We start from the raw sequence: 144179 nt of genomic DNA, 5'->3' as shown, positions 1-144179 counted from the left end.
ATGGAACAGTGGTAGATTTCATATTCTTGGGCTCCAAAATCACTGCAGACAGTGACTGCAGCCACAAAACTAAAAGATGCTTGCTCCTTGGAAGGAAAGCTATGACAAACATAGACAGCATGTTAAAAAGAGAAGACATCACCTTGCCACCAAAGGTCCATATAGTCAAAGCTATGGTTTTTCCAGTCATCATGTATGGATGTGAGAGTTGGACCATAAAGAAAACAGAGTGCTGAAGAACTGATGCTTTCAAAGTGGTGCTAGAGAAGACTGTTGAGAGTCCCTTGGACTGCAAGGAGATCAGACCAGTCAGTCCTAAAGGAAATTAACCCTGAATATTCATTGGAAGAACTGATGCTGTTGCTAAAGCTCCAATACTCTGGCCACCTGATGCAAAGAGCTGCTCATTGGAAAAAAAAAAAACACCCTGATTCTGGGAAAGATTGACAACAGGAAGACTAACAAAGGGTGAGATGGCTGGATGGCATCACTGACATGATTTTGAGCAAACTCTATGACTGGACATGAGTTTGAGCAAACTCCAGAAGATTGCAAAGAACAGGGAAGCCTGGCATGCGGCAGTTCATAGGGTCACAAAGAGTCAGACATGACTGAGTGACTGAACTACAACATATACACAAATGTATGTATTTATGTGTAACCAGAATGTTTAACAATATTTTTAAAAATACGACTCATGTGATAAAATAACACGCAGTCATTTAGAATAAGTTTTCAAATAAATATTTAAAAGCTTGGGATAAAGTTATATTGTAAGTAGGAAAAGAAGAATATTAAATTGTATATATTTTGTTGTTGTCTAGTCACTCAATTGTGTCCTACTCTTCTGCAACCACATGGACTGAAGCCCATCAGGCACCTCTGTCCATGGGATTTCCCAGGCAAGAAAACTGGAATGGGTTGCCATTTCCTTCTCCAGGGGATCTTCCTGACACAGGGATTGAACCCATGTCTCCTGCTTGGCAGGAAAATTCTTTACCACTGAGTCACCAGGTATAAATATATATTAAGGAAATATATAGATAGAGATACAAAAAAACATCAAAATATTAATGCTCCTATGTTATCATAGCAGAATTGTGTTATTTGCCATTATGTTTGTTATTGTTCAAAACAATAACATAATTACACTAAAATACTAAATGTAAAAAGCTGGATAGACAAGTATAAACATGGCTAAGTTTAGTATTCTCACCTAATTCTCAGACCTGTTTATTTGCCCCATAATTACTTAATGAAAAATAATATAAAATTAAAGCAAAAACAACTGCAATCATTGTACAATATGTACTTTTAACAGACTTGAATATTATTCAGAAAACTGTTAATGAAGCTAATCTCTGGATGGAAGTATTACAGGAAATTTTTTAAAATATAAATTTATTTATTTTAATTGGAGGTTAATTACTTTACAATATTGTATTGGTTTGCCATACATCAACAGGAAATTGTTTAAAAAATAATTTGCTTCTCTCTTTTTCTTCCTCCTTTTTTCTCCTTTCTCCTTCTCCTCTTTCGTCTCTTCCCCCTTCTTCCCTCTTCTTCTTACAATTAATCAGAAAAGTAGATATTATTAATCCCTTTAAATGAATCTAGATTTTTACTTCACGAATATGTTTCCTCCAGTTGTCTTTTTGTGCCATTGTGGAAAGCAAAAAGCCCACATTTTTTTAAAGCAAATTTGAGTCTCATCCATACCACAAAGGGTCCCAGGTTAACTATTCTTCCGTCTGCCTCACCAAGCACTCCTGGAAGATCTGACAGAGAGCATGATGTGCTGTTTCCTACACTAACACTACAATATTAGCTGTATGAACAGAGTCCTTCAGTCATCTCCTCAGTAGAACATCCTAGCTGCCTAATATTAATTGGCCAATTAATATTGTTGAATGCTCATCAGATACTGTTGATTCCAGATTAACTACCTTAACATCAGAGCATTTAAAATATTAAGAGGAAACCTATATATCTTTCCCCTATTGATCTAAACGTAGTATTTTTAAAACACCAGGCTATTTTCTGATTAAGAAAATATTAAGAAGACAATAAACAAGACTGGATGTCTGTCAAAATCCACAGTTCTGGCCACCCCCATATCTCAGAGGACAGGGCAGTGTTTCTGTATTTTAAGAGTCAAGTTCACTTTAATTTTCTCTCCAAATCCCATATGTTTATGGGGAAGGTGCACTTTATTAAAATGTTTGGCAGTGAAGTATTTCTATAGATCAAATGTCACTTTTGCATGCATTTATTTACTCACAATCAACTCATATTTAGTCTACAAGTCCTGTTTATTGTCTTCTTAATATCTTTCATATCCATTTCCATCTATATCATTGTCATTGCCTCAGATAACCATAATATTTAATCAGACATCAATTGCATTACCACACCTTTAATTATCCTTCATAATTTGATCAGAATGGCAGAAGGGGCTTTCAAATATGCAAACCTGATTTTTTTTCCTTTGCTTTTTAAAAATCCTTCTGAAGTTCTTTGTTTGCTGCTACTGCTGCTGCTAAGACGCTTCAGTCATTTCCGACTCTATGCGACCCCAGAGACAGCAGCCCACCAGGCTCCCCCATCCCTGGGATTCTCCAAGCAAGAACACTGGAGTGGGTTGCCATTTGTTTACAGGATAAAATTTAAATTTCTAATTTTATTGAACAAGATTGTCATGATCTGCTCCTTTCCATCATTTGCACTTCTTCCACAACTGTTTACTCTGGATATACCTAATTACTCTAATTAACTGGTATTAATTATGCACACCCAGAAGTATACTAAAAAGACATTTATTTAAATACTTGTGGCTACCCCAGCTGTTTCATGACTTTTTTTTTTAGCCAGATCAATTCTGACTGAAATATGGTCAATAGACAACCCCAAGTTAACTTAGCTGTATGATCATTTCTCAAGATTTGGCTTAATTTTCTCTGAGAACTTCTTCTCTTCAATTGGATTAAGGCTCTCACTCCCTACTGCCATCCTCTACTGTGTTTATCTACCTTCATGTCCTCTATTGTATTTTCTTCATTGCTTGTGTTCCTCTACAACTAGAATGTGAGTAAATTAAAGATAATTTCAATTGTTTGATCATCCTTTTATTGTCAATAGGTATTACATTGGATTATACTTAGTGGGGTGTACGAAAAGCACTTATTGAATGAACACACACGTAACCAACATAAAATCTTTGAATAAACACCACTGCTAAATTGTGGTGATGGAGAAGACTCTTGAGAGTTTCTTGGACAGCAAGGAGATCAAACCAGTCCATCCTAAAGGAGATCAATCCTGAATGTTCATTGGAAGGACTGATGCTGAAGCTAAAGCTCCAATATTTTGGCCACCTAATACGAAGAGCCAACTCACTGGAAAAGACCCTGATGCTGGAAAAGATGGAAGGTAAGAGGAGAAGAGGGTGACAGAGGATGATATTGTTGGATGGCATCACTGACTCAATGGACATGAGTCTGAGCAAACTCCAGGAGATTGTGAAGGATAGGGAAGCCTGGCAGGCTGCAGTCTATGGGGTTGCAAAGAGTTGGACACAAATTAGTGATTGAACAACAATACTGATTAGTTCAGTTCAGTTCAGTCACTCAATCATGTTTGACTCTTTGCGACCCCATGATCCACAGCACACCAGGCCTCCCTATCCATCACCAACTCCCGGAGTCCACCCAAACCCATGTCCATTGAGTCGGTGATGCCATCAAACCATCTCATCCTCTGTCATCCCCTTCTCCTTCTGTCTTCAATCTCTCCCAGATCAGGGTCTTTTCAAATGAGTCAGCTCTTCGCATCAGGTGGCCAAAGTATTGGAGTTTCAGCTTCAACATCAGTCCTTCCAATGAACACCCAGAACTGATCGCCTTTAGGATGGACTGGTTGGATCTCCTTGCAGTCTAAGGGACTCTCAAAACCACAGTGCAAAAGCATCAGTTCTTCAGTGCTCAGCTTTCTTTATAGTCCAACTCTCACATCCATACATAACCACTAGAAAAACCATAGCCTTGACTAGATGGACCTTTGTTGGCAAAGTAATGTCTCTGCTTTTGAATATGCTGTTCAGGTTGGTCATAACTTTCCTTCGAAGGAGGAAGCATCTTTTAATTTCATGGCTGCAATCACCATCTGCAGTGATTTTGGAGCCCAGAAAAATAAAGTCAACCACTGTTTCCACCTTTTCCCCATCTATTTCCCATGAAGTGATGGGACCAGATGCCATGATCTTAGTTTTCTGAATGTTGAGCTTTAAGCCAACTTTTTCACTCTCCTCTTTCACTTTCATCAAAGAGGCTTTTTAGTTCTTCTTCACTTTTTGCCATAAAGGTGGTGTCATCTGAGTATCTGAGGTTACTGATATTTCTCCCGGCAATCTTGATTCCAGCTTGTGCTTCCTCCAGCCCAGCACTTCTCATGATGTACTCTGCATATAAGTTAAATAAGCAGGGTGACAATATACAGCCTTGATGCACTCCTTTTCCTATTTGGAACCAGTCTGTTGTTCCATGTCCAGTTCTAACTGTTGCTTCCTGACATGCATATAGGTTTCTCAAGAGGCAGGTCAAGTGGTCTGGTATTCCAATTTCTTTCAGAATTTTCCACAGTTTATTGGGATCCACACAGTCAAAGGCTTTGGCATAGTCAATAAAGCAGGAATAGATGTTTTTCTGGAACTCTCTTGCTTTTACCATGATCCAGCAGATGTTGGCAATTTTATCTGTGGTTGCTCTGCCTTTAACCAGCTTGAACATCTGAAAGTTCATGGTTCATGCATTGCTGAAGCCTGGCTTGGAGAATTTTAAGCATTACTTTTCTAGTGTGTGAGATGAGTGCAATTGTGCGGTAGTTTGAGCATTCTTTGGCATTGCCTTTCTTTGGGATTGGAATGAAAACTGACCATTTCCAGTCCTGTGGCCACTGCTGAGTTTTCCAAATTTGCTGGCATATTGAGTGCAGCACTTTCACAGCATCATCTTTCAGGATTTGAAATAGCTCAACTAGGATTCCATCACCTCCACTAGCTTTGTTCGTAGTGATGCTTCCTAAGGCCCATGTGACTTCACATTCCAGGATGTCTGGCTCTAGGTGAGTGATCACACCATCATTATCTGGGTTATGAAGATCTTTTTTGTACAGTTTTTCTGTGTATTCTTGCCACCTCTTCTTAATATCTTCTGCTTCTGTTAGATCCCTAACATTTCTGTCTTTTATTGAGCCCATCTTTGCATGAAATGTTCCCTTGGTATCTCTAACAATACTGATTAATGTTCTAATAAATTTTCCACTTTTCATGAGTCCATATGATAGGAGAAAAAAACCCAGAGGAAACCAATGACAAAATGAAAACAATCCACTGGATGGGAGAAATATTTGCAAATGATAGACTGATAAGAGGTTAATATTCAACAAGCATCTCATATAACTCAACATCAAAAAAACAAAGAACCCAATTAAAAAATGGCAGGATGCCTGAGTAGACATTTTTCCAAAGAAGATATACTGATAGTCAATATACACATGAAAAGATGCTCAACATTGTTAATGACCCGAGAAATAGAAATTAAAACCACAATGAGATATCACTTCATACTTGTCGGCATGGCTACCATCAAAAAGAACACAAATAACAAATTTTGGAAAGGATGTGGAGAAAAGGGAAACCCCATACATTATTGATGGGAATGTAAATTTCTACAGCCACTGTAGAAAACGGTATGGAGGTTTCTCAAAAAAACTGAAAATAGAACTATCATGCTGCTGCTGCTGCGGCTTAGTCGCTCAGTTGTGTCTGACTCTTTGCAATCTTATGGACTGTAGCTCACCAGGCTCCTCTGTCCATGGGATTCTCCAGGCAAGAGTACCAGAGTGGGTTGCCATGCCCTCCTCTAGTGGATCTTCCCAATCCAGGGAGTGAACCCAGGTCTCCTATATCGCAGGCAGATTCTTTACCACTGAGCCACCAGGGAAGCCCCTAGAACTATAATATGACCCAGCAATTCTACTCCTGTGTATATATCTGAAAAAAAAAAAAAAACAAACAAACACTAATTTTAAAAAATACATGCTCCTTAGATTTGGCCAGGATTAGGAGCACAGACAAGCAAGAGGAATATTCCAAGTATTGGAAATGAGCAGAACCAAATGTGATGATCTCTAAAATTTAGCCTTTGAGAATTAATGATGAAATCAAAACACACACCATCATGGGGATTTTCCTTCCAAGATCCGGACTTTCTAGTCTTCTTGATTCAGGTCTACACTGCCAGAGGATAACTGGGCATTAATGGTGTAGACAGCAAACCCAGATAAATTCAGGCCTCTGACTGGCTTTGATTCTGTGCACCCAGGCAGCGCTGATTTTAGGGAACCCTCCTGCCAATGCAAGAGATGTAAGAGATTTGGGTTCAATCCCTGGGTTGGGAAGATCCCTTGGAGAAGGAGGTGGCAACCCACTGCAATATTCTTGCCTGGAAAATCCCATGGACAGAGGGGCTTTGGTGGACTGCAGGCCAGGGGGTCACAAAGAGTTGGACATGACTGAAGCAACTTAGCATGCATAGAAGCAACCTAAGTATCCATCAGCAACTGAATGGATTAAAAGGTACCATATATCTATACAATGAAATACTATTCAGCCATAAAAATGAATGAAATTTCGCCATTTGCAACAACATGGATAGATTTAGAGGGTATAATACTAAGTTAAATAAATCATAAATAGAAAGATAAATACTGTATGATATCACATGTATGCGGAATCTAAAAAATAAAACAAGCTATTGAATATAACAAAAAAAAGATACAGACTCACAAATCTAGAGACTAAGTAATGGTTACCAATGTAGAGAAGGAAGGGAGAAGGATCAAGATAGTGTTAAGGGATTAACTGGTAAAAAATATTATGTATAAAATAAATAAGCTACAATGATATATTGTATAACATAGGGAATATAGTCAATATTTTATAACAACTATAAATGCAATATAACCATTAAAAATTGTGAATTGCTATGCTATAAGCCTAAGTATTATATAATATTGTGCATCAACTATGAGGGCTTCCCTAGTCACTCAGATGGTAAAGAATCTACCTGCAATGCAGGAGACACAGGCTCAATCCCTGGGTTGGGAATATCCCCTGGAGAAGGTAATGGCTACCCACTCCAGTATTCTTGCCTGGAGAACTCCATGGACAGCAGCTATATCTAAGTGAAAAAAAAAAAAAAAAGAGTGGTGCTTTACTCTCTTAAGAGCTAGTGTGTGCATGCTGAGTTGCTTCAGTAGTATTCGACTCTCTGAAAGCCTATGCACTGTAGCCTGCCAGGCTCCTCTGTCCATGGGGATCCTCCAGGCAAGAAGACTGGAGTGGGCTGCCACGTTCTCCACCAGGGGATCTTCCTGACCCCAGGATTCTTTACTGCTGAGCACTGGGGAGGCCCCTTAAAAGGCAGATCTCTGTCCTTATTGCCTGGTATATTAGGTAACAAAAACTATGGAGTAGCTATTCTTAGACCTTGATTGAATTACAATCACCTAGCTTCTCCCACTGAAAATCTTTATCATTAAACTCAGTGTCTGGCTTGGGCAACTGTATTTTAACAAAAAATCCTGATGAACCTAGAAATCTGAGAACCAAAGCTATGGAGGGTGTTTTGAATATTTTCTGTTTTGTAATTTTCAAGAGACCTCAAAAAGAAAGAATGTGTTGCTCCATTTTCACTAGAATATTTTATTCCATCCTCCGGGACTACTATCTTGTCTACTTTCTTTGTCTTTGAAGTCTGTAAATTATTGTCTTGATGCTCTTTAAAAAAATTTCCCCTTAACACACCTCAATCCTTCCATTTTAATTAAACTGCAGATCCTGGGTCTTTGAAGACATTTCAGGTTTTAGACTGAAACATCCCTCCAGTGACATCAGCCATGGATCAAAGAATCTTCAGACAACCCTCTGGGCTCTGCTGCTCATCTGCAGATGCGATTGCGTATGGCATTCTAGCATAACCTGAGTGTTTCAAATGCCCAAATGGAAGGGAACTTACAAGTTTTGGAGCTCTAACATACAGTATCTTAAATAGCATGTTTCCCCCAAAAGCAAGATCTTCATTAATTTATAAAACTCACACAAAGTGATATAAAGGAGTTCTTGAAATGATGTAACAGCATAATGCCCTATAGGAAAGAACTTTTCAGAAATGAAGTCTGAAGTCCATGGGGTTGCAAAGAGTCAGACATGACTTAGCAACTAACAATAGCAACGTTCTACTTGGGCTATACTTTTAGATTTACAAGGTGATTAAAAGAAATTCCAGTAAGTTTTTTATATTTTAATTTTTGTAGCATGCATGTGTGTGTGCTAAGTCACTTCAGTCGTGCCCAATTTTTTGTGATCCTATGGACTGTAGCCCACCAGGCTCCTCTGTCCCTGGGATTTTCCAGGCAAGAATATAGGAGTGGCTTGCATGCCCTCCTCCAGAGGATCTTCCCAACCCAAGGATTGAACCCATGTCTCTTATTTTGTAGCAGTGAATGATCAGAATTTTACCAGAGTATTTATATACCTATTTTGTATAAAAGTAGCTTTCATGTTCCACTCAAAAGTGGAAAAAGCCTTTCCTTTACACAGGAGAAAAGACAGTAAGAAATGAAGAGTTAACTCTTCTTATTGTCAAAGGATATTCAGATTAAGACCTGTGTTTTGCTATAAATTCATGCACTGTGTACCTGTTAATATACAAATGCCAAGAATCAGTACCAATCATTTAAAATAGTATGTATAATTTATTAAAGCCTATAGTTCATATAGTCCCTTATAGCTCAGTCAGTAAAGAATCTGCCTGCAATGCAGGAGATTGGAGGACGAGTCTTGGGTCGGAGAGATCCCCTGAAGAAGAAAATGGCAACCCACTCCAGTACTCTTGCCTGGAGAATCCCATGGACAGAGGAGCCTGGCAGGCTATAGTCCATGGGGTTTCAAGAGTTGGACATGACTTGGCAATTAAACCACCGCTGTCATAATTCATATCACATTTTCTTTAACAAAGACTTCATCTTGAAGTCCATGTATTACTTTATAAGAGATGGGAAACATGGCACTTGTTATAAACAGGATTAAGAAGAGCATCTCCTTTCTTTTTTTAGAGTGTCTCCTTTCTGATGAGTGCCTGTGTTATAAATGAAAGAAGATAAATGTCATTCCCTTAATGTTACTCCCTTAAGCTATGAACCCAGGCACGGCACTCCAAGATAGTGGTTTCTCAGCTGGAGACTGAGAAATCTTAGGCACTTTAGATTCACTCCAAACCTATGCATCAGAAACCCTTTAAAAGTTTCCCAGACAGTAAAAATTTTAATATTAATAAGCCTACTTACTGAATGTTCAGGTACCTAGCACTGTGTTAGGTGCAATTTGTATAAACTAAATTAATCTGTTTTGTATGACAGAGCATTTGATTATTCTAATTTTATAAATAGAAAACAAAAGCTCGGAACCTAAATGACTTGCCTAATGTCACATAATGGGAGAATAGAAATACGGGGCTCGAATCTTGATCTGTGTCTCTCCAGCTTCTAATTGCTGACCTCCATGCACAATGATAGCCCTGTTCTGGGATAACTTGGCCCAGTGCCCTCCGTGCAGACCCTGACCCTGTCTTCTACTACAGTCTGAGTGTGGCCACTTTGGCATTTTTCTCATTTAAAGTACCTTTCTATTTAGACTTTTGTCTGTTATCCTTTAACTAATTTTGTTATTTTAAAAGAATATTTTTGGGCTTAGCTCTGAAACTTCTTAAGACCTTAAGTCTACAGAAAGTTTTTTGAATCATCCATTCCTTCACTAAAGAAATGTAGGTACTTTTTCTCTTCAGATTGCTACTCAGTATTCTTCAGTAATCTATTTTTCCTTAGATGAGGCATAAAGGAAGACAACAGGAACTGCTGTGAAAATGCATTGCAATGCAGTCATATGTGTAAAAGGTAAATCATGGTGCCTGGTACAAAGAAGGCATCCTGTTAGCTCTACAGCCCACTACAGTAAGACCTCCTTCCTCATAGACTGGTCTAGAACATCCTTAGCCTATCCAACTATATGGACTGTCTTGCTTGAGTTATTTCTGAGCAGTAAGAACATAGACATTGAGATTCTACATGCCAGTTTTATTTTTTTTTAAAGAAATATGCTCTTAATATGTACCAGAAAACTCAGGAATTGTCCTTTTGACATTACCTAAACAATCATATCACCCTTTTGTTTTTCCTTCCGGAATTATTTTGCAGTAACAGTGTAAATAATAAGGTCTCAAAGTGTTGACCACTGGGCATTTTGTTATCTAATATTGAGGTCCATGTAACAATACTGGCACAAAGACAGACATATAGATCAATGGAACAAAATAGAAAGCCCAGAGATAAATCCACACACATATGGACACCTTATCTTTGACAAAGGAGGCAAGAATATACAATGGAGTAAAGACAATCTCTTTAACAAGTGGTGCTGGGAAAACTGGTCAACCACTTGTAAAAGAATGAAACTAGATCACTTTCTAATACCGCACACAAAAATAAACTCAAAATGGATTAAAGATCTAAATGTAAGACCAGAAACTACAAAACTCCTAGAGGAGAACATAGGCAAAACACTCTCAGACATAAATCACAGCAGGATCCTCTATGATCCACCTCCCAGAATTCTGGAAATAAAAGCAAAAATAAACAAATGGGATCTAATTAAAATTAAAAACTTCTGCACAACAAAGGAAAATATAAGCAAGGCGAAAAGACAGCCTTCTGAATGCGAGAAAATAATAGCAAATGAAGCAACTGACAAACAACTAATCTCAAAAATATACAAGCAACTTATGCAGCTCAATTCCAGAAAAATAAACAACCCAATCAAAAAATGGGCCAAAGAACTAAATAGACATTTCTCCAAAGAAGACATACGGATGGCTAACAAACACATGAAAAGATGCTCAACATCAAATCAAAACCACAATGAGGTACCACTTCACACCAGTCAGAATGGCTGCAATCCAAAAATCTGCAAGCAATAAATGCTGGAGAGGGTGTGGAGAAAAGGGAACCCTCCTACACTGTTGGTGGGAATGCAAACTAGTACAGCCACTATGGAGAACAGTGTGGAGATTCCTTTAAAAAATGCAAATAGAACTACCGTATGACCCAGCAATCCCACTGCTGGGCATACACCGAGGAAACCAGAATTGAAAGAGACACATGTACCCCAATGTTCATAGCAGCACTGTTTATAATAGCCAGGACATGGAAACAACCTAGATGTCCATCAGCAGATGAATGGATAAGAAAGCTGTGGTACATATACACAATGGAGTATTACTCAGCCATTAAAATGAATTCATTTGAATCAGTTCTGATGAGATGGATGAAACTGGAGCCGATTATACAGAGTGAAGTAAGCCAGAAAGAAAAACACCAATACAGTATACTAACACATATATATGGAATTTAGAAAGATGGCAATGACGACCCTGTATGCAAGACAGCAAAAAAAGACACAGATGTGTATAACGGACTTTTGGACTCGGAGGGAGAGGGAGAGGGTGGGATGATTTGGGAGAATGGCATTGTAACATGTATACTATCATGTAAGAATCGAATCGCCAGTCTATGTCTGACACAGGATACAGCATGCTTGGGGCTGGTGCATGGGGATGACCCAGAGAGATGTTATGGGAGGGAGGTGGGAGGGGGTTCATCTTGGGAACGCATGTAAGAATTAAAAGATAAAACAAAATGTTAAACAATGTTTAAGTTCAGGCAGAATTCTAGCTTTCTAGATTTAAGCACTCTGCACTTAAATCCCAGTATTACCTCATACCTGAAATGGAGCTACTGTCCGTAAATTTCAAAAAAGTCATGAAGACTAGGAAAATGCAATTTCATGGTTTTCAGTGGTCATTAATAAATGATTCTATAGTACATTTTTGAGGAAAAAAATACATCTAGTAGTTCATTTAAAATAAAATTTCCAAGGAATTCCATGAGATACACACAATTCCTATTTTAAGATAAAAAAGCTGAACCTTGAGAAGTTAGTTTGTCCAAGGGCACAAAGAAAGGACTACTAATGACTTGTGCTTCTCTGCCTGGGTTTCCCAGACAATAAACAGGCTGAAGAACTGATGTAGGCTCCCAGTGAAAGGAGCTTATTCAGGCTCAGCATCCCAGGTGTCAGGCTTCCTTCACCTGAGAATTGCAATGTTGCATAGATTCCAGGTCTTCAGATGGTGGGCATGAGCATCCCATTTGTGCATGCATTCTCAGTCACTTCAGTTGTGTCCAACTCTTTGTGACCCTCTGGACCATAACCCGCCAGGCTCCTCTGTCCATGGGATTCTCCAGGCAAGAATAGCAGGGTGACCTGCCATGCTTTTCTCCAGGGGATCTTTCTGACCCAGGGATTGAACTTGCATCTCTTATATATCCTGTGTTGGTAGGTTAGGTTCTTTTCCACAAGGGCCACCTAGGAAGCCCATGGGCACTCCAGATGGAATTTATATTCCTATAAATAACTAATGCCCGCAATCAAACCAGTCAGTTTATTCCCTCCTTGATAAAGCTTTTTTGCCCTTAAAAGGGAGATCCTCAGCTTCATCAGTGGAAGCCGTGGTTCTGGAGTACCATTCTGTGCAATAGTGTGAGACTGGCAGACATGTGCATTTGTGTCCCCGATCTTGTCTTACGTTATTTCTTTTTACCCAATAAAACCTACTTCTTACCCCTTACTATACAAACTGTTGTGGAATTCACCCCTGTCCTTTGTCTGACAAGACTTAAAGGAGGCTACTCGGCAGCATACTGCCTTTCAACCTTGAATGGAGATGTTTTAAATTTATTTTGGGAGAAGAGAAAAGGAAATGGCAACCCACTCCAGTGTTCTTGCCTGGAGAGTCCCAGGGACGCGGGAGCCTGGTAGGCTGCCGTCTATGGGGTCGCGCAGAGTCAGACACGACTGAAGCGGCTTAGTGGTAGTAGTAAGTAGCAGTAGAAGAGAAAAACACTAAACTGATAACAAGCAAAAGAAGGGTCTCCCATTTGTTCAGAAACATGATGACAATAACTATACCTGCTTAAACACACAAAATATGCCTCTATTTCCTCTACTTCTTTACTTTTTCACCATAAAACTCATATATACACATAATAACATCAATTATGTCTTTATCTACTTTAATCTACTGCAAACAGATTATTTTATCCTTTAGGGATTTTTGAATGTTATATTAATTTTGTAAGAAAACACCAGAATTTTCCATTGTTCCACCTGTAGTCTTCCTGCCGTCTCATTTTTCCTTGTACTTACCTTTAAGTTGCCATCACAGTTCCTTTCCTGCTTGGGTTGCTCAGAACTTTTTGGCTCATATACTTCCAAAACTTGGAAATGCATTAACTTCTCAACCTTTCTTACATTACTGAGCAACTATTTATTGAGAATCTATGATTTACCAGAACTTGGTATATATTTGAAAATAAAACTATCTCTGCCCTCCTAGAACTTACACTCTACTGCATGAAAGAGATAATAAGCAATTACATGAGTGTTCATAGAATATCAAGTCATAAATTTTGATGACTATATAGAGATAATAGAGAGTAAGAAAAGTGAAAAAAATCATTACAGCCTGGTAGCCTGTGCTGTGCCCTCTCTCTGTGTCTCTCTCTCAGAGACCTCTAATCAGACACTTTCCCCTCTGCGTTACTTTATACCAGTATTTTTTCCTCCAACTCTGTCTCTCCATCTCCTTAGGTTTCTCCTTCTCCTAACAGCTTCCAAAAACATGCTTTATATTAGTTCAACCAGTTCATTTTAATGGAATTAAAGTTATTTTTCAAGAAATTAAATACGATCACACTGGCAACAGTTCACACAGGACAGAAATTGATTTGTGAAACATCATGGCACCATCACTGGACCTCCAACTTGTATTGCTCTAAAAACTCATATGCACAGTTCCATCTGGATAGAGGACTATTAGTCAAACAAAGACAGATTTACGCATTCTTTTTAAAACTGGTCCTGAAAGCGTAATTTCAAACACTTAAACTCAGTATCACCTTTTAAAATTTGAAGTGGGCAAGTGCAACTGAAGTGTACTAATGACTTTCAGTGTAGCTTTAACACACATTAATCAGAAATGTTCTCATTGTTTGCAGATTAACTTTACAGAAATGGCTTTACAAGTTTTTGTTTACCCATTTTGGCAGTTGGAAGCAGAATAATTTATTTGTGAAGCATTTTTTATGCAAACTATATCCTTTCCCCGAATGTTTCCTTGAATTAAATAAGGCAAGAGAGTAGACAGAATAAATTAAAGAAAGTCATAGCATGGAGATATTGTAGAGGGAATTAATTAAAACCTGATGGCATTTGACCAGAAAAAGAGAGGGAGAAATTAATAAATATGTTCAAGAAAAGGAAAAATAACTTCCTTTGATATTTGGAGGAAATAGAATGTCGAAAGTGATAGAGAACAGTTGAAACCAGAATTATTATGAAGGGGACAATAGATTATCAAAAAAAGAATAAACAAAATTCTGTTAAATGGGACTTCAATATTAGATAAGTTTACAGTTAAAAGCAGAATAGAATTTTTTTAAGGAATTATCATAAATTGCATTCAGCTAAGATGTAGCTATAGTGTATCTAATAGGAAGAGTTTTAGTAAGTAGGCTTTTAGGTTTCCTGTGATATATTCAGCTGTATTTCATAAGTGTCATAACAGTAATGAAATAAGAAAGAATACACTGTACCTACTTGAAGAGCTCTGCCCAAACATTTCTGATAATGTCAAAATCGTTATGCATTCCTGTAAAATAATGCCACAATGTCTGTTAGTAAGATAAGCAGTTGGGTCACTTGGATTATTTTAGATCTTCTGGTTGCTTGTAGGTCTGAAAGTATCTTTTCTATACAAAGCCTAGGTGAAATTTTATTTTAAATGTCAAATACTGAATAAATTGATGGTCTACTGGTGGAGATGTTCAGCCCAATAATTATTGTACAACATGCTACGAGATGCCAGAGAGTTTTGCAAAGTTGTTAGAGAGCAGAGGTGGAATTCCTAACCTAACCTAGGAGGAGTCAGGGAAGACTGCAAAACTGGTATGATACTTGCAGTGACTCTTAAAAGATGACCAAAAATATAAAGTTTATAAGGATATTTTAGACCTAAGGAGAGCATGTGCAAAGACATAGAAGTGTGAAGGTCTCTGACCAACCACCTCCCAATTTGGCAATGGTTGAGCATGAGGAAAACTGGAGAAAGGGCAAGGATGGAACTAGAAGGCATGCACTGGCTAGGTGCAGAACAGCCTCATTGCAGGGAGACAAGGCAAGTCCCATGGGCCCAGCAAGAGCCCAGGGCAGAATAGACTTAGTGGAGTCTATGTTGAACTGCATAGTCTGGATTCTTTCCCAAAGGAAAACAGTTGGAACTAACAAGTTCCAACTGTTTATTAATGCATTGTGTGAATGTGATATTTTGTATAAAATATTGCTGTGTCTAAATGAGGAAGTTAATTTAAGCTTTAAGAAATTTACAGGCCAAAACAAACACTTCCATGAGCAAATTCAGGTTGAACAGCCTTTAACTGTGTAGCCTTTGCTGTAATGTATATAAGAATAATACACATTGAATTACTCCTAATCTGTGATATACTTAGTTTTCTAAATCTTGAAGCTAAACGTGTAATTCTGTGTTATCAATATATTGTCTTGCAGCTTCTTTTCTCTTAAAGTGAAGAAAATATCTGAATTATATGAGGGCAGCAATTAATCAATTAACTATATCTTTTCATATTTTATCCTATACAACAAAGGTACCCACATTTGCACATGCAACAGAATCAGAATGTTCAAAGTTTAGATTCCTAATATTAACTCAAAGCAACAATATCAAAATACCAGGACCCAGGAATCTGCCTTTTCAGCAAACTTTACAGAATTATCTGATACAATGGTCTCTTAATCACACATTGACAATCTCTTATCTAAAGAATACTCAGTGTGAATGAAAAGATCCATCCATTCTTCACTGCCTACACTGAACATGACCTGAAACAGAGGCTAATCGAAGTCCAGAAAGCTGCGATAATCAGACTTAAAAATTGGAACCTACCTGATGATGGAGGACGACATCTGCCTCATGTGTCTCCTCCTTGAGACCTGTAGTCCCTCACCAAGAGAAAACCTGTAAGCAATAGTGAAATCCTCCCGCATACTCTGGCTCAGCCTTACATGCTACCTGTCTCAACCCCTAGCCAATATGCTCATAATTACAAAATCAAACTAAGCTACCACATTGCATTCCTTATCCTTCTGTGGTCTTATAGAACTTTTTCCCACATTAATGTTTTGCAGAGCCTGGGTTCACTGCCTGCAAAGCAATTTCACCTATTCAATTCTTCACCTGGCAAACACTCACCTATCCTTGAAGACTTGACCCAACTGATACTTCCTCACCAATAAAGCTTTCTTACGCTGCTGCTGCTGCTGCTAAGGCACTTCAGTCGTGTCTGACTCTGTGGAACCCCACAGACAGCAGCCCACCAGGCTCTCCAGTCCCTGGGATTCTCCAGGCAAGAACACTGGAGTGGGTTGCCATTTCCTTCTCCAATGCATGAAAGTGAAAAGTGAAAATGAAGCCACTCAGTTGTGTCTGACTCTTAGCGACCCCATGGACCACAGCTTATCAGGCTCCTCCATCCATGGGAGTTTCCAGGCAAGAGTACTGGAGTGGGTTGCCATTGCCTTCTCTGAAAGCTCTCCTACAAACTTAAGTAATTTACTGGCTTACCTCTGGTTCCCACAGCAATTGGTTCAGACAGTTGTAACAACACATTTCATTACAATTATATTTATTTAACTATTTCTTTTACTAGAACTTTCAGCCTAAAGAGTAAATTTGATAGCCCTTCACAACACCAACTAGTGGACTCAGGTTTAAAGGAATTTGTGAAAAGACTGCCAGTGTGGAGGGCATTGGAGCAATTAAGCCACAGGCAATCAACTCAGTCCAACCATGGCAGAGTAGATCAATAGTTTAAAATCTTTTAGTTAAACAGAGGCCTATTAAAAAATTCTAAATCAGTTCAATTATTAGATATGCCACTGTCTTAATTGGTGAGATCTATTCTACTGTTAACATGTAGATTGTTTGCAATGTAGGAGTTTTCTTTACCAGGAACTTGTTGTACTAGTAAAGGACAGGCTCTCTATTAAAATGCACTTAATAAATTAGAGAGACAGCAGGCAATGGCATAAAGATCTTGGAGTCAAATAAGCCTAGGTTCAAGCCATAAATGTACCACTGTGTGACTAAGTTATTTTATTACCTTGAGCCTCTATTACTTCACCTGTAAAATGGAAATTGTCTCACGGGGCAAAGAGTTAACTAGATAACTAAATATATGATAAAGTACCCATCATATTGGCTAACTCGTGGTAATCACTCACAAATTTCTTACTGCTGCTGTTGTTGTGTCAAACAGTTGTACTAAGGACAAATGATGATTAGAACATGTTGACCTTGAAAGAGAATAGAATGAGCCTCAGCGACTGCTGAGCTTACAGGGCCCAGAGTATGCAGCTTGATTTTGTTTTGTTTTCTTTTCTTTTTTTGTTTAAAGCTTTATTGAGGTATAATTATTACGCAAGAACATATTGGTTCATTTTAATATTTATTTGTTTGTGCTGAGTCTTAGTTTTGGCATGAGAGATCTTCTAGTTTTGGCATGCAAACTTAGCTGCAGCATGCGAACTCTTGGTTACAGCATGTGGGATCTTGTTCTCTGACCAAGGGTTGACCTGGGCCCCCTGCATTGAGGGCAGGGAGTCTTGGCTACTGGACCAACAGGGAAGACCCACTGAGCATATTTAAAATATACAACTTCATGAGTTTTGACATTTATATACATCCATGAAGCTGTCACCCCTATCCAGGTATAACTATACCCATTATCTCCAAAAGCTTCTTCCTTTTTAATCCCCCAATTTGAATTTGTCAGTATGCCAAGAGTTAACTGATTTCTTAGGGACTGGTTTATAACAACCACATTCTCAAGAGACAGGTGGTAAAGCAGATACTGGCAAGTTTGTTAATTTAGCGTGGAAGAACAAATACCTCCAACAAATTCAGGGCACTCTACCTGGTATTAGATACAAGAGACTTCAATTATTTGGAAATGAATATGTCATCAGAAGGTTGCTCAGTAACACAGAATCAGAGCAAAGGAATTGGATGCTCTTTAGGAATCTTTTAAAGAAGCAGTCTCTCCTGGTCTCCCAATCCTGATCACTTTTCTCATGGTTAGACTGTGTCTTTTGGATAGTTGTTCTGTTTTGGCCGAAACTGCTTTTTTTCTTCACTTTAGTAGGTAAGACTTCTCTTTTGTTTACATGAATATGCACACTGCAGATGACTCAGTGATACTTTTCTTTGTTTTAGCCTGGTCACTTTAGTAAGGTGAGGACACTGCATGTAATACCATCAGTTATTTTTAAACTGTATGGTTATGTCTGCAGATAATTAAACTCTTAGATAAGTAGGATGGTTTTATCTACCTACAAGCATTGAAGTGACCTTGCCACAGCTCCTTTAGAAATGGCAGCACCAATACTCATTGGTCCCAATTAGACTCATAAAACATTTCCATTTTGCACTGCAGAAAGACTAGCAATTTTGACTCTGTAATGTGTCTTCATAGTAAATGCCGTGGCCATTTCTCAAGGTTACTTGGTGTTAACAGTAGTATTCTCTTCATTTTTAGTAGATGATTTATATATTTAAATGTGTTTCAGAAAGTTAAACATGTCAGCACATGTCAAAACACTTAAATTATAACGAAAGTTTATGACCTTAGCACAAACATGATGTCAATATCAAAAGACCTTTTGCTATAATTAATGTCCTCCATGAATTGAATCTCTTTGAAATGACTTTTACCATGCTCTTAAACAAGTTGACTACTTTACATATTCCCTAACTGAAATATTCCTAGCATTAATTTTTATGGAATTAAAGAATTTTAAAAGCTAGAAATTATTTCATCTTTCTCAGAGTGGGAAGACTTGTGTCTCTAATAACAGCTTAATGAAGGAAATTTTGTCTCTATTAATAGAGTATGATATCCAATTTAATTTGTATCCACATGGTAAGAAAAACTATTATTGTGAAATGATGAATAAAGTCCAGAAAAGGAAGTTGGGTAAGTCTGAATATCTGATACATAGTAGGGACTCAAGTAATTTCAAATGGGATCTTTAAGCTTGTCATCATGGTGTAAAGTTTTTATTACAAAAGAATTTACATTGCTTTTGACTTGAAATTACTTTGTATTTTTTAAGTTTTTACTTTATATTGGAATACAGCTGATTAACAATGTTGTGATAATTTCAGGTGGGCAGTGAGAGAACTAAGCCATGTGTACACATTGTATCCATCCTCCAAACTCACTGAGATTAGTTTTAGACATTTCTCCTTCAATTTTAAATAAATAAATGGTTACTGAGTGCTAGCTAGTCAAGCAAACACCATGCACTAGTCAGGAGCACTAGGTTAGGTGTAATGGGATATTCATAGGAAATTAGGGTTGCAAAGAATTCATACTTATTTCATGATATGTAATTGTTCTGGTTTATTGATTTATAAATGTGCAAATTTTCTTTGATTTGATCTTATAGGCCATATTTCAATTATGTTTGTCAATTTCTAAATTATTTATTCTTAAAAATAATAAAATCAATAAAAATTCTGGGCTTATAGTTTCCTATGACTTACTTGAAAATCATTTGTCAACTAAACTGTTGGTCCTTTAAGCAGTTTTTAATAGAGCTTCCAATAAGACCACTGAGTTAACGGTTTTCACCCTGTTACACAGTCAGTGAACATGCATTGATGTTGTGCTCAGCACTGGGAACACAGTGTGAATGAAAACAAATGAGGTGCCATCTTTCATCTGTGGGACTCCTTGAAGACTTGAACTACATCTTATATTAACATGTGGACTTCCATTTCTGGCCAGGTCCTACCACAAGGGCTCCTTTTGCAATTTTTAGGAATGTACATTTTGCCTGGCAGTTTTCCACCCCGCTCTCTGGTTGTATTCTCATGTGACAGAGGGACTCACACTTATTCACTTGGCAGAGCAGCTGAAAAACACAGTGTTCTCTGAAGACATATTACTGATCTGGCATGCAAATGAGGAAGTTTTTTTTTCTGCAAAAATAGGACTCTACTGCATGAATAAATTATATAATTATAATCAGGAATACATTGTTTCACATATTAAAAAGCTGTTGAATAAAACAAAATTGAGAGCTTTGAAAATACATTTGAACCAGTGAAAGAAGAGTTAAGTATTTAAATAACATTATTTGAGAATGCTGATGGATTCAAGAATCAATGAGTGCATTAAGGTTAGTAGAGGATATTCAAGACTCATCCTTCATTGGACTCTAATCATGATGACAATCATACTCAGCAAATGTGCTCAGAGTACATCCAGGAGACGTTCTCCAGATGTCTTGCCTACCCTCGCTTGCCTGACCCATAAATGTGGCCAGCAGACAGTCAAAGAGGTTTGAGAAAAGTGGCAATGGCAAGAGCACAAGAATTCCCCACAGGCTGGCAGGGGATCACCATCGACAACCTGCACATGCCGTTTCTGACTCTTGTCTGGGATTCTGGCACCAGGCTCAGCGGATATTCAGGTGTTCTTCATGCTGCCGTTATGCACAAGTGTGTATCTGGGTTGTTGAATGACTCAACTGTGTGGAGTGATTCTCCTGAAAAAGAAGATCATGCCTTATCTAGTTCTGAGTTCTCTGTACCAAAGATTGAGCCTTCACACAGAAAGAATTGTTCAGAAGTTTGTTGTATATGTAAATGAAGAAAACAGCATTTTTCTAATCATAAACGGCGTGCTGTGCTGTGCTTAGTCGCTGAGTCATGTCTGACTCTTTGGGACCCGTGGACTGTAGCCCACCAGGCTCCTCTGTGAATGGGGATTTTCCAGGCAAAAATACTGGAGTGGGTTGCCATGCCCTCCTCCAGGGGATCTTCCCAACCCAGGGATTGAACCCAGGTCTCCCACATTGCAGGTGGATTCTTTACCATCTGAGCCACCAGGGAATGATGTAAATAATGCATCTTGTGAAGACAAATTTAATTCAACACCAAGAGTTCAGTTACAGTTCAACAAGGTTGACTCATGCACTCACTAAGTTCACTAACATCCTGTTTTTGAATATTCTTCCTTATGGCCAGTTTGGCTGCCAAAGGCCACACCATTTTCCACAATGCTTCATCTTGGGTAACAAAGAGGATACAGAAAGATGTTTCGAGCAGCTTGCCTTGCCTCTGAGGTAAGCAGCTAGGGTCCTTCGAGACTTAAAGAAAAATGGGATTCACTTAGCTAAGTGGCCTTAGAATATCTGTTGTAGGAAACTTATTCACAACTTAATAAGCTCTATATTGTTATTTTTTTTTGTTTAAAACATGATGTATGACTGCTAACATTTCAATACTTTAAAAACCTCTCCTTTCCTACCGTTGTGCTCTTGCTGTTTTCTACTGATTCAGTATTTACTAGTCATGTACCAGATGTAAGTGCAACACCACTGGGTGAGAAAAAAAAATGAAAAAAAGAGAGGGAAGGAAAAAGGGAGAAAGAAGAAAAAGGAGCAATAACTTATTATTGCTTTTTAGCATAAGATTCTATGGTACATTTTAAACAGGAGCTCTGTCATGATTTTTAAAAGTCACTGCCCCTGAAAAAGGAAATCAACCAGAAGATACTTATAATACCCTGCAAGAAACTAGTTTTAAAGACTTGTGTTATGAGTTGAATTGTTATCCTTGAATATTCACATGGTGAAGTCCTAACTCCCCAACTCAGAATGTGACCTTACTTGGAAACAAGGTCACTGCAGATATAATTAGTTAAGATGAGGTCACACTGGGGTAGGATAAGCCCTTTCTTATAAAAAGGGAATTTTGGTGGAATTGAGCTGCAGCAGAACTGGACTGGGGTGTCCAGAGTGGCTTCACCCAAATGCCTGGTCTTTCCACATGGCAGCTCCAGCAGAGCAGCCAGACTGCTTCTGTGGTGCTGCCTCAGGGTTACAAGACTAAGTGTTCCAAGAGCTAAGAAGTGAAAGCTGCCACTTTCTTAAGGCCTGGGCTGAAAAACTGGTGAACATCATCTGCAATATTTTATTAGAGCAAGCACAGGGTTTGCTCACAGTTCAGGAGAGGGGACACAGACCCATGCCCTGCTCTAGAGTGTGCAGGCCAGGAATGTGCAGCCTTCCTTAATGTGCCCATGCCTTTTATCAAAGATCATTTCCATGTGTAATTTGAAAAACCATTACATAAATTACAATTAATAGATCATTTTGATTTTTCCAAATCTTTTTTCAGGCAAAGGTTTATAAATTCAGAAGATAAACATATCTTCCAATCAGCCCCTACTTTGTCCCCTTCAGTCAGCATTTATATGTCTCATTGTATCCTATGTGTATTTACTTCTTTATAATTATATTTATAAGTGAATTAATAGCCCTTCAAAAATTATAGTATCCTTAAGCGCCTTGTCTTCTACATCCTATGTATTTTCTCTCAGAGGATAAAACAGGTGGGAGAAAGGAAGATTTAGACGCAGAAATGATCACAGGACCACGCAAAGATGGAGGCAAAGATTGGGGTGATGCTTCTCTAAGCCGAGTAATGCCAAAGACTTCTAGCAGATCATCAGAAGCTAGGCAAGATACAGCACAGATTCTCACAGCCCTCAGTAGGAACCAACCCTGCCAACACTTGACTTTCATCTTGCGGCTTTGAGGACTGCTAGATAATATATTTCTGTTATTTAAGCTGCCAGATTGTGATCTTCTGTTGTAGCAGCCCTAGCAAATGAATACACTTTCTTTGAGGTCACTGACTGGAGACAATAGTTTCTGTCTTGTGAAGACAGGCTACTACCACACCCCCACTCCTACTTCCACTAAAACCACACAATGGGACAACTGAGTTCTGCCTTGGCTGAAGGGTTAAAAATCACTTAATATTGAAATAAACACTGTGTCTTATCTGGGGCCCACACTAAGCAGATCAGCATTAGAGCACAGGTGCTCTTCACAGAGCTTTCCTATTGTTTATCCTGAGCAATGGTGAAATCAAGAAGCCGCTGACTGATGCATTACATAATGTAAGAGATATTAATAAATTCAAGGTCAGGGATAAAGCCTTCTCTTTATTGCTATTTCCCCTATATTTCAGCTCAGTGCTGAGAACAGAACTATTACTTATTATTTAATCTTTGATATAAGACACTATAAGGACTTCCCTGGTGGCTCAGACGGTAAAGCATCTGCCTACAATGCGGGAAACCAGGGTTCAATCCCTGGGTCGGGAAGATCTGGAGAAGGAAATGGCAACCCACTCCAGTATTCTTGCCTGTTAAATCCCATGGACGGAGGAGCTTGTTAGGCTACAGTTCATGGAGTCGCAAAGAGTCGGACACAACTGAGCAACTAACACACGCGCGCACACACACACACACACACATACACACACACATAAGACACTACAAGTATCTTCGATAGTTCATGTTTGTTTTAAAATATTCTTAATAAAAGTATAAGTAAAGTACTTTTTCACTGCTTGTAGCTATCAATAACAATAGGTAGAAAACAAACCAGTGAATTTTTTTCTTTTTTTCTGAGAAATCTATTCAATAAGGTGGTCTCAAGGAAAGAAAAATTTGTCTCTGCTGCCATCTAATGGACATAGAGGGTTATAACAGTATGGAGCTAAATTTAAATTCAATCCGTTCCTGAAACAGTTAAAACTACTTAGAAAAACGCAAGATGTAGAGTTCACATATAGAGCTGCTTCCTATTTCAACACCAGGTAGGCCAGTGTAGCCTTTCTTTGCTTGTAGCTTCTGCTGACTTACAGGAGCATAACCCCTGTGATGAGCCATTTATTCAATTATCTAATTTCTATTCAGCCACTTCTATTTCCCAGGCACTGTAATGGTAATCAAAAGTGTTATAAGACACTTTATCTACAAAATAGGCAATCGTGTGATATAAGGGAGTCATACTTAAATGATTTTAAATAAATTTATTCTGCACTTCCTACACTACCAGAAATATTTAAAAATCTTACCCATTTTAGTTACTCTTTCCACTACAGCCCTCCCTCTGTCCATTTGGATCCATTTTTGCTTGCTTTCATTTCCCTGGACTTTCTAAGCCTTTGGCTTTGCCCCCAGGCTCCTGGTTTAGCTGAAACCACCTTTTGTTGTGATGATTCTTTTAATCACACTTTTTTGACTTTGCTCCCAGAAATTTTTCTTAAATATGATTTTAAAAACTCTAACTTCTATACCTGCCTTAGAGAACCCAAAAGGCCAGCAATTGTACTGGGAAGCAAAAATGACACTACATTAGATCTTCAGACCAAGATGTCCCTCTCCACTGGGAATGAGACAATGTCTTCTCTACTCTCTGTTCAGGAAATGAAGCACAAACACAGATCTGTGCACCCAGGTGTCAACAATTCCATCACAGTTGCCTACAGCATCGCTTTGCTGGTGTCCGTGTTCAAGAAAGTTGCCAGAATGCTTATCAGGTGGGTACGCTCCCTGACACCACAAAAGAAAATTCACTACTACTTGGAGAGCTGATCAGTATGGATTTTGGCAGGCAGATTACTTCACAGGACTCCATTTTTTTTTCCCCAGGTCTTAATTATAAGCCCTGAGAATGTTTCTGAGAAAGTATATAATAGCCAGCTGAGTGACCATACCCACTACTCTGGGTTGTACTGTGTCTCCCACAGTTCAGTTCATAAAATGAAATCATAAACTCCAGTACCTCAGAATGGGACCACATTTGAAGACAGGATTTTATGTCAAATTTTTATTGGCATATAATTGGATTTACACTGTTGTGTTTCATGTGTACAGTGAAGTGAATCAGTAATACATATACATATATCCACTCTTTTTTTTTTTAAGATTCTTTTTACATATAGGCCATTACAGAATATTGAGTAGACTCCTCTGTGCTATACAGCATGTTCTTATTTAGTTATCTATTTTATATATAGTCAAGTATATAAGTCAGTCCAAATCTCCCAATTTATCCCTCCCTTATCTTTCTCACCTGGTAACCATAAGTTTGTTTTCTACATCTACAACTCTACTTCTGCTTTGTAAATAAATTCATTCATACCTTTTTTTAAAGATACCACATATAAACTATATCATATAAATTTGTCTTTCTCTGTCTGACTTATTTCACTCAGTATGACAATTTCTAAGTCTAGCCATGTTGCTGCAAATGGCATTATTTTGTTCTTTTTTTAAAGAGATAATCAAGCTAAAATGAGTTTGTTAGGGCAGGCCCCAATCTAATATTATGGTGTCCTTCTAATACGAGGATATTTGGATACACAGACATACCAGAGTGGTGCATTCAGAGAGATTGCCATGCAAACACACACCTATGTAGACGGCAGCCACCTACAAACCAAGGAGAGAGGCCTCAGCGGTCTCCTCGGGAGAGAAACCAACCTTGCCAGCCCCTTGATTGTAGATGCCCATCTCCAGCACTTGTAGAAAATAAATTTTTGTTGTTTAAGCCTTGATAATGGGTTCAGGCAGCCTACCAAACTAACACATCCTCCTGTGCAATAACCCTAATCTTGGTTCAGCTATCTTTCCTTTCTAGAAAAGTTGACTCCATGGAGTCTTCAGCTTAAGTAACAGACCTACTTCTTACAAGATAAGGCTGTCTTTCGATACTCTTGAGTCTGCTTTGGGAAAGTTAATGATTTCTCAGCCAGACTTATGTCCACTCAGGATGAATGACTGTTTTCTTTAGGGGAGATCAGTAAAGGATCAGAAACATCTCGGCCCCACATATTCATCAGGTCACTTCCCTCATGATTTATCTATGCACATAGATCCTCCTGAAATGACTTAAAGTGATACATCTTTCATGCTGCTCCCAGGAACTTCTAGAATGCGTCAAAATAAGGCATTAATTAAGCACTTGCAAAGTCAAATTCCGATCTCAGCTGAGAGCTCATTTTCCTCTTTTCCCAATTTTCTCAAATTACATTCAACTATTTGAGGCTTCCCTGGTGGCTCAGATGGTAAAGAACATACCTGCAAGGCAGGAGAACTGGGTTCGATCCCTGGGTCGAGAAGACCCCGTGGAGAAGGAATGGCAACCCATTTCAGAATTTTTGCCTGGAGATTTCCATGGACAGAGGAGCCTGGAGGGCTTCAGTTCATAGGATCGCAGAGTCGGACACTTAACAAGGTTCTGATTTCCAGAATCAAGTTATACGGTATAATGAACACCAGGTGGCGCTATAGCCCAAGTAATACACATAAATTTAACCTAATCCCTCAGCACTCCGACTCTTCCATTCAGTTTCTTTCTTTTTTAAAAAATTTATTTTAATTGGAGGTTAATTACTTTACAATACTGTAGTGGTTTTGCCATACGTTCACATAAATCAGCCATGGGTGTACATGTGTTCCCCATCCCATGCAGTTTCATTGACAGAGCTTAAATTTCAGTCTTATTTTTTATTATTTCTCCCCCCCCTCACCAAATTGATATTCAAAAAATTCAAGCCATATTCATACTGCTTTTCTCCTGGTAAAGAAAATCCTTCTTTAGTACCTAAAATGTGAGCTTGTGGTGGTGGTTTAGTCACCAAGTCGTGTCCAACTTTGCGACCCGACAGACTGTAGCCCGCTAGGCTCCTCTGTCCATGGGATTCTCCAGGCAAGAATACAGGAGTGGGTTGCCATTTCCTTCTCCAGAGGATCTTCCTGACCCAGGAATCGAACCGGGGTCTCCTCAATTGCAGGCAGATAATTTACCGACTGAGCTATGAGGGAAGCCCCCCCCCCCCCCCCCCCCCCCAAAAAAAAACAACTCCTAAATTGGCATAAACAATTTTCTGTGACATCTCCAGCCTAATTACCTACTACTATTTCTTTCATATTTAATGATCAGATGAAACCAATCTACTTACCTTTTCCTGACTGCCAAATGACATTTTACCACTCCAAATTTAAATATGTTATTCTACTTATCGTGGAAGGCTTTTCTTTCACATACTTATGTGGGTGCCCTTACTAACCTCCTAAATTCAACTCTGCTATCAACTCTTCCTGGAAATCCTATGTAACCCATTCCCAGATAATAGCAAAGGTTACTCATTCAGTCCCATGCCTCACAAATAACTCATCTTTATACCATATTTCTAGAACTAAGAAGATGGTAAGGGAAGGGTTTACACTTCATCATCTTCTAATCATCAACACCTAAAAAACTAATAGAAAACTGGTTGTTGTTAATTAAGCCATTTGAACAAGATCAGAGTGGAGCAGGAGAAACATGGCATTTGTCTGCCTGCCTGCTTGCTTTTTTGCAGGGCAGTAGGAATGGGAATGTTAAAAATGTTGATTTCCCAATAACTGGGTTATCTAAGTAAGAAGGGCCCCTCAGTCCAGCAGAGGTTATGCCCAAGTGATGGCGAGGACAGAGAAGTTGAAATCCTTGTGCACTGTTACTGAGAATGTAAAATAGTGTGGCCATTATTAGAACATTAAATAGCCTCCTCAAAAATTAACAATAGAACTACCAGATGACTAGTAACCCCACTTCTGGGTATATGTCTAAGAGAATTCAAAGTATTACCTTAAAGAGATACCTCTATGCTCGTGTTTAATGCAGCATTACTCACAATAGATAAGAGAAAGAAGTAATCCAAATGTCATATTAACAATTGGAAGGATAAAGGAAATGTGGTGTATACAAAAATGGAATATCCTGCAGCTTTAGAAGAGAAGGGAATTCCTGTCGCATGCTACAACATGAATGAACTTCAAGGACATTATACTAAATAAGCTAGTCACAAAAAAACAAATGCTATATGATTTCTACTCAGATGAAGTAGTCAAAATTATAAAAGCTGCAAATAGAAAGTTGGTTTCCAATGATGGGGGGGAACAAGGAATATCATACAGTGGCTACAGAGTTTCAGTTTTGCAAGATGAGTAAATTCTAGAGAGCCGATGCGCTATAATGTGAATATGCTTAACATAACTGAATTGTACACTTAAAATTGGTTAAGATGGTAAATTTAAACAATTTTGCCACAGTTAAAAATTTTTTAAGATATATTTATTTCAATTCTTTATATATATAGACTAGAAAAAGGCAGAATGCAGGGATATGGGCAAAAAGAAATAGCAACAAACAGATAGTTTAAAGACTTTCTTTCCTTTTCCTAAGATCAAGAATAAGGCAAGATATTCTTTAATGATGAGATATCAGAAAGTGAATGTAAAAAAAAAAAAATCCCTTTGAAAATTGCATCCAAAAGGACACCCAAATTACTTGTTACTGAGTCCGAGTTTGCTCTCCTTGCTGGACAACAGGCCAATGAATCTGAGAGACGAGGGGTTGAGGCAAGGGAAATACTTTAACTAGGCAACCAGCACAAGAAGACAGCAGACTAGTGCCTCAAAATAACCATCTCAGTGGGGTCTCGATGCCAGATTCTTTTATAGAACAAAGAGAAAAAAGCAATGAGGAATGAAAGCCAAAAGGCAAAATAGAGAGGGGAAGCAAAGTGAAAGGGTCTTCAGTTTTGGACATCTCCAAGGGAATGACTTGCCTTTGGAAGAGGTGTGTTAATCTCTTCAGTAAAAAAGCTGGCTTAAATCTCAACATTCAGAAAACTAAGGTCATGGCATCTGGCCCTATTAGTTCAGTTCAGTCACTTGGTCGTGTCCAACTCCTTTTGAACCCTTGAACTATAGCACACAAGGCTTCCCAGTCCATCACTGACACTGAGAGTTTATTCAAACTCATGTCCATTGAGTCGATGATGCCATCCAACCATCTCATCCTCTGTCATCCTCTTCTCCTCCCACCTTCAATCTTTCCCAGCCTCAGTTCAGTTCAGTTCAGTCGCTCAGTCATGTCTGACTCTGCGACCCCATGAATCGCAGCACACCAGGCCTCCCTATCCATCACCAACTCCCGGAGTTCACTCAGACTCGTGTCCATTGAGTCAGTGATGCGATCCAGCCATCTCATCCTCTGTCATCCCCTTCTTCTCCTGCCCCCAATCCCTCCCAGCATCAGAGTCTTTTCCAATGAGTCAACTCTTCACATGAGGTGGCCAAAGTACTGGAGTTTCAGCTTCAGCATCAGTCCTTCCAAAGAAATCCCAGGGCTGATCTCCTTCAGAATGGACTGGTTGGATCTCCTTGCAGTCCAAGGGACTCTCAAGAGTCTTCTCCAGCACCACAGTTCAAAAGCATCAATTCTCTGGTGCTCAGCTTTTCATAATAGCTTTGACTATATGGAGCTTTGTTGGTAATGTAATGTCTCTCCTTTTTAATTTCATGGCTGCAGTCACCATCTGCAGTGATTTTGGAGCCCAAGAAATTAAAGTCTGTCACTGTTTCCATTGTTTCCCCATCTATTTGCCATGAAGTGATGGGGCCAGACTTTAATTTCTTGGGCTCCAAAATCACTGCAGATGGTGACTGCAGCCATGAAATTAAAAGATGCTTACTCCTTGTAGGAAAAATTATGACCAATCTAGACAGCATATTAAAAAGGAGAGACATTACATTACCAACAAAGCTCCATATAGTCAAAGCTATTGTTTTTCCACTGGTCATGTACGGATGTGAGAGTTGGACTATAAAGAAAGCTGAGCACCGGAGAATTGATGCTTTTGAACTGTGGTGCTGGAGAAGACTCTTGAGAGTCCCTTGGACTGCAAGGAGATCCAAGCAGTCCATCCTAAAGGAAATCAGCCCTGAATATGCATTGGAAGGACTGATGCTGAAGCTCAAACTCCAATAATTTGGCTACTTGATGTGAAGAGCTGACTCATTTGACAAAACCCTGATGCTGGAAAGATTGAAGGCAGGAGGAAAAGGGAACAACAGAGGATGAGATGGTTGGATGGCATCACTGACTCAATGGACATGGGTCTGAGCACATGCCGGGAGATGGTGAAGGACAGGGAAGCCTGGCATGCTGCAGTCTATGGGGTCACAGAGTCAGATATGCCTGAATGACTGAACAACAACAACAGCACCAATCTCTTCTATTAATAAGTGGGCAGGGACAAACTCTCTCCGTGAGCTGAGCCAAGGCACTAGTTTACAGTCAAGCAGAGGGGCAGAGTCCTCCAGACAAGCCATTAAGTACGACTGTAATAACAAGAGCAATGAAAAGCAAGTCAAAGAAACAATTTCCAACATGTAGTCAGAACTGGCTTCTTCCCTGAAACATGTTACCAATAAACCAGACCAAGAAGGTGAAAGTCTTATATGCTGAGACCTATAAAACATTTTAAAAGGAAATTGAAAATGATTTAAAAAAATGAAAAGGTATCTCATACTCTTGGATTGGAAGGATTAATAGTGTTAAAATTGCCATACTACACAAAGACATCTACAGATTTAGTGTGATCCCTCTCAAATTATCAAGACTTTTTTCACAGAAATAGACAAATAATACTAAAATATATCAGTTCAGTTCAGTCACTCAGTCGTGTCTGACTCTTTGCGACCCCATGAACTGCAACATGCCAGGCCTCCCTGTCCATCACCGACTCCTGGCATGTGCTCAGACCCATGTCCATTGGGTTGGTGATGCCATCCAACCATCTCATCCTTTGCCATCCCCTTCTGCCGGGGTCCAGTCCTGGTGGATCCAGGGTGATTTGAAGGTGGGGACGGAGTCAGCGTCCTTGGAAATGACTTATTTAATTACAGATAGAGGGGGATTAGAAAATTAGCAGAGAAAAAGAGGCTGAATAGCTTGGTTTACATGGAATACCAATCACCACCTACGTAGGCCGCAGGCGTATTCCCATTCTCCCGAAGGAGAAGAAGCACTGAGGACCGCCCCCCCCCCCCCCCCCCCCCCGGTTCAATCTTAGAAGCCCAGGCAAAATTAGCAGGCTTGGTGGGTACCCATGCACCAGATGGGAATTTGGCCAGAAAAACGGAAAGCAAGAAAGAAGCGACATGGGGGAATCAGTCTTTCCAGAAACTGATCCTGATTTCTTTATTTTGGGGTTTGCTTATATACCTTTTGTTACACATAGGGATGAATACAGAGTCACGTGGGGGCAGCAGTCCTGACCTTTATCAAAATCAGGTGCTTTACATAAAAAAAGATGTTAGGGGTTTTACATCATCTTCTGGCCATGAGGCCTGCTGACATTTTATGACCCTTTCTTTCTGATAACCAAAAAACTTATTTTTTCCAAGGGTGTTTTTTCTTAAACCAGGCACCACTCTCCAAATAAAGCTGCATTCCTATAGGGTGAGGGTGTAGTGAGTTACAATCAAGAAAGGAATTTATTTAACCCAAGGTTAACATGATTAATCTTAAAGGTTAATACTTATTTCTCCTATATGCTAGTTATATTCATTATAAGAGCAGGGAATATGGAGATTTAGCAGCATACATCAGCCCAAGAAATGAAAATCCTTTCACCAATGCTCCCCTTAAGATCTATTTAGTCTTAAGATAGTGATAAAGTTACATTTTTACATAGCAAGGACACAGTGATTTATAACAAAGTACAGTGATCTATTACAAAAGAAAAAATTCATTAACTCAAAAAGTCTAGTATTGCTAACCTTAAAAACTACTATATTTCCTTTTCTATATTCCAAATACATTGATTAATATATTCCCAGGTGCCTAAGGATATGGAGGCCTGGCAGCAATCATTGACTTAACAATGAGGAAAGCCTTATGCTAATTAAGACTTTACAAACTCTCTGTGCTGTTTATGGTTGAGAGGTAGTAAACAATCATGTGCATAGTGGCAGGAGTATGGATAATCCCATCACACAAGCTAGTTTGCCAGCAGAAAGGTTTGACCTGAGACACCTTTGTCACACCCAGGGCAGGGAATTAGCAGCAATTATTGGCACAACAAATGAAAAACCCTTCACCAATATAATTCCTAACCAACCCACTATACTAATAATTTCTAACTTCCCAAAAGAATTTGCCTTTAGTAAGTCTAAAACATCTCGTGACTCTCAGGTTGGGAGGCTGTAAACAATCACCTGTGGCCTGACGAACCTATACAGGTGGGCTAGATAACCTTCAGAGGAGTTCCTAAGTTGAAACACTCTTGTCATGCCCAGGAATTTTTATTGACTTGGAGTTGCACGTTTACTCCTTCTCTGAGAGAACCGGTGGGGAACAGCCCCCCATAAAGTCAGAGGTGTAAGTGAGAGCATGAAACAGTAAAGTAGATAGACTCTGGTTTGGGGGGTAGATGCTCCTCCTGCTGCCTTCAATCTTTCCCAGCATCAGGGTTTTGTCAAATGAGTCAGCTCTTCACATCAAGTAGCCAAATTATTGGAGTTTCAGCTTCAGCATCAGTCCTTCCAGTGAATATTCAGGACTGATTTCCTTTAGGATCGACTGGTTGACTTCCTTGCAGTCCAAAGGACCCTCAAGAGTCTTATTCAGCACTGCAGTTCAAGACCATCAGTTCTTTGGTGCCAACAATCTTTCCCAGAATCAGGGTCTTTTCCAATGAGTCAGTTCTTTGCATCAGGAAGACAAAGTTTTGGAGTTTCAGCTTCAACATCAGTCCTTCCAATGAATATTCAGGACTGATCTCCTTTAGAATGGACTGGTTGGATCTCCTTGCAGTCCGAGGGACTCTCAAGATTCTTCTCCAACATCGCAGTTCAAAGGCATCAATTATTTGCTGCTCAGTTTTCTTTAAGTCCAACTCTCACATCCATACATGACCACTGGAAAAAACATAGCCTTAGCTAGACAGACCTAGGTTGGCAAAGTAATGTCTCTGCTTTTTATATGCTGTCTAGGTTGGTCATAACGTTCCTTCCAAGGAGTAAGTGCCTTTGAATTTCATGGCTGCAGTCACCATCTGCAGTGATTTTGGAGCCCAGAAAAATAACATCGGCCACTGTTTCCACTGTTTCCCCATCTATTTGCCATAAACTGATGGGACTGGATGCCATGATCTTAGTTTTCTGAATGTTGAGCTTTAAGCCAACTTTTTCACTCTCCTCTTTCACTTTCACCAAAAGGCTTTTTAGTTCTTCTCTTTCTTTCATAAGGGTGGTGTCATCTGCATATCTGAGGTTACTGATATTTCTCCCGGCAATCTTGATTCCAGCTTACACTTCATCTAGCGTTTCTCATGATGTACTCCGCACATAAGTTAATTAAGCAGGGTGACAATATACAATCTTGATGTACTCCTTTTCCTATTTGCAACCAGTCTGTCATTCCATGTCCAGTTCTAACTGTTGCTTCCTGACCTGCATAAAAATTTCTCAAGAGGCAGGTGAGGTGATCTGTTATTCCCATCCCTTTCAAAATTTTCCACAGTTTATTGTGATCCACACAGTCAAAGGCTTTCCATAAAAGACTCAGAAATACTAAAGCAAATTGATGAAAAAGAGCAAAGCAGGCATTAGACCCCTCACAGATATCAGACAATATTACAAAGTTTTAGTAATTTAAACAGTGTGGTATTGGCATGAAAAAAGACGTGTAGATCAATGGAGCAGAATGAAGAGCCTAGAAATAGACCTGTACACCTATGGTTAATTAATCTTTGATAGGTAGGCAAGAACATAAAATGGAAAAATGACAATTTCTTCAGCAAGCAGTGCTGGGAAAGTTGGATAGCTGCATGTAAATCAATGAAGTTAAAATACACTCTTAAAGCATACACAAAAATAAGCTGAAAATAGCTTTAAAGACTTAAACATAAGACATGATACCATAAAACTCCCAAAAGAGAACACAGGCTAAATAGTCTCTGACATAAATCATACCAGTGTTCCAAAGCAACAGAAACAAAAGCAAAAATAAGGAAATGGGACCCAATCAAGCTTACAAACTTTTATACAGCTAAGAAAACAAAATGAAAAAACAACTTACAGACTGGGAGAAAATATTTGCAAATGATGTTACCAAGAAGGGCTTAATTACCAAAATATACAACAGCTCACACATTCAACAACATCAAAAAACAAACAACCCTAAATGGCCTAAACACATACAGATGGCCAAAGAATACATACAGATGAACAACAGGCCCATGAAAGGATGCTCAACACCATTCATTATGCAGTTCGGTTTAGGTCAGTTCAGTCGCTCAGTCATGTCCAACTCTTTGCGACTCCATGAATCGCAGCACGCCAGGCCTCCCTGTCCATCACCAACTCCCGGAGTTCACTCAAACTCACATCCATTGAGTCGGTGATGCCATCCAGCCATCTCATCCTCTGTCGTCCCCTTCTCCTCCTGCCCCCAATCCCTCCCAGCATCAGAGTCTTTTCCAATGAGTCAACTCTTCTCATGAGGTGGCCAAAGTACTGGAGTTTCTGCTTTAGCATCATGCCTTCCCAAGAACACCCAAGGCTGATCTCCTTTAGAATGGACTGGTTGGATCTCCTTGCAGTCCTAGGGACTCTCAAGAGTCTTCTCCAACACCACAGTTCAAAAGCATCAATTCTTTGGCACTCAGCTTTCTTCACAGTCCAACTCACATCCATACATGACCACCGGAAAAACCATAGCCTTGACTAGACGGACCTTTGTTGACAAAGTAATGTCTCTGCTTTTGAATATACTATCTAGGTTGGTCATAACTTTCCTTCCAAGGAGTAAGCGTCTTTTAATTTCATGGCTGGGGTATTAATTATTCAGTTCAGTTCAGTTCAGTTCAGTTCATTTCAGTTCAGTCGCTCAGTCGTGTCTGACTCTTTGCGACCCCATGAATCGCAGCACGCCAGGCCTCCCTGTCCATCACCAACTCCCAGAGCCAATTATTAGATAAATACAAATCAAAACTACAATGAGGTACTACCTCACACAAATCAGAATAGACATCACTAAAAAAATCTACAAATGGTAGAGCTGGTGTGGAGAAAAGGAACATTCCTACACTGTGATAGGAATGCAAATTGGTACAGCCATTATGGAATGCAGTATGGAAGTTCCACAAAAAACTACAAATAAAAGTTGCCATATGATCCAGAATCCCACTCTCGGGCATATATCCAGACAAAACTATAATTAGAAAAGTTACATATACCCCAGTGTTCACAGCAGTATTATTCACAATAGCCAAGACAAGGAAACTATCTGAATGTCCCTCAGCAGATAAATGGATAAAGAAGATGTAGTACATATATACAATGGAATAGCAGTCAGCCATTAAAAAGAATGAAGTAATGCCATTTGCAGCAACATGGACAAACCTAGAGATTATCCCACTTAGTGAAGTAAATCATAAAAAGAAAAATAAATACCTTATTATATCACTTACATGTTGAACCTAAAATATGACACAATGAACTTAGGGTTCATCTATGAAACCGAACAGATTCATTGACATATAAAACAGACTTGTGGTTTCCAAGGGGGTGGGGGAGTGGGAGAGGGATGGATTGGAAATTTAGGGTTAGAAGATTAAACTGTTACATATTGAGTGGATAAATAATAAGGTCCTACTGTATAGCACAGAAAACTATATGTAATATCCTGTTATAAACCATAATGGAAAAGAATATGAAAAAGAAAGTGTATGTATATATCTGAATCACTTTGCTGTACAGAAACATTAACACAACATTGTAAATCAACTATATGTAAATAAAATACACTTTTTAAAATAAAAAAAAAAAGAGCAAGGCAAGAATGTTCACTATAACCACTCTGTGTGATATTGTTATGGGTGTCCCAGGCAGTACAATAAGGCAAGAGAAATAAATAAAAGGCATTACAGTTGGAAAGAAGAAAACTGTCTTTTTCACAAACAGATTGCGTATGGTAAATAACTATAAAAATCCTAAGAAATCCACAAAATAACTAATAAAATTAACAAGAGAGCTTCCCAAGCTATCACATTGTGTCAGATCACACAAACCAATTGCATTTCATTTTTAAAAAAAATATTTGTTTATTAATTTGGCTGCACTGGGTCTTAGTTATGACATGCAGAATTTTAAGTTGTGGCATGTGGGGATCTTTAGTTGCAGCATGCAAACTCTTAGTTATAGCATGTGGGATCTAGTACACTGACTAAGAATCAAACCCAGGTCTCCTGCCTTGGGAGCATGGATAATTAGCTACTAGACCACCAGGGAAGTCCCACAAACCAATTGCATTTCTATTCACCAACAAAGAAATAATTGGAAAGCATATTTTAAAACATCATCTGTAATATATTAAAAATATAAAATAACTGAAAGAAAATTAACAAGATGTGCAACACTTTCATACTGAAAGCTGCAAAGCACTGCAGAGAGAAACTGAGGAAGACGTACTACAGAGATACAGTGGATTAGAACACTCAGTGTTATTTAGATACCAATTCTTCCCAATCAGTTTACAGATTAACATTATTCCATACAAAATCCAGGCAAAAATTTTGGAAAAGTTGACAAGAGGATTCTAAGCTGATATGGAAATGTAAAGGAACTGGAACAGCCAAAACAGGCTTGAAAAATATAAATCAAGTTAGATAATTTCCACTAACTCATTATTAAACTTATCATAAACCTATAATATCAAGTCTTTGCAGTAGTGATACAAAGAAAGACAGATACATCAATGAACAAAATAAAGATGTACAGAAAGGAACCCACACATAGCTGATCAATTAATTTTTAACAAAGATGTTAAGGTAATTCAATGGGGAAAGGATAGTTTTTTCAACAAATAATGCTGGAACAAGTATATATCCAGATCTCAAACTATAAAATAATCAACTAGAGGTAGGTAACAGAACTAAACATAAACATTCCATCAATAAAATTTCTTGTGGGGCACACAGAATATCATTTTTATCCTAGGGAATACAAAGATTTCTAGATAGGATCCAAAAATATAAACTTTGAACTGTGCTTTTGAACTGCGGTGTTGGAGAAGACTCTTGAGAGTCCCTTGGACAGCTAGGAGATCCAACCAGTCCATCCTAAAGGAAGTTCAGTTCAGTTCAGCTCAGTCGCTTAGTCATGCCCGACTTTTGCGACCCCATGAATGCAGCACGCCAGACCTCCCTGTCCATCACCAACTCCCAGAGTTCCTCAAATTCATGTCCATCGAGTCCGTGATGTCATTCAGCACTCTCATCCTCTGTCGTCCCCTTCTCCTCCTGCCCCCAATCCCTCCCAGCATCAGAGTCTTTTCCAATGAGTCAACTCTTCGCATGAGGTGGCCGAAGTACTGGAGTTACAGCTGCAGCATCAGTCCTTGCAAAGAAATCCCAGGGCTGATCTCCTTCAAGAATGGACTGGTTGGATCTCCTTGCAGTCCAAGGGACTCTCAAGAGCCTTCCCCAACACCACAGTTCAAAGGCATCAATTCTTCTGTGCTCAGCTTTCTTCACAGTCCAACTCTCACATCCATACATGACCACTGGAAAAACCATAGCTCTGACTAGACTGACCTTTCTTGGCAAAGTAATATCTCTGCTTGGTGATAACTTTTCTTTCAAGGAGTAAGCGTCTTTTAATTTCATGACTGCAATCACCATCTGCAGTGATTTTGGAGCCCAAAAAAAGTCTGACACTGTTTCCCCATCTATTTCCCGTGAAGTGATGGGACCAGATGCCATGATCTTCATTTTCTGAATGTTGAGTTGTAAGCCAACTTTTTCACTCTCCTCTTTCACTTTCATCAAGAGGCTTTTAGTTCCTCTTCACTTTCTTCCATTAGGGTGGTATCATCTGCATATCTGAGGCTATTGATATTTCTCCTGGCAATCTTGATTCCAGCTTGTGCTTCTTCCAGCCCAGCGTTTCTCATGATGTACTCTGCATATAAATTAAATAAGCAAGGTGACAATATACAGCCTTGATGTACTCCTTTTCCTATTTGGAATCAGTCTGTTGTACCACATCCAGTTCCAACTGTTGCTTCCTGACCTGCATATAGATTTGTCAAGCAGCAGGTCAAGTGGTCTGCTATTCCCATCTCTTTCAGAATTTTCCACAAATCAGTCCTAAATATTCATTGGAAGGACTGATGTTGAAACTGAACTCCAATATGTTGGTCACCTGATGCGAAGAACTGACTCATTTGAAAAGACTCTGATACTGGGAAAGATTGAAGGCAGGAGGAGAAGGGGACGACAGAGGATGAGATGGTTGGATGGCATCACTGACTCAGTGGACATGAGTTTGAGTAAACTCCGGGAGTTGACGATGGATAGGGAGGCCTGGTGTGCTGCAGTCCATGGGTTCGCAAAGAGTCGGACACGACTGAGCAACTGAACTGAACTGAATGGAGCTGAAAAACATCAACAGCCATAAAAGAAAATTTCAAACGTCATGATATTCAAAATTTAATACTTCAGCTCTTCTTTCCTTATATTTTATGTTAGCTGAAGTTGCCACAGATGTCCTTTTTATGTTTTGGCAGTATCCTTTGTTGTTGTTGTTGTTGTTGTTGTTATTGCGTACTTTTTTCTCCTGCTTTATATAGGTACAATTGACAAACAAAAAGTTATATATTTATGATGCATAATGTGATGTTTTAAAATGTGTATACATTGTGAAATTATTATCAAAATAAAACTAATTAACATATCCATCACCTTACATAGTTATTTTTGAGGGTATATGGAGAGAACATTTAAGATCTACTCTCTTAAAAAATTTAAGTGTAAAATATAGTATTATCAACTACTTTCACCATGCTGTACATTAGATCTCCAGAAGTGATTCATCCTGCATAACTAAAACTTTGTACCATTTTACCATAATCTCTTCACAGTTCTCTAATCTTGAACCCCTAATATCATTCTATTCTATTATCCAATGAATTCAAGTGTTTTAGAATCCACATATAAATGAGATCTTGTACCATTTTCTTTCTGTGCCTGGCTTATTTCACTTAGTGTAATATCCTTGAGATTCATCCTTACTGCAGCATGTGGCAGGATGTTCTTCTGTTTTAAAGCTAAATGGTACTTTATGAATATACCACATTTTCTTTCCATTCATATATCAATAGACACTTAGGTTGATTCCATTATCTTGGCTATTGTGAATAAAGCTACAATGAACATGGGAGCAGAGATACCTTTATGAGATACTGATTTCATTTCCTTTAAATATATACCTAGAAGCAAATGGTAGTACAACTTCTTTGAGGAACCTCCATACTGCTTTCCATAATAGCAGTATTAATTTATACTCTCACCAATAGTATACAAGGTTCCCTATTCTCCACATCCTCAACAATATTTTATTTTTTTTAATAATAGCCATTCTAACAGATGTTAGGTGATATCTCAATGTAGTTTTGATATACATGTTCCTGATGATTAGTTATGTTGAGCATTTTCTTTCTCAAGTACCTATTGGCTATTTCTATATCTTCTTTGGAAAATGTCTATTCAGGTCTTTCACCGATTTTTTTAATGGGGTATTTATTTTTTTGCCATTGAGTTGTTCGAGTTCCTTTAGACCTTATCATATATATGTTTTACAAATATTTTCTCCCATTCCATAGTTATACCCTTCACTCTATTATTCTCTTTGCTGGACAGAAACTTTTTACTTTGGCGCAAGCTGAATTGCCCATTTTTGCTTTCGTTGCCTGTGCTTTGGGACTTATAATCAAAAGTCATTGTCAAGACCAGTGTCAGAAAGCTTTTCTCCTGTTTTCTACTAGTAATTCTACAGTTTTAACTCATATTTAAGTCTTTAATCCATTTTGAGGTGATTTTAGTAGATGGTATGAGATAAGGATCTGATTTCATTCTTCTACACGTGTATATCCAGTTTTACAAACACCATTTACTGAAGAGACTATTGCTATAATCTAGGCACTTTTGTCAAAGATTAACTGATTATAAATTATTAACATATGGATTTATTTCTGGTCTCTTATTCTCTTCCATTGCTCAATTTGTCTATTTATTCCCTTGTGGCACAGCTGGTAAAGAATATGCCTGCAATGCAGGAGACCTGGGTTCAATCCCTGGGTTGGGAAGATCCCCTGGAGAAGGGCATGGCAACCCACTCCAGTATTCTGGCCTAGAGAATCCCACGGACTGTGTAGTCCATGGGGTTGCAAAGAGTCAGACATGACTGAGCAACTTTCACTTTCACCAGTGTCATACTGTTTTAATTGCTACAGCTTTATAGTATATTTTTAATTTAGGAAGAGTGATACTTCCAGATTTGATCTTTCTCAAGATTGTTTTGGCTATTTGAGGTCTTTCATGATTCTGTATAAACTTTAGGATTGCTTTTTCCATTTCTGCAGAAAATGTCATCACAATTTTAGTAGGTATGCACTGAATCTGTAGATTGCTTGGGATGGTATGACATTTTAACAATATTAATTGTTCTAATCTATGAGCATAGAATATCTTTCCATTTATTTGTCTTTTTCAATTTCTTTCATCAGTGTCTTGTAATTTTTACTGTATGTATCTTTCACCTTCTTAATTAAATGTATTCATATGTATTTTATTACTTTTGATACTATCATAAATTGTTTTAATATCTTTTCATGCTAATTGTTAGTGTATAGAAATATAACTGGCTTTTGTGTGCTGATTTTTGTATCTTGCAACTTACTGAGATTGTTTATTAGTTCTGCTTTTTCTTTTTTTGCTAGAGATTCTAGGGTTTTGTATGTATAAGTGTCAGACACAGGCAATCTTACTCCTTACTTTTCAATTTGGATACCTTTTATTTCTTCTTCTTTTCTGATTACACTGGCTAAAACTTCTAGCACTATATTGAATTGAAGTAGCAAGAGTGGGAACATTTGTCTTGTTTCTTATCCTGAAGGAAAAGCTTTTAACTTTTCACCTTTGGTTATGAAGTTAGTTGTCGGCTTGTTATATATGGCCTTTATAATGTTTAGGTACATTTCTTATAATTTGTCAAAATGAAATGATAAGTGAAAGTTGCTGAGTCGTTTCTGACTCTTTGCAACCCCATGGACTATACAGTTCACTGAATTTTCCAGGCAAGAATACTGGAGTAGGTAGTCTTTCCCTTTTCCAGGGGATCTTCCCAACCCAGAGATCGAAGCCAAGTCTCCCACGTTGCAGGCAGATTCTTTACCAGCTGAACCACAAGGGAAGCCCCACAAGGGAATTTGTCAAAAGTTTTTATCATAAAAGTGTGTTGAATTTTGTCAAATACATATTTCTGCATCTATCAAAATTATCAGTGGCAGGTGCTCCAGATCCTGGGGCTGCAGGCGACAACTAAACCTAGCGTAGGCCTGGAAGCTGGGTCACCAGGGGCAGGTATTGAGCTTGGGTCCATAGGGGCTGAACTGGATGCTGGAACCTTGGAGCCTGGACTGGCATTGTGATGGCCAGGAGCCTAGATCTGGAAGGGGAAGCCTGGAGCCTTGGACAACAGGTGCTAGCCTGGTGCCAGAGTTCACTGGGGTAAGCCTGGTCCTGGGTTCCATGGCAAAGTCAGGTATACATTTCACTTTTCTTCTTCATTGAACTGGGAGTCTCTCTATGAACTGCACTGCTAGGTCTTAGAAGAAGGATGACATAGATGATGAGAAACATTCATTTTACTTTTTAATAGATCTTTTCTTAATTCTGTGCTGAGCTTCAGTGGAAATCCAGAAGGTTTTCCAATCTTTACTCTCTTGCTTAGAATCCTTAACTCTTGTGAAAGTATTTTCATCTGTAGATAGTTACTCAAACTGATGTTTCTGTGAGGGGACAAGCTCTGATAACTCCTGTTTTATTATATTACTGAGGTCCTTTTAAAAGTATTCTTTTACTGTTAGTTTGCAGAGAGCTTTTGTAAGATTTTACTTTCATAAGTAAAGTTTGAATTTTTGTAAAAATGTTTTATTTGTATTTATATACATGGTCATAAGAATTTTTCCCCTATTCTATTAAAGTGATAAAATTAATTGGCTATATTCAGATACTAAACCTACCTTTCCTTTTTTTTATAACACCCTCTTGTTCATGATATATCCTTTTGATACCCTTTTGATATGGTGGATGCTATTTACTAATATTTTAGAGATAGTTATTGAGTCTAAAGCCACTAGTAATACTGGCCTATAATTTGCTTTGATCATAATATTCTCATCAGGTTTTGCTAGTACCAGAGTTTGATGAACTCATAAAAAAGTCTCATAGGTGTTCTCTCCTGATAGCTGGAAGTTTATCTTCTTTTCTGAGTTCATATAAATGGTTCTGAAAGATTAATATTGTTTACTATTTACATTGACAAAATTCACTATCAAATCTATCCAGGTTGTGGTAATATCTCCTTTTTCATTCCTGAAGTGTTTAATTTGTGCTTTCACATTTTTTTCTTAATGAGTTAGCTAGAGGTTTATCCTCTTCATTAATCTTTTCAACTAACTGACTTCTGGCTTTGTTCATTTCTCTAATTTTGGTGTGTGTGTGGGGGGTTGCTTTCTAATCATTTATTTCTGCTCTTCATTATTTCCTTCTACTTACTTTGAGTTACTTTGGTCTTATTTTTCCAGCCTTAGTTTAAATTTCAGGTAGCTGACCTAAAACTTTTCTTCTTTCTTAGTCTAGTCATTTAACACTATTCCTTTCTGTCTAAACACTGATTTAGCTGCATCCCACAAATTTTGACATAGTCTATTTCCATGACCATTTAACTCAAGATATGTTTGACTTTCCCTTGTGATTTCTTGCTTGAAACATTATTTAGAAGTACATTGCTTAATTTACAAGTATTTTGGCATTTTCTAGGTATTATTTTTAAATTTGCTTAAAATTTATTTCTGTTGTGGTCAGAAAACATCTATATAATTTCAGTGTTTTGAAATTTATTGAGTTTTTTTTGAACCAGCATATATGTATCTTGGTGAATATTCCATATTCACTTGAAAAAAATTATATATTCGGCAATTTTTGAATAGTGTTTTATAAAGTTTAATGTATCAATTTGTTTGACAATATTTTTCAATTTTTTAAATTCACACTAAATTCTTATTTACTTACTCTACCAATTATTGAAGGGAAGTATTAAGATTTTCATGATATAATAATAGATTTGTCTGTTTACCCTTTAGCTGTGTTGATTCTTGCTTCATAGACTTGAAGCTATGCTATTATCCACATATATATTTAGCTTTTATTTTGATGTTTTCTTAATGCTTTGACCATTTTATCATTTATTTCTGGCAATACTCTATTTCTTGAAGTGAATTTGCCTGCCATCCCAGCTTTCATTTAGTCTTTGATTGTTATAACTTTATCTTTTTACTTTCAACCTCTCTGTATCTTTATACGAAGTGTACTTTTAAAAACAAAGTTTTATCTTCCTTTTTTATATCCAGTCACATCATCTCTGTCTTCCAACTGGAGTTTTTAATATTTATATTTATTGTAATGAATAATATGTTTTAGTTTAAATCCATTGTCTTACTATTTGATTTCTATCTGTCCCTCCCATTTTTCTTATCTGTTTTCTCCTATTTCTGTATTTTTGGGTGAAGTTTTAAATTATTATTTTATTCCATTGTATTCCATCTATTAGCTTTTAAGCTAAATTTAATTTTAGAACTTATAGTGTTTTTTGGGGGGGCGGGTTACAGTATGGTTCTTTAATTTCTTTCACTCTATGTTCTTCAGTTCAGTTCAGTCACTCAGTCATGTCTGACACTTTGTGACCCCATGGACTACAACACGTCAGGCCTCCCTGTCCATCACCAACTTCCGGAATTTACTCAAACTCATGTCCATTGAGTTGGTGACGCTATCAAACCATCTCATCCTCTGTTGTCCCCTTCTCCTCCTCCCTTCAATCTTTCCCAGCATCAGCGTCTTTTCAAATGAGTCAGTTCTTCACATCAGGTGGTCAGAGTATTGGAGTTTCAGCTTCAGCATCATTCCTTCCAATGAATATTCAGGACCGATTTCCTTTAGGATGGACTGGTTGGATCTCCTTGCAGTCCAAGGGACTCTCAAGAGTCTTCTCCAACACCACAGTTCAAAAGCACCAGTTCTTCAGTGCTCAGCTTTCTTTATAGTCCAACTCTCACATCCAGTCATGACTACTGGAAAAACCATAGCTTTGGCTAGATGGACCTTTGTTGGCAATGTAATGTCTCTGCTTTTTAATATGCTGTCTAGGTTGGTCATAAGTTTTCTTCCAAGGAGCAAGTGTCAATGTAAAGTGTAAAAACCTTATGACAGAAATTTTCAGTTGCTTAAGGATGAAGGAATTAAACAACTTACCAGTGATCCACTCAGTTCCTTTACCAGGGGAATCTCTTTGGGGAGAGGGGGAAAAAAAGACAGATTATACGGAATAGGCCCCTTATCAACTGGATTTCTGAGCAGAGATTAATGATGTTTGTTGGAATGAACTGAACTTATCTATTCACTGCCCTTTTCAGGGTGTTACTAAATAAATAATCATTTATAGAAAATAAACCTTTCTATGGTTATACATTCATCTATAATACATGACGCTCTGAAGAATTTTCATATGCTACACAATTCACTGGGGTATGATATAAGATGCTTCTTAAATGTTCTGTGTGATATAACTGCAAATATCATGTAGGACCACACCCATTATCTGGGCCAATACGTCTGTCTGATGCATGGAAAAACAACTAGGGTTTCAATGGAAAGCTAAAAGTATTTACCAAGTCTTTCTTTTTGATGGGATTTGAATGCCAAACTCTGTCTCCCCTGCTATCAGCTTCTCATTAAATCTCTGTTCAACTCTTTATCCTTCTAATTGTCATTTTCCCCTGGATTCTAATGGGCTTCCCAAGCAGCACTAGTGGTGAAAAATCCACCTGCCAATGCAGGAGACATAAGAGCTGTGGGTTCAATCCCTGAGTCAGGAAGATCACCTGAAAGAGGGCATGGCAACCTATTCCAGTATTCTTGTATGGAGAATTTCAGGGACAGAAGAGCCTGGCAGGCTACAGTCTATAGGGTTTCGAAGAGTCAGACACAACTGAAGTGACTTAGTGTGCACTTGGGTTCTAAGAAGACTCACTCTCTTCATTCCCCATTCAGTGGTCAGTCAGATGAGAGATTTTACACAAAGTTTAGGTTCCCCCTTAATGGTTCCCTCTTTTCCAGGATTTATCCCTAAATTTCCAGCTACTCTGGCAGCCACAAATGTAACAGGAGGGAAAGGGGCAGGGCACAACATTTGAAAGAATGATGTAGTCCAAGGACACAACAAAATCAATTAGAATGAAATGGGACCAAGATGGCAGACAAGACTAGACCTCAATCAGCAAGTGAAATGACACATCCAGGGGTGCCATGACAGTTCCAAGGCACTGTTAAAAGACCAAGGGGGTGGGAAGTACCCCAAATCTTGTAAATCTCCACCCCTTCCCAAAAATATCTGGAATAATCCCCCCACTCATTAGCATATGAAATTACACAGCCTACAAAAACTAACCATGCCAAATTTCAGGGTTGCATTCGCCCTCTGTGATGGCCCACACTCTCTCTGTGGAGTGTGCTTCTTTCTGTATCTGAATAAATCCAGTTCTTACCTATCACTCTGTCTCTCACTGAATTCTTTCTGCAATGAGACATTAAGAACCTGAGCTTTGTTAGCTCCTGAAACCAGGTACTGTGGGTTTTGACCGGGTTTGAGTCCAAGTCACGTGGATTCAAGTGCCAAGCAGGGTTTTGGCTGGGTTCAAGTCCCAGCCACAAGGGTTCAAGTCCCTATCTGTAGTAAATGATTTCACAAATGCTGATCTGATTTCTCACATCAGGGCTGCTACTTTTTGCTTGAGTAACATTTGCTACATGGACTGGGGAGAACCCTGTTGATATCATTCAGTCTGGTTCATATCTTTTATGGGTTGAATTCCCTTCTGTTCTGCCTGATTTTGATCACTTTTAAGTGCCATGAAATAGCTGCTATTTTATACTTGATTTGGAGTTTATGATTGTTAGTAGCATGAGGGTGAGTCTGATCTAAGCTACTCTGTCACAGGATACTTCATCATTAGTAGAAGTTGGAAGTCTAAGATGTACTTTTTAGGAAGATCTGACAGACTTCCTTCTGAGCTGGGTATGTAATAAGAGGGGGAAAGAACTCAAAGATTACTTCTAGATTTTTGGCTTAAGTATGTGATCAAATGTTATTGCTATTATTGGAGATAGGGGAAAATACAGACTCATAAGCATGAGAAAACTTGTCAAAATTTTGGCAATTTCTTTTTCAGACAGAAATTATCATGTAGGTTCTAAATTTTTCTTTTCAGTGTGTGTTAATGTAATTCCAAAGCAGAAGTGTGGTTTTGTGCTTTATATATAACAGGGAGTCAGTTTGGCAACCTTCCTCAGTTGTAGTCACTGCCTCCATTTAACTTTTCTGAATGAATTCCTAAAGTTAAGTTCTCTTCTGACATTTACTCCTAGACACATTCATGCCAACCTAAATGATTTACCTGCAGCCACATAAGCCTTGGTCTACAGGAATTGAACCAGTGAGTCAGAAATGGGACTTTGGGCCAGATGTCAGTCAATCTCTTTTCTCCCTTTTGATCAACTGTTTATATTATGGTTGCAGTAAATCTTGCCTAAATGAGAAAGACAATCAATGGCATTGCTATAGTCAAAGAAAGAAAGAAACAGTAGCAACTGAAAACCTGACTGACTGATTTAATAACACCATTAGGAGTAGAGCAGTGTTCCCCTTCCCAAAGTCAGCATAGACAGGAAAATGTTTATTTCTTATTTGAATAACACAACAATTAGAGCAGATCAGCTACTACCTATAATTGCATCTATGGGACATTGTCCCTGGAGTTTCAGAATTTGTCATAGTGTGCAAATAGATTTATAACTTTAATTTGCTGCATGAATTAGAAACTTTTCACAAGCAATAAAAAACTTAAATTGCCTTACAGAGTGAAAGGATGGCCCTTTGGAGGATGTTTCTGGAGCACAAATGTCAAGGAAATTCTGGCTATATGAAGGAAATGTTGCTATATGTCCTATCCTGATAATATCTATCACCATTTTCCTGGGCTTAAGATGGAAAACCTGGATTTGTTTAACTTTCAAGCTTTTCAGTTAATTAATCTTTGGTTGCAGAAATCATTTTTACTAAACAAATCTCCCAAAATTATTTTGACAGAAGATACTGAACTTGGAAAACAGAAAAACTCCCAAGTAAGAAGACTGTTAGCCAACTATGGGAAAAACATCATCCCAGTGGTTCAGAGGTAAATTGATATCATCACCATCTATCAGTTACAGATGTGGTTTTGGGAAAAGAAAGACTCCATAAGATTTTCTTTCCTCAAGATCTCATGATATTTATGTAATAAACCTTGCCCTTTCCCAACTTTACCTTTAAAAAGTATTACAGCAAAAAGAAAATCTTGAAGATACTTTATCTGCTGACTCCCTACTTAAAATTTTCCTTATTGATGATAAATTATTCAAATACATACTAATAATACTATTACCAAGCTAGAGAAGCAGTTAAGCACATACTGCAAGTTGATGTGAAGAAAAAATACCAGAAAATAAAAATGGGGAAGATCTTGTGTTTTATGTATGATATATGATGATAATCTTTCTATGTGTATATACAAATGACCTTGACATAATAAAATGTTCCAGGCAAATCTGACATCTGTAACAATGTTTTTCTTCCTGGGATTTTCCCACTACCCCAAAGGTGAGATCATCATATTCGTGCTGTGCTTGCTGATGTACCTGATCACCTTACTGGGAAATATGATTCTGATCTCCATCACTATCTTGGATTCCCGCCTACACACACCTATGTACTTCTTCCTCAGCAATCTCTCCTGTTTAGACATCTGGTATACCTCTTCTGCTTTCCCTCCAATGCTGATAAACTTTATTTCAGGGGAAAACACCATCTCATTCTTAGGATGTGCTGCTCAGATGTACTTCTCTCTGGCCATGGGCTCCACCGAGTGTGTGCTCCTGTCCATGATGGCATATGACCGATATGTGGCCATCTGCAACCCACTAAGATACCCCATTATCATAAACAAGAGGGTCTGTGTGCAGATTGCAGTTGGCTCCTGGGTGACAGGCTGCTTCACTGCCCTGGTGGAAACAGTGTTTGTATTGCAGTTGTCTCTGTGTGGTAATAGTGTGATCAATCATTTTGCTTGTGAGATTCTTGCTGTCTTAAAACTGGTTTGTGTGGACACTTCCAAAGTGAAGTTAATCATGCTGGTATTCACCATACTTCTTGTTCCCATGCCAATGCTCCTAATTTGCATCTCTTATGCATTCATCCTCTTCAACATCCTGAGAATCAGCTCAGAGGATGGTCGAAGCAAAGCCTTTTCAACATGTGCAGCCCACCTGTCTGTGGTTGTTTTGTTCTATGGGACAGCTCTTTCCGCATACCTGAAGCCTTCAGCTATAGATTCACAGGAAATAGATAAATTTATAGCTTTGGTATATGGTGCATTAACCCCAATGTTGAATCCTATCATCTACAGTCTACGAAATAAAGAGGTGAAAGCAGCTGTGAAAAAATTGCTGATAGGAAATCTTTTGGTATTGTCCTAATTTCTGTCTTCAAGTAATATGGGAGCAAGCACACTCATCTGTATAATCTCCAACATTATCCAGAAAACTGAAAAACAGGTGGAATAAGCTAAATCCTGGAAAATACCTATTTTTGGAAGGAGTTCCATATTAAATCTAATATCTTGATTTACCTGGTAAATAAAATTTTTGATATTAATAAGTAATTTAGGAAGAATAAATTATATTTCTAGAAATGTATTTAGAATTCATTGAATATTAATATAATGTTAAAATTAGATGATTGCTTATTTTTTCATATTTGACTTACTATATCATTTAAATGTTCAAATCTAGCATCACTCTGACAATAACTAGTATGCCAAAAGTATATGATATTAAGCCTAGGATATTTTGCAATAACTTATCATCCTATGATTAGCAATTATGTCTGAAATTATGAATAAGCAATAGTTTATGTAAATGTGTATATAGTTCAAAGTATAAACACATTATAATTCATAAAACCAAGATACCATTAATTTTAGAACTTTTCCTACTCTAAATGTTAAAATGTAAAATATGTTAGATTTGATAAACTACCATATGAATGATTTTGTTTATTTAGGATGTGAATGTAGGAGATGAGTAAATATCTGTGTATGTGCAAAGACATCATGACAAGGACTTACACACAGTAATCTTCCATTTGAAGTGGAGTAAAGGAAAAGCATTCAGGGGATCTATACAGGCTCCTTAAAGTATCTATGGTTATGAGGTCAAATATTCTCATATTGTACTCTGAATGTGGAAGTGAATTCATTAATACATACACACACACACACATATATATACACATATACCATGTTGCATATTTTTCCTAGTGCATGCTGAATTGACCAGTTAAGGCTGAGAAAGAACATATTCCTACCCTGTAGAGATTACACTGCAAAAGAAATTACTAATGTACACATATATTGTGGGAAAAGATTCATGGATATGTTTGACAAATGTGAGCAAAATTACATAAATTATATTTTCACCAATATTTCATATTAATCAGTTTTTCTTTGTCTTTTCCATCCTCACTGGTGCTGGGAAATTATGAGACCAATACTTATACATTAATTCCTCTTTATCAGAGAGATGCCCTTAAGTATATGTGGGTGATGGCTTTATTCTATGGAGAAGGTGACTCTTGCTAGCATTGACAAAATATCTTTTAATTTTAGACTTAGAGATGGTAAGACAATCATAGATAATTATAACAGAAGGTTCTATCCTGAACCTTCCCTGGTGGCTCAGACAGTAAAGCATCTGTCTACAATGCGGGAGACCCGGGTTAGATCCCTGGGTTGGGAAGATCCCCTGGAGAAGGAAATGGCAATCCACTCCAGGACTATTGCCTGGAAAATCCCATGGATAGAGGAGCCTGGTAAGCTACAGCCCATGAGGTCGCAAAGAGTCGGGCACGTCTGAGCAACTTCACTTTCTATCCTGAAGAGCTTGCAAGAAACAATTCAGCTGAGGGTGAACTGATTCATAAAAGAACCATGTAGGAGAAAAGAATTCAACAAGTAGGAACTGTGCTGGTCTTCTTAATTCAAGTACCATTACTATACAGGAAAATTTTGTTTTCTTTCTCAGATAGATGCACAGTTCTATTAATTCAGAAACCTTCCAAAGGGGATTTGTGTTATTGAATAAAAGCAGAATAATATATTAGGGTTTTCATCCTTACTTTCATTTCACTACCAGACAACAATGACTATGGTATCTGATGTTATTTGGTTGAAAGGAGGAGGAAGTGTTAACCCTATTACCACCCAAACTCTACAGTCATTTATAACAAAGACTGATTCCAGGTAATCACACTCACTGAGCCTATAAACATTCATCTTACTTGTTTATGTGGGTGAAAATAAAATCTATAGTTCCATGCCTCATCAGCTACTGTCAGCATGTGCTATCTTTTTCAACTACTTTGTCTGTGTTTTAAAGGGATATGGATGAGCTAATTAATGCCTGAGAGATGAGCCAACCAGATGCCCAGAGGCAAAACTCAATAAAATGGCTTGTAACCCATCTGGTTAAATCGTCACAGGCCTAGAGAGGGTCCCCAGATTTCAGGCGCTTCAGCAAGAATAATTTTATCTACACAAGTAGATTCAGGATGGAGTAAATTTCTGCATGATCCAAATATGTTTTTTTTTTCTGTCTTCCAAAGATAGAATTGTATATGTAAACCAGAATTGCATTTTGATTACTTCTTTATCATTCTGTGTTCCATTATGAGCAGCCTCCATTGTTTAACATTCTTTATCAAAAGAGGAGACAAATTCATTAGAAAGCAGCTTACCAAACTGTATCACATTCCAGTCCTGCCTCTCTGCAATAGCATTCAGTACATACTTTGCAATATTTATATTTAGCATCCTTGGAGGGGTCTCTCATGCTGGTAATTAGTTTCAACAGATGTGTAACTTCAACCCCTTGTGGAAAACTTACTATTTTACCTCTAAGAAAGCAACTTTGATTCCACAGTCTTAAGGAACATCTCACTGTGGCCCACTCCCATGTATGTTTTTCAAATATATTTATGTGAACTCAGAGGAAATAAATGCTTACATTTGCAATCACAAAATAAATGGAAACTTAACCATGCCACTAGATACCTGAAAGTCTAATTAATGTCTTTTTCTAAATATCTCTGCTTTTCTTTTCTTCAGGTGAATAAGATTTTAAATAATTTCTGATATGGTCTTTTATTTTTCATTTCACTAATTTGCCACAATCTGAGAACATACTGGACATGGAACAACAGACTGGTTCCAAATAGGAAAAGGACTACATCAAGGCTGTATATTGTCACCCTGTTTATTTAACTTATATGCAGAGTACATCATGAGAAACACTGTATTGGAAGAAACACAAGCTGGAATCAAGATTGCCGGGAGAAATATCAATAACCTCAGATATGCAGATGACACCACCCTTATGGCAGAAAGTGAAGAGGAACTAAAAAGCCTCTTGATGAAAGTGAAAGAGGAGAGTGAAAAAGTTGGCTTAAAGCTCAACATTCATAAAACGAAGATCACGGCATCTGGTCCCATCACTTCATGGGAAATAGATGGGGAAACAGTGGAAACAGTGTCAGACTTTATTTTTGGGGTTTCAAAATCACTGCAGATGGTGACTGCAGCCATGAAATTAAAGAACACTTACTCCTTGGAAGAAAAGTTATGACCAACCTAGATAGCATATTCAAAAGCAGAGACATTACTTTGCCGACTAAGGTCTGTCTAGTCAAGGCTATGGTTTTTCCTGTGGTCATGTATGGATGTGAGAGTTGGACTGTGAAGAAGGCTGAGCACTGAAGAATTGATGCTTTTGAACTGTGGTGTTAGAGAAGACTCCTGAGAGTCCCTTGGACTGCAAGGAGATCCAACCAGTCCATTCTGAAGGAGATCAGCCCTGGGATTTCTTTGGAGGGAATGATGCTAAAGCTGAAACTCCAGTACTTTGGCCACCTCATGGGAAGAGTTGACTCACTGGAATAGACTCTGATGCTGGGAGGAATTGGGGGCAGAAGGAGAAGGGGATGACAGAGGATGAGATGGCTGGATGGCATCACTGACTCGATGGACCTGAATCTGAGTGAACTCCAGGAGTTGGTGATAGACAGGGAGGCCTGGTGTGCTGTGATTCATGGGGTCGCAAAGAGTTGGACATGACTGAGCAACTGAACTGAACTGAACTGAACTGAGAACATACTAATATCTGTGCTACTTTACTTGTTTTAAAATCCTGAACCTTTCCCAAATCATCCTGAATATAAGGATTACCTGGAACACTTGCTAAAATTATCGTGCATATGTTCAACTTAAATCCAAACCAGAATTTCCGGAGGAGATATCTGCTGATTCTGTATGTTTTATAACACCTGGTAATTCTTATGTGAGAATTATGGGAACTTTGACTCAGAGTGCTAAATGAAAGAGACTGAATCTTATTACTTAAGACTTTTAGAATGGGGGGAGATATGTTAACTGTCAAGGAGGTGAGAAATTCAGAAGTGGTCAGAATCTAGGGAAAATAAGTCCAGAGCTTTGTTTAAAGTGTTAGGGAAAGGGAGAATCCATTAATCCATTTAAAAATGTGAAAAGTTTGAGCACAAAACACTTGGGACTCGGATCAAAGAAGAACTGGGTAAATACTAAGTTCCATTCTGTCTTGTTTAGTGCACTTCCCATTTGTGTACAGGAAAAAAGTAAAAACTAAGTTCAGAATTTAATTTAAAAACTACACTCTGTATACACTAGGAGGAAGAAATATTTTAAAGGCCATTTAAATATGCTTAGTTTGAGTCCCTTCTCTGTTCACCTGAAACTATCACTACACTGTTTGTTAACAGGCTATACCACTGTGTGTGTGTGTGTGTGTGTGTGTGTGTGTGTGTGTGTGTTACTTGCTCAGTGGTGTCCGACTCTACAATCCCATGGACTGTAGCCCATTAGGCTCCTCTGTCCATGGAATTCTCCAGGCAACAATACTGGAGTAGGTAGCCACCCCCTTCTCCAGGGGATCTTCCTGACCCAGGTATCAAACTTGGGTTTCCTGCATTGTGGGTAGATTCTTTAACATCTGAGCCACCAATGCTCCCATATCACCATACAAAATTAAAAGTTTAAATAAATAAAGATGCTTAGTTTATTTTTTAATAAATCACTTTAGTAAGACTTCCTTTCAGTAAAAGACAATCACAACAGAGTGATCCTAGAAGCTACAGTGAAGAGCAGAGTTTGAGACCTTAACTTGGTATCCATAGCTTCTTCTTTAAGATGTGAATCATGTTCACATATCATAGTATTATTATAAATTCTTAAAAAATCATCACATGTTGTGCCAATATCATTTTGTAGGGGACAACTTTAGAGTCAGGAAGATTTAAGAAACCTACTGTAAAAAAAGATATCATTCCAGGCCAATGTGATAACTGTGAAGATGATGAGAAATTGTAAAATTCTGGATATATTGAAAAGGTAGGACCAACAGGATTTCCAGAAGGATTGGGTATGGGTGATAAAGGAAGAGAGGCATCAAGAATGGCTTCAGGGTTTTCAGACTGAAAAGTAGAAAGGACAGAACTGTGACTCACTGATTCAAAAAAGTCTATAATTGAAATGGATCTGTGGGAGAATATCAGGCATTCATTTTAGACATGTTAGGTTCAAATTATCGATTAAACATGACAACTACAAGGAAGCATATACAGTCGTGTGTTTAGAGAAGTCTGGGCTAGAGATAGAAATTTGGGAGCCATTAGTATATGAATGATATTCAAAATCAATAAGATCACTAAGGTAGTGAGTAGAGACAGTAAAAGAGGAGAGGTCAATCCCTAGGTCATTATATCAGCAATATTCAACATTACAGATCTCTGTCATCATGCAGGAGTGACAGATGATAATGTGGCCTATTCATCTTCTATGTCTGATTATAGAACTATCTTTGACCCTTTCCATGCAGTTGCCATTCTGGTCTAATTACCATTATATTAGCTATGCATTTATTCACATGGATTTGAAATATATACCCTATCATTCCTCTATTCAAGATTGTTTCTAATGAGTGCCTTTTATCACCAATGCTTAAATAAAAACCTTTCCCTCTTTGATTTTTCACTTATCTTTTATTATAAGTTAAAATCAATTCCCAGGAATATGTTTACTTTATAAAAGCAATGAACAATTTTATGGCTCTTGAGAGAAAAATTTTATAGTATCTTGAGTATGGTATTACTGGGCATTTGGATGTAGTGGGGAAATAGAGAAGAGAAAAATTGGGCTGAATAATTCCTTGTTGTGGAGGTATGACCTGTACATTGTAGAAGTGTATGTATATATATGTATATATATATATATGTATATAAAAAACTGAATCTCTTTGCTGTACACCTGAAACTAACACATTATAAATCAACTATAATTCAATAAAAAATAAAATTAAAAAAGAGGAGAAAATGGTATGAAAATATTATTAATATTATGAATACATTAGTTAAATTGAAAATCTGTTGCAATACATTTTTAATAACAAAAGACATAATTTTGAGCCAGTAGTCATATCATTCTCCACATTAAAACACATGAATCATTTCTAAGAAAGTTAGAGCCAAGATAAAGGTAACTTTTACAACCATTATTAATAAGCATTAATTATTATGAATAATGCAACTTATGCAGTTGCATGTAACACAAGCTTAGGAGTATAAAGAAATAGAAGAAAAAAGTATCAGTACTAATAGACATTTTTTAAAAAGAAAATCTAAGGCAATCAATTGGCATGCTGCAGTCCATGGGTTTGCAAAGAGTCGGAAATGACTGAGTGACTGAACTGAACTGAAGTCAATCAATCAAAATGCCTTTATAAGTAGTGCTGTGCTTAGTTGCCCAGTCGTGTCCAACCCTTTGCAACCCCATAGACTGTAGCCCACCAGGTTCCTCTGTCCATGGGGATTGTCCAGGCACTGGAGTGGGTTGCCATGCCCTCCTCCAAGAGACCTTCCCAACCTAAGGATGGAACCCAGCTCTTCCACAGTGCAGGCAGATTCTTTACCATCAGAGCCACCTGGTTACACAATAATATATAAGATTAATAGCTTCTCTATTAAAAATTGTTTGGAAATTACCATGGAAATGTAATCAAATAACATAATAAACATAAAGTGTTAAAAGCATAATAAAGATATTGAAATTAGCAAAAACTTGCAATTTGTATGACATAATGATTATAACCTAATATATAAAAAATCCTTAGGAAAATAAAAGGAATTTCCAATTCACTTAGTTTTGCACAATTTCTAATTGAAATCCAAGTAGAAAATAGATAATCAAATAATAAATAAAAACCACACACTGGGATAAAGAATAGAAAATTTATACATAAAATATGTTTAATTTCACCCTTAGGCAATTAAACACTAATACATTCAGAAATGAAATTTTTAATCAATTAAAAATGCATGTATCAACATGAATCTGCCACAGGTGTACACGTGTTCCCCATCCTGAACCTCCCTCCCACCTCCCTCCCCATACCATCCCTCTGGGTCATCCCGGTGTACCAGCCCCAAGCATCCTGTATCATGCATCGAACCTGGACTGGTGATTCATTTACAATATTGTAAAGTAATTAGCCTCCAATTAAAATAAATAAATTTATTTTAAAAATTTAGTAAATAAAATAAAAATTTTTTTAATGCATGTATACTCATGGGTAACTGATAATAATGGGAGTTGGTTAAATCAACTCTCCCTCCCTATCCTCTAAAAACAATACAGAATAACAGATAAAACTATTCAAACACACACAACCAGAATACAGAAAATGCTCAGACTTTAAGAAGAGATGGCAACAATACACAGAAGAACTATTTAAAAAGGATCTTCATCAGCCAGTTCACCATGATACTTGGATCACTCACCCAGGGGCAGACAGCCTGGCATGCAAAGTCAAGTGGGCCTTAGGAAACATCACCACAAACAAAGCTAGTGGAGGTGATGGAATTCCAGTTGAGCTATTTCAAATCCTAAAAGATGATGTTGTTAAAGTGCTGCACTCAATATACCAGCAAATTTGGAAAACTCAGCAGCGGCCACAGGACTGGAAAAGGTGTTTTCATTCCAATCCCAAATAAAGGCAATGCCAAAGAATGCTCAAACTACAATTACACTCATCTCACACACTAGTAAAGTAAAATACTCAAAATTCTCCAAACCAGGCTTCAACAGTACAGGAACCATGAACTTCCAGATGTTCAAGGTGGATTTAGAAAGGCAGAGGAACCAGAGATCAAATTGCCAACATCTGTTGGATCATCAAAAAAGCAAGAGAGATCAAAATAAACATCTACTTCTGTTTTATTGACTATGCCAAAGCCTTTGACTGTGGATCACAACAAGCTGAGGAAAATTCTTCAAGAGATGGGAATACCAGACCATTTCACCTGCGTCCTGAGAAATCTGTATTCAGGTTAGGAAGCAACACTTAGAACTGGACATGGAACAAAAGACTCGTTCAAAATTGGGAAAGCAGTATGTTAAGACTGTATATTGTCACCCTGCTTATCTAACTTATATGCAGATTATCTCGTGCGAAATGCCGGGCTGGATGATGTTCAAGCTGGAATCAAGATTGCCAGGAGAAATATCAATAAGCTCAGATATGCAGATGACATCAACCTTATGGCAGAAAGCAAAGAACTAAAGAGCCTCTTGAGGAAAGTGAAAGAATGAAAAAGTTGACTTAAAACTCATCATTCAAAAAACTAAGATCATGGCATCCAGTCCCATCACTTTAGGGCAAATAGATGGGGAAACAATGGAAACAGTGACAGACTTTATTTTGGGGGGGCTCCCAAATCACTGCAGATGGTGACTGCAGCCATGAAATTAAAAGACACTTGCTCCTTGGAAGAAAAGCTAGACAGCATATTAAAAAGCAGAGACATTACTTTGCCAATAAAGGTCTGTCTAGTCAAAGCTATGGCTTTTCCAGTAGTCATGTATCAATGTGAGAGTTAGACTATAAAGATGGCTGATTGTCAAAAAGAATTGATGCTTCCAAACTGTGGTGTTGGAGGAGACTGTTGAGAGTCCCTTGGACTGCAAGGAGGTCACATCAGTCCATCCTAAAGGAAATTAGTCCTGAATATTCATTGGAAGGACTGATCCTGAAGCTGAAACTCCAATACTTTGGCCACCTGAAGTGAAGAACAGACTCACTGGAAAAGACCCTGAGGCTGGGAAAGATTGTAGGCAGGAGGAGAAGGGACCACAGAGGATGAGATGGCTGGATGGCATCACCAACTCAATGGACATGAGTTTGAGCAAGCTTTGGGAGTTGGTGATGGACGGGGAATCCTGGTGTACTTCAGTCCGTGGGGTCACAAAAAGTCGGACATTACTGAGCAACTGAACTGAACTGAAAACTAAAACAGAGGCCTGAATATAGACCGGACACAAAAGATTGCACGAGTTGAGGTGACTGTCTTCTAAAGTCATGATTTTTTAGGACAAAAGGAGATGAAAAGGAGGTACTTTTAGAGATTTAGAAGTAAATAAATAAAGAAGCAAAAAAGATAATTTGGGTCATGACAAATAAAAATGTTCTAAAATATCAGAGGACCTACAACTCCTTCTTGGTTAGATAAGATAAAGAAGAAAAAAAAAGGACAAGGAGAGCTCGAGCACCCTCACCACAAGGATAAATGTGGCTTTAGCAAGCTAATGCTGTTATAAGGTTCTCTTTATTTTAAGGAAGTTATTATTCAAAACACAGACAGATCAGGGTACTCTTGACCTATAATCTTATAAGCTAATCTGAATTATGAAATAAATAGTGAAAGCAGTCTGTAATCAAAGCTATTAGAAAATGAATTAGAATATGAGAAACAAAATACCTCACCTGATGGAAACTTCTGCCCCTTATCCTCAAAGAAAGAAAAAAAAAAAGAGGCAACTTAAATTGTAGAACAATACTACAGGTTGATATTAATAACCTCAAATAAGCATTTGAGAGAAATACTTAAAATCCGAAATTCAAAACTTAAAAAGAAATTGATCAAGGAATGTATCAGGAAGAAATGAAAATTGTTTGAATTCAGGAGATAATAAGTAAAAAACAAAGCCATCTTAGAAATGAAAACTAAAATAAAAGTAGCCAAGGTAAAATGGATTACAATAAGATTTAAATAGGGCATTGAAGAAAGGGAAATGATCAACAAAATGAAAATAAGATCAAGAAAAAATATCCAATGAACCACAGGAAAAGAAGAAATACTGTGTCTTTTATGAACAAAATTTGAGTCTCTAAAATGGAAATAACACAAGAAGATAAAATTAATATTTAAAAATTAAGTCTAGAAAAACATTTTTTTGTACATAATACACTGAAAGTGTTCACTAGCTGTTGGGAAAAATAAGCTCAGCATAATCTACTCTGACATGTACCTCAATAAAGCTACTGTATTGGAGTGTAAAGATAAATACAAAAATCTTCAAATCTTTAAAACAAAATAGTTAACATCTTATAGGGGCAAAGAATTAGTCCAATATTCAGTTCAGTTCAGTTCAGTCACTCAGTTGTGTCCGACTCTTTGAGACCCCATGAATTGCAGCACACCTGGCCTCCCTGTCCATCACCATCTCCCAGAGTTCACTCAAACTCACGTCCATTGAGTCGGTGATGCCATCCAGCCATCTCATCCTCTGTTGTCCCCTTTTCCTCCTGCCCCCAGTCCTTTCCAGCATCAGAGTCTTTTCCAGTGAGTCAACTCTTCACATGAGGTGGCCAAAGTACTGGAGTTTCAGCTTTAGCATCATTCTTCCAAAGAACACCCAGGGCTGATCTCCTTTAGAATGGACTGGTTGGATCTCCTTGAAGTCCAAGGGACTCTCAAGAGTCTTCTCCTGCCTGAAAAAGATCAGACAGTAGAGTTGCGTTTACAAAACACTCAAGAAAGAAAATGCATACCAAAAAATTTATATCTAGTCATGCTGTCCTTCAAATATCAATACTATTAAAAATAGTTTTAAACATATAAGACCCAAAGAATGCTATACTGATAATCCCCTTTGGGAATCAATGGTAGGATAATTTTCATTCAAACAAAAGATGAATGGGGAAAGTTGGACAAAAAGATAAGCAATGAGCATTTAAATATTTACAGATTTAAGAATAAAATATAGTGATAATGAAGATGCAGAATAATATATGAATATCATATTTTTTGAAAAAGTGAAAAATTATACAATCAGAAAAGCTAAGAAGGAACATCTGCTTTTGACAGTAAGTTAGCTAGAGCCGTGCATCCAATCCCACCATGAACTTTTAGAAAACCAAAGTAGTTGAAAAAAAATATTGTTTAGATATTGAACAAGCAAGGCAGGACAATGATCTCTGGAAGAAGAGCCTAGGGTTAAAGGCAACTAGTAATTATTTTTTAGACTCCAATTTATGAAGGAGGTAGGCTCCAAAATCACTGTAGATGGTGACTGCAACCATGAAATTAAAAGACACTTACTCCTTGGAAGGAAAGTTATGACCAACCTAGACAGCATATTAAAAAGTAGAGATATTACTTTGCCAAGGCTATGGCTTTTCCAGTGGTCATGTATGGATGTGAGTGTTGGACTATAAAGAAAGCTGAGCACCAAAGAATTGATGCTTTTGAACTGTAGTGTTGGAGAAGACTCTTGAGAGTCCCTTGGACTGCAAGGAGATCCAACCAGTTCATTCAAAAGGAGATCAGTCCTGGATGTTCATTGGAAGGACTGATGTTAAAGCTGAAACTCCAATACTTTGGCCACCTGATACAAAGAGCTGACTCATTGGAAAAGACCCTGATGCTGGGAGAGATTGAGGGCAGGAGGAGAAGGTGACGACAGAGGGTAAGATGGTTGGATGTCATTACCAACTCAATGGATATGGGTTTGGGTGGACTCCAGGAGTTCGTGATGGACAAGGAGGCCTGGTGTGCTGCAGTTCATGGTGTCGCGAAGAGTCAGACATGACTGAGTGACTGAACTGAACCGAACCCCAAACAGATCACAGTGGTCTCACTAAATTGAGCAACGTCAGAAAAGAGTTCAAGAAGCTGAAGCAGCTACTTTACAGGCAGAGTTCTGGAGATGACTTTGTCTCTTTAGTCAAACAAGAAGTAGAACAGATGCCCCTTCTGAAGCTTTGAATCAACTGATGAGACAACTGTAGAGAAAAGACCCAAGTGCTTTCTTTTCATTTCCTGTGACTGCTTTTATTGCCCCTGGGTACATCATTATCATTAAACATCAAATGATTTTAGTACCATGAAAGAAAAGATCAAGAAAAGAGATTATCAGTCCATAGAAAAACTAAAGGATAACTTCAAAACAATGTGTACTAGTGCTATGATTTACAACAAACCAGAGACCATTTATTATAAAGCTACAAAGAAGCCGTTGCACTCAGGGATGAAAGCTCTTAGCCAGGAAAGATTTCAGACCCTGAAGTAGGGCACAGACTTCATTTCAGACTTGCATAAAGGTCAAAAGCAGAAAGACAGAAAGAAACCTGGCAGAGTGTGGAGGACAGCAGCTGCTGGCTGAGAGAGAGGTAAGACTCTGGAGGCACTGAGGCATGGGCTTCAAGAGAATTGAAAGAGACACATATACCCTCAATGTTCATTGCAGCACCATTTACAATACCTAGGACATGGAAGCAACCTAAATGTCTATCTGCAGATGAATGGATAAGGAAGTTGTGGTACATATACATAATGGAATACTACTCAGTTATAAAAAAGAATGCATTTGAGTCAGTTCTAATCAGGTAGATGAAACTGGAACCTATTATACAGAGTGAAGCAGGTCAGAAAGAGAAACACCAATACAGTATATTAATGCATATATATGGAATTTAGAAAGATGGTAATGACAACCCTATATGCAAAACAGCAAAAGAGACACAGATGTAAAGAACAGACTTTTGGACTATATGGGAGAAGGCAAGGGTGGGATGGTTTGAGAGAATAGCATTGAAACACGTATATTACCGTAAGTAAAACAGATGACCAGTGCAAGTTTGATACATGAAGCAGGGCACTCAAAGCCGGTGCCCTGGGACAACCCTGAGGGATGGATGGGAGGGAGGTGGGGGCGGGGGGGTGGTGTTCAAGACAGGGGGACACCTGTATACCCATGGCTGATTCACGTCGATGATTGGCAAAAACCACCACAATATTTCAAAGTAATTATCCTCCAATTAAAATAAATAAGTTAATTTTTTAAAAAGAGTCCCAATAAGGAAAATTAAAAGAAAAACAAAAATGTACTTGAAGGTAAATTTAAAAGTAATAATATTAGAAAGACAGATTGACCACATTGTTATGGAATTTGGAGGAAAGCTGACCAGGTGGCTTGTTAATAGTCTGGGAGAGTTTGAAAGGATGAAACCAGATGGAAGCAAGAACATTGGGACTTCTTTATCCTGTGGATCCTGTTGTAGGAGAACAGAATTTTCCACAGTTTGTTGTGATCCACACAGTCAAAGGATTTGGCATAGTCAATAAAGCAGAAATAGATGTTTTTCTGGAACTCTCTTGCTTTTTCCATGATCCAGCAGATGTTGGCAATTTGATCTCTGGTTCCTCTGCCTTTTCTAAAACCAACTTGAACATCAGGAAGTTCACAGTTCACGTATTGCTGAAGCCTGGCTTGGAGAATTTTGAGCATTACTTTACTAGCATGTGAGATGAGTGCAACTGTGTGGTAGTTTGAGCATTCTTTGGCATTACCTTTCTTTGGGATTGGAATGAAAACTGACCTTTTCCAGTCCTGTAGCCACTGCTGAGTTTTCCAAATTACTGGCATATTGAGTGCAGCACTTTCATGGGATCATCTTTCAGGATTTGAAATAGCTCAACTGGAATTCCATCTCCACTAGCTTTGTTCGTAGTGATAGTTTCTAAGGTCCACTTGACTTCACATTCCATTCAAACTGAAGCATAAAGAAAAAGGGACTGAAAAAATAATGAACAGAGCTTCATTGACACATGGGAAATTTCAAGCAGTTCAACATACATATAATTGACATCTCAGTAGCTAGGGAGAGTAGGAGAACTCAAAGAGTGCAAAGAAATAATGGCCAAAATTTTTCCACATTTGAAGAAACCCACAGATGCAAGAAGCTCACCATACCACAAACAGTATAAACACACCACACACACACATACACACATACACACACAAATACAAACACATAAATAGTTACACCACATCAAAATTAGCACTAAAAACAAAATCTTTTAAATAGCTAAATAAGAGAAAAGTTATAGCTAGAGGATAAAATCAAGATAGCATATATCACAGTAGTAGAAATGAAACCCAGAGAAATGCAGTTGTCCTTAATGTGTTGAGTTCAGTTTAGTTCAGTTCATTCACTCAGTCGTGTCCAACTCTTTGCAACCCCATGAATCGCACCACACCAGACCTCCCTGTCCATCACCAACTCCCGGAGTTCACCCAGACTTGCGTCCATTGAGTCAGTGATGCCATCCAGCCAACTCATCTTCTGTTGTCCCCTTCTTCTCCTGCCCCCAATCCCTCCCAGCATCAAAGTCTTTTCCAATGAGTCAATTCTTCGCATGAGGTTGCCAAAGTACTGGAGCTTCAGCTTTAGCATCATTTCTTCCAAAGAAATCCCAGGGCTGATCTCCTTCAGAATGGACTGGTTGGATCTCCTTGCAGTCCAAGGGACTCTCAAGAGTCTTCTCCAACACCACAGTTCAAAAGCATCAATTCTTCGGCGCTCAGCCTTCTTCACAGTCCAACTCTCACATCCATACATGACTACTGGAAAAACCAAAGCCTTGACTAGACGGACCTCAGTCAGCAAAGTAATGTCTCTGCTTTTAAATATGCTATCTAGGTTGGTCATAACTTTTCTTCCAAGGAGTAAGCGTCTTTTAATTTCATTGAGGTAATCACTATCTGCAGTGATTTTGGAGCCCAGAAAAATTAAGTCTGACACTGTTTCCACTGTTTGCCCATCTATTTCCCATGAAGTGATGGGACCGGATGCCATGATCTTCATTTTCTGAATGTTGAGCTTTAAGCCAACTTTTTCACTCTCCTGTTTTACTTTCATCAAGAGGCTTTTTAGTTCTTCTTCACTTTCTGCCATAAGGATGTGTCATCTGCATATCTGAGGTTATTGATATTTCTCCCGGCAATCTTGATTCCAGCTTGTGTTTCTTCCAGTCCAGCATTTCTCATGATGTACTCTGCATAGAAGTTAAATAAGTAGGGTGACAATATACAGCCTTGACATACTCCTTTCCCTATTTGGAACCAGTCTGTTGTTCCATGTCCAGTTCTAACTGTTGCTTCCTGACCTGCATACAGGTTTCTCAAGAGGCAGGTCAGGTGGTCTGGTATTCCCATCTCTTTCAGAATTTTCCACAGTTTAATGTGATCCACACAGTCAAAGGCTTTGGCATAGTCAATAAAGCAGAAATAGATGCTTTTCTGGAACTCTCTTGCTTTTTCCATGATCCATCGGATGTTGGCAATTTGTTCTCTGGTTCCTCTGCCTTTTCTAAAACCAGCTTGAACATCAGGAAGTTCATGGTTCACATATTGCTGAAGCCTGGCTTGGATAATTTTGAGCCTTTCTTTACTAGCACGTAGCATCACTACGAACAAAGCTAGAGGAGGTGATAGAGTTCAAGTCGAGCTATTTCAAATCCTAAAAGATGATGCTTCTAGTGATCTCCATGTGTAGAGTCTTCTCATGTTGTTGGAAGAGGGTGTTTGCTATGACCACTGCATTTTCTTGGCAAAACTCTATTAGTCTTTGCCCTGCTTCATTCCGCATTCCAAGGCCAAATTTGCCTGTTACCATAGGTGTTTCTTGACTTCCTACTTTTGCATTCCAGTCCCCTATAATGAAAAGGGCATCTTTTTTGGGTGTTAGTTCTAAAAGGTCTTGTAGGTCTTCATAAAACCGTTCAACTTCAGCTTCTTTAGTGTTAGTGGTTGGGGCATAGACTTGGATTACTGTGATATTGAATGGTTTGCCTTGGAGATGAACAGAGACCATTCTGTCATTTTTGAGACTGCATCCAAGTACTGCATTTCAGACTCTTTTGTTGACCATGATGGCTACTCCATTTCTTCTGAGGGATTCCTGCCGGCAGTAGTAGATATAATGGTCATCTGAGTTAAATTCACCCATTCCAGTCCATTTTAGTTCGCTGATTCCTAGAATGTTGACGTTCACTCTTACCATCTCTTGTTTGACCACTTCCAATTTGCCTTGATTCATGGACCTGACATTCCAGGTTCCTATTCTATATTGTTCTTTACAGCATCGGACTTTGCTTCTATCACCAGTCACATCCACAACTGGGTATTCGTTTTGCTTTGGCTCCATCCCTTCATTCTTTCTGGAGTTATTTCTCCACTGATCTCCAGTAGCATATTGGGCACCTCCTGACCGGGGAGTTCCTCTTTCAGTATCCTATCATTTTGCCTTTTCATACTGTTCATGGGGTTCTCAAGGCAGCAATACTGAAGTGGTTTGCCATTCCCTTCTCCAGCAGACCACATTCTGTCAGACCTCTCCACCGTGACCCACCCATCTTGGGTTGCCCCACTGGTATGGCTTAGTTTCATTAAGTTAGACAAGGCTATGGTCCTAGTGTGATTAGATTGACTAGTTTTCTGTGAGTATGGTTTCAGTGTGTCTGCCCTCTGATGCAACACCTACCATCTTACTTGGGTTTCTCTTACCTTGGGCGTGGGGTTATCTCTTCACGGCTGCTCCAGCAAAGCACAGCTGCTGCTCCTTACCTGGATGAGGGGTATCTCCTCACCGCCACCCTTCCTGACCTTCAATGTGGGATAGCTCCTCTAGGCCCTCCTGTGCCCATGCAGCCACTGCTCCTTGGACATGGAGTTGCTCCTCCTGGCCTCTGCCCCTGGCCTCGAGCGTGTGGTTGCTCTTCCCGGCCACCCTACCCACCACCGCCCCGGCCTCGGGCATGGGGTTGCTCCTCCCGGCCACCGCCCCAGGCCTCGGACGTAGGGTGGCTCCTCTTGGTCACTACCCATGACCACGGACTTGGGTAGCCCCTCTCGGCCATTCCTGCGCCATCGCAGCTTGGCACTCTGGGCCACTACCCGTGAACTCGGACATGGGGTAACTCTTCTTGGCCGTGCTTAGTGCGCAGGTTGCAGCTGCCTGTGCTTATATTCTGTGCAGCCAAAGATGAAGAAGCTCTATACAGTCAACAAAAACAAGACCAGGAGCTGACTGTGGCTCAGATCCTGAACTCCTTATTCCCAAATTCAGACTTAAATGGAAGAAAGTAGGGAAAACCGCTAGACCATTCAGGTATGACCTAAATCAAATCCCTTATGATTATACAGTGGAAGTGAGAAATAGATTAAGGGCCTAGATCTGATGGATAGAGTGCCTGATGAACTATGGAATGAGGTTCGTGACATTGTACAGGAGACAGGGATCAAGACCATCCCCATGGAAAAGAAATGCAAAAAAGCAAAATGGCTGTCTGGGGAGGCCTTACAAATAGCTGTGAAAAGAAGAGAGGAGAAAAGCAAGGGAGGAAAGGAAAGATATAAGCATCTGAATGCAGAGTTCCAAAAGAATAGCAAGGAGAGATAAGAAAGCCTTCTTCAGCGATCAAAGCAAAGAAATAGAGGAAAAGAACAGAATGGGAAAGACTAGAGATCTCTTCAAGAAAATTAGAGATACCAAGGGAACATTTCATGCAAATATGGGCTCAATAAAGGACAGAAATGGTCTGGACCTAACAGAAGCAAAAGATATTAAGAAGAGGTGGCAAGAATACATAGAAGAACTGTACAAAAAAGATCTTCTCGACCTGGCAACCTGGATAATCATGACGGTGTGATCAATCATCTAGAGCCAGACATCCTGGAATGTGAACTCAAGTGAGCCTTAGAAACCATTACTATGAACAAAGCTAGTGGAGGTGAAGGAATTCCAGTGGAGCTATTTCAAATCCTGAAAGATGACACTGTGAAAGTGCTGCACTCAATATGCCAGCAAGTTTGGAAAACTCAGCAGTGGCCACAGAACTGGAAAAGGTCAGTTTTCATTCCAATCCCTAAGAAAGGCAATGCTAAAGAATGCTCAAACTACCACACAATTGCACTCATCTCACATGCTAGTAAAGTAAGGCTCAAAATTCTCCAAACCAGGCTTCAGAAATATGTGAACCGTGAACTTCCTGATGTTCAAGCTGGTTTTAGAAAAGGCAGAGGAACCAGAGATCAAATTGCCAATATCTGCTGGATCATGGAAAAAAAAAAACAAGAGAATTCCAGAAAAAACCATCTATTTCTGCTTTATTGACTATGCCAAATCCTTTGACTGTGTGGATCCCAATAAACTGTGGAAAATTCTTAAATAGATGGGAATACCAGACCACCTGACCTGTCTCTTGAGAAATCTGTATGCAGGTCAGGAAGCAACAGTTAGAACTGGACATGGAACAACAGACTGGTTCCAAATAGGAAAAGGAGTACGTCAAGGCTGAATATGGTCACCTTGCTTATTTAACTTATATGCAGAGTACATCATGAGAAACGCTGGGCTGGAAGAAGCACAAGCTGGAATCAAGATTGCCAGGAGAAATATCAATAACCTCAGATATGCAGATGACACCACCCTTATGGCAGAAAGTGAAGAGGAGCTAAAAGCCTCTTGATGAAAGTGAAAGAAGAGAGTGAAAAAGCTGGCTTAAAGCTCAACATTCAGAAAACGAAGATCATGGCATCTGGTTCCATCACTTCATGGGAAATAGATGGGGAAACAGTGGAAACCGTGTCAGATTTATTTTTCTGGGCTCCAAAATCACTGCAGATGGTGACTGCAGCCATGAAATTAAAAGACGCTTACACCTTGGAAGGAAAGTTATGACCAAACTAGATAGCATATTCAAAAGCAGAGACATTACTTTGCCAACAAAGGTCCGTCTAGTCAAGGCTATAGTTTTTCCTGTGGTCATGTATGGATGTGAGAGCTGGACTGTGAAGAAGGCTGAGTGCCGAAGAATTGATGCTTTTGAACTGTGGTGTTGGAGTAGACTCTTGAGAGTCCCTTGGACTACAAGGAGATCCAACCAGTCCATTCTGAAGGAGATCAGCCCTGGGATTTCTTTGGAAGGAATGATGGTAAAGCTGAAATTCCAGTACTTTGGCCACCTCAATCGAAGAGTTGACTCACTGGAAACGACTCTGATGCTGCGAGGGATTGGGAGCAGGAGGAGAAGGGGATGACAGAGGATGAGATGGCTGGATGGCATCACCGCCTCGATGGATGTGAGTTTGAGTGAACTCCAGGAGTTGGTCATGGACAGAGAGGCCTGGCCTGCTGCAATTCATGGGGTCAAAAAGAGTCTGACACGACTGAGTGTCTGAACTGAATTGAACTGAACTGATAAAGAATTATATATATATATTTTTTGTTTTTCAACAATTTAAAAATCCTTCCTAGCTCATAGACCACACAAACTGGTGGCAAGACAACGCTCAGGGTCAGTGTTTTGTTGACTGCTAAATTAAAAAGTGTTTTTTCTTCACGTCAACAATTATATTCTGTTTATGGTAAAACTGAATGAAATATTTAGGGGTTAAGAGTCATAGTATATGTACCTCACTCTCAAACAGTTCTCTATATATGTATTTATACTCTTACATATATACATATACATATATAACTATATGAAGTAATGATAAGGCAAATGTGGTCAGATGTAATATCTATAGATTCTCAATGAAAGCTTAACGAAAATTCTCTCTGTGATTTTTGCAACTTTCCTATAAGTCTGAATTATTTCAAAATACAAAATTATTTACACTCATGCATGTATCCAATATTTACTTAAAACCCAGATAAAGGAACTGAGTGGGTTTAGATATCAATGTAACAATGAACTAACAGTTCTTTAAAATGAGTGATTAGTGCATGAAGTTCCATTATATAGCTTTACTTCTATTATTTGAAGATTTCCAAAATGCAAAGTTTATAATCTATGTATACACACACATGCACATACAAGCCAGGGCTGCAAACATTTGAGGAAACATTCACAGTGACACTGACAGCAGGTAATATGATTTGAGGGAGGAGGGGGCACATAATTTAAAAAATCATATCACCTGCTACAGTAATTTGTCTAGAATCTATTCTATGAAACCTAATGAGTTGTATACACATTATTTTTTTTCAAAATAGCAATTTCAAGTACATATGGTGCATCAAAATAAATCACCTTTAAAATGATTAATTTTATGCCTCCAAGTTAATAACACAAATAATAAAAATGTTCATGGTGGTCACCTCTAGGAGGTATCAACATTGCTAACAATATTTTCCCTATTCTCTTCCATTTTAAAAAAATTATAAAATATCTATTATTTTATCACAAAAGGTGTGTGTGTATGTTGTCACTTCAATCATGCCTTCTTCCAGGGATATCACAAGATAATACACATACAATCTTTCTGAGACTTCTCAATTTCTTGGGAGGGCAGATTAGTTTTAAAACTGTTAATTTTTCACGCATGCATCAACATGAGCAGAACTTGTCAAAATTGAAGCAACATAGCACCAACTTTTGATATGGCAATGGAAAGAATAATTTTAATCAATTTTTATAAATAAAGCATTCAGTTTGGTATAAAAATGCATTTGAGATGCTAGCACCCTTTGCTTTGTGGGGGAAAAAATAAGATGCTAAGGAATTGCCTGGGACAACAGAAGCAGGACCATGTACATACAGACATGTGTTAAAACCTTGGTAGCATAGGTCAAAGTTGGCAAAGAATCAAACTTGCAACAGACTGAAATGTAGGGCTCATTCCAGTGGATTACACTTCACCTACAAGGCTTGCTACATACCTGTCTCAATAGAACCGAAAGCAGCACCCATTGTGATACAAGCCAGAGGAGAAGAACCCACAATTAGAGGTTTGCTACAGTGACAACCCTCCAACCCAGAGGGGACAGAAGACAGGCAGCAGGATTTCAGTGACCAGTTAACGCACATCAAAAATATGGATTTACCTAAGGACATAGATTGGCAGGGAGTACAGCTCTCAGTTAGGATGTCTGGGGTCATACTATGGTTCTAATACCAATAAGAAAGAGAAAATTTAGGTAGTATCATAAGGCTGAAACCAACTGTCACAAAAGACTGGTGGTGTGGACCAATGACATGCTGTGCTCAGCTACGGCAAAAGAATCTACAGAAAGTAGAAAAAAAACCACAACTATTTCAAAAGCCTGTAATAGGTTTATTGAGAAATTTTAACTTATTCGCATATAAAATGAAATGAATTTCTCTTCCCAGTCACAAATTTCAGTCTTCACAGCTGAAAAAAGTATTTCAGGCAAACTAAAAAGTTTCTGGTTATTTTCAGCCCTAAGATACCCATCCTACAGCCCTCTGGTAGTGTAGTTCCCCTCCTAAACTACAGCCTAGAGAGAAAATGCTCAGCAATCCTCCATTCATCAAGCCAGATGTCAGTTCTTCTTTGCAGGCAGCCAAAACCTCAACAGGTTTTGCGGAATCATCTTACTAGGCTTGGGTAAGAACAGTCTTCCCATTCTTTCATAGGAACAGTAGTGAAACACCTCTCACCATTCATGAGCACTTCTCATGGTATAAAAGTCTTCTCTGATTATATCTTCTCTTTTCTTGAAGTTCACATTATATAATGTAGATAAGAGTGGTGGTTGATACTAATAGGAAGGCAAAGGGAAGATGTCTGCCTCTAACAACTGATAGCTTAAAAAAAAATTTTAAGTGCAAGTTGGTGCCATTCATCTTAAATTTGGAGTCTCTACTTCAATTCTTAAATTCTGAGTCACCAGCAAAAGTCAAGTTCAAAGTCCTCTACAAAGGAAATTACTATGAACTGACACTGTGCTGGGTGCTTTGTACAACTTACTGAATCTTTATAATAAAACTGAGAGCAATGTTTAATTACTCCCTTTCATTCAAATAAGGGAGCTGCATTTTAGAAAAAAATGAATAACTTTCCCAACATTAAGTGATTTGTGATGGAGCAGAATTTATATTCCTTACTCACTATTTTCAAGAGTGTGTGTGATATTTTCCAATATTGTATCTCCAATATTCTGGCAAATTGATGTGAAGAGCTGACTCATTGGAAAACACCCTGGTGCTGGGAGACACTGAGGGCAGGAGAAGGGAGCAACAGAGGATGAGTCAGTTGGATGGCATCACCAATTCAATGGACATCAGTTCGAGCAAACTCCAGGAAATAGTGAAGGACAGCAGGAAGCCTGGTGTGCTGCAGTCCATGGGGTTACAAAGAGTCAGACATGACTTAGTGACTGAACAACAACAACTACACAGTACACACACACAAAAAAAAATCATTTCAGATATCACCAGGGACAAGGTTCTAAAGTAATTGTCTGTCTTTCTGAAATGTGGATCAGAACCTATTGGAATCTGAGTTTATAGCAGACTACTGAACCCAGGATTGTAGCTAAGCTGAGCTAGTGAAGACAAAGAATGAAAATCTCCATGCATAACTTTGGTTTCCCCAAAGGAGGTCATCAATGATTGCCTACTAATGCCATGTCTTGTCTTGGTACACTAAAACCACATTTCACTTTGGTCTTAATTGGTTAACAGATTTCTGACTCAGTAAATATTTCACAGCAGCTTTTACATCCTTGTTTCTCAAGCTATAGATTATAGGATTTAGCATTGGGGTCACCACCCCATAAAACATGGAAACAAGCCCTTCTCTAGCTTGCAAATTGTCTTGTCCAAGGAGGTCTTGAGACTTGGGTTTGGCATACATGAAGAAAATGGTACCATAAAATATGATCACCACAGTCAGATGTGCTGAGCAGGTAGAAAAGGCCTTGTGTCTCCCTGTGGCTGAGTTCATTCTCAAGATGGTAGAGAGGATAAGCATATATGAGAAAAAAATGACCAGAAGGGGTAGAACCAAGAAAGCCATATTTGACACTGCTAAAGTAACAATATTGAGGGATATATCAGCACAAGCTAGCTTGAGAACAGCCAGTATTTCACATAAGAAATGATTGATAATATTATTCTCACAGAAAGGCAATCGCATGGCAAGTGATGTTTGCACAATTGAGTTGATCCCACCAGAGAGCCATGACACAGAAGCCATCAGGATATACACCACCTTGCTCATGATGATAGGGTATCTCAGAGGGTTACAGATGGCCACATAGCGGTCAAAAGCCATCATGCCAAGGAGGAAACACTCTGTTGACCCCATTGCAAATCCTAAGAACATCTGCATTGCACATCCAGAGAAGGAAATGTTCCTTTTTTTTGAGATTAAGCTCACCAAAGTTGAGGGAACAGAGGAGGATGTATAGCAGATATCCAGGAAAGAGAGGTTTCCCAGAAAGAAGTACATGGGGGTGTGAAGACGGGAATCAAATATGCTTGCTATGATCAGAACACTGTTGCCAATTAGAATCACTAGATACATAACTAGAATTACAGCAAAGAAAATAATCTCAAGTTTGGGGTAACCAGAGAGTCCCAGAAGGATGAATTCATTCACAAATGTTTTATTTATTCTATCCATGTCCTAGCTTTCAGGATGTCAGAAAAGTACCAACATAAAATATTTTCACTGCCAAGTAACACATATAACAAATTTCTTGAATAGACACTATTCTAGGTTGAAACAGTGTGTTTTCTTCAAAACTCTGTCATTCCGTTATCTTCAAGAATCACTTTGCCAAAAACACAGTGATACTGAGAAACTGAGAATTTCAATGCCCTGTGTCTAATGTTTGAAGTGGCTTCCTTGGTAGCTCAGCTGGTAAAGAATCCACCTGCAATGCAGGAAACCTGGGTTTCATCCTTGGGTTGTAAAGATCCCCTGGAGGAAGGCATGGCAACACACTCTAGTATCTACCTAGGATCAGGAGCAAATTCAGAAGCAACCTTCCCCACTGTTGAAGACACTATAAATTGAGTTTCATAAAAGTCCTAGAATATTTCAGATTATAAATCTGACTTCATTAAATCAATCTCAGTGAGAGAGTGGTGGGGAAGGCAAAAGACCAAAAAGACTGGAATTTTGATCCAGTATTTAATAAAAGTGTTGAAAATCTTAAAGCAAGTGTGATTTTACGCATACTTGTTTGTCTGCCTGACACCTTAGTTCTCGATTCAGTCTGCTAAATTGTGTATTTCTATAGGGCAGACATTTGATTGTAGTAAACTGAATGGTAATTTAACATTTGTTCAAACATCAAGTTTGTTGTTGATCTGGCAGTCTCAGTCTGCTCTTACTATTTTATTACTTCCCATTATAAGACTAGTGTGTAAACTAGTTCTGCTAGAATACAATGGAGATCTCTGAAGAAAAACAGTCTCTTCATTTGCCTCATTCAGTGACATCAGAATTATTCTTGATAATTTATGTATTTAAGTGAACCTGAGAAAACACTAATAATGCTTAAATATCTAACGGTATACATGTGTGTAGCACTTTATTAAAAAAATCAATCTTCTCATTATCTCTATTTTCTTTCAAATGTGAAAGACAGAATGTGGCAAAAGTAATCCAGCCTATAAGTAAAGAGTGGAGCTTGAAGCACAGATATTTACCCATGAAGTATAGAATTCTGTGGGCTACAACACCAAAAGTTATGATATCAAGTTTTCCCACCAAGTACTACCCAGAATTTTGGGCCTTGGTGTATTAATGAAGAATCAATTATTTCAGTCTTTGCTAAATTCTTAATATGTATATAAACTTCTTGGATATTTTGTTAAAATGTAGATTTTCTTTTGCCGAGGCTGATGCAGGGCCTGTGACTCTGCATTTCTAATACACTCCCAAAGTGTGCTGAATAATAAATCACAGCTCTATTTGGTCCTAATAATTAATTAGAGGCTGCACTGCCTCATGCTGTTCATATTTTAAATCAATATTGAATAAGAATTTTAATTATGGAATGAAAGGGTATATTTTATTTTATTCAAGACTTACCCTTACACTGATAAATTATTTGCACCTCCTAGGAGAACCTGTTAATTTCTTCTTAGTATTTATGTCAGCATTCTGAACTAAGGTCAGGTTCAACAACCAATGTCAGATTCCACAGATCTGAAAGACTAAATATTTGTCGTGCAACAGTGGTAATTATTCCCCATTCCCAAAGCAATTTAAAGTTGGAATGAGAGATCTGTTGAATGGAGAAACTTCTGGTGCATTAGGGACACTGTCCCACAGACACAGTTAAGAACGATGTCAAGAATATAATGTGGCTGAACTAAAGCTCAAAAATGAAATAACAGTCTCCCACCTGTGAAACTTTTTGAAATAGAGGCAAATGTTCACCAAACTAACTTCATGAAATGTGAGAGCTTTTTAGTTTAAAATTTATTTACAAAGCAAAGTTAATTTAAATTAAATCCTTAATTGAAACAACCAAAATGATAGACTTGAAAATTATCTAGATATTAGGAATGAAATAAAAAAGACATTTTCTGTGAATTAATTGCATTGTCACTTTTTTTTTTACTTACTTTCATTTTTTAGATAAGTTAACTGCATCCAGGATATCAATGTCAACCTATTTTGAAATTAAAAGAAATATACATAAGGAATAAAATAGACAGAGTTATAGGATAAAAGTGAATTCATATATTCAAGGCCAGAAAGAAATTTTAAAAGTCCAGTACGGATAGTTTGGGTCATGACTTCAGACAGATAGCACATTTTTGAATGAGTGACTCAGAAAGTCTATTAAGCTACATTGTATATAATAGATCAGAACTTTTTCATGAGCATACACCTTATATTGCTTTCTATGATTTTATATGTGCTTTTCTCTGTCCATTTCTTTTTATACTTTTGTGTATTTCTTTAAGTTAATCACGTTCCTCTGTATTTTAATTTCGACCCCTCCGCACATTAATTTCCTCAATCCTTAAAAAGTCACCTATCTTCTCCTATAATAATTGATTCTACTAATATTTCCTTCCCAACTCAAAACTATGTTTTTGATTTGTCCCAAAATATGCACATGCTCTTGTAAAATATGTATTTAAATTTGTATGTAAACTTCATTGTGCTAGAAGTCACAACACTGCTTAATTTTCCAACAATTTCAGGGATCTATTTATATTTCTATATGGACATCTCAGAGAAGGCAATGGCACCTCACTCCAGTACTCTTGCCTGGAAAATCCCATAGACAGAGGAGCCTGGTAGGCTGTGGTCCATGAGGTCACTAGGAGTTGGACACGACTGAGCAACTTCACTTTCACTTTTCACTTTCATGCACTGGAGAAGGAAATGGCAACCCTCTCCAGTGTTCTTGTCTGAAGACTCCCAGGGATAGAGGAGCCTGGTGGGCTGCCATCTATGGGGTTGCACAGAGTTGGACACAACTGAAGTGACTTAGCAGCAGCAGCAGCAGGATGTCCCAAATGTCCAATAAATATTGGTGATTTTGTATTGCTAATGCTCTATAATGCTCTTTCACTTTTGGTAGATAAGCCGTCCTGCTAAGTCTTTATTTTATCTTGAGGTATCTTTAAAAACAATAATATATGCAATTCTTTGTTTGAGAAATATAGTAAATCAGATGGAGCATAAGCAACAGATTTGGTTAGACTGTCACTTCCTTACATAACTAAATAACAGGTATGGGGAAAGACATCTGTATTTCCTTTATAGTTTGTTCCTTGTGTCTAAAATGTAGATTATAAAAACCTCTTCAGTATGCTCTAAAATGACATATAATAATTGTCATATGTCCATATGAAAGGAAAACATCAAGTAGTTCACCAGATATTAAAATATATGTGAGAAGGGATAGACTTAGGACTTTGAGAGAAAGCAACAAAATTAATGATCAAGGGATCAACCCAAAAGGAAGATATAACAATTGTAAATATCTATGCAGCCAACATAGAAGCAGTTCAATACATAAGACAAACACTAAAAGACGTAAAAGGAGAAACTGAAAGTAACACAATAATAATAGGAGACCTTAACACCCCACTCAAACCAATGGACAGATCATAAAAACAGAAAATTAATAAGGAAACACAAGTCTTAAATGATACAGCAGAGGAAATGGATCTCATTAATATCTTCAGGACATTCTATCCAAATGCAGAAGAATAAACCTTTTTCTCAAGTGTGCATGGAACATTCTCCAGGATATAGCACATCTTGGGTCACAAATCAAACCTTAATAAATTTAAGAAAACTGAAATCATATCAAGCATCTTCTCTGACCACAATGCTATGAGTCTAGATATCAATTACAAGGAAAAAAACAACAATAAGAAACATAAACACATGGAGATTAAGCAATATGTTTCCAAATAACCAACAGGTCACTGAAGAAATCAAAAGGGAAATCAAAAAATTTCTAGAAACAAATGACAATGAAAACACAACAACTCAAAACATATGGGATGCAGTGAAAGCAGTCCCAAGAGGGAAGTTTATAGACAATCCAATCCTACCTCAAGAAGCAAGAAAAACATCGAATAGGCAGCCTAACGTTACACCTGAAAGAACTGGAAAAAGAAGAACAAACCCCCTGATATTAGTACAAAGAAAGAAACCATAAAGATCCAAGCAGAAATAAATGAAAAAGAAATGAAAGAAACAATAGCCAAGATTAGTAAAACTAAAACCTGGTCCTTTGAGAAGATAAACAAAATTGACAAATACTTAGTCAGACTCATCAAGAAAAAAAAGAGAGAAGAATCAAATCAACAAAATTAGAAATGAAAAAGGAGAGATTGCAACAGACAATGCAGAAATACACAGGATTATAAGAGACTATTATGAGCAACTATATGGCAATAAAATGGATAACCTGGAAGAAATGGACAGATTCTTAGAAAAGTTCAATCTTCCAAGACTGAACCAAAAAGAAATAGAAATTATGAACAACTCAATTACAAGCACTGAAATTGAAGCAGTGATCAAAAATCTCCCCTAAAACAAAACCACAGAACCAGACGGCTTCACAGGAGAATTCTACAGAGAAGAGCTAATACTATCCTTCTAAACCTCTTCAAAAAAATTGCAGAGGCAGGAACACTTCCAAATTCATTCTAGAAGGCCAACATCACCCTGATACCAAACCCAAAAAAGACAAACTACAGGCCGATAGCTAACAGAAGTGATGGAATTCCAGCTGAGCTATTTCAAATCCTAAAAGATGATGCTGTAAAAGTGCTGCACTCAATATGCCAGCAAATTTGGAAAACAGCAGCAGCCACAGCAATGGAAAAGGTCAGTTTTCATTCCAATCTCAAAGAAATGCAATGCCAAAAAATGTTCAAACTACCACAGAAATGAATTCATCACACAATAGCAAAGTAATACTCAAAATTCTTCAAGCCAAGCTTCAACAGTACGTGAACCAACAACTTTCAGATGTTCAAGTTGGATTTAGAAAAGGAAGAGGAACCAAAAATCAAATTGCCAACATCCTTTGGATCATTGAAAAAGCAAGAGAATTCCAGAAAAAAATCTGCTTCTGCTTTATTGACTACATCAAAGCCTTTGACTGTGCCATCACAACAAACTGTGGAAAATTCTTCAAGAAATGGGAATACCAGACCACCTCACCTGCCTGCTGAGAAATCTGTATGCCCATCAAGAAGCAACAGTTAGATCCGGACATGGAATAACAGACTGGTTCCAAATTGGGAAAGGAGTACATCAAGGCTGTATATTCCCACCTTGCTTATTTAATTTATATGTAGAGTATATGGTGCTAAATGCTGGGTTTAATAAAGCACAAGCTGGAATCAAGATTGCTGGGAGAAATATCAATAACCTCAGATATGCAGATGATACCACCTTTATGGCAGAAAGTGAAGAACTAAAGAGACTCTTGATGAAAGTGAAAGAGAAGAGTGAAAAAGTTGGCTTAATACTCAACAGCCATAATACTAAGATCATGGCATTCGGTCCCATATCTTCATGGCAAATAGATGGGGAAACAATGGAAACACTGACAGACTTTATTTTGGGGGGCTCCAAAATCAATGAAGATGATGACTGCAGCCATGAAATTAAAAGATGCTTGCTCCTTGGAAGAAAAGCTATGACCAACCTAGATAGCATATTAAAAAGCAAAGACATTACTTTGCCAACAAAGGTCCACATAGTCAAAGCTATGGTTTTTCCAGTAGTCATGTATGGATGTGAGATTTGGACTATAAAGAAAGCTGAGTGCCAAAGAATTAATGCTTTTGAACTGTGGTATTGGAGAAGACTCTTGAGAGTCCCTTGGACTGCAAGGAGATCCAACAAGTCAATCCTAAAAGGAATAAGTTATTGCAAGGAATGGTACTGAACCTGAAATACTAATACTTTGGCCACCTGATGCAAAGAACTGACTCATTGGAAAAGACCCTGATGCTGGGAAATACAGAGGATGAGATAGTTGAATGGCATCACCAACTCGATGGATATGTGTTTGAGCAAGCTTTAGGAGTTGGTGATGGACAGCGATGCCTGGCATGCTACAGTCCATGGGGCTGCAAAGAGTCGGAGATGACTGAGAGACTGAGCTGTAATGAACTGATCTTGTAGATACATTTAATCCTCATAAAAACCCGAAGACATACATGATTTTATACAACATAAAACGTAGAATCCAAAAAAGTTATACAAATTGCCCTCAGCCACACAGCCAGGAAGTGTCACTGAGTGGGTACTAGAGCACAATTAAACAGACTCCAAAATCCATACACTTTTCATCACCCTATTACATAGATCAAGTTTTTGACTGTTGAAAGAACTTCCTACCCATCCCTGTAGAAGATGGACAAAGAATAATTTCCAACTCTATATGACCTCTAAGTATGTATTACACAGTAATTCCAAAGGACAATAGACCTTGGAAGACATTACTTTTTTTCTACTTGTTTTTCATAGCCTGGTGATCTCCCTCTGGAATCAAAAACAGTTTGATATTTACACCTGAGCAGGAACTATATCTCAGAGGACATCATTAAAAGTTAGCTGACCTTTCTGATATCAAGGTACAAACAGGTTACACAGGGATGGGATCCCATGTGCTTGCAACAATCCAAAGTCAAGCTTGTTAAAGTAAACTTGTAACTTTTTAACAACAATACTCTTCCCCTCTTCATGTTTTCTGGAGGGAATCTGGGGCCATTTCTAAGAGATTCATTTCTTCTCCTTGATCACAACTAAACAGTAAAGAAAATAATATATGAGATCATCATGTGGAAAACTTTAAAAGTGAAATCAATTTATTCTGTGAGGAGAAAGCAGTCCTCTATATACTGCCATCACCAAGTTATACATAAAACTTAATCTGGCAGGATAAAGAAGAAATTCTAATAAAAAACACTGAGTAGAGAGAGAGTCAAAGATGATAAACTGGTAGGAAAAGGAATATCATATCACATGCATTTTGTTTAGTCACATAGAATTAAAGAGATCTGTTACAGTCCTCACTCATCCATACTGCTTTAGACTCAGCTTGTTTTACTCAAGTATGTTCCTTACCTAGCCATGAAGATGTTTGAGTTTGTGACTCCTGGAAGACATAAAATCATGCAGATAGTACATTTTCATCCTGGGAACTTAAGAATCCATATAAATGAAGTGATTTTTTTAAAAAAATCATTAGATTTCTTGAAAATAGAACAATCTACCTTTTGAAGCGGAGAGTTCTTTTATCTGTAGTGTTCAATAAGTCCAGGACAATAATGGATTGAGTCACAATAAAGGAGAATCCTGAAACACCTACAGTAGGATTCAATAAATATTGGGATTTTTTTCCCTCACTCTGAATTTACAAAATCTACAATGATAGTTTTAAAAGGCACAAGTTAAGTTCTTAGATCAGGAGCGGTAAGGGGAAAAATGGCAAATAAACAAACAATGGTAAGTAAATAATAAAACAATAAATAACAATTTAAATAATAAAGGTGTACATACTAATCAGCATTCTCTTTCTGGGAATTCAGATAAGCAAACTACCTAGATGTTTGAGCCTCTGTTACGGAAACTGGAATATGTAGATGTCCAAGGTTTCTAATAGTAGCTACAGGGTAGATAGCTTCTGACAGTAGATGACATGAGCTGATCTGTTGAGAAAACTTTTATATTGAAAATAACACAGATGTGAACGAGGACATTAGGGTTAAACAAACCAGTATCTTTGATTGGAAATTTTTCATGGTTGTGCTAATTTGCAAGTAATTTTTCAAATTTGAAAGTCTCAAATACATCGCATCATTTTTTTGTTTGTTTTTAATTTAAATTTATTTATTTTAATTGGAGGCTAATTACTTTACAATACTGTATTGGTTTTGCCGTACATTAAACATTACCTAGAAATCATCACAATTAACAGTTTATCAATACTGTCCCTTTGGTATCTGGTAGCATTCAACATATGCATCTGCAGTGAGAAGAGAACTGGGCCACGCTGACCTGTTAGACACCGTGTATTCATTCCTTCCATACCCTCCACTTTACCCCCTCCCCCCCGACCCAGACTTCAGGAGAAACAGAAAGTGCTATCTCAGCCCTGTTTAAAATGAAAAATCCAAATGAAAGATGGAAGTGACAGCTCTGACCCTTGAAAATATGAGCACTGCTTCTTCCAAATAGTTTTCAGTTTTTTTCATAGGAACCTGTGCTGAATGTGAAAGCAGAGAACATGCAGTCAGATTGCAGCAGTGTCTTCTCTCATCTGGAGATAAATTTCACTCTCTACAACACAGTCCTCATAAAATATCAAGTAGTGGTTATTTCACAGTTTAGTTTGAATGTCAAACTGGACCCTGACAAGTGATGATATTCAAGAATATATCTGACAAGTAAGGGGTAGATAACAGTGAATCAGAATAGAAACACAGCTGGAATAACATATTATATTAGATGGTTTGCAGAGTAATGATTTTATTTATATCACATTTTAAGAAGATCCACAGTGTCATTGTCTGCGGGATATTCTGATGGAAGGCAAGAGTGAAAGCTGAGAGAACAGTAAGGAAGTTCCTGCAGAAATGCCACTTCACTCAGGAGCTCATGACTTATCAGAGCCATGCATTACCCATTTTTGTTTCCCCCACAACTTATAGGCCTGGCAGTGTAACTGCTAAAGTATATTGACTTAAACACACTTATCAAGAAAAATGAGCCTCCTCTGATTTTTATGGAATTATCTTAAATGATCTGTCAAGGCTTTATGTAATCAAATTCAGTAAGTTATACAATTTTGTCTCATACAAGGAACCCGTGCTATCCCCAATTCATCAAGGAATAGATTCTATTTTTTGGCAGCAGTGATTCATTTTGATACTTTTTTTCTACTGATTTTTATAGTATCTTATTAAAGCAGGATTATTATATGTCTTTTATTTATCCAAGCGAACCAAAAATGATCATTTATAGTTAGTGCTAACAGCACTAACTATACTCAAACTAACTGACCAGTAATCAAATATAATAACATTTACTGCCTTTTATGGAGTGCCTATTAAATACCAAGAAACATAAGTACTATATCATATACCAACACTACAAGGTAGATATAATACTCAATTGCAACTTAAATATCTTCCCCAAGATCACCAACCGACAAGTCAGGAAATTGGAATTCAGAGTATCCAATTCTAAAGCCATCTCTTTTTATAACTGCAAGGTAAGGTGTGTATCTTAAATCATCAATGTAATTAGATTAGTAAGCACCATTATTGATAACTACTATGCATTCATAACTACATTAAATTCTTCATATATATTGCCTCATTAATTCTCAGAACAATATTAGGTATTTTTAAGTTCCTCATTTTACAGACATGGAAACCAAGGCTTAGAGAGTTTCAGTGACCTCACTGAGGTCATAGAGGTAGTGCCTGACAAAACTGGGCTGTCTAACTTCGGAATCTAATGTTCTCAACCCTCTCACTCTTCTGCCTCCAAAATGACAGAAGACTTTGTTCCTATAGAATTAGCAAAATCAATACCAGAAATATATTGCTGAGCCAAAGTCCTTTTGTATCATAGAGAATCTCACAATCCTAAAATATTCTCTTTGGCAATGTATGTTCTAAAATATTTTAACAAAACACATGGGGGATGGTTGAAGGAACAAAAGTGCAGCCTGGTACAAGAAAGAATCAGAAACAGCAATCTGGAAGAACCTGAAAAGCTGTCATGAAAAAACGAGCATATATACTTGTTGTTACACAAGGAAAAATGAGGGCTGCATATATGTAAAGTTAAATGTAAAGAGCTTTCTAATAATAAGTCTCCCAAAATAACCTGAGTGGCCTCATACAGTGCTCTAAACATCACTGGGTTGGGAACAGAAGTAAAATGAACATCAACCCAACTTTAGAGAAAACAACATAGTTTTCATATGGATGAAACAAAACTAAATAAAACCATAGGTGAAATTTCATTCATATTTTTCAGGGATAAAATGAAAATCTTAATGAAAATTTAAACTGCATGTCAAAAATAAGAAGGAAAACTACAAATTGGAAAGGTATTTACAGAGACAAAAGTGTTAATTAAGAGTTCATACAATTTAAGAGGAAAACTCAAAATTCCAAGAGACAAGAATAATAAAAAGGTAAATATAAGTAATAAATAAACATAGAGGTAATATTCAAATTACTGAGCAATCATAGGAATAAAAAGTAAAACAAAGTAATGTTTTATATAAACAGAAAAGAATAGATACCATTTCTGGTTCTAGAAAATATGCAAAAAATAGTCTGTGCAAATACTGCAGTAGCACAGTAAAATGTTAAGCTTTGGAAAAATATTTTTGCAAATGTATCAAAAATTCTCTCAATTCACATCTTTCCATTCTATAATCACATCACTAGAGGTTAACCTTATGTTATTTCTAGTAGAAGCAAAGCAGATTACAAAGATATCAATGATCATTATATCAAAATCTCAAAATATTAAAATAATATTAAAATATCCAACAGTATTAAAATTAAGGGTAGATTATTCTTCAAATATTAGAGAGAAAGGTTATAAAGACTGCAAAGTCACATAAAATTATTGATTTAAAATGCAATATGCTAATTAAATTTTATCTATACTGGTATAAAGAAAAATTATTTCTATGTAGTTTTGAGTTAACAAGGATATGGATGATAAAAATAATTTAAAGAAGTAGAACAACTTCCTCTTTTATTAGGATTTTATTAGTATTGATCTAGCATTATCTGCGGAAGCAAAAGGAAAACAAATACTTAGGGAAAGTTTACGTGTTTTGAGAACTTTGCTGAGGTCATCAAATAGATGTGTTCAAAGAAAATCCCAAGAAATGTATGGCTAGGGAAGGTTTTTGTTAAGTCAGGTTAATTGGGTTTTTGGAATGAACAGAAGTGGGGACTTCTCTAGAGAATTCTAAGTTTCTGACTCACAACCTTAGGGACTACAGAAGTTTATAAAAATGAATGCTAAATTAGCTTGCAAAAGAAGCTGAGTCTCTTGAGTGTCAACTCTAAGACAAATCATGGGAATCTAGAGTTGCATCACTGATCTTTTTTTTAACATGTTTTATTTCCTTCATACTTCTTAAGAATATTCATGCACAGACAGATTGCCTAATCATGGCTGCTCTTTCTCCCATTTCTTTTTAGGAAGGAGCAACTGAAGTTTAGCATCTTCTGGCCTTATTAATAAAATGCAAATGAAATTCAAAAATGAGAATTCTTTCAGTTAATAGAATGGAATGGTATGAATGACTAAAACTCAGTCAGAAGGTAAGATTAAAGAGAGAAGTTTTATTTAAAATTTTTAAAAGAAAAACATCCCATCGATAAATATAAAAATATTGAGCTGAGGTGACCATTGCTCAGAGGTTTTGAAAATATGTATATATTTATTTATGTGAAAGGAAACAAATATAAAAAACCAGGCATCATCTCCAAGACTGGGATACAACTAAATTTTTTTTTATCTCAAATTTTTCCATGGGAGAGACTGTGAGGAAAAGAAAGTAGTTTGCAATGCAAAAGACCATCATAAATAATAGACTTAGGCTTCCCTGATGGCTCAGGTGGTAAAGAATCTGCCTGCAATGCAGGAGACCCAGGTTCGACCCCTAGGTTGGGAAGATCTCTTAGAGAAGGAAATGATCACTGCAGTATTCTTGCTTGGAGAATCCCATGGACAGAGAAGCTTAGTGGGCTACAGCTCATGGGGCTGCAAAGTCAGATAGGACTGAGCAGCTAACACTTTTGCTTTCAATGGCTATGCATTTGAGTATTGCGAAGTACTGAGTTCCCTAAAATTTTAAGTAAAAAGCATCTGGAGAAAGAATGCCTGGTGATTTATATATTATTCACACATAAACTATGTTCAATAAGAGCTTGAGAATACATGTAATTAAAGATGTTTGTAATAAAAACAGGATTAGAACCGCCCCCGCCCAAAAAAAAGCAACAAAGGGAAGAAATAATCATGAGGGTTAGTCTGATCCTCAGAAGGCCAAAGCAAAAAAAAAAAAAGTATTAAAAGTTTTTGAACTTTCATTTATATAATTAATCAAATTCCACTGCTGAAACCTTAATTCTCTACACTAAACCTGAGAGAAATTTTCAATATTTTTTCATATGAGTTCATTATTGGAATAATGTCTTCATAAGTGGAAGATGATGAATGTCTTCGATGTTTTCAGAGGTAAATGTACATTTTATGTGTGTATTTATCATATGGGTCCCTGAAAAAACTTGAGTGCATCATTTTAAATTGTGCTTTTATTTAAAAATTCATACTTATGTAAGCATTTTGACATAGCAATAAAAATAGGGGTTTGGGGACCGTAAAGATATGGATTTAAACTTAATTAAAACTGCATTTTGATGTTGAGCTCCTGGTTCATTTTGTATGGAAAAAACTGCATAACTGGAACACTTTCTACCTTGAAAAACAGCACAAAAATAGTAGTCTGAAAATTTTTTTCATATAAAATAAATTAAATACCTATTTAAAAAAATAAAGATAAGGGTTCAAGTAATAATTCTGGTATTTACCAACTATAAGACATTGAAATTATACTTGAATTTTGAAATATCAAAATAATTTCTTCACTGTTAAAATATGGATAATAATTTTGAATTATTCTGAAAGATAAATGTTAAAAATTATTTGAAGTGCCAAATACAGACTAGGACCTTACATGTTGTCAATTACTCTTCTCCTTGTGAGCTAAAATAATACACCTTTCCATGTGGCATGTTAGTTGAAGATCAGAGTTTATAAAACCTACAGAATAAAAGTTGGTAACTCTACTTAATTTTTCACAATATCAATTGTCTTAATTGATCTATTTAGAAGAACTGGACAGGATAACAGAATTATATCCTCTAGTGAGAATTTACAGTATAGATGGTATCTGCTTTTCAATGAAAAATCTTAGAACTTTAAATATTAGATCTTCAAGTAACCAAGTCAATAAAAGTGAAAAAAAAAATTCTAGAAAGTTAGGGATCTTTCCAGAAAATTAGAGAGCTTAACTTCTGTCTTCTGTCTTCTGTGAATAAAAAAGTCACAGACTTTTCTTTAGGTCTGTTACAACAGTAAAGGAGTGCCTGAATGAAACCTCACAGCATGGAACCACAGAGTGATTACTCTAAAACACCAGGAGTTAGGTGAGAAGGATTAGAGGACAGCTAAGATTTAGGTCAGTTCAAAGCCTCAACAAATAAGAATAGCATCTTCTAGTGTATAGCATGTTCAAAGCAGAGACATTACTTGCCGACTAAGGTCCGTCTAGTCAAGGCTATGGTTTTTCCTGTGGTCATGTATGGATGTGAGAGTTGGACTGTGAAGAAGGCTGAGCGCTGAAGAATTGATGCTTTTGAACTGTGGTATTGGAGAAGACTCTTGAGAGTCCCTTGGACTGCAAGGAGATCCAACCAGTCCATTCTGAAGGAGATCAGCCCTGGGATTTCTTTGGAGGGAATGATGCTGAAGCTGAAACTCCAGTACTTTGGCCACCTCACACGAAGAGTTGACTCATTGGAAAAGACTCTGATGCTAGGAGGGATTGGAGGCAGGAGGAGAAGGGTATGACAGAGGATGAGATGGCTGGATGGCATCACTGAATTGATGGACGTGAGTCTGAGTGAAATCCGGGAGTTGGTGATGGACAGGGAAGCCTGGCATGCTGCAATTCATGGGGTTGCAAAGAGTCGGTCATGACTGAGTCACTGAACTGAACTGAACTGAGTGACAATTCTATTCTAGGGACCATCGATCTGAAATCTCTTTTGAGATTATATTAATGACTAAGAACTCAAATTCTTTATCTTGGTTCACTCTAAAAATAATTAACACTGTTAACCTGCAAGATTTAGAGAGTAAGGATCATAAATGCACCAGGTCTACCAGAAATAGTAGCTTCCTACGGATAACTAGACAAGATGCACCAGTACGACTCAGCCTTAATGTTTAGTATCTAGACACATGAGACAACCACTGTAATGTTTAAATTGTTTTAGCATATTTTACTCTGAGTTAATCTTCCTAATATAATTTGACACCTACTTCAGTGTCTTCCTCTTTTTCATTACAATTTTCCTTTTGCATATTTATTTTAGAATTTAGGTAATTCAGAAATTAGGAAAAAAGTGCCTAAGATATCCATTAATGTCTTGATAATTCTTTTCAGTCTTTCAATTCTATCTAGGTTATCTTGGTTTAGATTTTGATCTTTCAAATAATGCTATAATTGTTTTGTTATCAGTCATTCTAAAATAATTTAAATGTAATTTTGGGGTTAGTGGAAATTTATCACAAATGTCATATTAAAAGATGAATAATGACCCAAAATAAGTGTACTGTGATTATCTAACAATTCTCCTCACATTAGACAAGAATGAAAAACTGTTTTAAAAGATAACTTCCAATATACAGATACCATGGAAAATGACTGTATTATAAATTACCAAGGACCTTTTAAAATCTTCATTTTATAGAATCTTGTTCCCAGATTCTATGAATTCATTTCAGAGAAGTAAAGTTAAATGGGGAAAGCATTTCAGGCACAATGCAATTCAATGGAGTATTTGTTAACTGTTTCTTAAAAGGTACTCTAGCTTTGCAAGAGTAATGAAAATCATCTCCCCTATATTATCTGTTATCCTTCCTCTCCACCTCCATTTGAAAGCCTTAAAGCAGATTGGTGGTCTCACTTTAAAAAATCTGCAAGTAAAATTTTTTTTGCAGAAATTATCAAAGAGCTACTAGGATACCTCATGTACAATACATTTATTTACTATAAGTAATTTCCAAATAGGAATCAGGATTATAAGATGTTTCTAAAAAGAGGTTGTTGACCTGATTCACATCTGTCCTCCAGAAACTGAAGTACAATCAAGTCCCAGATGACTGAAATTCTGCTATCAGAATTTTATTCTCAAAGTCATTCGGTATGTGTACCTATAGTCAATCAAGCTCCAATCTTAATACCAAGTAAAGATATATCCTGGCCTACCCAACACTTGCTCAGTTCAGTTCAGTTCAGTCGCTCAGTCGTGTCTGACTCTTGGAGACCCCATGAGTCGCAACACGCCAGGCCTCCCTGTCCATCACCATCTCCCGCAGTTCACTCATACTCACGTGCATCGAGTCAGTGAGTGATGTGATCCAGCCATCTCATTCTCTGTTGTCCCCTTCTCCTCCTGCCCCCAATCCCTCTCAGCATCAGAGTCTTTTCCAATGAGTCAACTCTTCACATGAGGTGGCCAAAGTACTGGAGTTTCAGCTTCAGCATCATTCCCTCCAAAGAAATCCCAGGGCTGATCGCCTTCAGAATGGACTGGTTGGATCTCCTTGCAGTCCACGGGACTCTCAAGAGTCTTCTCCAACATCACAGTTCAAAAGCATCAATTGTTCGGCGCTCAGCTTTCTTCACAGTCCAACTCTCACATCCATATATGACCACAGGCAAAACCATAGCCTTGACTAGAGGGACCTTTGTTGGAAAAGTAATGTCTCTGCTTTTCAATATGCTATCTAGGTTGGTCATAACTTTCCTTCCAAGGAGTAAGCGTCTTTTAATTTCATGGCTGCAGCCACCATCTGCAGTGATTTTGGAGCCCAGAAAAATAAAGTCTGACTCAGTTTCCACTGTTTCCCCATCTATTTCCCATTAAGTGATGGGGCCAGATGCCATGATCTTTGTTTTCTGAATGTTGAGCTTTAAGCCAACTTTTTCACTGTCCACTTTCACTTTCAGCAAGAGGCTTTTTAGTTCCTCTTCACTTTCTGTCATAAGGGTGGTGTCATCTGCATATCTGAGGTTATTGATATTTCTCCCGGCAAGCTTGATTCCAGCTTGTGCTTGTTCCAGCCCAGCGTTACTCATGATGTACTCTGCATATAAGTTAAATAAGCAGGGTGACAATATACAGCCTTGACATACTCCTTTTCCTATTTGAACCAGTCTGTTGCCCCATGTCCAGTTCTAACTGTTGCTTCCTGACCTGCATGTAGTTGTTTCAAGAAGCAGGTCAGGTGGTCTGTATTCCCATCTCTTTCAGAATTTTCCACAGTTTATTGGGATCCACAGAGTCAGAGGCTTTGGCATAGTCAATAAAGCAGAAATAGATACTTTTCTGGAACTCTCTTGCTTTTTCGATGATCCAGCGGATGTTGGCAATTTGATCTCTGGTTCCTCTGCCTTTTCTAAAACCAGCTTGAACATCAGGGAGTTCATGGTTCATGTATTGCTGAAGCGTGGCTTGGAGAATTTTGAGCATTACTTTACTAGCATGTGAGATGAGTGCAATTGTGTGGTAGTTTGAGCATTCTTTGGCATTGCCTTTCTTTGGCATTGAATGAAAACTGACCTTTTCCAGTCCTGTGGCCACTGCTGAGTTTTCCAGATTTGCTGGCATATTGAGTGTAGCACTTTCACAGCATCATCTTTCAGGATTTGAAATAGCTCCACTGGAATTCCATCACCTCCACTAGCTTCATTCATAGTTATGCTTTCTAAGGCCCACTTGACTTCACATTCCAGGATGTCTGGCTCTAGGTGAGTGATCACACCATCGTGATTATCTTGGTCGTGACACTTGCTACCCTTTTTGAAATGTATGCCTACAAAGTAGGGTGCAGCCTGAATTTAATGTTTGTCCTCCTTTCTATGGACAGAAGAGCTCACTGGGCCATAGTCCATGAGGTCACAAAAGAGTCAGATAAGACTTGGAGACTAAACAACAGCAATCTCCTTTCTATAGTCAATAGATATGTAAATATTCTATTATTTTGAATGAATTGTCTCACCATTGTAAACTAGTGTTTTCATAGAAAGCAGTATAGCTCATTGGCAAATGACTATCACAGAAATAGCTAGTCCTATACTGGAAACAAAACTACTTTTTGAAAACCCTAAGTAAAAAACCCATCTATTCGATCAGCTTTTTTTCTCTAGGAATATTTTTTAATCTAGGTAGAATATCTTGAGAATGACGAAGTGTTTTCAAAATTAAACCCAGTTTTACTTAGTTGTTACAGGGAAAAATATCATACGTTAATATCTGCTCTTTAGATTTTTTTCAAATTAAAGTCATTTTCTCTACACTATAGCACACAACTCTGACCTTGTTCAGTTCAGTTCAGTCTCTCAGTCACGTCCAACTCTTTGGAGCACCATGGACAGTAACACGCCAGGCTTCCCTGTCCTTCACCGTCTCCCAGAGCTTGCTCAAACTCATGCCTATTGACTTCATGATGCCATCCAACTATCTCATCCTCTGACATCCCATTCTCCTCCTGCCTTCAATCTTTCCCAGAATCAGAGTCTTTTCAAATGAGTCAGTTCTTTCCATCAGGTGGCCAAACTATTGGAGTTTCAGCTTCAGCATCAGTCCTTTCAATGAATATTCAGAACTGATTTCCTTTAGGATGGACTTGTTTGGTCTCCTTGCTGTCCAAGGGCCTCTCAAGAGTCTTCTCCAACACCGCAGTGCAAAAGCACCAATTCTTTAGCACTCAGCGTGCTTTATAGTCGAACTCTCATATCCATACATGACTACTGGAAAAACCATAGCTTTGACTAGACAGACCTTTGCTGGCAAAGTACTATCTCTGCTCTTTAATATGCTATCTAGGTTGGTATAGCTTTTCTTCCAAGGAGTAAGCATCTCTTAATTTCATGGCTGCAGTCACCATGTGCAGTGATTTTAGAGCTCAAGTAAATAAAGCCTGTCACTGTTTCCATTGTTTCCATTGTTTGCCATGAAGTGATGGGTTCGGATGCCATGATCTTAGTTTTCTGAATGTTGAGCTTTAAGCCAACTTATTCACTCTCTTCTTCCATTTTCATCAAGAGGCTCTTTAGTTCTTCTTTGCTTTCTGCCATAAGGGTGGTGTCATCTGCATATCCAAGGTTATTGATATTTCTCCTGGCAATCTTGATTCCAGCTTGTTCTTCATCCAGTCTAGCATTTTGCATCATGTACTCTGCATAGAAGTTAAATAAGCAGGGTGACAATATACAGCCTTGATGTACTCCTTTCCCGATTTGAAACCAGTCTGTTTTTCCATGTCTGGTTCTAACTGTTGCTTCTTAACCTGCATACAGATTTCTCAGGAAGCAGGTAAGGAGGTCTGGTATAATCTCAACTTCCTTTCTTGGAAAATATTGAGCTTAATTGCAAATTCAGCAAATGGAAAAGGAATGACTTTCATATGGACAGAAATAAAGGGCAAACTGTTCTATGCGTGATTTTGTTGTTTGTATTTCTAAAAACTAAGAAATCCCAAACAAATTGCAATACACTTACACAGAAGTCTCACCAAAATGTTTAGTTTAGTATTGTCTGCTGTTCAATTTCAATCCTACATAGAACTGAAACCCCAATGGCAAGTTCCAAACATATCAAAGAGAGATGATTTAAAAGGCCTTGCTAGTCATGTGCTTATACACAAGCAACATCAACATCTGAAAGCATGTTAATGAATACAGATCTTAAAACCCACTTCAGATCCACTGATTGAGAGTCTTTTACCAAAGTTTCCCATGTGATTCATCTGTATACTAAAATTTGGATGGGTATTTTCTTCCTCAGCTATACAATAGAATCATCTGGAGAGCATTATTCTAAAAGGTGCTTAGACACTCCCACTCGGACAGCTTTTATAATTTTGAGGGCAATAATCAAGTAATTTAAAAGGGGGGATGTGAAGTCAGAAAATGTAGAACTGAATAGTAGTTTGTTTACCTACTGTGTTTTAAAATGCTTCTTACCATTATGAACTTTATCTCCCTCAGAGAATTATAGTGATGATAAAATAAGTATGATGAAAATTTTCATAAACTGTAAAACCCTAAACCAATGTTCTTGTTAATGACTGGCATGATATAAAATCATAAATCAATATTTTTAAGAAGTTAAGCATGTTATTTCCAAAATGATGATATTCAAAGTAAGTCTGAATCAAGAAGAACAAGTATTTATTAAATAGTTCTTCCCTGACTCAGAATTTGGGCATCATAATGTCAGAAATGGAATATTCAGTTTGTAGTGTTAATAAACTACCAACATAATTATTGTCTTTCCTCTATTCCCTGACACATGAGCTAAAAGAAAAAATTAAAAATCTAAACTCACAACTGTAAACCCAGCCGGCTAATACTGACCTGTTGTCCTTCCTCCAATATTCTCTTATTTCATATTATAATACTGTATAGACTCCTTAAATCCGCATCTCTTCTGGATTACTCCAGGTATGAAAACGTGAAATGGAAAGGACCAATTGGACTGACATTGAGTTCATTCTACAGGGACTTTCTGAGTATCCAAGAGCAGAAAAACTCCTTTTTGCGGTGTGTTTGTTGATGTACCTGGTGATTCTCCTGGGGAACAGCACTTTGATCACCCTCACCCTCCTGGATTCCCACCTTCACACCCCTATGTACTTCTTCCTCTGTAATCTTTCCTTCCTTGACATTTGGTACACATCTTCCTTTATCCCCTCAATGCTGATATACTTTCTGTCGGAGAAAAAAACTATCTCCTTCACTAGATGTGTTGTTCAGATGTCTGTCTCTTACACAATGGGGTCAACAGAGTGTGTACTTCTAGCAGTGATGGCATATGACCGTTACATAGCCATCTGCAACCCTCTGAGATACCCTATCATCATGAACAAGGCACTTTGTATTCAGATGGCAGCTCTCTCCTGGGGACTGGGCTGTTTCAACTCATTGACAGAAACAATTCTTGCAGTACAGTTGCCCTTCTGTGGAAAAAATGTCATCAATCATTTTGTTTGTGAAATATTGGCTTTTGTCAAGCTAGCTTGCACAGATATATCCTTGAATGAGATTACTATCATGTTGGGCAATGTAATATTTTTATTTGTTCCATTACTGTTGATTTGTATCTCCTACATTTTCATCCTTTCTATTGTACTAAGAATCAATTCAGCTGAAGGAAGAAAAAAGGCTTTTTCCACCTGCTCAGCCCACATAATGGTGGTGACTGTGTTTTATGGGACAATCCTCTTCATGTATATGAAGCCAAAGTCCAAAGACGCTGCTTTTGACAAACTGATTGCCCTGTTCTATGGAGTAGTCACACCGATGCTCAATCCTATCATCTATAGCCTGAGGAATACAGAAGTGCATGGCGCTATGAGAAAATTGACAGCTAGACTGGTTGTGGAGGAAAGAATGAGAAATTTGCATCTTTGACTTTATGCACAAAATGAGCTCATATATTGGATGCAAGGTTTTCAGTATAAGTAGAACAAAGGAAATAAAGGCTATATGTAAAATCACAGAATTTAAGAGTTGGGCTGCTTTATTGACTATGCCAAAGCCTTTCACTGTGTGGATCACAATAAACTGTAGAAAATTCTGAAAGAGATGGGAATACCAGACCACCTAACCTGCCTCTTGAGAAATCAGTATGCAGGTCAGGAAGCAACAGTTAGAACCGGACATGGAACAACAGACTGGTTCCAAATAGGAAAAGGAGTACGTCAAGGCTGTATATTGTCACCCTGCTTATTATTTAACTTATATGCAGAGTACATCATGAGAAACACTGGTCTGGAAGAAGCACAAGCTGGAATCAAGTTTGCTGGGAGAAATATCAATAACCTCAGATATGCAGATGACACCACCCTTATGGCAGAAAGTGAAGAGGAGCTAAAAGCCTCTTGATGAAAGTGAAAAAGGAGAGCAAAAAAGCTGGCTTAAAGCTCAACATTCATAAAACGAAGATCATGGCATCCGGTCCCATCACTTCATGGGAAATAGATGGGGAAACAGTGGAAACTGAGTCAGACTTTATTTTGGGGGGCTCCAAAATCAGTGCAGATGGTGACTGCAGCCATGAAATTTAAAGACGCTTACTCCTTGGAAGAAAAGTTATGACCAACCTAGATAGCATATTCAAAAGCAGAGACATTACTTTGCCAACAAAGGTCCATCTAGTCAAGGCTATGGTTTTTCCTGTGGTCATGTATGGATGTGAGAGTTGGACTGTGAAGAAGGCTGAGCGCTGAAGAATTGATGCTTTTGAACTGAGGTGTTGGAGAAGACTCTTGAGAGTCCCTTGGACTGCAAGGAGATCCAACCAGTCCATTCTGAAGGAGATCAACCCTGGGATTTCTTTGGAAGGAATGATGCTGAAGCTGAAGCTCCAGTACTTTGGCCACCTCATGCGAAGAGTTGACTCTTTGGAAAAGACTTTGATGTTGGGGGGGATTGGAGGCAGGAGGAGAAGGGGACGACAGAGGATGAGATGGCTGGATGGCATCACGGACTCGATGGACGTGAGTCTGAATGAACTCCGGGAGATGGTGATGGACAGGGAGGCCTGGCGTGCTGCGATTCATGGGGTTGCAAAGAGTCATACACGACTAAGCAACTGACCTAAACCAAATTTAACTTCATCATTTATGAAAATAGCATAAAAATGTAGGGACAACTTGTCCATAAAGTGAGAGAAAACTTTTAGAAACCAGAAAAAAAATTAAAATTAAACATTTCCAGAAATATCCAGGTTTAATTTTTAACAATTAAAAGTATGTATTTTTTCATTCCCCTTTTTGAGAGAACTACTTGAGTTCATGTTTTTTCTGTTTATTACTCATCTTTGTTTTACTAGGGACTTGATCGGCCCCAATCTCATTTTTTTAGTATATATATATATTCTTTCTTTCTCTTGCTGTGTTTCTTCTACCCAGTCTGCTACACTATGCTGCATGCACTATGTACTTATCCAAATATATCCTGTTCTTTCACACTTAAGGACAATAGTATATGTCACTTCACTTCCATTATCATATTTCTCCTATGGTGACAACACAGGCATCTAATTAAAGAAAATTTAAATGTTTTATCTTCTGAAAAATACTTCCAAATTTACCCACAGTGAAAGCACTGTTTAAAATTGCCAAGATATGGAAGCAAACTAAGTGTCCATCAGCTGATGAATGGATAAAGAAGATGTAATGTGTGCGTGTATATATATGTGTGTGAATATCATTATTGTTTATTTGCTATGTCCAAAACTTTTGGGAACCCATAGACTCTCCCCTGCCAACTTCTCTGTCTAAGAGAGTTCTCAGGCAAGAATACTGGAGTGGGTTGCCATTTCCTTCTCCTGGGGATCTTCCTGACCCAGAGATCGAATCTGTGTGTCCTGAATTGGCAGGGGGACCTTTACCATTGAACCATCAGGGAAACCCCAGTAGACTATTCAATTCAGTTCAGTTCAGTTCAGTCACTCAGTCGTGTCCGACTCTTTGCAACCCCATGAATCGCAGCACGCCAGGCTTCCCTGTCCATCACCAACTCCCGGAGTTCACTCAGACTCACGTCCATCGAGTCCATGATGCCATCCAGCCATCTCATCCTCTGTCGTCCCCTTCTCCTCCTGCCCCCAATCCCTCCCAGCATCAGGGTCTTTTCCAATGAGTCAACTCTTCACATCAAGTGGCCAAAGTACTGGAGTTTCAGCTTCAGCATCATTCCCTCCAATGAAATCCCAGGGCTGATCGCCTTCGGAATGGACTGGTTGGATCTCCTTGCAGTCCAAGGGACTCTCAAGAGTCTTTTCCAACACCACAGTTCAAAAGCATCAATTCTTCGGTGCTCAGCTTTCTTCACAGTCCAACTCTCACATCCATACATGACCACAGGAAAAACCATAGCCTTGACTAGACGGACTTTTGTTGGAAGAGTAATGTCTCTGCTCTTGAATATACTATCTAGGTTGGTCATAACTTTCCTTCTGAGAGGGTAACAGGCAGGAAGGCCAGGCATCTCCAAATGGAGGAAATAGCCTGCAAGTGTCAGACATTTTATCTCCCTTAAGTGGCAGGAAGAAACAAACTAGGGATATTTTTTTCCTTCTCTATACAAATTTAAAAGGAGGTTTCTCTTAAAATTCTGTGTTGCCATAATGACACCTGGTTTCACTTGAAGTTAACCAATGCCTTTTTCTTATGGAAATGTTTATCTTAAGCTATTCTAATGTACTATGCATTTACCCCAAACTCTGTCTTCAAGTTGGTTCTGCCTTTTGGCTCAGAACCTACTTGATAAACCAGTATGTTATACTCCGATATTGTTCCTCTAATCTAGGTAAACGACACTATTTGTATGGTGCTCTGCCCTTCTTCAAGATTCAAGTTAATCCTTTTATGGCCCAAGATGAACCATTTGGAGCCAAGATTATCCCAAAATACATCTTATGGGTGAGGGGCCTGGTGCCATTCTAAGTTTTGAGACATTCTTTTCTTTCATTAACAGACTGCTGGTGACTATATAACATCCAGCTAAAGACTAGCAGGGGGGTACTCTTTCTGCCTCCTTCTGATGCCTATGTCAGAAGCTTTCTCTATCTCCTTTATACTTTAATAAAACTTTATTACACAAAAGCTCTGAGCAATCAAGCCTCATCTTTGGCCCCGGATTGAATTCTTCTCTTCCGTGAGCCAAAAATCCCGGCGTCATAATTCAACAACAACCTTTCACTTCCAAGGAGTAAGCATCTTAATTTCATGGCACAGTCACCATCTGCAGTGATTTTGGAGCCCCCCAAAATAAAGTCTGACGCTGTTTCTACTATTTCCCCATCTATTTCCCATGAAGTGATGGGACCAGATGCCATGATCTTTGTTTTTCACTCAGCCACAAAGAAAGAATTAAATTCTGCCACCTAAAACAACATAGATATACCTAGACTATATTACACTTAGTGAAATGAGTCAGAGAATGACAAATACTCTATGTTATTACTTTTATGTGAAATCTAAAAAAGAGAACCAATGAATTTATGTTAACAAACAGTAACAGACTCACAGATATAGAGAACAAGCTAGTGGTCATCAGTGAGGAGAGGGAAATGGGGAGGATGAGCCAAGGTATGGAATGAAGAGACACAAACTATTATGTATAAAGAAGCAACACGATTTCCTTTCCAGAAGAGGAAATATATCCATTATTGTCTATTAATACTTTAAATGGAGTACAATCTATAAAAATAGTAAATCACCATGCTGTATAACTGAAACAAATACAATGTTGTAAATCAACTCTATTTCAATAAAAAAGAAGTTAAAAATTAAAAATAAGGAAACAAGGATGCATCCTTCATCCATGTAACATAAGGATTTTCAGGTACATGTATTCTGAAAGGTAGGAGTAATTAGGACAATGTTTCTACAATTAATCTCTTTTTATGAGTATAACTTTTTTAAAAATGTATTTTCAGAAAACTTACCTCATACATTTTGTTTGAAGTTCTGTATATTAAAATTTATTGGCTGTGAGGACAAGTATTATAAGAAGAAAAGGATGTTAGTGTGGGAAATGTGGAGAGATAGAGGTAAAGTGAATCAAAAGAAATGGGAGCTCAATTACATACAGGACATGACACAAGAGAAAGCAAACAGATGAGGCATAGTGAGAGCCTGCTTACCACTGACAGAAGAGTTACACACACAGAAAGAGGAAAAACTAGAATAAACCATGAGATACTGGGTAAGAAGATAGTGTGAACTCACTGCTTTCAGTATATACATAGAGCAATATGCATACAGAAAAACAGAGATAGATATGGCCATACATATATATAGAAATTAATATGGATTGCACAAATGTTCAAACTACCACAAATGTTCAAACTACCACACAATTGCACTCATTTCACATGTTAACAAGATAATAATAAATACCCTGATAATGCTCAAAATCCCTCAAGCTAGGCTTCAGCACTACATGAACCAAGACCTTCTAGATGTAAAAGCTTGCTTTAGAAACATCAGAGGAACCAGAGATCAATTTCCCAACATCTATTGGATCATAGAAAAAGCATGAGAATTCCAGAAAAAACATCTACTTCTGCTTTATTGACTATGCTAAGGCCTTTGACCCTGTGGATAACACCAAACTGTAGAAAATTCGTAAAACAGGTGGGAATACCAGACTGCCTTATCTGTCTCTTGAGAATGTGTACGCAGTTCAAGAAAGAACAGTTAGAACTGGACATGGAACAATGAACTGGTTCCAAATTGGGAAAGATGTACATCAGGTTGTATACTTTCACCTTGCTTATTGAATTACTATGCAGAGTACATCATGGGAAATCCTGAACTGGATGAAGCACAAGCTGGAATCAAGATAGCCAGGAAAAATATCAATAACCTCAAATAAGCAAATGACACCAGCCTAATGACAGAAATCAGAGAGGAACTAGAGATCCTCTTCATGAGGCTGAGACAGGAGAGTGCAAAAGCTAGCTTAAAACACAACATTCAAAAAACTAAGATCATGGCATTCAGCCCCATCACTTCATGGCAAATCGATGGGGGAAAAAATGGAAACAATGAGAAACTTTATTTTCTTGGGCTCCAAAATCACTGTGGATGATGACTGGAGCCATGAAGTTAAATGACGATTGTTCCTTGGAAGAAAAGCTATCACAAACGTAGTTCAGTTCAGTTGAGTTCAGTTGCTCAGTCATCCAACTCTTTGTGACCCCATGAACCGAAGCACGGCAGGCCTCCCTGTTTATCAGCAACTCCCAGAGTCCACCCAAACCCATGTCCATCAAGTCAGTGATGCCATCCAACCATGTCATCCTTTGTCGTCCCCTTCTCCTCCTGCCCTCAGTCTTTCCCAGGATCAGGGTCTTTTCAAACGAGTCAGCTCTTTGCATCAGTTCAGTTCAGTTCAGTCACTCAGTTGTGTCCGACTCTTTGGGACACCATGAATCGCAGCGTGCTAGGCCTCCCTGTCCATCACAAACTCCCGGAGTTCACTCAGACTCACGTCCATCGAGTCAGTGATGCCATCCAGCCATCTCATCCTCAGTCATCCCATTCTCCTCCTGCCTCCAATCCCTCCCAGCATCAAAGTCTTTTCCAATGAGTCAACTCTTCGCGTGAGGTGGCCAAAGTACTGGAGTTTCAGCTTTAGCATCATTCCTTCCAAAGAAATCCCAGGGCTGATCTCCTTCAGAATGGATTGGTTGGATCTCCTTGCAGTCCAAGGGACTCTCAGGAGTCTTCTCCAACACCACAGTTCAAAAGCATCAATTGTTCGGCGCTCAGCTTTCTTCACAGTCCAACTCTCACATCCATGCATGACCGCAGGAAAAACCATACCCTTGACTAGATGGACCTTAGTCGGCAAAGTAAGGCCTCTGCTTTTGAATATACTATCTAGATTGGTCATAACTTTTCTTCCAAGGAGTAAGCGTCTTTTAATTTCATGGCTGCAATCACCATCTGCAGTGATTTTGGAGCCCCCCGAAATAAAGTCTGACACTGTCTCCACCACGGTTTCCACTGTTTCCCCATCTATTTCCCATGAAGTGATGTGACTCGATGCCATGATCTTTGTTTTCTGAATGTTGAGCTTTAAGCCAACTTTTTCGCTCTCCTCTTTCACTGTCAGCAAGAGGCTTTTTAGTTCCTCTTCACTTTCTGCCATAAGGGTGGTGTCATCTGCATATCTGAGGTTATTGATATTTCTCCCAGCAAACTTGATTCCAGCTTGTGCTTATTCCAGTCCAGCGTTCTCATGATGTACTCTGCATAGAAGTTAAATAAACAGGGTGACAGTATACAGCCTTGACGTACTCCTTTTCCTATTTGGAACCAGTCTGTTGTTTCATGTCCAGTTCTAATTGTTGATTCTTGACCTGCATACAGGTTTCTCAAGAGGCAGGTCAGGTGGTCAGGTATTCCCATCTCTTTCAGAGTTTTCCACAGTTTATTGTGATCCACACAGTCAAAAGTTTTAGCATACTTAATAAAGCAGAAATAGATGTTTTTCTGGAACTCTCTTGCTTTTTCCATGATCCAGCAGATGTTGGCAATTTGACCTATGGTTCTTCTGCCTTTTCTAAAACCAGCTTGAACATCAGCAAGTTCACAGTTCATGTACTACTGAAGCCTGGCTTGGAGAATTTTAACCATTACTTCACTAGTGTGTGAGATGAGTACAACTGTGCAGTAGTTTTAGCATTCTTTGGCATTGCCTTTCTTTGGGATTGAAATGAAAACTGACTTTTCCAGTCCTGTGGCCACTGCTTGAGTTTTCCAAATTTGCTGGCATATTGACTCCAGCACTTTCACATCATCATTTTTCTAGGATTTGAAATAGCTCAACTGGAATTCCATCACTTCCACTAGCTTTGTTTGTAGTGATTGTTCCTAAGGCCCACTTGACTTCCCATTCCAGGATGTCTGGCTCTAGGTGAGTGATCACACCATCATGATTATCTGGGTCATGAAGATCTTTTTGTACAGTTCTTCTGTGTATTCTTGCCACCTCTTCTTAATATCTTCTGCTTCTGTTTGGTCCATAGCATTTCTGTTCTTTATTGAGCCCATCTTTGCATGAAATGTTCCCTTGGTATCTCTAATTTTCTTGAAGAGATCTCTAGTCTTTCCCATTCTGTTGTTTTCCTCTATTTCTTTGCACTGATCACTGGGGAAGGCTTTCTTATCTCTCCTTGCCATTCTTTGGAACTCTGCATCAAATGGGTATATCTTTCATTTTCTCCTTTGCTTTTCGTTTCCCTTCTTTCAGCTATTTGTAAGGCCTCCCCAGACAGCCATTTGGCTTTTTTGCATTTCTTTTTCTTGGGGATGGTCTTGATTCCTGTCTTCTGTACAGTGTCACAAACCTCCATCCATAGTTCATCAGGCACTCTGTCTATCAGAACTAGTCCCTTAAATTTATTTCTCACTTCCACTGTATAGTCATAAGGGATTTGATTTAGGTCATACCTAAATGTTCTAGTGGTTTTCTCCATTTTCTTCAATTTCAGTCTGAATTTGGCAATAAGGAGTTCATGATCCAAGCCACAGTCAGGTCCTAGACAGCATATTAAAAAGTAGAGACATCACTTTGCCAAGAAAGGCCATATAGTCAAAGCTATGGTTTTTCCAGTAGTTACATACAGATGTGAAAGATGGACCATAAAAAAGGCTGAGCACCAAAGAACTGATGCTTTCAAATTGTGGTGCTGAAGAAGACTCTTGAGTGTTCTTTGAACAGCAAGGAGATCAAATCAGTCAATCCTAAAGGAAACCAACCCTGACTATTCATTGGAAGGACTGATGCTGAAGCTGAAGCTCCAATACTATGGTCACCTGATGCAAAGAACCGACTCACTGGAAAAGACCCTGATGCTGGGAAATATTCAGAGCAGGAGGAAAAGAGGGTGGCAGAGGATGAGATGATTGGATGGCATCATCAACTCAATAGACATGAGTTTGAGCAAACTCCAGGAGTTAGCGAAACACAGGAAAGCCTGGTAGGCCACAGTTCATTGGATTGCAAAGAGTCAGATGTGACTGAGCGACTGAACAACAACAAAATATGGATGCAAATATTTGTAAAAGTGTGTATATTTACATGTACATAGGTGCATATAAAAGCACACTTATTCCCCAGTTGTGACCACTGAGAACACCTGGGAGCAGTGATATGTTAATAGTAATTGTAAATCCATTGCCAGACCTTGATTACTAAATTTAAATTTCCACTAAAATGAAACCAGTGCTGATTCTAAGAATGATAAATGAAAAAATGTTAACTTTGAAATATATGTACATTGGGTATAGAATACTATCAGTTCAGTTCAGTTCAGTCAGTGCATGTCCGACTCTTTGCAAGCCCATGGACTGCAGCACACCAGGTTTCCCTATCCATTACCAACTCCCGGAGTCCACCCAAACCCATGTCCATTGAGTCGGTGATGTCATCCAACCATCTCATCCTCTCCAACCATCTCATCCTGTTTTCCCCTTCCCTTCCTGCCTTCAATCTTTCCCAGCATCATCATCTTTTCCAAAGAAAAAGGTGCCAAATCAGGTGGCCAATGTATTCGAGTTTCAGCTTCAGCATCAGTCCATCCAGTGAACATTCAGGACTGATCTCATTTAGGATTGACTGGTTGGTTCTCCCTGCTGTCCAAGGAACTCTCAAGAGTCTTCTTCAACAGTTCAAAAGCATCAATTCTTCAGTGCTCAGCTTTCCTTATGGTCCAAGTTTCACATCTATACATGACTACCGGAAAATCCATAAGCTTTGACTAGACAGATCATTGTTGGTAAAGTAATGTCTCTGCTTTTTAATATGCTATCTACATTGGTCACTGCTTTTCTTCCAAGGAGCAAATGTATTTAATTTCATGGCTACAGTCACCATCTGCAGTGATTTGGGAGCCCAAGAATGTAAAGTCTGTCACTGTTTCCATTGTTTCCCCATCTATTTGTCATGAAGTGGAGGGATTACCTGCCATGATCTTAGTTTTTTGAATGTTGAGTTTTAAGCCTGCCTTTCACTCTCCTCTTTCATTTTCATCAAGAGGTTCTTTAGCTCCTCTTCATTTTATGCCATAAGGGTGATGTACCTATATATCAGAGGTTATTGATATTTCTCCTGGCATTCTTGATTACAGCTTGTGCTTCCTCCAGCCAGGGTTTCTCATGATGTACACGTCATTTAAGTTTAATAAGCAGGGTGACAATATACAGCCTTGATGTATTCCTTTCCTACTCTGTAGTTCCATATCTTGTTCTAACTGTTCCTTCTTGACGTGCATACAGATTTCTCAGGAAGCAGGTAAGATGGTCTGGTATTCCCAACTTGTTAAGAATTTTCCATAGTTTGTTGTGATCCACACAGTCAAAGGCTTTGGCGTAGTCAATAAAGCAGAAGTAGGTGCAGAGCAGTGTCCCTTTAGAGCTCTAGTTCTTTTTTTTTTTTTTTTTTTTTTTTGTAGCTTCCTCCTCTCTGGATTTGGACTTGAAAACTAGCTGCCTTGTTCTCCCTGGCCTCTCAATTCCATCCTCAAATCCTTTCCTGATGGGTTCCCTCTCCCTATCTTATTACCTGGAAATTCATCACTCAGGGAAGTAAGTCGGGAAAATTAAAGGGTTCACGTCATTCATTCCTCATCTCTCAGGGATCACTGTCCTATGTTGTTTGATGTTCAATATCTTAAAATTGATTTTTCACATTTATATCTGTTTTATTTTTATTGGTTCAGGTAGAAGGGCAAGACACGGTCCCTGTTTCTTCCTGGTCAGAAGCAGTAATCTAATCCTCCCCACCTTTCTGTTTTCCCCATCAGAAAACAAATCAGTTCAGTTCAGTCACTCAGTCGTGTCCAACTCTTTGCAGCCCCATGGACTGAAGCACACTGGGCTTCCCTGTCCAGTACCAACCTCCAGAGCTTGCTCAAACTCATGTCCATCAAGTTGCTGGTGCTGACTTAATGAATGAAATAGTAAACAAATATTTCAGTATATTCTAGAATGGGTGGCAATGGAGTAAAGCTGAGAAAGAAAGGTAAATAGAAAGAGACAAAGAGGAGAGAGATAGAGTGGAGAGAGACAGACAACAAAGAGAGGAGGAGAGATTTGGGGGTATTTTATGCTAATATTCCTAAGAGCTGCCAGAGTGAAAGGACTAGACTCGAAATAAAGTAACAGATGCTGCTCAATATAATTGAAATCACAAGTAAACGCAAATGAGTTGAATTCAGAATCTAGCCAGAATAAAGATCAAAAACTGACTATGTAGCCAAGACATGGAAGCAACCTAAGTGTTCATTGACAGGTGTGTGGATAAAGAGGTGATATACATAAAGAAAGGAATATTACTTAGCTATTAAAAAGAATGGAATAATGACATATGCAGCAACATGGATGGACATATAGATTGTCATACTGAGCAAAGTAAGTCAGACAGAGAAAGACAAATACTGTATCATATCAGTTTTATGCAGAATCTAGAAGAATTGATGCTTTTGAACTGTGGTGCTGGAGAAGACTCTGGAGAGTCCCTTGGACTGCAAGGAGATCCAACCAGTCCATTCTGAAGGAGATCAGTCCTGGGTGTTCATTGGAGGGACTGATGTTGAAGCTGAAACTCCAATACTTTGGCCACCTGATTGCAGAGAGTTGACTCATTTGAAAAGACCCTGATGCTTGGAAAGATTGAAGGTAGGGGGAGAAGGGGACGATGGAGGATGAGTTTGTTGGATGGCATCACCGACACAATGGACATGGGTTTGGGTGGACTCTGGGAGTTGGTGATGGAGGCCTGGCGTGCTGCAGTTCATGGGGTTGCAAAGAGTTGGACAAGACTGAGCGACTGAACTGAACTGAAAAGTAGACATGAACTTAGAAACAGACGTACAGGCTTAGAGAATGAACTTACTATTACCAAGGGAGAAGGAGGGAGGGGGAGGAATAGATAGGGAGTTTGTGATGGGCATCTATACACTGCTGTATATGAAAAGAATACTATCAAAGATATACTGTATAGCAAAGGGAACTCTGCTCAGTATTACTAACAATGTATATGGGAGAAGAATTTGAAGATTAATAGATACACAAACATATTACTGAATAATTTTGCTGTAAAATTAAAACTAACACATTTTTTATCAATCAATTACACTCTAAAATAAAATAAGCTGACTGACAGGTGCTCTTTCAGAAGTAACAAGAAAGAATTTTATTATAAATATAGTAACTAAGTTATCTGTATTTCATAGAAGAGAAGATCAAAACTAGCATGTTTAAAAAATAGCCTAAGTTCACTCAGCTTGTGCAGACAAAAATCAAATTGGACTCTATACTCCAAATCACAAGTGTTCTGTTCTTTTCCCTTTACTTCAACTCTGATCAATTATAGAAAAATGAAGCCAATCATTTTATAGATATCTGTCCCAAACTTCTGCATAGACAATATCATCCACACCTAGTGCTCAATTGCCATCTCTGAGCAAAGGACTTTTTAATATATAGCTTGACTCCTGATTTCTCTCCTGGACTTTACTAATCTGTCTTCACCTGGAAGTCTAGTTGTCAACACAGTCAACCAGTCATCCAACTTACATCATTACCTTTATGAAGTCATCATCCTTAAGCTTCTCCTCTTATTCAGTCAATGGTTGCATCAGAGTTCTTTACTTATACTAGTTGAATCATCGTTGATGACTATCCATACATAAAAGATCCTCAGATCCAATACTGTAACCATGAAACTCCCATATTCATCCTATCTTTTCATCTCATTGCTTTCTAAGTCTTCACTGCCTCTATGTACACTGTCTCCATGGTCCTATAACTCATTTGTCCCATTCTCAATTGATCCTCTATACTGTAGAAAGACCAGTCTTTCTAAACCTAACATCTTAGCCTGATCACATCACACGAGTATGAGAAAATATTCACTGACCTGCTCTTTCTACAGAAAAAAAAGCCCAGTATGATAAGATTTTTGACAAACAGGCTTCATCAAACCATCTCACCTTAAACGAATGCTCATAAAAGTCCTGAGAGGATCTCTCTCTTCCCTTGCCTTTGATAATAAAAATTACTAGCAATTGGTTGCTGGTTTTTATTTTCTCATCCGAATGTCACAGCTTCATAATGTAGACATTGCAGTGTCCATCTTCCAAAGCACAGAGAGGTCAAATTCTTATATGGAAGAAACCATTAGCCTTGACTTCCAATTTCCTCTTTTTATTGTATTTAAAAAGAAATGAATAATGGTAACACCATCCTAATTTAAATGCATTAAATAAATATTAAATGTATTAAAAATAATGTATTAAATTTATTAAAATAACCAAATATGAAATACTAGTCATAGGAAAAAGTTGGATTAAATCTCAATATCCAAAAAACTAAGATCATGGCATTTGGTCCCATTAATTCATGGCAAGTAGATGGGGAAAAACTGGAAACCCACAGATTTTATTTTCTTGGGCTCCAAAATCACAATGGATAGTGACTGCAGCCATGAAATTAAAAGATTCTTGCTTCTTGGAAGAAAAGTTATGACAAACCTAGACAGTATATTGAAAAACAGAGAAATTACTTTGCCAACAATGGTCTATATGGTCAAAGTTATGTTTTGTTTTGTTTTGTTTTTCCAGTAGTCATGTACAGATATAAGAGTTGGACCATAAAGAAGGGTAAGCATCAAAAAATTGATGCTTTCAAATTGTGATGCTGGAGAAGATTCTTGAGAGTCCCTTGGACAGCAAGGAGATCAAACCAGTCAATCCTAAAGGAAATTAATACTGAATATTCATTGGAAGAACTGATGCTGAAGCTGAAGCTCTAATACTTTCACCACTTGATGTGAAGAGCCAGCTCATTGGAAAAACCCTAATGCTGGGAAAGACTGAGGGCAGGAGGAGAAGGGGACGTCAGAGGATGAGATGGTTGGACAGCATCACTGACTCAATGGACGACTTTGAGCAAATTTCAGGATACAGTGAAGGACAGGGAAGCATGGTGTACTGCAGCTCATGGGGTCTCAAAGAGTCGGATATGACTTAGCAACTGAACAACAAGTCATAGGCAATAAAATAACAAGCAATCCACCATTATCTAGCATGAGTACTATGGAAGTTTATTAAAATCAGGCAGACCAAACCACAATACTAACACCTAGAATGGTATCAGAAGACTTAAGAGGTCTTCACAAAGTGAAGTTATAATCATAGGCTTATACATATTTGGTGAAGTCAGTTTCAGAAAAATACTTACTTGGAGATAATAAACCCAAGGCCAGATAACAGAAAACTTTTAAAGGAATGCAAACTTTACTTTAGGAATGCTCATATAAAATTAGAATTTTAGGGGCTTGGTTAAGTTCTACTTCCTCATCCATAGATCAGATTCTCTCTGACCCTGTGAAGACAGTGAAAGTCTAATCTTTGAAGGAAGGCAGATGAGTGAATATGACAAGTTGGAATTAATAATTATCTTAAGCCTCATCACTGTGTTAGCATTTATTTATATATACTTATGATACATCCATTCTTTCACCTTGCTACTATTGCTCCAATAGACAAAAATAATTGCTTTCAAGTATTATTATCAGGTAATTTTTGATCAGTCCATTGACTCCAATCTAACTACCTGAGGTTGTTGCTCTTTGGACAAACTAGATAAATCTTTGTTATAACTTGCTAACAATGTCCTAAAATTAATCCCAGTATATCTTCTATCTCTTTCTTCTATATCAATGGGCAGTCCTCAACTTGAGTCCAGACCATTAAAAAAATCTACAGATATTAATGATTCCATGACAAAAAACAAATAAGTTTTGTACATTTAACTATCTGGTCCAGAGAGGGATCACAAATGCTATGAAAATTTCTAAGTATACATTTTATTTCTTTGTATATTGTGGTTTATAAAATAAGATATTTCACATATTTCAATATTTTACACCTATTTAATAGGCTTTCATTATTGTAATATCTACAGCACAGATTTCATGTCTTTTTTTTTCCTAAGTGCTAATGAGTTCATTTATACCATTGGATTTAAGGAACCAGGTGTCTGGAATAACAGGATTAAACAGAGTACTAATAGTGTTTGAATATTCACTGGAAGGACTGATGCTGAAGCTGAAGCTCCAATACTTTGGCCACCTGATGCAAAGAGTAGATTCATTAGAAAAGACCTTGATGCTGGGAAAGATTGAAGGCAGGAGGAGAAGGGAACGTCAGAGGATGAGATGCTTGGATGGCATCACTGACTCAATGGACATGAGTTTGAGCAAGCTCAGGAGATAGTGAAGGACAGGGGAGCCTGGTGTGCAGCAGTCCATGGGGTCACAAGAGTCAGACACTACTGAGCAACTGAACAACAACAGCAACAACTAGTAGTTTCACTGAAACACCTTTTATCTTCTTGTAAATTTACCGGAAAAAAAAAAAAAAAAGCGTTAGCATCTAAAGACTAACAACATGCCACTAAACTCTCTGATATTTTTTTTCTTGACTGGAACTCATCCACTCTACTTCTATTCAGGATATATTTCTGCAGATATTTTATATCTGTATATAGATGTTCACATTACACACACACACACATATCTGCATAAAGAAACATATCCACACATTTAAAACACAGCCACACATTTAGAGAATATGTAATTACTTCTAGTCCATTTAGTTATGTTAAAAAAGAGTTCATACTAGTTTGCTAATGCTGCCATAACAAAACATCAGGGACTGGGTGGCTTAACAACAGAAATTTATCAGGTCATAGTTTTGGAAGCTAGAAGTCCAAGATTAGGATGTTAGCAGGTTTAAAGTCTTCTGAGGCCTCTGCTTGGCTTCTACAGAGTCACCTTCTCACTATGTGCATTCAAATTTTCTTTTCTTATAATGACACAAGTCAGATTGTATAAGGGCCTACAATAACAGCCTCGTTTCAATTTAACCACCATTTAAAGGTTATATCTTCAAATATAGATGCATTCTGAGGTACTAGGTATGTGTGGGAGTAGGGCATGGGGGGCCAGCCCTTCCACATTAGACTTTTTAAGGGATACAAGCCAACATTACACAGAGGCTAATAATAAATTAGTTAAAAATCTAGTAAAGTAATTACATTCGCATATTGTTGTTGTTATATCAGTTGTTGTTCAGTTGCTCAGTCATGTTCAACTCTTTGCGACCCCATGGACTGCAGCACACTACTGAGTGATGCCATCCATTGAGTCCGTGTTGCCATCCAACCATCTCATCCATTGTCATCCCCTTCTCCTTCTGTCTTCAATCTTTTCCCTCATCAGGGTCTTTCCTAATGAATCGGCTCTTCACATCAAGTGGCCAAAGTATTGGAGTTTCAGCTTCAGCATCAGTCCTTCCAATGAATATTCAGGATTAATTTCCTTTAGGATTGACTGGTTTGATCTCCTTGCAGTCCAAGGGACTCTCAAGAGTCTTCTCTAACACCACAGTTCAAAAGCATAAAATCTTCAGTGCTCAGCCTTCTTTATATCCAACTCTTCACATTCATTTGTATATTCAGTTCAGTTCAGTTCAGTCGCTCAGTCGTGTCCGACTCTTTGCGACCCCATGAATCGCAGCACGCCAGGCCTCCTTGTCCATCACCAACTCCCGGAGTACATATACATAATTTTGAATATTCACCAATATGATAATTTAATGTTTAAGTTATATTTACAATGAAGTACCACCTCACACTGATCAGAATGGCCATCATCAATATGTCTACAAATAATAAATGCTAGAGAAGGTGTGGAGAAAAGTGAACTCTCCTACATTGCTTGTGAGGATGCAGATTGGCACAACCACAATGAAGACCAGTATGAAAGTCCTTTAAAAAACTAATAATAGAGTTGCCATAGAATACTGAAATCTACTCCTGGGTATATATACAGAGAAAATGCTAATTCAAAAAGATACATGCACCCCAATGTTCATAACAGCGTATTTGCAATAGGCAAGACATGGAAGCAACCTAAGTGTCCACTGACAGATGAATGAATAAAGAAGATGTGGAATACATATACAGGGTAATGTTACTCAACTATAAAGAGGATAAAACAATGTCTTTTGCAACAACATGGCTGGATCTAGAAAAAATTACACTAAGTGAAGTAAATTAGAGAAAGACAAAGATGATACCATCAATTTGTGGAGTCTACAAAAAATGATAAAAATGAATTTATTTATAAAATAGACTCACAGATACAGAAAACAAGCTTATCATTACCAAAAATGAAAGGAGGATGATGGATAAATTGAGAATTTGAGACTAATTGATTGCTGTTGTTGTTTAGTTACTAAGTTGTGTCCGACTCTTTTGCAACCCCATAGACTATATAGCCCACCAGGCTCCTCTGTCTGTAGGATTTCCCTGGCAATAATACTGGAGTGAATTGCCATTTCCTTTAATAGGGGATCTTCTCGACCCAGTGATAGAACCTGTGCCTCTTGCATTGTCAGGCAAATTCTTCACCACTGAGCCACCAGAGAAGCCTGAGTCTAATAAATACCCAATTACCTAATCCTACATACAAAACAGATAAATAACCAGGACCTACTATAAACATGGGGAAAAATATTCAATATCTTATCATAACCTACTTTGGAAAAGAATCTGAAAAAGAATACACATACACACATAACTGAATTATTTTGTTATAGACTTGAAACCATATTAATCAATATATGTAAATTTTAAAAAATTTTAGAAAGAAATAAAAATATCATTAAACCAATAAAAATAATTATTTTAACCCTATAACCCCAAATAAAATTAAAATTTGTTATCATGAGACTATTTGTTTAAGATCAGATAAACTTATATATGATACATTGATATTACTTAGACTTTCAGTACTTAGTCAAAGAAGAGACTTAGAAAATTGCACATTACATTTCAAAATGAGTGTCTACCCCAATTATCTCCTGATATATATAGAAAGCACTAAATATCCCTTAATGTTTACAGATATTATTTGCTACTAGAGACTGAAAGAGCACAAAGAGGGTTCCTAACCAGCAATTTTTTCACAGCCACTTTCACTTCTCTGTTCCGTAAACTATAAATGATAGGATTCAATGTGGGGGTTAAGCCAGCGTATACCAAGGCTATAAATTTATCTATTTCCTGTGAATCCATAGTTGATGGCTTCAGGTACATGGAGAGAGCTGTCCCATAGAATAAAACCACTACACTCAGGTGGGCTGCACATGTTGAAAAAGCCTTGCTTCGACCATCCAGTGAGCTGATTCTTAGGATGCTAGAGAGGATGAATGCATAAGAGATACAAATGAGGAGCATTGGCATAGGAAGAAGAAGTACACTGATCAGCAGCATGATTAACTGCACCTTGGAAGTGTCGACACAAGCCAGTTTCAGGACGGCCAGAATCTCACAAGTGAAATGATTGATGACACTACTTCCACACAGTGACAGCTGCAACACAGACACAATTTCCACCAGGGCAGTGAAGGATCCTGTCACCCACGATCCAGCTGCAATCTGAACACAAATCTTCTTGTTCATGATGATGGAGTATCTCAGGGGGTTGCAGATGGCTACATATCGGTCATACGCCATCACAGACAGGAGCACACACTCAGTGGAGCCCATGGCCAGAGAGAAGTACATCTGAGCAGCACACCCTGAGAATGAGATGGTGTTTTTCCCTGAAATAAAATTTGCCAGCATTGGGGTCAGGGCAGAAGAAGTGTACCAGATGTCCAGACATGACAGGTTGCTGAGGAAGAAGTACATGGGTGTGTGTAGATGAGAATCCAGGACACTAACCGAGATCAGAATAATATTACTCAGTAAGGTGATCAAGTACATCAGCAAGCACAGCACAAATATGGTGATTTCAACTTTGGGATAGTGAGTAAATCCCAGAAAAATAAAATTAGAAATGACTGTTGCATTTGTCTTGTCCATTTTATTCTTCTTTGTTCATCTGTAATAGTGAATAAAAGTATATATGGCCTATGTTTAAAATTTACACTCTACCAACTTTCAAGGAGTTTTTATTAGAGGAACTTTAAAGGGAGCATTGCCTTCCAATGTTACTAGCAATATTCACTCATTCATCCAACATTTACTGAATACACTCTAAGGCACTGAGAATCTAGAGTGAGGTTATACAAGTTCTTCTCTCAGGCAAATAAAAATCAAATAAAAGACACACTCAAGTAAATTAAAATTTACAATAACATGATATACATATGCCCCAAGATACTAGGCAAACACAGAGACAAATGCTAACCTATGTCAGGGGCAATGCTTAGGAAGATATTTTGAGATTTGTTTTAATCAAAATATGAACTGGCCTCAGTCAAGTTAAAGATCAGAAGAAGTTTCTGGGCAAAGAAACATTTTTGTTGTTGTTGTTGTAAAAGTTGAAACAGGAAAGGTTTTGGATGCATTCCAAAAAGTTTCAAATTATGCGAAAAAAAAAAAAAAACCGCAAATGGAAATGCCACACACTAAGGAATATAAACAGGAGATAAGCAAGAGTCCACTCACTCTAACACTATGTTATATCTGTCTTCAAGAAGGCATTTTTGACTATGGAATAATCTTGAACCCATCCTTTATTACATTAAGTAATTCATAATATAAAGCAAATTATTTACAATATATCTCACAACTGATCACATATGGAAGTATGTTTGAAAACCACTGTCTTTCAAAATAGAGTTCAAACAAATTCAGTCACAAATTACACCAGCCTCACATTCTCATCATTGCCTACTTCTCTGATCTCATCTTCCAATACTCCTACCTTCTGCTCTAAAACAACCACTCTGTGGGTGCACATTCTTAGCATGCAAATTTATTTTTTATATATTTTAATATGCAATTATCTATCTAAAGTACCTTTCCTTCCCAGCTCTAATCTTAACGTTGTTGAGTATTTCAATTAGTTACCAAAACTGTATGCCATAAATCATAAGTACAGCTTCATGCTTGGTACACAGTTATGTAGTTCAAGTATATCACACTGACTATAGCTAGATATGCATATCCCTATTGCCACTGCAGTGGACACTGGGCTTGTGAAGAGATTGTTCCTCACAATACTAGCAAAGTAATAAGTCATGTTTAAGATTTTTAATTACACATGGCTGCTTTGAACATGGCAAGTTTTTGACATGTGTTAAGATAAATGCATTTTCACTTTGGATCTCTGTGGCAACATAAAAGCCTGAAAATCTATGAACTTGTTACAGACATCTGCAAATTTCCCTGATCATTTCTCTGATCTTAAAGAAACCAGTTGAATTAAGAAACAAAATGATTAGCTCTTACTTTTAAGTATTTGATATACAGCCTTACAAATAGCTGTGAAAAGAAGAGAGGCGAAAAGCAAAGGAGAAAACGAAAGATATAAGCTTCTGAATGCAGAGTTCCAAAGAATAGCAAGAAGAGATAAGAAAGCCTTCTTCAGCAATCAATGCAAAGAAATAGAGGAAAACAACAGAATGGGAAAGACTAGAGATCTCTTCAAGAAAATTAGAGATACCAAGGGAACATTCCATGGAAAGATGGGCTCAATAAAGGACAGAAATAGTCTGGACCTAATAGAAGCAGAAGATATTAAGAAGAGGTGGCAAGAATACACAGAAGAACTGTACAAAAAGATCGTCACAACCCAGATAGTCATGATGATGTGATCACTAATCTAGAGCCAGACATCTTGGAATGTGAAGTCAAGTGGGCCTTACAAAGCATCACTACGAACAAAGCTAGTGGAGGTGATGGAATTCCAGTGGAGCTCTTTCAAATCCTGGAAGATGATGCTGTGAAAGTGCTGCACTCAATATGTCAGCAAGTTTGGAAAACTCAGCAGTGGCCACAGGACTGGAAAAGGTCAGTTTTCATTCCAGTTCCAAAGAAGGGCAACGCAAAAGAATGCTCAAACTACCGCACAATTGCACTCATCTCACATGCTAGTGAAGCGTCTGCCTCCAATGCGGGAGACCCGGGTTTGATCCCTGGGTCGGGAAGATCTCCTGGAGAAGGAAATGGCAATTCACTCCAGTATTCTTGCCTGGAGAATCCCATGGATGGAGAAGCCTAGTAGGTTACAGTCCACAGGGTCGCAAAGAGTCGGACACCACTGAGTGACTTCACCTCACCTCACCTCACATGCTAGTAAAGTAATGCTCAAAATTCTCCAAACCAGGCTTCAGCAATACCTGAACCGTGAAATTCCTGATGTTCAAGCTGGTTTTAGAAAAGGCAAAGGAACCAGAGATCAAATTGCCAACATCCGCTGGATCATGGAAAAAGCAAGAGAGTTCCAGAAAAACACCTACTTCTGCTTTATTGACTATGCCAAAGCCTTTCACTGTGTGGATCACAATAAACTGTGGAAAATTCTGACAGAGATGGGAATACCAGACCACCTAACCTGCCTCTTGAGAAATCTGTATGCAGGTCAGGAAGCAACAGTTAGAACTGGACATGGAACAACAGACTGGTTCCAAATAGGAAAAGGAGCACGTCAAGGCTGCATATTGTCATCCTGCTTATTTAACTTCTATGCAGAGTACATCATGAGAAACGCTGGACTGGAAGAAACAAGCTGGAATCAAGATTGCTGGGAGAAATATCAATAATCTCAGATATGCAGATGACACCACCCTTATGGCAGAAAGTGAAGAGGAACTAAAAGCCTCTTGATGAAAGTGAAAGAGGAGAGTGAAAAAGTTGGCTTGAAGCTCAACATTCAGAAAACAAAGATCATGGCATCTGGTCCCATCACTTCATGGGAAATAGATGGGGAAACAGTGGAAACAGTGTCAGACTTTATTTTTAGGAGGCTCCAAAATCACGGCAGATGGTGACTGCAGCCATGAAATTTCTCCTTGGAAGAAAAGTTATGATGAACCTAGATAGTATATTCAAAAGCAGAGACATTATTTGCCAACTTAGGTCCATCTAGTCGACTATGGTTTTTCCTGTGGTCATGTATGGATGTAAGAGTTGGACTGTGAAGAAGGCTGAGCACTGAAGAATTGATGCTTTTCAACTGTGGTGTTGGAGAAGACTTTTGAGAGTCCCTTGGACTGCAAGGAGATCCAACTAGTCCATGCTGAAGGAGATCAGCCCTGGGATTTCTTTGGAAGGAATGATGCTAAAGCTGAAACTCCAGTACTTTGGCCACCTCATGCGAAGAGTTGACTCATTGGAAAAGACTCTGATGCTGGGAGGGATTGCGGGCAGGAGGAGAAGGGGATGACCCAGGATGAGATGGCTGGATGGCATCACGGACTCGATGGATGTGAGTCTGAGTGAACTCCGGGAGTTGGTGATGGACAGGGAGGCCTGACGTGCTGCGATTCATGGTGTCGCAAAGAGTCGGACACGACTGAGCGACTGAACTGAACTGATACAGTGAGACATGTAAAAGGCAATGATCACTTATGCTCTTAGAAGAGGAAGAAATACTTTTCAAAAGGTCATCTTCTGTACGGAATTAGAGCACTGTCCTCAGAGTATGAGATTTTAGGCTCTGAAACCAACCATGCTACTTACTGGCATGCAAAATTTAGCAAATCACTTGACCTCTTTGAAACATGATTTTACCGGCTCTCTGGTGGCTCAGCAGTAAAGAATCTGCAAGCGATGCAAGAGATGTAAGAGACACAAGTTTGATTCATGGGACAAGAAGAAAGCCTGGAGGAGTGTATAGCAACCCCACCAGTATGCTTGTCAAGAAAATTCCATGGACAGAGGAGCCTCACGGGCTATGATCCATGGGGTCACAAAGAGTTGGACACAACTGAAGGGTAATAGTTTCTATCTTGTGCAGATTTGCAAGATCTAGATTAACTTGCTTTAAATTCTCCCTCCATAACGCCAATTCCATGATCACTTTAATGTTTCACACAATCACAATAGTGGTTTATGATTTCATGTTCTCCCTGCTTTCCTGAAGCATAATTGCCTCTATGCTGCTATAGTCCTGGCCCACATTGACTCAGATTTTTAAAACATAGCAAATCTTTCAAAATTTATTAAAATTTCAACCTCCAATCCATGTATGAAAATCAAACACTTTACCAATTATTTCCAGAAAGGCAAAAGTTAGACATGCCTGGTCTGTAACATCCACTTTGGTCAGCATACACCTCCACTCCACTGAGGGTTTCTCTGCTGGGTTTTCCCCACCCAGCACTCAGTTTTCTTTTTCTGGCTCTGGGCCCTCGTGTTCCCTCTCCCTTCACCTGCTCTTCTGTCTACTTTTAGAAACAAAACAATGAAGTCTTCTCCTTTTCTCATCCAGATTGCTGAGTCGCTTCAGTCGTGTCCAACTCTGTGCGACCCCATAGACAGCAGCCCACCAGGCTCCCCTGTCCCTGGGATTCTCCAGGCAAGAACACTGGAGTGGGTTGCCATTTCCTTCTCCAGTGCATGAAAGTGAAAAGCAAAAGTGAAGTCGCTCAGTCGTGTCCAACTCTTAGCGACCCCATGGACTGCATCCTACCAGGCTCCTCCATCCATGGGATTTTCCAGGCAAGAGTACTGGAGTGGGGTGCCATTGCCTTCTCTGCTCATCCAGATTGAGTTCCACTCATTCCCTCATTCTTATCTTAGATCTTTGTCAGGGTCTCACCTACTCCAAGTCACTTTATACTTTCTGTCTCTAAAATGATTTCTGATTACAATGCTAAGATAATTAAACTTTTTTCAACAAATCCCTCTCTTTCTTTCTAAATGTCAGAGCCAGAATAGACTCTAAACTCCTAACCCAACCTTCTCATTTTAAAATTGACAGATAATTCAGGGAACTATAATATATGTAAATCCTATAATAAACCATAATGAAAAAGAATATGTGTATATATTTGACTGAATCACCTTGCCATACACTAGACACTGACACATATTGTAAATCAACTGTACATCAATAAAAAATTTTAAATGCAAAAAAATAGTTGACATATACTTGAGGGAGTTCAATGACTTGTCTAGGCAAATGAGAAAATCTGGAACACATTGTCAAAAGTTTTATCCCACCTTCAAAATTCATTTTTCATCTCAATATTTTTTCTATCAACTAGTGTTTCTCTTTAAAGTAAAGATCTTTATTCTGGTTTCCTGGCATAGCTAAGACCTATTAATAAATTTTGTAAATCTGAGATTACAGGAGATGGCTAATGTCTGTTCCCATTTACCTCAGCACACGGAATGCACATCTTTACTTTTGGTTAAAGTGTGCTTCAATATTTAAAGGTGATCTTCAGCAAAGTCTTTCTTGAGAGTCTAGTGTAGTGCTCAAAAGAGTAAAAGATTCTAAAATTTGCAATTTTGATAGTATTCTAAGAAAACTGTATTAAAGTGGGTTGTGCAGAGGTATTTTTATCAGAAGATTATAATAGAAAAGGACATGGATGTTCTTAGTTTGCAAAACATCAACCCAATTGTTGCCTGACTCACTATGTCAACATACATAGCTCATGTTAATTAAAAACTGTTTAATAATTTCTTAAGAGAAATAATGATATGAAGATTTGTTCTGCCCAAATCGCCCCCTATGATTTTCTCCAAAAATCTTCCAAAGGGCAATCCCTAGAACTTCACTACTAAAGTCTCCTACTGCTTTTAGGGACCTTCCAACTCCCTTAACAATTTAACTTTGTTATTCTGAAACCTAAAGAAGTTAAGAAAGTTTCCATTTCTCCTGGGTGTAATTCTCCAAGTTCAATTAAGAAATTCAGGGCAAAAAAAAAAAAAGTAGTAAAATTTTTGTAATAATTTCAAGGCACTTGGCTAAGTAAAAGGCCTGATTCTTGAGAAATATCTGTGCAAGCAGAACTAGAGGAGACCATTTGCCTATCCCATTCCTCTGCAGATGGCCCTTGAACTATATAGCAAACATTCCAATTAATAGAACTATAGAGATGCCATCCCAAATAGCCTCTGAGCTTGTAATGTGAGCCATTCATTTTCAGCAATCTCTATAATTATCTCAGTTATCAGAGTAATAGCAGATAAAACATTCTTATTCCATTTTTAAATGGCCCCAAGGTGAGATTTGGGCTCTAGATTGTTTTCTTGTTTTCTTGGGCTCTACTTCTTTGAGGAAAAATGTCTGTTATTTACTTTGACTGAATTTTACATTTATTTTTATTATTGGTTTTCTAACATTTTACAAAGAGATTCTTAAATGTGGCTTTCTTTTTATTTACCCTTCTTAACATTATAGATCTTGAGTTTAAGGCTTGATGTCTTCCATAAGTTTGAGAAAATCATTCAGTATTAGCCAATTTCTTTTCTATCCCATTTCCCCTTTTTCCTCTCCTCCTGAGTGTTCAGCTATACATACTAGTTTTACCAACATGTCCTATATAAGCTCTTACAGTCCTTTCTGTATTTTCCATTCTTTTTTTCTCCATACATTAGTCTGGATATTTCTACTGATTAACCTTTCAATTTGCTAAGCCTTTCTTCAACTTTGTCTAAGTTGTCGTAAATCCATCTCTAGTTCCTCCTTCTGGCTGTATTTTTCAGCTCCATAATATCTACTTGATGTTTTAATATAACATCAAATGCTCAAGTGAACTTGTCATCTTGTAATGTATGTAAAGGTACATGCTAACACTGGTTATTTTCAAATAGGTCTGGTAACTTCTATATCTGGATCATCCTGAGATGATCTGTTTTCAATCATCTGTTTTCATCTTTTGATCTTACATCTTACCAGTTATCATACATAAAAAACATATAATCTCTGGATGATGTTTTATTTATACAAAGAGAATTTCCTTTATCTTTGATACAACCCTAGATTGAGAAAGATTGCTTTGATCCAAAGAGTCACTGAGACAAGTTAGAGATGGATTTCAGGTTTTGTAGAACTTGGCCAAAAATCTGTTTCATCTCCTGTTTTAGATTTATCCCTCTAGGTTCCAAACTGAGAACCTGGAGTGTGTACAAGGGAGATTTCCCTTTCAAGAGTCAATGGACTTCAATTTTTATCTCATACCCACTGTGGGACTGATAAAACTTAACCTAACATATTTAACCTCCTTTTGCTCAATTTCCAGCACTCTTACTCTGGGCAGCCTAAAACTTAGCAAGTGCTTCATGTGGTAAATGAATTATACCTGCTGAGATCATTTAACTTCCTTAATTCAGAAACTTGGCCTCCCTTCAGTTCAGAATAGAATGTATTGGTAGGTTTAACTCTCTCTCTAGAACCTTAGCTCCTCATATCCTGACTCATTCAGAAGCAATCTAATTTGCTTAAAAAACATTATACTTTGTCTAGGATTGTCATAACTCTTCTTCCAAGGAACAAGTACCTTTTAATTACATGGCTGCAGTCACCATCTGCAATGATTTTGGAGCCCAAGAAAATAAAATCTATCACTGTTTCCACTTTTTTGCCATCTATTTGCCATGAAGTGATGGGACCAGATGCCATGATCTTCATTTTTTGAATACTGAGTTTTAAGCCAGCTTTTTCACTCTCCTCTTTCACCTTCATCAGGAAGCTCTTTAGTTTCTCTTTGCGTTCTGCCATTAAAGTGGTAACATCTGCATATCTAAGGTTGTTGATATTTCTACCAGCAATCTTAGTTCCAGCTTTTGATTCACCCAGTCCAGCATTTCACATGATGTACTCTGCATATAAGTTAAATAAGCGGATGACAATATACAGTCTTGGCTATTGCAAATAGTGCCACTATGTACATTGGGATGCACATATGTTTTTGAAGTAGTGTTTTTGTGTTTTCTGGATGTATATCCAGGAGTAGAATTGCTAGGTCATATGGTAGTTCTATTTTTAGCTTTTTGAGAAATTTCCATATTGTCTTCCACAGTGACTGCACAAATTTTTATTTCCATCAACAGTGTACAGGGTTTCCTTTTCTCTACATTCTCATCAACATTTGTTACTTATGTTCTTTTTGATGGTAGCTATTCTGACATGTGGGAGGTGATATCTCATTATGATTTTGATTTGAATTTCCCTGATAATTAGCTATGTTGAGCATCTTTTCATGTACTGTTGGCCATCTGCATTTCCTCTCTTGAAGAATATCTATTCAGTTCTTCTGCTCATTTTTAAATCAGGTTGTTTTCTTTTTTGAGGTTGAGCTGTATGATCCATTTATATACATTGGATATTGATCCTTTATCGGTCATATGCTTTACAAATATCTTCCCCTATTCACTAAGTGGTCTTTTCATTTTGGTGATGGTTTCCTTTACTATGCAAAAGCCTTTACGTTTAAGAAGGCACCATTTTTTTTAATTTCTACTTTTATTTCCTTTACTTTAAGATACATATCCAAAAAAATTATTGCTGCAATTTATGTCAAAGAGTGTTCTGCCTATGTTTTCCTCTAGGATTTGTGTAGGATTTATGTAGTATCTGGCCTTACACTTAGATAAAAGATTTGCCTTTTGCAGCAATATGGATGGACTCAGAGGACATTATGAAACAAGTCAGACAAAGAAAGAAAAGTGATATGATATTACTTATACGTGGAACCTAAAAAATACAACAAACTAGTGAATCCAACAGAAAAGAAGCAGACTCATGGATCTAGATCTCCCCTCTACCCTGAAGTTGAGAAAGACTGAGGATGGAAGGAAAATGGGGCGACAGACGATGAGATGGTTGGATGGAATCACCAGATCAGTGGACATGAGTTTGATCAAACTCCAGGAGATAGTGAAGGACAACGAAGCCTGACATGCTGCAGTTCATGGAGTAACAAAGAGTTGGATGTGACTTCTCAACTGAACAACAACAAACAGAACAAATGAGGGCTTACCAGTGGTATTGAGTGGGGCAGGATATATGGGCAGGCAAGTAGGAGATAGAAACTATTGAGTATAACATAGGCTAGAAATATGTATTTATAACATAGAAAATATAGCCAATATTTAGTAATAACTAAATATTATATAACCTTTTAAATTGTATTTTTAAATATTTTAATTATTTTTTAAAGTGATTTTCTGATGAAAAACTAACATTTTCAGTGGGAAAACAAAGTTTCTTTGTTTTGGACTCATATTTTTTACTTGTTATTTAATGCTTACTTATCATTTTAGATGAGTTGGTTATCAGCCCCTCTATAATGAAGAAAATAACACTTTTTAAATAAACAGATGATACAGTATTAGTATCCTAAAGAGGAGCTGCCAGAAATAATGACTATTCTAGTGAATTACTGCCTAAATGTTCATAGATCCATACAAAGTTATTATTATGGATAGGCATTACATAATTTTCAGTGACAACCCAAAATCTAATTTGTAGCATGTTTTCCTAGTAGACTATCTCCAAATTTGATGAACGACCTTCCCAATTAGCTTGAAGAGTCCCTGGGAGTATCTCACATGTGCTGAATAGATGTCCACCTCCTCCCCCTCAGGATACTGCTATCACACTGTTATGATCTGCTATTCCTATCACTCCCCTGGAATTTGATTCTTACATTGTCTCAAATAGGCTCTACAGTTTAGTGTGCCCATAAATTAGATGATCCAAGCTAGGACACTTTCGACATGAAATGAGTAATTACTAATTACACTGTAGCAGCTGGTATTAATTAGACAAGTTCTGAGCAAATCAAAAGATATGGTCACCATTCCAAGGATGTTTCCCTTAGGGTCATCACATTTCAAGACCACAGGATGCTTCACACACAAAATATTGGCATCATATTTTGCGACCAGCACCCTAAAACAGTACTGTTTGTCCCATAGATGATGAAAACTACTTTGGTTTACACCTGATATCTTCCAAGGACCAGACCTAAGTCCATGGAGTCAAGCTAGGAAAACAATCAATCTCTGACAATATCATACACCCTTGGAACTAAGGCACAGTGAACCCTATTAAGATAATAGGAGACCAGGGATAAGAAGAGAGTTAGATGATAAAGAATCTTCCTTATGGTGGAGGTTAGGAAGAAAGAGATATCTAATTAAGGTTTTCTTGTTTCCTTTTCTGCATCATAATTTCCTTATCAGTTCAGTTCAGTCGCTCATTCGTGTCCAGCTCTTTGCAACCCAATGAATTGCAGCACGCCAGGCTTCCCTGTCCATCACCAACTCCCAGAGTTCACTCAAACTCACGTCCATCGAGTCGGTGATGCCATCCAGCCATCTCATCCTCTGTCGTCCCCTTTTCCTCCTGCCCCCAATCCCTCCCAGCATCAGAGTCTTTTCCAATGAGTCAACTCTTCCTCACATTTTCAGTTAACAAAAAGAAGTCCAGAGCCAGCTATAGCTCAGGGAACAAAGGGAAAATAATCCACACATGGCATAAAACAAACTGGAAAAAGAACCACATCAACATTGATGACACTGAAGAACAGGCACAAATGACTAGCAATGAAGCCTAAATAGTGATCAGGAATAAGAAATACTTAGCCACAAACAGAAGTTTCTAAAAACAACTATTCCGTCACACTTCTGTATTCTATCTCCCTCGGAACGACACATTTTTCTGTCCCAATAAAGTCAAATGAAATTCGAAAATTGCTAGTCTCTGTTCCCAAAGAAAGATCAATCTTTCCATATGGTGTTTCCACTTTCTAGAGGGTGCATAATGACCAACATTGAATCCAACTATTGAAAAAACCTGAAAACCAGTGAAAAAACTGTGGTCTCACTTTTCAAGAAAAAATCTTTTGGGGCAGCTTCTCATTGACCATCATGATGAAATAAGTAAATGTAAAAGAATAACACAAAAAATTAATGCAAAAGAATGCTCAAACTATCACACAATTGCATTCATCTCACATGCTAGTAAAGTAATGCTCAAAATTCTCCAAACCAGGCTTCAGCAATACCTGAACCTGATGAACTCCCTGATGTTCAAGCTGGTTTTAGAAAAGGCAGACGAACCAGAGATCAAATTGCTAACATCCGCTGGATCATGGAAAAAGCAAGAGAGTTCCAGAAAAACATCTATTTGTGCTTTATTGCCTATGCCAAAGCCTTTGATTGTGTGGATCACAATAAACTGTGGAAAATTCTGAAAGAGATGGGAATACCAGACCACCTGACCTGTCCCTTGAGAAATCTGTATGCAGGTCAGGAAGCAACAGTTAGAACTGGACATGGAACAACAGACTGGTTCCAAATAGGAAAAGGAGCACGTCAAGGCTGTATATTGTCACTCTGCTTATTTAACTTATATGCAGAGTACATCATGAGAAATGCTGGACTGGAAGAAACACAAGCTGGAATCAAGATTGCCAGGAGAAATATCAATAACCTCAGATATGTAGATGACACCACCCTTATGGCAGAAGGTGAAAGGAGCTAAAAAGCCTCTTGATGAAAGTGAAAGAGGATAGTAAAAATGTTGGCTTAAAGCTCAACATTCAGAAAACAAAGATCACGGCATCTGGTCCCATCACTTCATGGGAAATAAATGGGGAAACAGTAGAAACAGTGTCAGACTTTATTTTTTTGGGCTCCAAAATCACTGCAGATGGTGACTGCAGCCATGAAATTAAAAGACGCTTACTCCTTGGAAGAAAAGTTATGACCAACCTAGATAGTATATTCAAAAGCAGAGACATTACTTTGCTGACTAAGGTCCGTCTAGTCAAGGCTATGGTTTTTCCTGTCATGTATGGATGTGAGAGTTGGACTGTGAAGAAGGCTGAGCGCCAAAGAATTGATGCTTTTGAAATGTGGTGTTGGAGAAGACTCTTGAGAGTCCCGTGGACTGCAAGGAGATCCAACCAGTCTATTCTGAAGGCGATCAGCCCTGGGATTTCTTTGGAAGGAATGATGCTAAAGCTGAAGCTCCAGTACTTTGGCCACCTCATGCAAAGAGTTGACTCATTGGAAAAGACTCTGATGCTGGGAGGGATTGGGGGCAGGAGGAGAAGGGGATGACCCAGGATGAGATGGCTGGATGGCATCACAGACTCGATGGACGTGTGTCTGAGTGAACTCCGGGAGATGGTGATGGACAGGGGGGCCTGACGTGCTGCGATTCATGGGGTCGCAAAGAGTCGGACACGACCTAGTGACTTAACTGAACTGAACTGATATACTTTTCAGAAAAGAAACTCTGAAGAACTCATTTTATTCCCTGTACAGTTTCAGAAAGCATACCATTCCAAGAGGAAGTCAGTTAGGTCTTATTTTTGTTTTGTTTTTTTTTTTCTTTTTTTTAGTTATATGTAGGACCTGGGAATAATTAACTGATGGTTATCCTAAATTTCTTAGAGAACATTCTCAAAAAATTACTAATAGATTATAACAACGTTTCAAGGAGATAGAGATAGAAATAGAAAGGACTGAAGAGAAACAGACTCAATTTCTCTCTTTGTGTTATGATAATCTGTATAATGTTCCTCACTGCCTCATTTGTGAAACGTAAGAGGAGAAATGTATGCCTTCCTTATAGTGAACATAACTACAAGATTAAAAAAAAAATTGAAGGATAAGATAGAAAACCAACAATATTTTAAAATCTAAATAAAAATGAACAATTAAGTATTATGGGATTTTTGTTAGCATTAGAAAGCTAAAGCAATCAAAGAGAAATAAAACCAAGTAACTTACTACCTCAAAGTTTTTTTTTAATTCTAAAATAAACATAATCAAAACTAAATAAAATTTAAAATTCAGAGGCTAGTATGATAGCAGTTACAGAGAAAAGAGATGTAATATTAAAATAAACATTAAAGTCTAAGATGAAAATCTGAAGTGTGCACCTCAGATCAAGAAGAAATAGGGACTTCCTTTATGGTCCAATGGTTGGGAATCTGACTTTCAGTGAAAGGGACATGGGTTCAAATCTCTGGTTGGGGAACTAAAATCCCACATACCTGGGACAACCAAGCCCAGTAAGCCTGAGTGCTACAACTATTGAGACCGTGAGCTCTGGAGTCCACATGCCATCACTAGAAGGTTCATGTGCTGCAATATCCCACATGCTGCAACTAAGATCCAACAGAGCCAAATAAATAAATATGTATATATTAATATGTCTATTTATTTTATTTTTTTTAATTTTTATTTATTTATTTATTTTTTTTTTTTAGTTTTTTATTTTTTAAATTTTAAAATCTTTAATTCTTACATGCATTCCCAAACATGAACCCCCCTCCCACCTCCCTCCCCATAACATCTTTCTGGGTCATCCCCATGCACCAGCCCCAAGCATGCTGCATCCTGCGTCAGACATAGACTGGCGATTCAATTCACATGATAGTATACATGTTAGAATGTCATTCTCCCAAATCATCCCACCCTCTCCCTCTCCCTCTGAGTCCAAAAGTCCGTTATACACATCTGTGTCTCTTTCCCTGTCTTGCATACAGGGTCGTCATTGCCATCTTCCTAAATTCCATATATATGTGTTAGTATACTGTATTGGTGTTTTTCTTTCTGGCTTACTTCACTCTGTATAATCGGCTCCAGTTTCATCCATCTCATCAGAACTGATTCAAATGAATTCTTTTTAACGGCTGAGTAATACTCCATTGTGTATATGTACCACAGCTTTCTTATCCATTCATCTGCTGATGGACATCTAGGTTGTTTCCATGTCCTGGCTATTATAAACAGTGCTGCGATGAACATTGGGGTACATGTGTCTCTTTCAATTCTGGTTTCCTCGGTGTGTATGCCCAGAAGTGGGATTGCTGGGTCATAAGGTAGTTCTATTTGCAATTTTTAAAGGAATCTCCACACTGTTCTCCATAGTGGCTGTACTAGTTTGCATTCCCACCAACAGTGTAGGAGGGTTCCCTTTTCTCCACACCCTCTCCAGCATTTATTGCTTGCAGATTTTTGGATCACAGCCATTCTGACTGGTGTGAAGTGGTACCTCATTGTGGTTTTGATTTGCATTTCTCTAATAATGAGTGATGTTGAGCATCTTTTCATGTGTTTGTTAGCCATCCGTATACTTAGGAATATATCTACCTAAAGAAACTAAAGACCTATATATAGAAAACTATAAAACACTGATGAAAGAAATCAAAGAGGACACTAATAGATGGAGAAATATACCATGTTCATGGATTGGAAGAATCAATATAGTGAAAATGAGTATACTACCCAAAGCAATTTACAAATTCAATGCAATCCCTATCAAGCTACCAGCCACATTTTTCACAGAACTAGAACAAATAATTTCAAGATTTGTATGGAAATACAAAAAACCTCGAATAGCCAAAGCAATCTTGAGAAAGAAGAATGGAACTGGAGGAATCAACTTGCCTGACTTCAGGCTCTACTACAAAGCCACAGTCATCAAGACAGTATGGTACTGGCACAAAGACAGACATATAGATCAATGGAACAAAATAGAAAGCCCAGAGATAAATCCACACACATATGGACACCTTATCTTTGACAAAGGAGGCAAGAATATACAATGGAGTAAAGACAATCTCTTTAACAAGTGGTGCTGGGAAAACTGGTCAACCACTTGTAAAAGAATGAAACTAGATCACTTTCTAACACCGCACACAAAAATAAACTCAAAATGGATTAAAGATCTAAATGTAAGATCAGAAACTATAAAACTCCTAGAGGAGAACATAGGCAAAACACTCTCAGACATAAATCACAGCAGGATCCTCTATGATCCACCTCCCAGAATGCTGGAAATAAAAGCAAAAATAAACAAATGGGATCTAATTAAAATTAAAAGCTTCTGCACAACAAAGGAAAATATAAGCAAGGTGAAAAGACAGCCTTCTGAATGGGAGAAAATAATAGCAAATGAAGCAACTGACAAACAACTAATCTCAAAAATATACAAGCAACTTCTGCAGCTCAACTCCAGAAAAATAAACGACCCAATCAAAAAATGGGCCAAAGAACTAAATAGACATTTCTCCAAAGAAGTCTATTTATTTTAATTGGAGGTTACTTAGTTTACAATATTGTATTGGTTTTGCCATACATCAACATGAATCTGCCACAGGTATACATGTGTTCCCCATCCTGAACCCCCTTCCCTCCTCCCTCCCCGTACCATCCCTCTGGGTCATCTCAGAGCACCACCCCCAAGCATCCAGTATCATGCATCGAACCTGGACTGGCAATTCGTTTCATATAAATAAATATTTTAAATAAAAATAAGAAATAAAATGACAAAGGTGATTTTTTTAAAGATTGAAGGTTACAAACAGAGGAAAGAAATATAAACCCCAGATAAAAATCAAATGTAAAAATCATCTAAAAGATAGATTCACATTTCTTAATAACAGATTCCTCTTGGATTGGCAATACATTAAATACTTCATGGATAGAGAGACAATGGAACAGAGAAAAAGATATAGCTCTATTTTTATCAGTGGGTAATTTGACTCAGAAGTTATTTCTATTTACAGCTTTAAATATCAAGTATTTGGTTGTAAGACCAAAGCAGTTAGATCCCATGTATCAGAAGGTATATATATATTAAAAAAAAAACTGCCAAAGCAGATATGTGGAAAGTAGAAAAGAATAATTTAATGCCTCCTAGTTGGATATGAGGGGCTTCCCAGGTGGCTCAGTGGTAAAGAATCCGTCTGCCAATGCAGGAGATGAGAGTTTGATCCCTGGATCAGGAAGATCCCCTAGAGAAGAAAATGGCAACCCATTCATATTCTTGCCTAGGAAATCCCATAGACAGAGGAGTCTGATGGGCTACAGTCCACTGGGTTGCAAAAAAGTTGGAGAAGACTCAGCGACTAACCAACAAAATTGATTAATTGACTTCTACATTGCGATTATAAAAGTTACCTGTCCCTTTTCCATTTACTTATCAAAAATTTTTCTTCTCAGTAAATGTTTTACTGCTTCCTTCACATCCTTGTTCCTGAGACTATAAATTAAAGGATTAATCATAGGAGTCATCACTCCATAGAACACAGATACAAGTTTGTCAGTAGCATCCATGTCATCTGAATTAAGTATCTCTGTAGACTTGGGCTTCATGTACATGAAGAGAATGGTTCCATAGAATATTATCACCACAGTCAAGTGGGCTGAGCAGGTAGAGAAGACTTTGCTTCTCCCCTCAGAAGAGCGAATTCTGAGGATGCTGATAATAATTAATGTGTAAGAGATAATGATTAACAATAATGGTGTCATTATGAATAAGGTTGTGGCCACAAGCATGATGAACTCATTACCTGAGATATCAGCACAGGCCAATTTCATGACAGCCAGAATTTCACAGGTGAAATGATTGATGACATTATTCCTGCAGAAGGGCAACTGCACTACACACCCAGTTTGTACTGTAGAGTTTACAACTCCTATGATCCAGGAGCCAGCTGCCATGGGCACATAGGAACCCTTGCTCATGATGACAGAATATCTTAGAGGGTTGCAAATAGCCACATACCGATCAAAGGCCATCATGCCCAGGAGCACACACTCTGTTGTCCCCATGGCCAAGCCAAGGAACATTTGCACAGCACAGCCAGAGAAGGAGATGGTCTTTTTTTCTGAAAGGAAGCTCACCAGCATAGGGGGAATGGAGACAGTGGTGTAGCAGATGTCCAGGAAGGAGAGGTTCCCCAGGAAGAAGTACATAGGGGTGTGAAGGTGGGAGTCTAAGATGCTGATGAGAATAAGGGTACCATTTCCCAGAAGGATGACCACATACATTATTAAGACAAGCACATAAAAGAGTAATTCAAGCCTTGGATAACCAGAAAGCCCCTTCAGAAAAAATTCCACCAGAATGGTTTGGTTTTCCCATTCCATTGTATGGTTTCTTTTTCACCTGTAACATATTAGAATATGTTAAGATATAATATGTATTCTACTATGATTATATTCGACTATGTACCAATGTAGAAGTACCACATACTCATAGGAAGAAAAGAAAATATAAAAAGGAATAGACCAAAGAAAGAAGAAAAGAAATAAAGTGGACCAAATAGAATAGAAAGGGAGAAGGGAAGAGAAATGAACATATTTTCAAGCTACAAGCAATATGCCATGCAATTTATTGAATCTCATCAAGGTTCTGGGAGAGAGGTATCATCATCCACATTTTACAATAGACAAATCAAACCAAAAATATCAAGTAAACTTAATTAAATGTAAATTTAGAGCAGAGGTGAGATTCAAACCCAAGTCTTCCTTGCTGAAGCCTGAGCTTTTGATCATATTTGTCACCACAAGTTAACTAAGGTTTAAAATAAATGCGAGTATCGCATTAGGTGTAACTGAAAAGTAAACTTTTTATTGGCTAAAAACCATCATTTGAGAAGGAAAGGGCAACTCACTCCAATGTTCTCACCTGTAAAATCTCACTGACAGAAGAGCCTGGTGGGCTACAGTCCATGGGGTCACAAAGAGTTAGACATAACTTAGTGACTAAACAACAACCCCCCACACAATAGGTTAATGATCTTGTCACTTTTCCATGTTATACTGCTATGCTTGTTATCTGACTTGTCCATTAGCATGAAAAATTTATTAAGGCAGGGACTTTTTCTTGTTTACTTCTACCATACCAGTATCTACAATATAACAGACAGAGATATGAGGTTCAGAAATATTTGTTGAATAAATGAATACAGTCAAGGACCAAATGACTACTAATTATTTTATTTGTACATTACCTAATTTAGTCTGAGAAGCAACCCTATTAGGCAATTATTGCTATTATTAGCATTGTCATTTTCATTATAAAAAAGGAAGAAAATGAGTAATTTGCTTAAGGTCAGGGTCAAGGTCATAGCTAAATAGTGGTTGAGCCAGAACTTGAATCCAAGCCATATGGCTGTGGAGTTCAAACTTAATTGCTCATTTTGCAGAGAACTTGACTCACGGTCTAGAATATCTTGTAATCTAATAGACAATACTAATATTTCAAAAGAAATATCAGACCAAAATAGGGGATTAGTCAGAAAGAAGAGTTCAATATGGTGATTTGAGAGCACTTTAATTCTTTATATTTTGAAGGAAATTATTCATTTCTGTGACAAAAATATATCTATTAGTGTATAATTCTTCATAATTCTGTAATCTCCCCTTATGAGTAGTTCTATCTACTTTCTCACTGCTATTCTTAATTGACTTCTCTTTTCATGAGTTTCACAAGAGGTTTTCCCCTATTACAACTTTTCTCCAAAAAAAAAAACTTTAATGCTTTTGGAGAGATTTGTCCTTTCCACTTTGTTTCATTAATGTAGGTTCTTGTGTTTGTAAATTTCTTTAGGCTTATTTGGTATTTTATAATCTCATGAAATAAGAGAAACTATTTCTTAATATTTTATCTTTATCCTCTTTCTAGCTCTGAGTCATTTAAAACACTTTGTTTTACTACAGACTTAGATTTATATATGAAATGTTCTTGTTACTGGTTTCCAGATAATTTTTTTCTCCTTCTGTCATTAATCCAAGTATTATCTAGATATGCATACCTAGTGATCAGATACTTTTATTCCATTTTATTATATCTAATTCATTTTATTATGATAAAAAATGTGATCTGTAATTCTAAAGGTATATATTTTGGGGTTCCATTTACTTGATTCATGTTGTAAATGTCAACAAAAAATATGAATTCTCTTTGGAGGTGATATATTATTTATATATATGTATATATACACACAACAATACATGTAAACACATAATCAGGTTTTAAATGCCCTATTCAAATCCTTGAGATTATTTTCTGTTCTCTATATTTAATTAACTCTACATAATGATGGTTGGATGATTTCACTGACTTGATGGACATGAGTTTGAGCAAGCTCTGGGAGTTGGTGATGGACAGGGAATCCTGGCGTGCTGCAGTCCATTGGGTTGCAAAGAGTCAGACATAACTGAGTTACTGAACTGAACTGAATAAAGTTTTACTTGTATATCTAGAATTATTTTTATATGCTTAGTTTCTGTGTTGTTTAGTGTATACCTATTTATGGCTGATAAACTTCATACATTGTGAATGTTACAATTAATTTCTATCACATTTTATATTTTAAATTTAAATTCTACTTTTATGATATTGATATCCAAGCAAGAATACTGGAGTGGGTTGCTATTTCCCTTCTCCAGGGACGTTTCTGGCCCAGGGATTGAACCCGCATCTCTTACATCTCCTGTGTTTGGCAGGCAGGATATTTACCACCAGTGCCACCTGGGAAGCCCAACTTTAGCTCTCTTTGTTGTGTGTACTCAGTCATGTCTAGTCCTTGCGACCCTATGGACTATAGAACACCAGGCTCCTCTGTCCATGGGATTTTCCAGGCATGAATCCTGGAATGGGTTGCCATTTCCTTCTCCAGGGGATCTTCCTGACCCAAGGATAAAATGCGATAAAAATAGGTCAATTAATTATAACATTCACAATTTATGAAGAAGGTTATCAGCCATAAACAGGTGTACACTAAACCACACAGAAACTAAGCATATAAAAATAATCCGAGATACACAAGTAAAATTTGACTACAAATATTTGTATAGAATTGATTAAATATAGATAACAGAAAATTATCTCAAAGATTTGAATAGGGCATTCAATAAATGCCCTGATTTAGTGTATACATATATTGTGTGTCTATATACAAATCATAATCCTCCCCCAAAGAGAATTCCTATTTTTTGTTGACATTTTCAACATGGATCAAGTAACTTGCTGCCAAAAATATATAACTTTAGACTTACAGGTCAAATTTTTTATTATAATAAAATATAATAAAAGCATATTCACTTTATTTATTTTTATTTTTTGAGAAACTTAGTCCCTTTTTATTTATTTTTTTCAATCTTCCTGATTTTGTCAGGAAAAATTTTTCACTTGAAGCCTGAATTTCTTTAACATCTAATACTTGTTAATCTCCTTTTGAAAACACACATACACAAAATGAGTACAGACCTCAGATTTAGAGTCTTTAATTAGATGTATTATAATGTCTACTATAATATTGTCTAGATAAAAGTTGATAATATTTTTGCTGTGATTATTTCTAGTATTATATTTTTAATTTTTTAGGGTTGTCTTTAATTTATGGCAATGGATAGCAATTTACCATTTATTTTAGGGATATTATTTTTTTTATTTTTTTATTTTTATTTTTACTTTATTTTACTTTTACAATACTGTATTGGTTTTGCCATACATTGACATGAATCCACCACGGGTGTACATAAGTTCCCAATTCTGAACCCCCCTCCCACCTCCCTCCCCATATCATCTCTCTGGATCATCCCTGTGCACCAGCCCCAAGCATCCTGTATCCTGTATCGAACACTTTAGAATACAATTATAAATGTACTTCATTTCTTTCCTTTCATATACTTTATTTTTATTACATACTTATTTTGCATTACTTATATTTTCCACTTTCTTATTTCTGCTGGCTGATTAAATTGTTATTCACCAGTTGTTTGCTTTAACTTGAACACTTTGTTCATTTTTTCCATTCCATGAGTGGTGTGTTACCTTCTTTCTCTACTTTCACAATCTGACAGACCAAACATTTGTTTGTAAAAAATAACTATTGCATTGGCCAAAAAGTTCCTTCAGGTATTTCTGCACCAGTTTACAGATAAATCCAAATGAACTTTTTCAACTAGAATGCTCCTGATCTCCTAAATTATCCCTCAAACACAAAATGAAGATAGAACTACAATAGTTTTATTCCTCCATTTCTATCCCTACTCCACAATTCCAAGATGCTACCAAGATAAATTAATAGAATAAAATTTAGATTCATTTGAAGATCAAAATATATATTAGCTAGAAACACACACATGGATACATGAATTGAGGCTATTATTGCTAATTGACATGTTACTCTATTTGGTAATTTATTTGTTTATATATATATAATATATACACACATACATATATTTATTGAAAGAAATGTTTAAGAAACTTAGTGACCAAATTACTAAGGAACTTCAGCTCAGAGAAATTTCCTAATATCACTCACTGTGACTTATCCTCTAGGTAGCACTGCACTGATGTCTTACAGGGATGAGCCACGGTTTCATTTCTAATGACCTTGCCTTCTAAACTTAAGGAAGCAGTCATTCTTATGCATTCTCAGTGAACACAAATTGGTGCATCCTCTGTGGAGGACAAATTGGCAGTGTTAAACAGAATCATAAAGGCATGCATATAACCTTTGACTACAGAATTTACTGCTAGGTAATTACCACACAATTATACCTGTGCATGTGTAAAGTAGTTTATTTAAAAACTGACTCATTAAAGTACCATTTGTAATAGCAGATGTGGAAGCAATTGAAATTTCTATGAGAAGGGGACATAGAAATAATGAAATACCAGGCTGCTGTCCAAAAGATTAAGAGAATTTTTGTGCATTGATATGGAAAGATCGTCAAGAACTATTAAGTGGAAAGGTAGTATTCAGAACTGACTTCCCTGGTGGCTCAGTGGTAGTTGACAAGAACCCCTGGAGAAGGAAATGGCAACCCACTCCAGTATTCTTGCCTGGGAAATCCCAAGGACAGAGGAGCCTGGTGGGCTATGGTCCATGGAGTTGCCGAATAGTAGGACATGGTTTAATAACTAGACACCAATACAAATGTTCAGAACAGTATATAAGCACAGTAACCTTTGTGTATAAATATTTTACATCTATGTGTGTGTACACACGCAGACACACACGCACACGTGTGTGTAGGTGTTAGTAGCTCAGTCATGTCTGACTGTTTGTGACCGCATGGATTGGGGCCTGCCAGACTCTTCTGTCCATGGGATTTTCTTGATAAGAATACTGGAGTGCGTTGCCATTCCCTTCTCCAGGGAATCTTCTTGACCCAGGGATTGAACCCAGGTCTCCTGCACTGCAGGCAGACTCTTTACCGTCTGAGTCACTATATGTGTCTGTACACACACACACACAAACACGCACACACACACACACACACCCCAACATTTTTTTGCTCCTAGGTAGAATACCTACAGAAAAATAAACAGGAATAACTTATTATCTCTAGGAAAGGTAATGAATAGTTCATTAACAGAAATGGAAGGGAGGCTGTTTATTGTATGTTATTCAGTACCTTTTAAAAATTTTGAATCTTGTGACTATAATACCTATCATAAAATAAATTACATTTAAGCTAAAAGAGTTCTTGTCTTTGAGATGTATAACCTTTCTCCTTTCACTTTTCTGATGGTACACCACATCAAACCATCCACTGCCATGGGACACAACTACATACAGTTAAAAATTGTTCTTATTCAGTATCACATCTTAAATGGGAATTGCTAAAGACTAACAAGTCCTTTGCTTCCCTTGTAGCTCAGTCGGTAAAGAATCTGCCTGCAGTGCAGGAGATCCGGATTTGATCCCTGGATTGGGAAGATCCCCTGGAGAGGGAAATGGCAACCCACTCCAGTATCCTTGCCGAAAATCTCATGGACAGAGGAGCCTGGTGAGCTGCAGTCCATGGGTCGCAAAGAGCCGGGCACGACTGAGCGACTAACACACGCCAACAAGTCCTTTAAATATAGTCATAATTTAATATTCAAGATACTTTCAGAAGTATCATTAGGATTTTCAGGCCCATACGGATCTCCTGTCCCTCCATCAAACTGCAAGCTATCCTCTGATCTGGTTTAGAATCTATACTTCTACCCCAGTCATTTCCTTTCCATTAAACGTGTTGCTACCTTTAGGAGCTAGTAAAATTTCTGGAACAAAATTACAGCTCAATAAATGTTAACTATTATTCTTGTTTCACCCACAAGTCCAAAGGGCCGTCCCTCTTCATAATTCTTTGTCCGCCTATCTTTAAAAAGTTCTTGCTCTGAATCTCAGGTCTATCTTCCCAGTTTCCGGACATAGTTAGCCACCTCAGAATCACTCCAAACTCAACTTCATTTCTCCTTTCTAAACTCATCTCCTATCCCCAGCTCTTCACATTTTGTAGCTTTTTATTAAATTTGCATTTTGTTAGAATTTTTCAGATTTTCTGGGTTACTGTGTAAACTACTTGAGACACCAAAGGGCATTAGATACGTGTGAAGTTCACTGAATAATGGAGGTTACACTTGCTGCTGCTGCTGCTGCTGATACTGCTGCTGCTGATACTGCTGCTGCTGCTGCTGCTGCTAAGTCGCTTCAGTCGTGTCCAACTCTGTGCGACCCCATAGACAAGAGCCTCCCCCATCCCTGGGATTCTCCAGGCCTACACTTGTAAAAATTATCTCTACAAAAACCCTTGTTCCATAAGCTGCCTCCATGCTACATGATATTCTACCAAACATATTACATAATATTGTTAGGAACACAGGCCTTGGAGGTAGGCTTGGTTTAAATGGTATCTCTGCCTCTTACTAACCAGGGTGGCCTGGGCATATTTCTGATCATCTTCCCCAGCTATACCATGAAGATAAAGATAGCACCTGTATCATATATTTGTTGATAAGATTAAATGAGATAGTATATATTATAAATAACCACAATAATGGTTTCTACTATTATTAGTTTCCTTTATGCCTATCTATCATGGTTCTTCCTTTTATTAGAGTCTTTTTACATCTTTGAACCAGTCATCATCTTTTCCATGGACAAGTATATACAGTTGAAGAGTTTAATCACATCACACACAGTGTTCTGCCAAATGTTATTATGTTCATCTTACCATCAAATCCTAATACACTTTATCACAGTATATAACACTCCAGTCCTTTATCACACTCTGGTCCTTTGTATGTCTGCAAATTGAGTGGCAAAAAGGAAAAACCACTCATAAGGTTCAATTTACTCCATAAAAAAATAGGATTTTAGGGAGGCATTAGTATGTTCCTTGTCTTAAAAAGATGGCTGATTTTTTTTTTTTACTGAGATTATGTTAACATTTTTAGCAAGCCTATAACATAAAAAATTAATAAATAAATAGAAAAGTCATTCATTTTTACATTATAACCTAATAATAGAAATGCAAATATTCAAAACAGTCACCAATAGTGTATGCAAACACACTAGGATAATGCTCAGTCAGGTCTCTTTCTGGCTATTCACTGTTTTGGTAAATCATCTATTTCAGATATGAGGTTTCTTTGAGGCAAATCAGTCATAGTTTCTCTCCTCACATGTTTTCTCTGCACAAAGAGTCCCTAGCACAGTATCTGGCATGTAGTTCATCTTGTTCTCAGTTGATTGAGCCAAATGAATCAGAGTTGCTGCTAGAGGACCAGGAAAGACTTGTTTGTTATGAATTTCATGCTACAGAACACAAGAGTTCCCTCTCTACTGTGTAGTGAGCCTTAGTTATCTAAAAATCATAACAGAGTGTTCAAATACTGTGTGCTACTCTAAAAAGCTACACACTGACACATTGACTACTGGGCAAATTCCATTCTGTTCCTTGCATGTTAAACTGCTCTTGTGATCTCAAAAGTCTTTATTTTTCCCTACTACCTCTCAGTGACTAGATCCTTAAATTCCATTTCCAATATTTAGTCTCTCTTCAGTGAGAAAAACATCTTAATTCCAAACTTGACACATTTAACCCATCAGTCCAACTCTTGCTTGTAGCTGATAAGATTTGGTTCTTGTCTTTACAATAACTTACCTTCACACCAGGTTCTGACCCTCTAGGTTGGAGCAACAATAGATATTTTTATCTTTCTTTTTCACACGTAGCCAATTTTCATGACTCCTCATTAGTAGCTGAACCTCTAAAGAGGCAGCTACTGAGTAATCATTTTGCCATAGAAATTCACTGATTTGTTGACATCTATAGAAAAATGCAAGTTGCAGGTATGATAACTAGGATAAATTCCTTTAGTTCAAATAAAGCATTGTTAGATTCCTCTAGTTCAAAATAGAAAGAAAATTAATATTTAGTAATAAATTTTAGGAATAGGACAACTTGCCCCTGAAGCCCAAGCTGAAATACGACCATACTATGGAGCCCTACAAATACCTAAAGAACCTGCTTCAGGCTTTGGGACACAATTTAAATGTTCTAAAGGATGTTTCTAAACCTCTGCAAAGTTTTAAATTGCTTCATAGATGAAATACGCATAAAACTTATGAGACTCCAGAGATAAAGCCCTAAAGACCTAATTACAGGAAGCCTATTACTCTGCTTCACACAGAATCAGAAGGAGTCTTGTGCAATGTTATCAAAGTTTCCCCAGTTGAATTCTCTCTCTCTCTCTATCTCTCCCCCAGTTCTTTCTTACATATATACCCATATTAACACACAAACACACTTACACCATTTTTGAAGTATAAATGGTTATTTACAGTACACAATTTCTTTATAGATTTTTTAGAAACTATAGATTTTATAGACATTCACTTTATATACTTAGCTTAGGTAAATGCTGACTTTTTGAATAAACATATACATTTCTAAAACTGAGACATACTGTAAAAGAAAAATAAAAAAATTAAAGAAAAAAGGAAGGAAGAGAAAGTAAGGCAAGAAAAGAAAGTATATCCGTAGGCAGTGCACACACAGAGGTGTAAAGAACAAAGATGAAAATAAATTGAGACTTCTGGTTCAAGATGGCAGAATAGAAGGACATGCACTGATCTCCTCCTGAGAGAACACCAAAATTAAACTAGTTGTTCAACAACCATCAGAAGAGGACTCTGGAACCCACCAAAAAAGATACACCACATCAAAAAATAAGAAGAAGCTGCACAAAGACAATGCTGCAGCGAGATGGTGGCAGCCTGATAAAATCAAATCCCATACCTGCCAGGTGGGTGACCCACAAACTGGAGAACAATAATGCCCAATAAGTTCTCCTCCTGTTGTGAAAGTTCTGAAACCCACGTCAGACTTCCCCTCCTGAGGATCCAACAAAGGGACTGGGAATGAGGTAGAAATTGCTAGGTAGTCAGGGTAGGACTCTGAGACCTCGGTCTTCTTTTCAATAAATATCTCGCCCCATTAACCTAAAACTATACCTTTTGTCCCGAATTCCTGAAATGTGTCCTTGGTCTGATAAATTATCAGCACTCAGATCCAGGAAAGGGCAGTAATTAACATCTGTTCCATATGCCTGAGGGAAAAACAACTGGTGATCCATTAATCTTTAGCCCTTACATCTGGTCCACTTTTAAATGGCCAGCAGGCACAATAAAGTGTGGCAACTTAATCTAAGGATCAATATAAGACATTCAGTACAGCTGCCCAGTAGTGACTCTTTGCGACACCATGGACTGCAGTATGCCAGGCTTCCCTATCCATCACCAACTCCTGGAGCTTGCTCAAACTCCACTGAGCTGGTGATGCCATCCAACCATCTCATTCTCTATCATCCTCCTCTCCTACTGCCTTCAATCTTTCCTAGCATCAGGGTATTTTCTAATGAGTCAGTTCTTCGCATCAGGTGGCCAAAGCATTGGAGCTTCAGCTTCAACATCCATCCTTCCAATGAATATTCAGGACTGATTTCCTTTAAGATGGACTGGTTGGATCTTCTCGCTATCCAAGGGCCATAAAGATGTTAAGTTAAAATGTGATCTTTAAACTGATTGTTAGATATGACATATTTTAAGGACAGGAGCCAACCAAAAATGCACAGATCAATACTAGTAAGGATATAAACTGCTGCTAAGTCCTGTCTTTCTGGAGGACTATTTACCCCCTCTCAGTGTTTATGCTGTCTATGCAAGGAGATCAAACCAGTCAATCCTTTAGAGGCTCAAGTATTAAACAAGTATATCAGTATTATAAAGATAGTGTATTTAACATAATGATAGTGTATTTGCCAAGTAATCTTGAATACACAGCTACATCAAAACAGGTGACTTGCCTTTCTTTCCTCCACATCTTGATTCCACAATCCTTTGAAAGGGAAACTCTTCTGGTGTTCTACTCTGAGGAGAAATCAGCACATTGAAATTTCTATTTGTTTTAATAAATTTTCTAGAGGAAATTTATAAATTGTTAAAAGACTAGGACCTAAATCAGTCATCTCAGAGAGTTTCTGGAAGCATCTGGACTCAAGTTTTTAGAAAAGACAAAATTAGTATGCAGGATATCCTGTGGGTCAAACATAACATGCCTAACTTCAGAAGTTTTCCACCTACTTGGAACTCTTAGTTGGGGTGGATGGAGTTCTATGAGCTGGTATATGGGAAGTAATAGGTTCTCATAACTTATTTTGTCACAGTATGAATCTGATACATCAATGGTCTCAACTTTTGCCATCAGATTTACTCTGTGAATGATGATGATGGAAGCTAGAGGTAATTCAATTTAGTTCATGACTGTTTATACTACTTCTACTAAAATTAAAAAGTAAACTTGGAATAATAAAATAAATATACCTCAAACTCCACAAACAATTTTATTTGTCTATGTAAAAAATGTTTATGCTCAACATCCTATGACTTTACAGCTTTATCAAAATGTGTCCAACCAAATGAATTTCCTAGGATGTGCCTCATTCTTGAACAAACCTATCATTCATCTTAGACTGTAAATTAGAAGTGTTCTCTTTAGATAGAGTGAAAATTTGAAGAGAAAGCCAAGGAAAATCAAGATAATGTTATCTTCTTCTGACATCTCCCAATTCTCTGCTTTCAAAGATCACTATGCTAGTTAGTAACACAGATAAGACATATAGTCAGATATACACTAAGACCAAGAGCTTGGATATTCTAAGATTTAGAAAAGTAATTAAGGTCTTCAGGATATCAAAGAATCTGGTCTTCTAAATCACACTGATATGACCTCCCATCCAGCTCAATATTTGTCCACGTTTTTACTTGGATCAGCAGACTTTCAAACTGTTTTAATTTTGCAAAATGTTCTTTATGATAATACTATCACGTAAGCTGAAAAAAAATTTAAGGAAACAAAAAAAAAATCCTGATTGATTGCATAAGGCTCACCCAAAAGCCCCATTTACCCACTCCCGCTATAGTTGCAAATGTTCAATATCAGTAAATTCTATAGGAAAAAAATATTCTAAATATTGAGCAAGAAAATAGCATTTCCTGGTTTAGGACTATTTGGAGATTAGTAGGAAACTACAACTGGAATGTGGGTACAGTGTTTTGGGAGATTTCTGTTTAGATTTTTTCCTAACAAAAGCAATTATTTATTTTGAAAGATTTAATGAATTAATGCCTATAAAATAATACTGCACAAAATTTGAACATAAAAGAGCATATAACACACAATGCCAATACTGCAATGAATATAGCATATTTTTCATAAAGTTTTAGAGTAATAGGTGATCTCTCTCTTCTTCTCATTCTAGCGTCCTGTATCTTGCAAATTCTTTATAAAGAGCATGAAATAACTTTGAAATGCTATATGTCATTATTGAATTTTTTAATATAAAAATTAAGATATAAAATAAAATATAAAAAATACAAAAAGAAGTCAAGATAACCAAAACACTACATAATTCTCAAGTTTCTACACTGTCCAGCATGTTTCCAATCCTATACTTCCTCCATTCACTTGCTGACGAAACTTCCATTAAATAGATGTGTTACTGCTTCCTTCACATCCTTGTTTCTGAGACTGCAGATTAAAGGACTCATCATGGGAGTCATCAGTCCATAGAACACAGTTATAAGTTTGTCAGTAGCATCCATGTTATCTGAATTGAGCGTCTCTTTAGACTTGGGCTTCAGGTACATGAAGAGAATAGTTCTGAAGAATACTATAACCACAGTCAGATGAGCAGAGCAGGTAGAGAAGGCTTTGCTTCCCCCCTCAGAAGTGAGGATGTTCGAAATGCTGGAAATGATTAATGAGTAAGAGATGACAATCAAGAGAAGGGATATCAATGTGAACAATGTCGCACAAACATGATGAATGCATTGCCTGAGATGTCAGCACAAGCCAGTTTCATGACAGCCAAAATTTCACAGGAGAAATGTTTGATGACATTATTCCTGGAAAAGGGCAACTGTACCACAAATGCAGTTCATGCAGCAGAGTTGATAACCCCTGCAAACCAGGAGCCAGCTGCCATGGGCACAAAGGAAGCCTTGCTCATGGTAACAGAATTGTCTCAGAGGGTTACAGATAGCCATAAATCAGTCAAAGACCATCATGCCCAGGAGCACACACTCTGTTGTCCCCATGGCCAAGCCAAGGTACCTTAGCACAGCACAGCCAGAGAAGGAGATGGTCTTTTCTTTCTCTGAGGAAGCTCACCACCATGGGGGGAATAGAGGTGGTGGAGTAACAGATGTCCAAAAAGGAGAGGTTCCCCAAGTACATAGGGGTGTGAAGATGGGAGTCTAAGATGCTGATGAGAATAAGGGTTCCATTTCCCAGAAGGATGACCAAATGCATTATTAAGATTAGCACAAAAACAGTAGCTCAAGCCTTGGATAACCTGAAAGCCCCTTCAGTAAAAATTCCACCAGAATGGTTTTGTTTTCCCACACCATTTTACATCTCTCTTTTACCTGGATGAATTCAAATAATTTTTTTTGGTAATAGTTCATCAGTTCTTCAACACTCAACCTTCTTTATGGTCCAACTCTAACATCTATACATGACTACTGGAAAAAATCACAGCTTTGACTATATGACTTTTGCTGACCAAGTGATTTTAATACACTGTCTAGTTTATCATGGCTTTCCTTTCCAGGAGCAAGCATTTTTTAAACTTCATGGCTACAGTTTTGGAGCCCAAGAATAGAAAATATCTCTCAGCTTCCACTTTCTACCCTTCTATTTGCCATGCAGTGATGAGACCAGATGCCATGAGCTTCATTTTTTGAATGTTGAGTTTTAAGCCAGTTTTTTCACTCTCCTCTTTGATCCTCATAAAGAGGTTCTTTGCTGCTGCTGCTGCTAAGTCGCTTCAGTCGTGTCTGACTCTGTGCGACCCCATAGACGGCAGCCCATCAGGCTCCCCCGTCCTTGGGATTCTCCAGGCAAGAACACTGGAGTGGGTTGCCATTTCCTTCTTCAGTGCATGAAAGTGAAAATTGAAAGTGAAGTCGCTCAGTTATGTCTGACTCCTAGCAACCCCATGGACTGCAGATCACCAGGCTCCTCTGTCCATGGGATTTTCCAGGCAAGAGTACTGGAGTGGGGTGTCATTGCCTTCTCTGAAAGAGGCTCTTTAGTTCTTCATTTTCTGCCATTAGATTGGTATCATCTGCGTATCTGAGGTTGATGAGATTCCTCATGGCGATTTTAACTCCAGCTTGTGATTCACCCAGCCCAGCATTTCACATGATGTACTCTGCATAAAATTTAAATAAGCATGGTTACAATATACAGCCTTGTTGTTTCCTTTCCCAATTTTGAACAAGTCCATTGTTCCATGTTTGGTTCTAACTGTTGCTTCTTGACCTGCATACAGGTTTCTCAGGAAGCAGGTAATGTGGCTGGTATTCCCACCTCTTCAAACATTTCCAAGTTTGTTGTGATTCACACAGTCAAAGGCTTTCATGTAGCCAATGGAGCAGAAGATGTTTTCCTGAAATTCCCTTGCTTTCTCTATGATCCATTGAATGTTGGCAATTTGATCTCTGGTTCCTCAGCCATTTCTAAACCCAACTTGTACATCTGGAAGTTCTTGATTCACGTGCTGTTGAAACCTAGCTTGAAGGATTTTGAGCATAACCTTACTAACATGCAAAATGAGCACAACTGTATGGTAGTTTGAACATTCTTTGGTATTGCCCTTCTTTGGAATTGGAATGAAAACAACTTTTCCAGTCTTGCTGAGTTTTCCAAATTTGCTGGCATTTTGAGTGTAACACTTTAACAGCATCATCCTTTAGGATTTTAAATAGCTCAGCTGAAATTCCATCACCTTCACTAGCTTTATTCATAGTAACGCTTCTAAGTGCATCACATACACACTCTGTCTACCAGATATAATGCCTTAAATCTATTCTTCACCTCCACTGTATAATAATCTTCAGGGTTTTCACTAGGCCATACCTGAATGACCTAGTGGTTTTCCCTACTTTCTTAAATTTAAGTCTGAATTTTGAAATAAGGAGCTCATGATCTGAGTCACAGTCAGCTCCAGGTCTTATTTTTGCTGATTGTATAGAGCTACTCCATCTTTGGCTGCAAAGAATATAAGCAACCTGACTTTTGTATTAATAATCTGGTGATATCCATATGTACAGTTGTCTCTTGTGTTGTTGGAAGAGGTTATTTGCCATGATCGGTGTGTTCTCTTGACAAAACTCTGTAGCTTTTGTCCTGATTTATTTTGTACTTTAAGGCCAAACTTTCCTGTTACTCCAGGTATCTCTTGTCATCCTACTTTTGCATTTCAGTCCCTATAATGAAAAGGGCATCTTTATCGTGGTATTAGATCTAGGTCTTGGGGGTCTTCTTAGAACCAGTCAACTTCATCCTCTTTGGCATTAGTGGTTGGGCCATAGGCATGGATTACTGTGATGTTGAATGGTTTACCTTTGAAATGAACAGAGATCATTCTGTCATTGAGACTGCACCCAAATACTGAATTTTAGACTCTTTGTTGACGATGAGGGCTACTCCATTTCTTCTAAAGGATTCTTGCCCAGAGAAGTAGATATAATTGTCATCTGAATTAAATTCGCCCAGCCCATCCATTTTAGTTCACTGATTCCTAAGATGTCACTGTTCACTCTATCTCCTGCTTGACCGCCTCCAATTTACCTTCATTCATGGACCTAACATTCCAGGTTCCTATGCAGTATTGTTCTTTATAGCATCAGACTTTACTTTCACCACCAGACATATCCAAAACTTAGTGTCATTTCCTCTTTGGCCCAGCTGTGCTGGGGTCCAGTCCCAGTGGATCCAGGGTAATTCAAAGGGGAGACAGAGTTGGCGTCTTAGAAAGAATTATTTAATTAGAAATATAAAGATTAGGCAAGAATAGTGTAGTAGGAAAACTAGTGGAGAAAAGAAGCTGAATAACTTGGTTTACGTGGAAAGCTAATAAAACCTCAAGACAAGAGGTTTGCACCATCAACGTAGGCCACCGGCGCCCACTTGAATAGCAGAGGGTTCCCCTCCTTGGGCTCCCTCTCACGTGGGTCTTAGAAGCCAGGGCAAGTAAGTATACATGGTGAGCCTCCATGCCCCAGATGGGAATTCAGCCAGAAAAGAAGAGAAGGAGAAAAGACCACATGGGGGAAACCAGTCTTTCCAGTGACTGGCCCCTCCTTCATTGTCCAGGAAAGCTTTTGATACTTTTGGTTGTACATAGAGATCAATGGATAATACAAAATTATGCAGAGTCAGCAGCCCTGACTCTTATCGAGACCAGGCTTTCTCTCTGTATACCTAGCTGTATACACAAGTCTTAGGTGATTTACATCATCTTCTGGCCAGAAGGCCTATTAGCATTTTACGGCCCTTTTCTGATAAGGGTCTGTCAACCAGAAAACTTATTTGCCCTTAAAAGTGTTGTTCTTTCCAAAGTCTGGTGCCACTCTCAGAAAGCACTAAATAAAGTTACATTCTTACATAGCAAGGACACAACTATTTATAACAAAGAAAGAGGAGTACAGTGATTTATAACAAAGAGAAAACTAACTCAAAAGTCTAGTGTTGCTAACATAAAAACTACTATATTCCTTTTTCTATATCCCAATTACATTGATTAATATCCTCCAGGTGCCTAAAAGATGAAGAACATGGAGATCTGGCAGCAGTCATTGACTCAACAGTGAAACCCATCACCAATATAATTATTAGCTCTTTAAAAAAGGGGGCTCTATATCATTAAGATGTTTTAAGCTTCCTGCCTCTTGTGGTTGGGGGCCATAAACAATTCACATGCGTAGTTAAACCTGTCAGGCAAGTTAGAGAGCCATCAAAGCAGTTTGAGCTGAAACATTCTTTTTATATGCAGACCAGTTGGAGCTCTAAGTAAACTTTTTCCTGAGAAAGGTGGTCGAGTATAGCCCCCTGTAATGTCAGAAGAGTATAGTATAGCAAACAATAAATGGACAGATTTTGGTTTCGGGGTAGATGCTCAGGCAGAGGACCCCTTGAGACCTGACTCGTCTTGCCCCATCAGGTCTCTCCACATGACCTTGTCATGGGTGGGATCTCCCGTGCTGGCACTCATTCTTTCTGGAGCTACTAATAATTGCCCTTCTGCTCTTCCTTAGCAACATATTGGACACCTTTGGACCTAGGGGGCTCATCTTCAGGATCATATCTTTTTGCCATTTCATAGTGTTCATGAGGTAATCAAGGCAAGAATATTGCAGCGGTTTGCCATTCCCTCTTCCAGTGTATCTGGAGTGTTTTGCAATCCTCTCCTCCAATGTACCTGTACTTCAGCAATTAGTGAACTGTGAAATTCCAGATGTTCATGCTAGTTTTAGAAATGGTAGGGGAACGAGATATCAAATTGCCAACATCCGCTGGATCATTAAAAAAGGAAGAGAGTTCCAGAAAAAACACATCTATTTCTGCTTTATTGACTATGCCAAAACTCTTGACTGTGTGGATCACAATAAAATGTGGACAATTCTGAAAGAGATGGAAATACCAGACTACCTGACCTGCCTCTTGAGAAACCTATACGCACGTCAGGAAGCAACAGTTAGAACTGGACATGGAACAACAGACTGGTTCCAAATAGGAAAAGGAGTACGTCAAGGCTGTATATTGTCACCCTGCTTATTTAACTTATATGCAGAGTATATCATGAGAAATGCTGGGCTGGAAAAAGCACAGCTGGAATCAAGATTGCCGGGAGAAATATCAATAACCCCAGATATGCAGATGACACCACACTTATGGCAGAAAGTGAAGAGGAAATAAAAAGCCTCTTGATGAAAGTGAAAGAGGAGAATGAAAAAGTTGGCTTAAAGCTCAACATTCAGAAAATGAAGATCATGGTGTCTGGTCCCATCTCTTCATCGCAAATAGATAGGGAAACAGTGGAAACAGTGTCAGACTTTATTTTTCTGGGCTCCAAAATCACTGCAGATGGGGACTGCAGCCAGGAAATTAAAACACATTTGCTCCTTGGAAGGAAAGTTATGACCAACCTAGACAGCATAATGAAAAGCAGAGACATTACTTTTTCAACAAAGGTCCGTCTAGTCAAGGCTATGGTTTAACCAGTGGTCATGTATGGATGTGAAAGTCGTACTGTGAAGAAAGCTGAGCACCAAAGAATTGATGCTTTTGAACT

General features: G+C 37.9%; 5 protein-coding genes and 1 pseudogene across 5 annotated transcripts; 2 read left to right on the top strand and 4 right to left on the bottom strand.

Annotated features, from left to right (window-relative positions):
- The first annotated feature begins 47765 nt into the window (after positions 1 to 47765).
- On the top strand, positions 47766 to 50246 carry LOC101105891 (olfactory receptor 13F1). Its single transcript, XM_027964010.2, has 2 exons — positions 47766 to 48679; positions 50222 to 50246. The coding sequence occupies exons 1-2, from the start codon at positions 47766 to 47768 to the stop codon at positions 50244 to 50246; spliced, it is 939 nt and encodes a 312-aa protein (XP_027819811.2).
- Positions 50247 to 70900: 20654 nt separating this feature from the next.
- LOC101105637 (olfactory receptor 13C4) lies at positions 70901 to 71951 on the bottom strand. Its single transcript, XM_012114739.4, has one exon. It carries the CDS (start codon positions 71867 to 71869, stop codon positions 70901 to 70903), a length of 969 nt encoding a protein of 322 aa, XP_011970129.3. The 5' UTR covers positions 71870 to 71951.
- A 19101-nt stretch (positions 71952 to 91052) lies between these two features.
- On the top strand, positions 91053 to 92006 carry LOC101105392 (olfactory receptor 13D1-like). The gene has a single exon (XM_004005221.5). The coding sequence runs from the start codon at positions 91053 to 91055 to the stop codon at positions 92004 to 92006; it is 954 nt and encodes a 317-aa protein (XP_004005270.3).
- A 12610-nt stretch (positions 92007 to 104616) lies between these two features.
- LOC101105139 (olfactory receptor 13F1-like) lies at positions 104617 to 110056 on the bottom strand (the record flags this gene model as incomplete). The annotated part of the gene is made up of 2 exons (XM_012114721.4): positions 109142 to 110056; positions 104617 to 104628 (listed from the first exon to the last, which is right to left on the bottom strand). Coding segments are annotated over exons 1-2 (927 nt in total), but the record flags the coding sequence as incomplete, so codon positions are not given.
- A 15822-nt stretch (positions 110057 to 125878) lies between these two features.
- On the bottom strand, positions 125879 to 126835 carry LOC101119531 (olfactory receptor 13C2). The gene has a single exon (XM_004004037.4). It carries the CDS (start codon positions 126833 to 126835, stop codon positions 125879 to 125881), a length of 957 nt encoding a protein of 318 aa, XP_004004086.2.
- Positions 126836 to 138501: 11666 nt separating this feature from the next.
- LOC114112932 (olfactory receptor 13C9-like) lies at positions 138502 to 139449 on the bottom strand (annotated as a pseudogene).
- Positions 139450 to 144179: the final 4730 nt, after the last annotated feature.

Source organism: Ovis aries, chromosome 2, assembly GCF_016772045.2.
Source record: "Ovis aries strain OAR_USU_Benz2616 breed Rambouillet chromosome 2, ARS-UI_Ramb_v3.0, whole genome shotgun sequence".
Classification (NCBI taxonomy): Eukaryota; Metazoa; Chordata; class Mammalia; order Artiodactyla; family Bovidae; genus Ovis; species Ovis aries.
The sequence above is the reverse complement of the archived record's forward strand: the minus strand, read 5'-3'. Positions and strand labels throughout refer to the sequence as shown.

Bases quoted from the DNA above. Each gene is read 5' to 3' on its own strand.
- LOC101119531 (XM_004004037.4), bottom strand. From the start codon at position 126,835: ATGGAATGGGAAAACCAAACCATTCTGGTGGAATTTTTTCTGAAGGGG.
- LOC101105891 (XM_027964010.2), top strand. From the start codon at position 47,766: ATGTTCCAGGCAAATCTGACATCTGTAACAATGTTTTTCTTCCTGGGA. The intron at 48,680-50,221 runs GATAGGAAATCT...AAAAGAACCATG, and splicing joins GCAGCTGTGAAAAAATTGCT to TAGGAGAAAAGAATTCAACA.
- LOC101105392 (XM_004005221.5), top strand. From the start codon at position 91,053: ATGGAAAGGACCAATTGGACTGACATTGAGTTCATTCTACAGGGACTT.
- LOC101105637 (XM_012114739.4), bottom strand. From the start codon at position 71,869: ATGGATAGAATAAATAAAACATTTGTGAATGAATTCATCCTTCTGGGA.